The 144179-nt window shown below is 54.3% G+C and overlaps 6 protein-coding genes and 1 long non-coding RNA gene across 19 annotated transcripts in view; 3 read left to right on the top strand and 4 right to left on the bottom strand.

Moving 5' to 3' along the window:
* The first annotated feature begins 114 nt into the window (after positions 1–114).
* TBC1D10B (TBC1 domain family member 10B) lies at positions 115–9528 on the top strand. The gene is made up of 9 exons (XM_069735230.1): positions 115–3088; positions 3451–3550; positions 3695–3802; positions 3893–3999; positions 4732–4846; positions 5182–5247; positions 5516–5705; positions 5776–5930; positions 6012–9528. Exons 1-9 carry the CDS (start codon positions 786–788, stop codon positions 6624–6626), a joined length of 3759 nt encoding a protein of 1252 aa, XP_069591331.1. The 5' UTR covers positions 115–785; the 3' UTR covers positions 6627–9528.
* Positions 8090–9160, bottom strand: LOC138646247 (involucrin-like). The gene has a single exon (XM_069735713.1). It carries the CDS (start codon positions 9158–9160, stop codon positions 8090–8092), a length of 1071 nt encoding a protein of 356 aa, XP_069591814.1.
* A 15045-nt stretch (positions 9529–24573) lies between the features above and the next one.
* On the bottom strand, positions 24574–32897 carry LOC138645725 (sesquipedalian-1-like). Of its 10 annotated transcripts, none has more exons than XR_011314752.1 (3): positions 32035–32094; positions 27668–28792; positions 24574–27615 (listed from the first exon to the last, which is right to left on the bottom strand). XR_011314752.1 is itself a non-coding variant. In XM_069735223.1 (3 exons), the coding sequence occupies exon 3, from the start codon at positions 28782–28784 to the stop codon at positions 28269–28271; it is 516 nt and encodes a 171-aa protein (XP_069591324.1). In that variant the 5' UTR covers positions 28785–28792; positions 31103–31131; positions 32062–32091; the 3' UTR covers positions 24574–28268. The 10 variants fall into 10 exon arrangements, 8 of the variants coding, with proteins under 8 accessions (XP_069591324.1, XP_069591327.1, XP_069591330.1 ...); XR_011314753.1 differs by having other exon boundaries at positions 24574–27512; XM_069735223.1 differs by adding an exon at positions 31103–31131 and having other exon boundaries at positions 24574–28792; positions 32062–32091.
* A 52379-nt stretch (positions 32898–85276) lies between these two features.
* Positions 85277–92925, top strand: CD2BP2 (CD2 cytoplasmic tail binding protein 2). Of its 2 annotated transcripts, none has more exons than XM_069735219.1 (6): positions 85277–85467; positions 90433–90568; positions 90650–90807; positions 91859–92393; positions 92463–92557; positions 92626–92925. In XM_069735219.1, exons 1-6 carry the CDS (start codon positions 85405–85407, stop codon positions 92734–92736), a joined length of 1098 nt encoding a protein of 365 aa, XP_069591320.1. In that variant the 5' UTR covers positions 85277–85404; the 3' UTR covers positions 92737–92925. The 2 variants fall into 2 exon arrangements, with proteins under 2 accessions (XP_069591320.1, XP_069591321.1); XM_069735220.1 differs by having other exon boundaries at positions 85281–85467; positions 90655–90807.
* On the top strand, positions 91237–91706 carry LOC138645724 (uncharacterized). The gene is made up of 3 exons (XR_011314751.1): positions 91237–91435; positions 91472–91543; positions 91607–91706. It is a non-coding gene; the product is annotated as an uncharacterized lncRNA (long non-coding RNA).
* A 6630-nt stretch (positions 92926–99555) lies between the features above and the next one.
* LOC138645721 (cytospin-A-like) lies at positions 99556–135155 on the bottom strand. Of its 3 annotated transcripts, none has more exons than XM_069735216.1 (13): positions 133403–135155; positions 129702–130121; positions 128732–128769; positions 125975–126029; positions 125823–125884; positions 120494–120627; positions 108191–108287; positions 108059–108125; positions 102571–102637; positions 102381–102483; positions 100103–100219; positions 99971–100030; positions 99556–99898 (listed from the first exon to the last, which is right to left on the bottom strand). In XM_069735216.1, exons 1-13 carry the CDS (start codon positions 133443–133445, stop codon positions 99809–99811), a joined length of 1353 nt encoding a protein of 450 aa, XP_069591317.1. In that variant the 5' UTR covers positions 133446–135155; the 3' UTR covers positions 99556–99808. The 3 variants fall into 3 exon arrangements, with proteins under 3 accessions (XP_069591317.1, XP_069591319.1, XP_069591318.1); XM_069735218.1 differs by having other exon boundaries at positions 135075–135147; XM_069735217.1 differs by lacking the exon at positions 133403–135155 and adding an exon at positions 131816–133324.
* Positions 135156–138872: 3717 nt separating this feature from the next.
* Positions 138873–144179, bottom strand: part of ELOB (elongin B) — a 25565-nt gene continuing 20258 nt past the window's right edge. The window contains exons 2-4 of the mRNA XM_069735215.1: positions 139551–139685; positions 139377–139485; positions 138873–139309 (exon numbers count right to left, since the gene is read on the bottom strand). Coding sequence (XP_069591316.1) covers positions 139197–139309; positions 139377–139485; positions 139551–139685 — 357 coding nt within the window. The 3' untranslated portion in view covers positions 138873–139196. The remainder of the gene's footprint in view (positions 139310–139376; positions 139486–139550; positions 139686–144179) is intronic.

The following is a 144179-nucleotide window of genomic DNA, read 5'->3' as shown; positions in this document are numbered from 1 at the left end:
CGGGGCCACAGCCAGGATCCCGCTCCTCCACCCCGGGGCCACAGCCAGGATCCTGCTCCTCCACCCCGGGGACACAGCCAGGATCCCGCTCCTCCACCTCGGGGACACAGCCAGGATCCCGCTCCTCCACCCCGGGGACACAGCCAGGATCCTCCACCCCGGGGCCACAGCCAGGATCCCGCTCCTCCACCCCGGGGCCACAGCCAGGATCCCGCTCCTCCACCCCGGGGCCACAGCCAGGATCCTGCTCCTCCACCCCGGGGACACAGCCAGGATCCTCCACCCCGGGGCCACCGCCAGGGTCCTGCTCCTTCACCCCGGGGCCACAGCCGGGGTCCCGCTCCTTCACCCCGGGGCCACAGCCGGGGTCCTGCTCCTTCACCCCGGGGCCACAGCCAGGGTCCTGCTCCTCCACCCCGGGGCCACAGCCAGGCTCCTCCACCCCGGGGCCACCGCCAGGCTCCTCCACCCCGGGGCCACAGCCAGGCTCCTCCACCCCGGGGCCACAGCCAGGCTCCTCCACCCCGGGGCCACAGCCAGGCTCCTCCACCCCGGGGCCACAGCCAGGGTCCTGCTCCTCCACCCCGGGGCCACAGCCGGGGTCCTGCTCCTCCACCCCGGGGCCACAGCCAGGGTCCTGCTCCTCCACCCCGGGGCCACAGCTAGGGTCCTGCTCCTCCACCCCGGGGCCACAGCCGGGGTCCTGCTCCTCCACCCCGGGGCCACCGCCAGGGTCCTGCTCCTCCCCGGGGCCCCGACCAGTGCCGCCTCCCCGCAAAGGCTCCATGGAGCGCCGACCCCTGAGTCCTCATACGGGGGCCTGGGATGCTGCCGGCGATGTGAGTGTTCGGGGGAGCCTACCTGGGAGCCCCGAGAAGACCACAATCACCCAGAGAGTGCTGATAGTGATGCAGAGCCATGGCAGCCCCCAACAAGCTACGGAGCCTGGCTGCGGAGCTTCTGACCCTGCGGAGCCCGGCCTCGGAGCCTATCTTTCTGCGGAACACAACTATGGAGCCTCCCATCTGGAGTACACCTCAACAAACTTGGGGGTGTCACTTAGAACCTCAAAATTGGAGCAGGAGACATCATCTTCAGAGAGCATCCCTATAACATTTGTGTCACAGCCCACACCGAGCACTCCAGGGCAGGACCGGAGTGCAGCACCAAGACCGAGCGCTCCAGGGCAGGACCGGAGTGCAGCACCAAGACCGAGCGCTCCAGGGCAGGACCGGGGTACAGCACCACCACCGAGCGCTCCAGGGCAGGACCAGAGTGCAGCACCACGACCGAGCGCTCCAGGGCAGGACCGGAGTGCAGCAAAACGACCGAGCGCTCCAGGGCAGGACCGGAGTGCAGCACCACGACCGAGCGCTCCAGGGCAGGACCGGAGTGCAGCACCACGACCGAGCGCTCCAGGGCAGGACAGGAGTACAGCACCATCACCGAGCGCTCCAGGGCAGGACAGGAGTACAGCACCACCACCGAGCGCTCCAGGGCAGGACCGGAGTACAGCACCACCACCGAGCGCTCCAGTGCGGGACCAAGGGGAAAAAACACAGGACACACTGATAACAAATGCAAGGAAATCTATTCAGGCTCCAATAAATGGCACTCCAGAAGAGAAGCACAGGGTGCAACCTTCGCATGCCATGATACAGGACTGGGCATCTTCACCACCAATTCAGAATCAACTGACTGCGCTGCAACATTCAGCCACACAGGACACTGAAAGTGGTGGGAAGTCACCCCTGCCTGACGACATGTTAAGGCACGGCTTGATGGAAATGCCAAATTTTACTGGGGCCCAAGACTGTGCTACGAGCCATGAAGAAGGTACCCCACTGCAGGCAGACATGAGGGCAAAGGGTGACATTGCCGATGGTGCTTCACAGAGTACTACTCTTTCACATCTGCAGAACATTACCAGCAGTATTCAAACATTTTACCCAGAAGACATCAAGTCGTGTACCACAAGGCCAGAAGACACGCGGGTGGCCCCGTCCGCAAGGCCCGCAGGGCCAGAAGACACGCGGGTTGCCCCGTCCGCAGGGCCAGAAGACACGCGGGTTGCCCCGTCCGCAGGGCCAGAAGACACGCGGGTGGCCCCGTCCGCAGGGCCAGAAGACACGCGGGTGGCCCCGTCCGCAGGGCCAGAAGACACGCGGGTGGCCCCGTCCGCAGGGCCAGAAGACACGCGGGTGGCCCCGTCCGCAGGGCCAGAAGACACGCGGGTGGCCCCGTCCGCAGGGCCAGAAGACACGCGGGTGGCCCCGTCCGCAGGGCCAGAAGACACGCGGGTGGCCCCGTCCGCAGGGCCAGAAGACACGCGGGTGGCCCCGTCCGCAGGGCCAGAAGACACGCGGGTGGCCCCGTCCGCAGGGCCAGAAGACACGCGGGTGGCCCCGTCCGCAGGGCCAGAAGACACGCGGGTGGCCCCGTCCGCAGGGCCAGAAGACACGCGGGTGGCCCCGTCCGCAGGGCCAGAAGACACGCGGGTGGCCCCGTCCGCAGGGCCAGAAGACACGCGGGTGGCCCCGTCCGCAGGGCCAGAAGACACGCGGGTGGCCCCGTCCACAGGGCCAGAAGTCACGCAGAGCATTACCATTATTTCACCTATCTCAAATAAACAAGCACAGCAGAGGCAAGATGGAGGTGCAGCGATGGGTAACTTGAACTCCACTTCTCAGAGTCAGATGTCCAGTCTTCCTGCACAGCCAAGTCTTGGGAGGCCATCACTATCCCCAATTCGTGTGCTGGACCCTTCAAGCCCACACAGGAACATGTCCTCTAAACCACCTCTTCCTATTCCCTCTCGATCCAACCTGTACCCTGGCCATCCGCCCCGTGAGCAGGACACTTCGGCCAGTCATGAGACCGTATCACTGGCCAGTTTCAAGTCTAAGACTCCGGCCTCAGACACGCTCAGTTATCTGGACTCTGTCAGTTTGATGTCAGGCACCATGGAGTCCCTCACACTGCTGGACGATGCCAGCTCTCTAGGCTCTGACTCGGAGATTAACGGCATGCCTTACAGGAAGACAGACAAATATGGCTTTCTTGGAGGAAACCAGTTTAGTGGTAACAGGTCAGTGCCATCGCCTGCTATTACTACCTGACTGAGGCGTGATGCGGGACTGTGACGAGGTGTGTGGTGGTGATACTGGGGGTGTGATGAGGCACATGGCGGTGACACGGGATGTGTGACATGAAACAGGATGTGTGACGAGGCGCATGGCGGCACCGGATGTGTGACGAGGCGCATGGCGGCACCGGATGTGTGACGAGGGGCTTGGATGTAGCACCAGATTTGTGACGAGGGGCGTGGCGCTGGCACCAGATGTGCGACGTGGCACTGGATGCGCAACGAGGCGGTGGCACCGGATGTGTGAAGTGGTGCTCGGCGGTGACAGGGAGGCATGGATTTAGTCGCTTCTCTTCTTTTTGCAGCGAGACTGCCATTCCCGTGGAAATTGCTCGACAGCGAGAACTGAAGTGGTTAGATATGTTCAGTAATTGGGACAAATGGCTGACGAGGCGATTCCAGAAGGTGAGATGATGGGATGTGGATGATGGGCTGTGGCGTACAGGGAGACTGTTGGCGCTGCCTTCCTGGGGCTGGCTCTCGCTTTACGGCGGCTGCTGCTCGATATGTTGTCCCCTCGTTTGTTTCACTGTAGATCTTTGTCCACAGGTGAAGCTCAGATGCAGGAAGGGGATCCCCTCGTCCCTGAGAGCCAAAGCCTGGCAGTACCTCTCTAACAGCCATGAACTTCTGATAAGAAATCCTGGGAAATTTGAGGTGAGTGGCGCCATAACAGTGTGGTGGAGGGCGGCCGCTCCTCTTTGGTTGTTTCTGCCCGGGATTTGATGCTTTTACTTAAAATTGTAGGAAATGGAGCGACAACAAGGAGACCCCAAGTGGCTGGATGTCATCGAGAAGGATCTTCACCGGCAATTTCCTTTTCATGAGATGTTTGCAGCACGAGGAGGACATGGGTGAGATGGGGCAGGATGTGGAGGGAAATGGTTAGGAGAGCAGGATGCGGGGAACACGGGTGAGATGGGGCAGGATGAAGGAGGGCACACGGGTGAGATGGGGCAGGATGTGGGAGGGCACACGGGTGAGATGGGGCAGGATGTGGGAGGGCACGCGGGTGAGATGGGGCAGGATGTGGGAGGGCACGCGGGTGAGATGGGGCAGGATGTGGGAGGGCACGCGGGTGAGATGGGGCAGGATGTGGGAGGGCACGCGGGTGAGATGGGGCAGGATGTGGGAGGGCACGCGGGTGAGATGGGGCAGGATGTGGGAGGGCACGCGGGTGAGATGGGGCAGGATGTGGGAGGGCACGCGGGTGAGATGGGGCAGGATGTGGGAGGGCACGCGGGTGAGATGGGGCAGGATGTGGGAGGGCACGCGGGTGAGATGGGGCAGGATGTGGGAGGGCACGCGGGTGAGATGGGGCAGGATGTGGGAGGGCACGCGGGTGAGATGGGGCAGGATGTGGGAGGGCAAGCGGGTGAGATGGGGCAGGATGTGGGAGGGCACGCGGGTGAGATGGGGCAGGATGTGGGAGGGCACGCGGGTGAGATGGGGCAGGATGTGGGAGGGCACGCGGGTGAGATGGGGCAGGCTAGGTATTGGCACATACACAACTTTGCTTTGGAGAAGCTGCTGGTGACATGTAGGTGGACTTTGTCCCATGTCCTTTCTCTGTTCTTCAATGGCAGGCAGCAGGATTTGTACCGCATACTGAAGGCGTATACAGTATACCGACCAGAAGAAGGATACTGCCAGGCACAGGCTCCGGTGGCAGCGGTGCTCCTCATGCACATGCCGGCTGAGGTAACTTCTTACCAGTGACCCTGTATGAGGCTGGGGCTATGGAGGAGAGGGGCTGGATAAGGTGGAAACACAGAGCTCCTCTCCATGTATTGCAGGATAACCAGATGGATTTGCTGTGGGGTGGTGCGGCCCGGCCGAAGTGGGGGTGACCCGGCCTTTTCAGTTGTGGAACAGCTGTAGTGGGGGTGGTCCAGCTGTAGTAGGGGTGGCCTGACCATTGCTGTTGTGACCTAGCTGTAGTGGGTTGGATTGGTCGTAGCAGGGGTAGACTTGCAGTACTGGAGGTAGTGTACTGCTTGCTGCACTCTCATTGTCTCTGATTGTGTTGCCCTCAGCAAGCGTTCTGGTGCCTAGTTCAGATCTGTGACAAGTATCTACCGGGATATTACAGCGCCGGTCTGGTGAGTCCCATCCTTCATCATTACACTGCCTGTATCTACGTACATATGTGCTATCAGTCCTGCTTTTCCTACGTATCGGCGCCAGTCAGTCTTTTGCCCGTCCCGCATGTTGGCACCTCTTGGTGCCTTGCCCGTCCCGCAGGTCGGCCCCCATTACGTCCCTTGCCCATCCTCAGGTCGGCACCCTTAACGTTCCTTGCCCATCCCGCATGTCGGCAGTGGCCTTCTTTATGCCAGGCTCAGTTTTCGTCTTGCTGTCCTCCTTTAGGAAGCCATACAGCTGGATGGAGAGATTTTCTTTGCCCTGTTGCGCAGGGTTTGCCCTATGGCCTACAGACACCTGAAGAAGTTTAAGATTGATCCCATTCTGTATATGACGGAGTGGTTCATGTGCATCTTCTCCCGCACGTTACCCTGGGTCTCTGTGCTGCGTGTGTGGGACATGTTCTTCTGTGAAGGTATGAGGGCGTGATAAAGTACGGGAGGGTCTCGTTCTACATCACTCTATTAATGTATATCTTATTGAAGGGGTGAAGATCATATTTCGTGTGGGGTTGGTGTTACTGCGACACACTCTGGGCTCGGTGGACAAGCTGCGCAGTTGTCAAGGGATGTACGAGACTATGGAGAAGCTGCGTAGTCTTCCGGTTTACTGTATGCAGGAGGAGGTCCTGCTCCCTGAGGTGAGCTCTGCACCACCAGTACCTTCTCATTGAGGAGTCCTTATTTTAGGGAGGTCCTCACAGCAATTTCTGTTTTCACAGGTGAGTTCCCTTCCTGTCACCGATTCATTAATCGAGAGAGAGAGCAACACTCAGTTGCGGAAATGGAGGGAGAATCGAGGAGAGTTACAGTACCGACCCTCTCGACGTTTACATGGAACCAGGCAGATCCATGAAGAGAAGCTGCGTCTCAATCCCACCCTCAGTGGCAGCCGGCTTAGCCTGTCTAGCATTCGACGACCTTCCCCGCCAGCCACACCAGCAGTCGCTGCCCAGCCCGAATCGTTGGTGGTATCTGAAGGACTGCGCCCTGCACTACCATCTCCCACCTCCAATCAGGCTCCTCTCGGACCACCCAAAGAAGCTACTAAGAAGGGCAAGGAGAAGCAAGAGAAAAAAAGAGAGAAAGAAGAGCGTGAGCAAGAAAAGAAGAGAGAAAAAGAGGAACGAGAAGAGCGGAAGAAGGAGAAAGAGCGGGAAAAACAGAAAGAAAAGGAGGAAAAACGAGTGCAGAAAGAACGAGAGAAAGCAGAGTCCCGACAAAAGAAGGAACGGAAATTCTCCTTCAGGCGTAAAGAATCTTCAGCAGCAGATTCCCCACGAAACAGTGGCTCTGGGGCCACAGACGGTAGTGCAGCTCATGACACTTACTTCTGAGGGCCGCTTGTTGGTCATTCAGGAGTCTTATGGACTGTGGTCATATGGATCTTTCGTCTGCTGTGCCAACAAGGGGAATGGTAAACCCTTGCGCTTTGTCATAGGAAACCTCGAAACTGGAAATCCTTCACTCCAAGGCACTTTTTTTTTTTTTTGCACAACTTGATCTCCAAACATAGCTTCCTCCATTGCTCTCTGTCCTCTGTATATAGACGCGTGGGACAGTAGCCCTGAGTCCTCAATGACATCTCAACAGTGTGCTTTGTTCAAGAGGAGAAAATGACTTAAGACCTTTTTTCCTGCATGCCTTTTATCTCTCTGGCACCTGCATTATACTGCAATGAGCTGGCCCCTGTGATGTGCCCATGGCGGTGCCTTGTGGACAAGCAGGAAGCAGTTGCCATGTTTTGCACTCCACGTGGAAATGAATGGAAGGTCCTCGTTTACATCCTTTCTAGGGGTAGCACTTGATTATAGTCCCTGTATTGAGATGCATGATGCCTCCTTCCCACATTTCACTTTTTTTGTATATATTTTGGTTGCGTCGCCTTCTGTTTTTACGTGATTCTTTGATTGTTCTGTCCTCGTAAAGACTGAGCTCTGATGAACAAAGGGACAAAGATGGTCCTAACACTTGTGTACATACGTGTATATTTATCTTCGTCTATAAGGTGAGACGTGATCTGTGCTGAGGTTGATAATGTAATGCATTCACTCTTTGCATGTCCTACACTTCTGCTGCTCCATGTTATCCTCCGTTATAATGATCGCCTCTCAGCTGCATCTCCTATAATGTACTCCACCCCCTATAATAAGCTGCTCCCTCTGCTTCACCCCTGTAATGAGCTCCCCCCTCCGATCCACCCCAGCATGAGCTCCTCCTTCTGCTCTTATAATAAGCTTCTCCCTTTTCTCCATCCCATAATGAGCTTCTCCCTCCGATCCACCCCTATGAGCTCCTCCCTTTGCTCCACCCCCATAATGAGCTCCTCCTTTTGCTCCATAGCCTATAGTAAGCTTTTTTTGCTCCATCCCATAATGAACGTTTCCCTCCGATCCATCCCTATAATGAGCTCCTCTCTCCGATCCACCCCATAATGAGCTCCCTCTGATCCACCCCATAATGAGCTCCTCCTGCTCCATCTGCATAATGAGCTCTTTCCTCTGCTCCATCCCCATAATGAGCTCCTTCCTCAGCTCCATCCCCATAATGAGCTCCTTCCTCTGCTCCATCCCCATAATGAGCTCCATCCTCATAATGAGCTCCTTCCTCTGCTCCATCCCCATAATGAGCTCCTTCCTCTGCTCCATCCCCATAATGAGCTCCTTCCTCTGCTCCATCCCCATAATGAGCTCCTTCCTCTGCTCCATCCCCATAATGAACTCCTCCTTCTGCTCCATCCCCATAATGAACTCCTTCCTCTGCTCCATTCTCGTAATGAGCTCCTTCCTCTGCTCCATCCTCATGAGCTCCTCTTTCTGCTCCATCCCCATAATGAGCTCCTCCTTCTGCTCATCCCCATAATGAGCTCTTCCCTCTGCTCCATCCCCATAATGAGCTCCTTCCTCTGCTCCATCCCCATAATGAACTCCTCCTTCTGCTCCATCCCCATAATGAACTCCTTCCTCTGCTCCATCCTCATGAGCTCCTCCTTCTGCTCCATCCCCATAATGAGCTCCTCCTTCTGCTCCATCCCCATAATGAGCTCTTCCCTCTGCTCCATCCCCATAATGAGCTCCTCCCTCTGCTCCATCCCCATAATGAGCTCCTCCCTCTGCTTCATCCCCATAATGAGCTCCTCCCTCTGCTCCATCCCCATAATGAGCTCCTCCTTCTGCTCCATCCCCATAATGAGCTCCTCCCTCTGCTCCATCCCCATAATGAGCTCCTCCCTCTGCTCCATCCCCATAATGAGCTCCTCCTTCTGCTCCATCCCCATAATGAACTCCTTCCTCTGCTCCATCCTCATGAGCTCCTCCTTCTGCTCCATCCCCATAATGAGCTCCTCCTTCTGCTCCATCCCCATAATGAGCTCCTCCCTCTGCTCCATCCCCATAATGAGCTCCTCCCTCTGCTCCATCCCCATAATGAGCTCCTCCCTCTGCTCCATCCCCATAATGAACTCCTCCTTCTGCTCCATCCCCATAATGAACTCCTTCCTCTGCTCCATCCTCATGAGCTCCTCCTTCTGCTCCATCCCCATAATGAGCTCCTCCTTCTGCTCCATCCCCATAATGAGCTCCTCCCTCTGCTCCATCCCCATAATGAGCTCCTCCCTCTGCTCCATCCCCATAATGAGCTCCTCCCTCTGCTCCATCCCCATAATGAGCTCCTCCCTCTGCTCCATCCCCATAATGAGCTCCTCCCTCTGCTCCATCCCCATAATGAGCTCCTCCCTCTGCTCCATCCCCATAATGAGCTCCTCCCTCTGCTCCATCCCCATAATGAGCTCCTCCCTCTGCTCCATCCCCACAATGTGCTCCTCCCTCTGCCCCACCCCTATATTGAGCTCCTCCCTCTGCCACACCCCCATATTGAGCTCCTCCCTCTGCCCCACCTCCACAATGTGCTCCTCCCTCTGCCCCACCCCTATATTGAGCTCCTCCCTCTGCCACTCCCCTATATTGAGCTCCTCCCTCTGCCCCACCCCCTGAGTTTCATCCACAGAACCACTTTCCCAGGCTCTTCATCTGTCCCGCACCGGCCATTCCGCCTGTAGTGGCGACTTCCTTTACATTCTGCATGATACATTTCATTACGCCACTGACGTCGTCTCCTGCACTGAAGATTGGAACTGGATTATATTTAATGTTATGAATCTGAGAATTTGGGGTACAGTTTGGAATTGAGGTGATTGTTGTTCTTGACCTCTGTGACATCATTACACCATTGTAACCCTGATCAGTGTGATCTGTGCCGTGTTAGTGCGGGGTAAACTGCGGGACTGTCAATACTCCGATGAGCGGGGACATTTACATCAGGGAACATAATGACATGTCGTTATCGGGCCATGACGGCTGTGTCTGTCCTTGTTCCCTGCCCCTTCAGCACTGGGGGCTCTGGGGGTCCCAGGCTGTCTCCCCTCATTGCTGCTGCAGACAATAAACCGATGTCAGCAGGAAGCATCAGGCGGTGGGGACGGGGGGCTCACGGTTTCTGCCTTCTGCTACATTTTGTTGATCTTGGAAAATTCATTTTAAAGGGATATACCGGGATTAAGAAGATTTAGGTCATAAAAGTGGAAGTTTCTTGTTTGTGGGATGCAAATTTTCCATTTAACACATGCCCCTTTGTGCAGCTGCCAGGCATCTATCCCAGCCAGATCTCTGCTCCCTATTCCATCCATGGAGAGGCTGGAGGACCTGCATGTCCATATTATTATGAAGAATATAGGCTGAACTGGATGGACAAATGTCTTTTTTCGGCCTTACTAACTATGTTACTATGTCACAAGAATAGGTATCAGGGGACACAGGCATGGTGGATACTTCTGTGGGGTATCCTACTGCATGCGGGGGTACTTTAAATGCCACGGAAGGGGTACCATACGGTGCAGAAAAACTAATGGACTTCATTAGGAGAATCTTTCTGAGTTGGCGCATGTAAAGCACAAGGTGAAGGAAGGGGCTTAGTGTATAAGTTGCTGCTCGCATGCTACACTGTAGATTTAATGTTCAGGTCCTGCGAACTCGCAGAGCAGGCTGTGTACAGGCAGCACTGTATGATCACTATCTAATGCGTCACCCCCATTATCCTCCACAGGCTTCAATGGTGGTCTAATGGAGGTAGCACAGGTTTCAGCAGTGTCCTAGTGGAGGCAGTACAGGCTTCAGCGGTGACCTAGTGGAGGCAGTACAGGCTTCAGCGGTGACCTAGTGGAGGCAGTACAGGATTCAGCGGTGACCTAGTGGAGGCAGTACAGGATTCAGCGGTGACCTAGTGGAGGCAGTACAGGATTCAGCGGTGACCTAGTGGAGGCAGTACAGGATTCAGCGGTGACCTAGTGGAGGCAGTACAGGCTTCAGCGGTGACCTAGTGGAGGCAGTACAGGCTTCAGCGGTGGCCTATTTGAGGCAGCACAGGCTTCAACGGTGGCCTAGTGGAGGATGAACAGGCTTCAGTGCTGGTCTAATTGAGGCAGCACAGGCCTTCAGCGGTGGTCTAATGGAGGTAATGCAGGCTTCAACAGTGGTCTAGTGGAGGCCGCACAGGCTACAGTGGTGGCCTTTTAGGGAAAGCACAGGCTTCAGAGGTAGCCTAGTGGAGGCAGCACAGGCTTCCGTGGTGGCCTAGTGGAGGCAACACAGGCTTCATCGGTGGCTTAGTGGAGGCATCACAGGCTTCAGCTGTGGCCTAGTGGAAGCAACACAGGCTTCAGCAGGGGCCTATTAGCGACAGCACAGGCTTCAGTAGTGGTTTAGTGGAGGCAGCACAGAGTTTCAGCAGTGGTCAAATGGAGGCAATACAAGCTTCAGCAATGGTCTGTTGGAGGCAGCACAGGCTTCAGCGGTGGCCTACTAGGGACAGCACAGGCTTCAGTGGTTGTTTAGTGGAGGCAGCACAGGGTTTGAGCGGTGGTCTAATGGAGGCAATACAAGCTTCAGCAATGGTCTAGTGGCGGCAGCACAGGCTTCAGCCGTGGCCAATTAGGGACAGCACAGGCTTAAATGTTGGTCTAGTGGAGGCAGCACAGGCTTAAAGGGAACCTGTCACCCCCAAACGTTTGTAACTAAAAGAGCCACCTTGTGCTGCACTAATGCTGCATTCTGACAAAGTGGCTCTTTTCGTTCTTGTTCCTGGCACTGCTGCAGTAGTTGCTTTTGAAGTTTGTCCCTCATACCTGTGAAATCGTCCCGGGGGCAGGTCTTTCCCTCCGAATCCAGATGCCTCGCAGCCGTCAATCATGGCCTCTGGGCGCCACCTCCTCTCCTTCATTAGCGTCCCCGGCGCCTGTGCTGTTTTTTTTTTTCCGGGCATGCGCAGTTGCGCTGCCCTTCGAACTTACAGTGCAGGTGCTGGGAACGCTAATGAAGGAGAGGAGGCGGAGCCCGGCGCGCAGAGGCCATGATTGATGGCTGCGAGGCGTTTGGATTCGGAGGGAAAGACCTGCCCCAGGACGATTTCACAGGTATGAGGGACAAACTTCAAAAGCGATTATTGCAGCAGTGCCAGGGACCCGAACTAAAAGAGCCACCTTGTCAGAATGCAGCATCAGTGCTGCACAAGGTGGCCCTCTTAGTTACAAACGCCTGGGGGGGGGGAGGTGACAGGTTCCCTTTAAATGTTAGTCTAGTGGAGGCAGCACAGGCTTCGGTGGTGGTCTAGTGGAGCCAGCAGAGGCATCAGGGGTGGTCTAGTGGAGCTAGCACAGGCTTCAGTGGTGGTCTAGTGGAGCCAGCACAGGCTTCAGTGGTGGTCTAGTGGAGCCAGCAGAGGCATCAGGGGTGGTCTAGTGGAGCTAGCACAGGCTTCAGTGGTGGTCTAGTGGAGCCAGCACAGGCTTCAGTGGTGGTCTAATGGAGTCAGCACAGGCTTCAGTGGTGGTCTAGTGGAGCCAGCACAGGCTTCAGTGGTGGTCTAGTGGAGTCAGCACAGGCTTCAGTGGTGGTCTAGTGGAGCCAGCACAGGCTTCAGTGGTGGTCTAGTGGAGCCAGCACAGGCTTCAGTGGTGGTCTAGTGGAGTCAGCACAGGCTTCAGTGGTGGTCTAGTGGAGCCAGCACAGGCTTCAGTGGTGGTCTAGTGGAGCCAGCAGAGGCATCAGGGGTGGTCTAGTGGAGCCAGCACAGGCTTCAGTGGTGGTCTAGTGGGGCAAGCAGAGGCATCGGGTGGTCTAGTGGGGCCAGCAGAGGCATCAGTGGTGGTCTCGTGGAGCCAGCACAGGCTTTAGCGGTGGTCTAGTGGAGCCAGCACAGGCTTCAGCGGTGGTCTAGTGGAGCCAGGACAGAATTCAGCGGTGGTGTAGTGGAGGCAGCAGGTGACCTCTGTAACTGAGAAGAGAAAGACTGGGGGATTCTGGTTACAAGCTGAACAGCAATACCCAAATTTCAGACAACAAAAGCAAGTAAGATATTGGGGTGCATAAAAAGTTAAACACCTGTGATCCCCTTATAAATCTCTTGTAAGGCAAGTCTTACAAATAGTGTTTGGTTATTAACAATGTCTCCTTTCCTGTCCAAACACATGCACCCTCAGATCGGCCAAAGGTGCATGTGTTCACCGTGGGAAGAGGAGAGTGGTCTAATTGAAATAGGGAGATTTGGTGGACTTCTGGGGGGCAGGACATCCAATGTGGCTGCTTTTTAAAAAAGCTCCAAACAAGCAAAAAACAAGGCCAATAGACACTGGACAAATCCCATAAACAAGGGAAAAGACCTCAAACCAGATAGTGCACCTGGATGGTTAGACTAGTTTTCTCCGGAGACTGGGTGCACTGGACTGCACACAAATCAAATTGCGTCCTGTCAGCTATTTTGAGGTTTGCCTACCAAAGCCGTAGCTCATCCACGACCGTGGCTGGAAAAGTCTGCAAAACATTTCTAGGATCCACAGTGGTGGAGAGTGAGGATCTGCTGCACATAACTGGGCCTCATAAATCCAGGACCTCGTCATGGAAAGTGGTGGTGGTAACCCTGGTGTTCATCTTGGGTCTTGCTTGGCGTAGTGGTAAGTCACCATCGGACGTGACATGAAGGTGTCTCCTGGACATTGAAGTCACATACCCTTAGGGGCCACCATGATACCTGTTAAGACCCTCTCTATAAGGGGTTGTGATTAGTGACAGAAAACCACTGGCCGTTGGCTACGTTAGAGTTAAAAGCAGCAGAGGCAGCCGGGCACCGTTGGCCATAGACCTAAAAGCTAGGAAACCTATGGCTGTGGAGGACTGGGTATTGTCCTGTTAAAACTAGCTGAGAATCATGCAAGAATTGGGGACACTCCGACTGCCAGATGCAACAAAAGACGACATCCATTGCCAGCAAACAACTGGTAAGAAGACAACGAAGAGATAAGGAGCAGCTTTAACCTCCGGGGCTTTTTCGGTTTTCGCTCCCCTTCTTTCCAGAGCCATAACTTTTTTATTTTTCCGTCAATAGGGCCATGTGAGGGCTTATTTTTTTGCGGGACGAGTTGTACTTTTGAGCGATACCATTGGTTTTACCATGTCCTGTGACAGAAAACGGGGAAAAAATCCAAGTGCAGTGAAATTGCAAAAAAAGTGCAATCCCACACTTTTTTTTTTATTTGGCTTTTTTGCTAGGTTCGTTAAATGCTAAAACTGAGCTGCCATTATGATTCTCCAGGTCATTACGAGTTCATAGACACCTAACTGTAAAGCAGTTAATACAAGAGAAGATAGTATTCTGCTACAGATGGATCTGGATAAGTTGGAAACTTGGGCTGAAAGGTGGCAGATGAGGTTTAACAATGATAAATGTAAGGTTATACACATGGGAAGAAGGAATCAATATCACCATTACACACTGAACGGGAAACCACTGGGTAAATCTGACAGGGAGAAGGACTTGGGGATCCTAGTTAATGATAAACTTACCTGGAGCAGCCAGTGCCAGGCAGCAGCTGCCAAGGCAAACAGGATCATGGGGTGCATTAAAAGAGGTCTGGATACACATGATGAGAGCATTATACTGCCTCTGTACAAATCCCTAGTTAGACCGCACATGGAGTACTGTGTCCAGTTTTGGGCACCGTTGCTCAGGAAGGATATAATGGAACTAGAGAGAGTACAAAGGAGGGCAACAAAATTAATAAAGGGGATGGGAGAACTACAATACCCAGATAGATTAGCGAAACTAAGATTATTTAGTCTAGAAAAAAGACGACTGAGGGGCGATCTAATAACCATGTATAAGTATATAAGGGGACAATACAAATATCTCGCTGAGGATCTGTTTATACCAAGGAAGGTGACGGGCACAAGGGGGCATTCTTTGCGTCTGGAGGAGAGAAGGTTTTTCCACCAACATAGAAGAGGATTCTTTACTGTTAGGGCAGTGAGAATCTGGAATTGCTTGCCTGAGGAGGTGGTGATGGCGAACTCAGTCGAGGGGTTCAAGAGAGGCCTGGATGTCTTCCTGGAGCAGAACAATATTGTATCATACAATTATTAGGTTCTGTAGAAGGACGTAGATCTGGGTATTTATTATGATGGAATATAGGCTGAACTGGATGGACACATGTCTTTTTTCGGCCTTACTAACTATGTTACTATGTTAAACATGTCTAGGTTCTTTTTGATCTAAGTGATGAAAATTTTTTCCAAAATTTGCTAAAAAAAAAAAGAAAAGACAAAAAAATTTGCACCATTTTCCAAGACCCGTAGCGTCTCCATTTTTCGTGATCTGGGGTCGGTTGAGGGCTTATTTTTTGCACGCCTAGCTGACGTTTTTAATGATACCATTTTTGTGCAGATTCGATCTTTTGATCACCCGTTTTTGCATTTTAATGCAATGTCGCAGCAACCAAAGAAAAGTAATTCTGGTGTTTTGACTTTTTTTTTTCTCGCTACGCCATTTATCGATCAGTTCTTTTTAATTGGTCGGACGATTCTGAATGTGGCGATACCAAATATCTGTTTGATTTTATTTTTGTTTTCTTTTGAATGGGGCGAAAGGGGGGTGATTTGAACTTTTCATTTTTTTTTTTTTCATATTTTTAAAATATTTTTTTTTTTTACTTTTGCCATGCTTCAATAGTCTCCCTGGGAGGCCAGAAGCTGACATAGCCTGATCGCCTCTGCTACATAGGAGCGATGCTCAGATCTACAGGGTGGCTCATAGCAATCCTGCATCAACAACCAAAGTGACCCGCGATCATGCCGACACACCAGTGACCCGCGATCACGTGACGCAGGTCACCGGTGTGCGCATTTCTGGCCCGATGGCCAGAAGCGCTTGTTAAATGCCTCTGTCAGAGTTTGACATTTAGCTAGTTAATAGCGGCGGGTGGGCACATGTCAGCTGTTCAAAACGGCTGACATGTCCTGGCTTTGAGGTCGGCTCACCGCTGGAGCCCACATCAAAGCGGGGGATACTGCTATCGGTGTAATAGTACGTCCGATGGCAGTAAGGGGTTAATGACAGTCTGTGAACCCTTTGGACTGAGCTCTGTAATACTAGTACTATTTCTAATGGCTTCCTGGTCAATTACTGGATCACAGCGACACCTCAAGGTTTGTCAAACAGTCAATCTAAATCTTTGTGGGAAAGTCCACCGAGTCACAACGCTTAGGGTATGTGCACGCGTCAGGATTTCTTGCAGAAATTTCCTGACAAAAACCAGACATTTCTGCCAGAAATCCGCATGCGTTTTTTGTGCGTTTTCCCAATGTATTAAATAGCGGGAAAAATGCGAAAAATCCGCAAAATTAATGAACATGCTGCTTTTTTTTATCACGATGCATTTTGTTTTTCACGGAAAAAAACCGCATCATGTGCACAAAAATTGCAGAATGCATTCTAAATGATAGGATGCATAATGTATGCGTTTTTATAGCGAAAAAACCTGAACGTGTGCACATAGCCTTATAGCAAAGACAAAATCTGTGCACACCTGGTCAGTTGGAAAAAATCGTCACTTAGAAGACAGGACATTTATCTGTAAAGACAATGTAACAAAAAAAGGCTGCCCTCGTGCCATGCTCCATCCCACCTTAATCACATTTTCGGAATGAATATACAAGTAAACCCTTATACACCGCTTCTGCCCTTCGTATGGACAAATATCTAACAATACCAGCTGAAATGTCAACACGCATGCAATGAATAACACGAACCACAACCAAGTGTCCAAAAAAGATCACAAGCAGGGAATCAAAACTCAGAATTGTAAAAGTGCACAAAGTCACCGGCCTCTCCACTGATGCCTCCACCAGAGCCAGAAAGGGAAGGGACATCATTCCACCACAGCGCTGTCCATAACCTCACCCATCAGGGCCAACAGAACCCCATGCTGTCCTGGAGGCCTCTCCACTGATGCCTCCACCAGAGCCAGAAAGGGAAGGGACATCATTCCACCACAGCGCTGTCCATAACCTCACCCATCAGGGCCAACAGAACCCCATGCTGTCCTGGAGGCCTCTCCACTGATGCCTCCACCAGAGCCAGAAAGGGAAGGGACATCATTCCACCACAGCGCTGTCCACAATCTCACCCATCAGGGCCAACAGAACCCCATGCTGTCCTGGAGGCCTCTCCACTGATGCCTCCACCAGAGTCAGAAAGGGAAGGGACATCATTCCACCACAGCGCTGTCCACAATCTCACCCATCAGGGCCAACAGAACCCCATGCTGTCCTGGAGGCCTCTCCACTGATGCCTCCACCAGAGTCAGAAAGGGAAGGGACATCATTCCACCACAGCGCTGTCCACAATCTCACCCATCAGGGCCAACAGAACCCCATGCTGTCCTGGAGGCTTCTCCACTGATGCCTCCACCAGAGTCAGAAAGGGAAGGGACATCATTCCACCACAGCGCTGTCCACAATCTCACCCATCAGGGCCAACAGAACCGCATGCTGTCCTGGAGGCCTCTCCACTGATGCCTCCACCAGAGTCAGAAAGGGAAGGGACATCATTCCACCACAGCGCTGTCCACAATCTCACCCATCAGGGCCAACAGAATCCCATGCTGTCCTGGAGGCCTCTCCACTGATGCCTCCACCAGAGTCAGAAAGGGAAGGGACATCATTCCACCACAGCGCTGTCCACAATCTCACCCATCAGGGCCAACAGAACCCCATGCTGTCCTGGAGGCCTCTCCACTGATGCCTCCACCAGAGTCAGAAAGGGAAGGGACATCATTCCACCACAGCGCTGTCCACAATCTCACCCATCAGGGCCAACAGAACCGCATGCTGTCCTGGAGGCCTCTCCACTGATGCCTCCACCAGAGTCAGAAAGGGAAGGGACATCATTCCACCACAGCGCTGTCCACAATCTCACCCATCAGGGCCAACAGAACCCCATGCTGTCCTGGAGGCCTCTCCACTGATGCCTCCACCAGAGTCAGAAAGGGAAGGGACATCATTCCACCACAGCGCTGTCCACAATCTCACCCATCAGGGCCAACAGAACCCCATGCTGTCCTGGAGGCCTCTCCACTGATGCCTCCACCAGAGTCAGAAAGGGAAGGGACATCATTCCACCACAGCGCTGTCCACAATGTCACCCATCAGGGCCAACAGAACCCCATGCTGTCCTGGAGGCCTCTCCACTGATGCCTCCACCAGAGCCAGAAAGGGAAGGGACGTCACTCTGCCACAGCTCTGGCCACAAGTTCACCCATTAGGGCCATCAGAACACTATGCTGTCCAGGAGGCCTCCCCACTGATGGCTCCACTAGAGAAAGGGAAGGGACATCACTCTGCCATAGCTCTGTCCACAAGCTCAGCCCTCAGACCACCATGCTGTGCAGGCAGCCTCTCCGCTGATGACTCCACTAGCGTCAGAAAGAAAAGGAACAACACTCCACCACAGATTTGTCTACAAGCTCACGAATCAGAGCCTTCAGACCACCATGCTGTCCAGGCCTCTCCGCTGATGGGTCCACCAGAGTCAGAAAGGGAAGGGACATTACTCCACCACAGCTCTGTCCACAAGCTCAGCCCTCAGACCACCATGCTGTGCAGGCAGCATCTCTGCTGATGACTCCACTAGCGTCAGAAAGGGATGAAACAACACTCCACCACAGTTCTGTCTACAAGCTCACCCATCAGAGCCTTCAGACCACCATGCTGTCCAGGCCTCTCCGCTGATGCCTCCACCAGAGTCAGAAAGGGAAGGGCCATCACTCCACAATAATTCTGTCCACAAGCTCAGCCATCAGGGCTTTCAGAACACCATGCTATGCAGGCAGCTTCTCCGCTGATGGCTCCACCAGAGTCAGAAAGAGACCCAATGATGACAACAAGGGACCTTGGGTTGGAACCACCAAATCTGACCAAAGCCAATAACCACAGGTAACTGTGCCCGGTTATTTCTAAATACACATATTGGGCAACAAAAGAAGTAGTGTTGAGAACTACTAAACAACAGAGAGATGTGTTTGTCAAGGAGAATCAGCCCTGATATTTCAGGACTATTCTGTGGCTCAGACATGTAAAATTTTCTCGATGATTTCTCGCCTACTCTATAAAGAACATCGAAGTTCCAGCTCCTATCTCCAGCAAAATGGAAAGTTTAGGATGGTGCCCAAACCTTAATATATGAAAACCCTGAAAATGGCAAACTGAAGGTCCGCCTGCATGATCACTGTCCAGGATGCTGAGCAGGACTCACAACACATGTTACTTGTAAATGACATGTTCTGGTTACTGTTCTATGGGTGTATACTGCGATAAGCTGCTGGGAATAACCTCCAGCATTACTGTGGTTAATACTCTGTGAAAGAACTCTCACATGTCTTCACGTTGACCTTTGGATGGATGGTTGTGTGGACCTCACCTCCAAGGCCACCACAACCAATAACCGACCTCTGTGGCTCGCTGGGACCATAGCAAGGAGAAATATGTTAGAAGATCTCTCCTGAAGACCACTTATCTGGATACAAGGTGAGCACTTAATCCACACAAACATCAGGTACCACACATCTTCAAAGATACAATTCCAATCCTGGAATGTGCTGAGCCTTAACCCCCCAATAAAAAGATAAAAAGTTATAAATCAAGACAAAGCGAGGAAGCTGTGCGTTGGGGAACATGACAAGGCGTCTCACTCATCTTCACAAGTATAACTAAAAAAAATCTGTATGTTCTAAAAGTCCCACAGAGTCACCCCAGTGGAAATAGCTGATCTTCAAATTACCAGCTCAAGTCAACCATATGTGTTGGTGAATGACTATACCCCTGACCATGATCATCTATATGTCCACCCTGCCGACACTATTCAAGTATCAACCATGTAGGATATATAGGAAGGGACGGCAGCCACGAGCAATGCTCACGATGGCACCAACCCACGATCACCCTGGAGCCGTCACTAACCCTCCACCAACCGAATGGAACGACTCTCCTCGTGTGATGCACGTAGAGAAGCAAGTTTGGAAGAATATGATAATACTTGCCACCCTTGGCCCAGCAAAACTTTTTCCCAGGAGAGACATTTCTTAATATCTACAAGACTGTCAATAATACATGGAATAATGAACTCGCACTACGCTCCCATCTCACCGGGGCTGGAACTAATGACCCCAAGGAAGAATGGAAATTCCCATCTCCTATGGCACAATCTGAGGAGTTTATCTCTTTCCTTAGGGCTGACCACTTAGATGACAATGTACCATGATGGCAGTGATGAGGGCATGTCATAACATAACATAACATAGTAACATAGTTAGTAAGGCCGAAAAAAGACATTTGTCCATCCAGTTCAGCCTATATTCCATCATAATGTCACCAATTATATGTCACGAAGGAGGACTCCACAGGAAAAAAGAAGAGGCGCTTCTAAAGGCCCAAGGTAACGCTCCCAAAACCTTCCCTGGGGACACAGGAGAACACCCCATAACCCAGCAGGCGCTGCATGCCTTCATTTACAGCCAGGCCAGAAATGTGGAACGAAAACCGGAAACTATTGGCATCATCCAACCTATTCTATCCTCCCGGGATGAAGACAATAGCGCCCAAAACAGGGGAAAGCAGCAAAACACATAGAGACGTGTGTGAGAAATCTGTGAGGAGAGGCGAAAAGATGATAAAAAAAATCTGTTGTGCTAAACACTCCGAGCAAAGGAAGTGCTAAACCAATGTATCCTCTGCAACAATGTATCATCTGCAACAATGTATCCTCTAGCAATATATCATCTGCAACAATGTATCCTCTGTAGCAATGTATCATCTGCAACAATGTATCATATGTACCAATGTATCATATGTACCAATGTATCATCTGCAACAATGTATCATCTGCAACAATGTATCCTCTGTAACAATGTATCATCTGTAACAATGTATCCTCTGTAACAATGTATCATACATAGCAATGTATCCTCTGCAACAATGTATCATCTGCAACAATGTATCATACATAGCAATGTATCCTCTGTAACAATGTATCATCGGTAACAATGTATCCTCTAGCAATATATCATCTGCAACAATGTATCCTCTGTACCAATGTATCATCTGTACCAATGTATCATATGTACCAATGTATCATCTGCAACAATGTATCATCTGCAACAATGTATCATACATAGCAATGTATCCTCTGTAACAATGTATCATCTGCAACAATGTATCATATGTTCCAATGTATCATCTGCAACAATGTATCATCTGTAACAATGTATCATCTGCAACAATGTATCATACATAGCAATGTATCCTCTGTAACAATGTATCATCTGCAACAATGTATCCTCTAGCAATATATCATCTGCAACAATGTATCCTCTGTAGCAATGTATCATCTGCAACAATGTATCCTCTGTACCAATGTATCCTCTGTACCAATGTATCATCTGCAACAATGTATCCTCTGTAACAATGTATCATCTGTAACAATGTATCCTCTGTAACAATGTATCATACATAACAATGTATCCTCTGCGACAATGTATCATCTGTAACAATGTATCATCTGCAACAATGTATCCTCTGTAACAATGTATCCTCTGTAACAATGTATCATCTGCAACAATGTATCCTCTGTAACAATGTATCATCTGCAACAATGTATCCTCTAGCAATATATCATCTGCAACAATGTATCCTCTGTAGCAATGTATCATCTGCAACAATGTATCCTCTGTACCAATGTATCCTCTGTACCAATGTATCATCTGCAACAATGTATCCTCTGTAACAATGTATCATCTGTAACAATTTATCCTCTGTAACAATGTATCATACATAACAATGTATCCTCTGCGACAATGTATCATCTGTAACAATGTATCATCTGCAACAATGTATCCTCTGTAACAATGTATCCTCTGTAACAATGTATCATCTGCAACAATGTATCCTCTGTAGCAATGTATCCTCTGTACCAATGTATCATATGTACCAATGTATCATATGTACCAATGTATCATCTGCAACAATGTATCCTCTGTAACAATGTATCATACATAACAATGTATCCTCTGCAACAATGTATCATCTGTAACAATGTATCCTCTGTAACAATGTATCATACATAACAATGTATCCTCTGCAACAATGTATCATCTGTAACAATATCCGCTGTATCAATGTATCATCTGCAACAATGTATCCGCCGTATCAATGTATCCTCTGTAGCAATGTATCATACATAACAATGTATCATATGTTCCAATGTATCATACGTAACAATGTATCCTCTGTAACAAGGTATGCTCTGCAACAATGTATCATACATAGCAATGTATCCTCTGTAACAATGTATCATCTGTAACAATGTATCATCTGCAACAATGTATCCGCTGTATCAATGTATCATACATACCAATGTATCATAGGTAACAATGTATCATCTGCACCAATGTATCATACATAACAATGCATCCTCTGCAACAATGTATCATACATAACAATGTATCATCTGCAACAATGTATCCTCTGTAGCAATGTATCATATGTAACAATGTATCATACGTAACAATGTATCATACGTAACAATGTATCATTTGCAACAATGTATCCGCTGTATCAATGTATCCTCTGTACCAATGTATCATACGTAACAATGTATCCTCTGTAACAAGGTATGCTCTGCAACAATGTATCATACATAGCAATGTATCCTCTGTAACAATGTATCATCTGTAACAATGTATCATCTGCAACAATGTATCCTCTGTAGCAATGTATCATAGGTAACAATGTATCATGTGCACCAATGTATCATACGTAACAATGTATCATACGTAACAATCTATCATACATAACAATGTATCATCTGCAACAATGTATCATACATAGCAGTGTATCCTCTGTAACAATGTATCATCTGCAACAATATATCAGCTGTATCAATATATCATCTGCAACAATGTATCGTCTGTAGCAATGTATCATAGGTAGCAATGTATCATATGTAACAATGTATCATATGTAACAATGTATCATACATAACAAAGTATCCTCTGTAACAATGTATCCTCTGCAACAATGTATCCGCTGTAACAATGTATCATATGTACCAATGTATCTATATATATAATTGTCTAAGGGTTTTTCCGTCTGTCTGTCTGTCTGTCTGTCCTGGAAATCCCTGCTCTCTGATTGGTCGAGGCCGCCAGGCCTCGACCAATCAGAGACCGGCACAGCATCGACGTAGAAATCCCGCGTCTCTGATTGGTCGAGGCCGCCAGGCCTCGACCAATCAGCAACGGGCACAGCGACGATGATGTCATAAAGGACGTAGACATCCTGCGTCTCTGATTGGTCGAGGCCACCAGGCCTCGACCAATCAGCAACGGGCACAGCAACGATGATGTCATAATGGTTGCCATGGCGACGATGATGTCATAAAGGTTGCCTCGACCAATCAGCAACGGGCACAGTCTGCCGCAAATTCTGGAATCATCATTGTCCATATACTACGGGGACATGCATATTCTAGAATACCCGATGCGTTAGAATCGGGCCACAATCTAGTCATACATAACAATGTATCATATGTAACAATCTATCATGCATAACAATGTGTCATACGTAACAATGTATCATACGCAAACCTGCTTAGGTGATGTAGAAATCTCCGCAGCAATGGACCATCCACAGAGAGTAAACGGTGCGGTCAGGAAGGATGGCTGCCGCTGCTGATGAACACTTTATGTTTATAGGGGTCTCTGGAAACTTTGCTAAAGGCCACTTGAAAGTGTTTGTAGCGGCTTTTAGTAGGGAACTGTGCCGAAATAGTTGTGGATACATGTAGCTACATTTCCAGGCAAAGTCCATAAGCATTATATATTACAGTGGTTTGTGAAAATCTTCACCCCCTTGGCATTTTTTGTGCTTTGCTACCTCACAACCTGCAATTTCCCTGTTTGAGGGATTACATCAGTTCATGTAGAGAAGATGCTGACAAGTGCCAAAAGTGGCCGGTGCTGGTCCCTGGTCAAAGCTTTGTGAAAACGCGCGTCGTGGCCAGCGGTGCGGGCGGGTGGGCAGCATAGTCCTTTACCGCAGCACCTTATATAGCAATACAAGTATTCATTCCATCTTTTTTCAGCACTTGTCACTTTGTATCATAGCAGACACCTAATGAATTATTTCTTTACCACTACAGATTATTAGACGGCTTTCCATTAATCAGTGGTTTTATTTGAGGCACTAATACAGCAATCGCCACATGTTGCCTCCTCGGTGCCGTCTCTTCACGTTACCCCGATATCATCCTTATATATGACGCATTTTGTATGGTGCCGCTTTATCACGGTCCTTTTCATCGGTATTTATTATTTATGACGCTAATATTATTCATTTTATATTATTATTAATTGCTCTATTTCTATAATAATTACATTTGGCTGAAGTCTGGCATTTACTACTGATGGTTTCTGTGACGTTGCAGTGCATCGGTCTGTGGACACAATATTATATTCGTTGCCCCCTCCTGCTCCTTTTCTTTTCCTGTTGAGTCTGTGATTTGTTATCTTGTTATATAAATAGTTAAACGCTATTTGTAGTTGTGTTTTGTATTGATGTTATATATTCAGCGCAGTCGCACGATACTAATTCCTTTTGCTTGTGATAAACACTCCTAATATATATATATAACACTGAAAGAATGGAGAATAAAGTAGCGTACAAATAGATGGGAGGACGAGTCACCGCCCCGGCGTACGTCGGCGTGCAGAGAATGGCGCCAGTGTAAGACTGGACAACTCGGCAGCTGATCATGTCGCACTGGTTACACGGACCCTCTGGCTGCACCGTCGGGGTCGGGGGGATTCCTTGGTGAACTTCCATTTTAGTTATGACAGATTACCACTAGTAATAAAAATGAATCCTTTATTAATTACTACCTGGAAGGTGAGGAACCCAATTTCCCCCAATTACGAGCATCCGACAGTCAGACGCTTCTAATGTGATGTCATGAGGACAAATATCATTGAATGATTTCATCCTGTCTCCACTGAAAACATGAAGTATGGATGTCCCGAATGCAACATCATCCAATATATCAACTTCTGTGCTCCAAGGACAAGAATGTCTCCCATCCTCCCACTACTAAGAATCGGATCATAGCCCGCACCCTCAGAGGGACGCAGGGTGGTCCGAAGCCTCGCTACACAATGAGCAGTTAGACATGTCTATGAAAACTAGGAATCTTTCATCAACAAGACGCAGAAAAACACGTAAAATATGACTCCGTCCAACTGTGCGCTATCAGGAAGAGCTGGTGGTGAGGGGTTCACGCGGTCCGTCCCGGTAGAGGATGTCTTCTCTCCAATCTCTACCACAATCAAAAAATGTGAAAAGATAAGAGGAGGGAGCTCGGCTTTATCTACATGGATGAGAAGAACATCATGGGATAGTTGTAGACCTGACACATTGGGGTAGTTCTCCATCTCTGGCTCCGGCCACGAGAACATTTCTGAGGGCATCAGAAGGCGAATACTTGAGGTCATTGTCACATTCACATTGCAGCTTGCAACGGACCAGGAGATATCTGATTTTCCTGAGGGGATGATCCCTCTGCTTTATTGTTTCTCCGCTTCACGTTACCCATTTTTATCGTGAATTTACATTCGTTCATATGTTTTTTCTTTTCCAAAATACAAAAATACTTTAATAAAAGCAAATATATGAGGGTTCGAGGTTTGCATGTAATGGGAGGTCCTGTAATGAAGGGATGGGTCAGGATTCTTCAGCGTGGGGGGGGAGGACGCCGCTAAACTCATTTACATCTGTGTTGTCAATACAAAGAATGGGCAGCGTCTCCTCACCAAGACCAGCGGACATCTATAACATCTGCAGGAGGCATCAGTATAGGAAAGAGATCTTTACAATAATTACAGTAGACTATGGCCCCCTGGACCTGACCACATCGGATTCCAAGGCGACCACATGTTTCATCGGAGAAATACTCTTCTCTGCTTCACTTTCAATTCACGGGTAAAATGTGTCTTCAGTAAATACAGACTTTCCAATTATTGTGATTGGATACGACAGTTAGTGCTCATGAATTTCTATGGAGAAATATGATCTAATTTCTGAAGAACTTATAGAACATCTTTGTCTCTAGCCCCTCCCCCTTTGTGGCTTCCTCTAACTCCATCACCTTGGTCTGCCTCTAGTTCCCCCCCTTTGTGGCTTCCTCTAACTCCATCACCTTGGTCTGCCTCTAGTTCCTCCCCTTTGTGGCTTCCTCTAACTCCATCACCTTGGTCTGCCTCTAGTTCCTCCCCTTTGTGGCTTCCTCTAACTCCATCACCTTGGTCTGCCCCTAGTTCCTCCCCCTTTGCAGCTTCCTCTAACTCCATCACCTTGGTCTGCCCCTAGTTCCTCCCCCTTTGAGGCTTCCTCTAACTCCATCACCTTGGTCTGCCCCTAGTTCCTCCCCCTTTGCAGCTTCCTCTAACTCCATCACCTTGGTCTGCCCCTAGTTCCTCCCCCTTTGCAGCTTCCTCTAACTCCATCACCTTGGTCTGCCTCTAGTTCCTCCCCCTTTGAGGCTTCCTCTAACTCCATCACCTTGGTCTGCCCCTAGTTCCTCCCCCTTTGCAGCTTCCTCTAACTCCATCACCTTGGTCTGCCCCTAGTTCCTCCCCCTTTGTGGCTTCCTCTAACTCCAACACCTTGGTCTGCCCCTAGTTCCTCCCCCTTTGAGGCTTCCTCTAACTCCATCACCTTGGTCTGCCTCTAGTTCCTCCCCTTTGCAGCTTCCTCTAACTCCATCACCTTGGTCTGCCCCTAGTTCCTCCCCTTTGTGGCTTCCTCTAACTCCATCACCTTGGTCTGCCCCTAGTTCCTCCCCTTTGTGGCTTCCTCTAACTCCATCACCTTGGTCTGCCTCTAGTTCCTCCCCTTTGTGGCTTCCTCTAACTCCATCACCTTGGTCTGCCCCTAGTTCCTCCCCCTTTGCAGCTTCCTCTAACTCCATCACCTTGGTCTGCCTCTAGTTCCTCCCCCTTTGAGGCTTCCTCTAACTCCATCACCTTGGTCTGCCCCTAGTTCCTCCCCCTTTGCAGCTTCCTCTAACTCCATCACCTTGGTCTGCCCCTAGTTCCTCCCCCTTTGTGGCTTCCTCTAACTCCATCACCTTGGTCTGCCTCTAGTTCCTCCCCTTTGCAGCTTCCTCTAACTCCATCACCTTGGTCTGCCCCTAGTTCCTCCCCTTTGTGGCTTCCTCTAACTCCATCACCTTGGTCTGCCTCTAGTTCCTCCCCCTTTGAGGCTTCCTCTAACTCCATCACCTTGGTCTGCCCCTAGTTCCTCCCCCTTTGTGGCTTCCTCTAACTCCATCACCTTGGTCTGCCTCTAGTTCCTCCCCCTTTGCAGCTTCCTCTAACTCCAACACCTTGGTCTGCCCCTAGTTCCTCCCCCTTTGAGGCTTCCTCTAACTCCATCACCTTGGTCTGCCTCTAGTTCCTCCCCTTTGCAGCTTCCTCTAACTCCATCACCTTGGTCTGCCCCTAGTTCCTCCCCTTTGTGGCTTCCTCTAACTCCAACACCTTGGTCTGCCCCTAGTTCCTCCCCTTTGTGGCTTCCTCTAACTCCATCACCTTGGTCTGCCTCTAGTTCCTCCCCCTTTGAGGCTTCCTCTAACTCCATCACCTTGGTCTGCCTCTAGTTCCTCCCCTTTGTGGCTTCCTCTAACTCCATCACCTTGGTCTGCCCCTAGTTCCTCCACTTTGTGGCTTCCTCTAACTCCATCACCTTGGTCTGCCTCTAGTTCCTCCCCTTTGCAGCTTCCTCTAACTCCATCACCTTGGTCTGCCTCTAGTTCCTCCCCCTTTGAGGCTTCCTCTAACTCCATCACCTTGGTCTGCCTCTAGTTCCTCCCCTTTGCAGCTTCCTCTAACTCCATCACCTTGGTCTGCCTCTAGTTCCTCCCCCTTTGAGGCTTCCTCTAACTCCAACACCTTGGTCTGCCCCTAGTTCCTCCCCTTTGTGGCTTCCTCTAACTCCACCACCTTGGTCTGCCTCTAGTTCCTCCCACGTTATGGCTTCCTCTAACTCTATACACTCTATCTGCCTCTAGCTCCTCCTCTGCAGCTGCCTCTAACTCGGCCACCACTACTTTGCTCTAGCTCCTCCCTCTCTGCCTGTCTCTCATGACTCCCCATCTGCCTGTCTCTAGCCCCTCCCTCTCTACCTGTCTCTAGCCCCTCCCTCTCTATAGCTGCCTCTTGTTCCTCCCCTTCATAGAATTTTAAGAGTACCAACTGTCATCTCTCTCAGTAATAGAAAACTCTGGATGACATGAGCCAAGATATGACCCCAGCACCTAGAGTAAAGCAGATGTCTTGAAAGAGACAGATGACAGTTGCTTATTTTGATGGATTTTTGGGAATTATGAAAACGCAGGTGGCTCTCACCTGTGTCCACATAGAAGCCAATGATCGAGAAGGTCCAGGGGGTGGTGTCTTTTTGGACTATGGCTATCACCTGTTTTATTTTACTGGGAAACAAGGGTCATTGATTGCTGGGCCACAGGCGAGCGACCTCTGCTCACACTTTATATCAGAAGTCCATGAGGCTGTTGGGCCGCAGACGGGTGACCTCCTCTCCCAGCCACTGGTGCAAGACTCCAAACTCCGCGCCCCATTGCAGCTCGTCACAGGCCTGATCTATTCGGCTTCTTGCTGAGGGTTTGGCAGGTTCCTGTGTGAGGCTCATGTACTGACTCCGCAGCTCACCCACAAGGGCCTTGGTGTAGCCCAGATTGGCACTGAGTAATGCCCGCACCCACAGCTCCAGTTCTCGTTGGCTTTCGGCTGCCATTTTGTAAACACGAGAGACAGAACAGAGACAGAAGGCGAACTCCAGCTTGGAGCTTCTCAGAGTGACGGTGCTCCCCTCCAGCAATATGAGTCCCAGAGGCTGGGGGTCTCCTTGCCGTTCCCAGTACAGAAGCAAGTTTCCACACAGCATGAACCAGCGGCGGTGGTAGGATGCGTGGCGGCCGCCTTTCTTCAGCAGGTAGCCTTCTTTCTCTGGGGAGCAACAAGCAAGTCGGGAACTGGTCTCCAGCTTCATTGAGGCTCCTGGAAGCAACAAAGTTGACGTCTTAGAAATTCTGAGGAGACAAAGCTGCACCCTGAGCTTTCATGGTGGATGGGCGAGGCCGCACTGAGGCAGGTATCCCCACTGCCACAATGTAATAATGTACCGGGGCGGCAAAGATGAACAGAAAGGCACCGTAATAATAAGGCTCGGACCCCGGTCAGGACCATACAGTGGAAGGCTCGGACCCTGGTCAGGACCATACAGTGGAAGGCTCGGACCCTGGTCAGGACCATACAGTGGAAGGCTCGGACCCTGGTCAGGACCATACAGTGGAAGGCTCGGACCCTGGTCAGGACCATACAGTGGAAGGCTCGGACCCCGGTCAGGACCATACAGTGGCTGCAGAAAGTATTCAGACCCCTTTACATTTTTCACTCTTTGTTTTATAGCAGCCATTTGGTAAATTCAAAAAAAGTTCATTTTTTCCCATTAATGGACAATCTGCACCACATCCTGACTGAAAAAAAAGAAATGTAGAAATTTTTGCAAATTTAATAAAAAAGAAAAACTGAAGAGTGAAAAATTTAAAAAGGGGTCTGAACACTTTCCGTACCCACTGTATGGTCCTGACCGGGGTCCGAGGCGACAGGACCGTGTGACTGGTACCAGAATCAGGACGATCTCATTGGCACCGGGATCACGACCATCTCATTGGCACCGGGGTCAGGACCATCTCACTGGTACCAGGATCAGGACAAACCTACTAGTATCGGGGTTAGGACCATCTCCCTGGCCCCAGGATTACGACCATCTCATTGGCTCCAGGGTCAGGACCATCTCTCTCACACCGAGATCAGGACCATTTCACTGGTACCGGGTCTGGACCATCTCCCCAGCAACAGGGTCAGGACCATCTCTCAGAACCATCTCCCTGGCACCAGGGTCAGAACTAATTCACTGGTATCAGGGTTAGGTCCATCACAAAGGTAACGAGATCAGAACCATCTCCATGGTACCGGGGTCAGGACCACCTCACTGGTATCGGGATCAGAATGATCTCCCTGGCACTAGGGTCAGGACCATCTCACTGGTACCGGGTTAGGGCCATCTCCCTGGTACCTGGGTTAGGACCATCTTCTTGATTCCGGGGTCAGGATCATTTCCCTGGTATCGGGATTAGGACCATCTCACTGGCACCGGGATTATGAACATCTCCCTAGCAAGGGGTCTGGACCACCTCCCTGGTACCTGGGTTAGGACCTTCTCCCCAGCACCGGGGTCAGGATCATTTCCCTGGTATTGGGATTAGGACCATCTCCCTGACACCAGGGTCAGGACCATCTCACTGGCACCGGGGTCAGGCTTGTCTCACTGGTACCAGGTCAGGACAATCTCACTAGTATCTGGGTTAGGACCATCTCCCTGGCACCAGGATTACGACCATCTCCCTAGCAAGGGGTCTGGACCATCTCCCTGGTACCTGGGTTAGGACCTTCTCCCCAGCACCGGGGTCAGGACCATCTCCCTAGCACCGGGGTCAGGACCATCTCCCTAGCACCGGGGTCAGGACCATCTCCCTAGCACCGGGGTCAGGACCATCTCCCTAGCACCGGGGTCAAGACCATCTCCCTAGCATCGGGGTCAAGACCATCTCCCTAGCACCGGGGTCAGGACCATCTCACTGGGACTGGGGTCAAGACCATCTCCCTAGCACCGGGGTCAGGACCATCTCCCTAGCACCGGGGTCAGGACCATCTCCCTAGCACCGGGGTCAGGACCATCTCCCTAGCACCGGGGTCAGGACCATCTCCCTAGCACCGGGGTCAAGACCATCTCCCTAGCATCGGGGTCAAGACCATCTCCCTAGCACCGGGGTCAGGACCATCTCACTGGGACTGGGGTCAAGACCATCTCCCTAGCACCGGGGTCAAGACCATCTCCCTAGCACCGGGGTCAGGACCATCTCCCTAGCACCGGGGTCAGGACCATCTCCCTAGCACCGGGGTCAGGACCATCTCCCTAGCACCGGGGTCAGGACCATCTCCCTAGCACCGGGGTCAGGACCATCTCCCTAGCACCGGGGTCAAGACCATCTCCCTAGCACCGGGGTCAGGACCATCTCACTGGGACTGGGATCAGCATCACTCTATAGGGAGCAGCATTATACTGCTGTGTCTGATCTTTGGGGTCCAGCTGTCACTTTCTGTCCATCTTCAGCGCTGACAAGAAGTTACCAGTTCTAGGGTCTCTGTTTCTTGTGTCTGCTCTCTCTCGCTGTCTCTTTTGTTGGGGGGCTGACCTCTCTCCAGCTGTCTCTCCTATGTCTGCTCTCTCTCCGGCTGCCTCACCTGTGTCTGCTCTCTCTCCAGCTGTCTCTCCTATGTCTGCTCTCTCTCCAGCTGTCTCTCCTATGTCTGCTCTCTCTCCAGCTGTCTCTCCTATGTCTGCTCTCTCCAGCTGTCTCTCCTATGTCTGCTCTCTCTCCAGCTGTCTCTCCTATGTCTGCTCTCTCTCCAGCTGTCTCTCCTGTGTCTGCTCTCTCTCCAGCTGTCTCTCCTATGTCTGCTCTCTCTCTGGCTGTCTCTCCTGTGTCTGCTCTCTCTCCAGCTGTCTCTCCTATGTCTGCTCTCTCCAGCTGTCTATCCTATGTCTGCTCTCTCCAGCTGTCTATCCTATGTCTGCTCTCTCTCTCCAGCTGTCTCTCCTGTGTCTGCTCTCTCTCTGGCTGTCTCTCCTGTGTCTGCTCTCTCTCCAGCTGTCTATCCTATGTCTGCTCTCTCTCTCCAGCTGTCTCTCCTGTGTCTGCTCTCTCCAGCTGTCTCTCCTGTGTCTGCTCTCTCTCTGGCTGTCTCTCCTGTGTCTGCTCTCTCTCCAGCTGTCTCTCCTGTGTCTGCTCTCTCCAGCTGTCTCTCCTATGTCTGCTCTCTCTCCAGCTGTCTCTCCTATGTCTGCTCTCTCTCCGGCTGTCTCTCCTGTGTCTGCTCTCTGGCTGTCTCTCCTGTGTCTGCTCTCTCTCCGGCTGTCTCTCCTGTGTCTGCTCTCTGTCTAGCTGTCTCTCCTATGTCTGCTCTCTCCAGCTGTCTCTCCTATGTCTGCTCTCTCTCTCCAGCTGTCTCTCCTGTGTCTGCTCTCTCTCCAGCTGTCTATCCTATGTCTGCTCTCTCTCCAGCTGTCTCTCCTATGTCTGCTCTCTCTCCAACTGTCTCTCCTATGTCTGCTCTCTCTCCAGCTGTCTCTCCTATGTCTGCTCTCTCTCCAGCTCTCTCTCCAGCTGCCTCACCTGTGTCTGCTCTCTCCAGCTGTCTCTTTTGTTGGGGGCTGACCTCTCTCCGGCTGTCTCTCCTGTGTCTGCTCTCTCCAGCTGTCTCTCCTGTGTCTGCTCTCTCCAGCTGTCTCTCCTATGTCTGCTCTCTCTCCAGCTGTCTCTCCTATGTCTGCTCTCTCTCTGGCAGTCTCTCCTATGTCTGCTCTCTCCAGCTGTCTCTTTTGTTGGGGGGCTGACCTCTCTCCGGCTGCCTCACCTGTGTCTGCTCTCTCCAGCTGTCTCTTTTGTTGGGGGGCTGACCTCTCTCCGGCTGCCTCACCTGTGTCTGCTCGCTCTCCAGCTGTCTCACCTGTGTCTGCTCTCTCCAGCTGTCTCTTTTGTTGGGGGGCTGACCTCTCTCCGGCTGTCTCACCTGTGTCTGCTCGCTCTCCGGCTGCCTCACCTGTGTCTGCTCTCTCTCCAGCTGTCTCACCTGTGTCTGCTCTCTCCAGCTGTCTCTTTTGTTGGGGGGCTGACCTCTCTCCGGCTGCCTCACCTGTGTCTGCTCTCTCCAGCTGTCTCTTTTGTTGGGGGGCTGCTCTCTCTCCGGCTGCCTCACCTGTGTCTGCTCTCTCCAGCTGTCTCTTTTGTTGGGGGCTGACCTCTCTCCGGCTGTTCCTTGTGTGGTATGTCACTTCCTCATTGCAGCTGTCACATGGAGTCTCTCTGGGGGAGGGGAGTGTACAGTTCTCACCTGACAGTTGGGCGCGCTCTCCTCCTGCACCTGCTGCCTCCCTCCCTGACCTCTCCAGAGAGAGCAGTCTCCTGTACCTGAGGAAGAGCTGAACTGTGCAAAGCCGGGTTCTTAAAGACACAGCACAGCTCTGATGGGGGACAGGTGCGGGTGTAGCAGGGGGGCGGAGGACAATGTTGTGTGGGGGGGAAACACTGTTGTGTGGGGGAGGGGAGCTGACGTCACAGGGGGGGGGGCAATGTTGTGCTGGGGTGACATCACATGGGAACTCATGGGGCTGGCTTTGTGTGTAAGAGAATGGGGCTGACGTTGAACTGTATAAAACAGGATAGGGATACAAAAAGTTATCCAAGCAATTGATAATGCCGGTCAGCAGCATTCACACTGTGATTAACAAATGGAAAATCAGGGGCTCTGTAAAAACAAAACCACGCTCAGGTAGACCAACAAAAATGACGCCCACAACCTAAAGTAAAATTGTTCACGATGTAAAGAAAAACCTACAAATAACATCAGTTGTTTCAAGATGCACAATAAGGAGGCACTTGAAGAAAAATGACTGCATGGTCGAGTCGCCAGAAGAAAGCCATTACTGCGCAAATGCCACAAAATATCTCACCTACAATACGCAAAACAGCACAGAGATAAACCTCAAAACTTCTGGAACAAGGGAATTTGGGGTGATGAGACCAAAATTTAACTTTTTAGCCACAACAATAAAGGTTACATTTGTAGAGAGGTCAACAAATCCTATGATGAAAGGAACACCATTCCTACTGTAAAGCACGGAGGTGGATCGCTGATGTTTTGGGGATGTGTGAGCTTTAAAGGCACAGGAAACTTGGTCAAAGTTGAAGGAAAGATGAATGCAGCACGTTATCAGCAAATACAGGAGGCAAATTTACAATCATCAGCCCGGAAGCTGCGCATAGGACATGCTTGGACGTTCCAACATGACAACGATCCAAAACACAAGGCCAAATCGATCTGACCTCTCAGTCTCCTGACCTCAATATCATTGAGCTACTCTGGAGAGATCTCAGCGCACAGTTCATGCTAGACAGCCCAGGAATTTACAGGAACTGGAGGCTTTTCTCCAAGAAGAGTGGGCAGCTTTACCATCTGAGAAAATAAAGAACCTCATCCACAACTACCACAAAAGAATTCAAGCTGTCATTGATGTTAGAGGGGGAAATACACGGTATTAAGAAATGGGGAATGTGAACGTTTGATTAGGGTCATTTGGATGTTTTGTGTTGTCATTATGACTTAAAAAGAGAAAACACAGGAGTCTGACAATAAATGGCTTCACCCAACCACTAACCATGAGTGGAGGAAAAGTTTCTGCCTGGGTATGTAAACTTTTGAACACAACTGTAAATTCAACATATAGATAACAGTCTATTCATCCTGGCTTACTGAAAATAGACGATTGGTTAATTAGGATAAAATGCTCCCTCATCTTAATTAGCCAGACATGATAGAAAATCCAATAATCCACTCTGGCAAAAGTCCTGGGTCCAGAAAATTCTTATCTTCTCTCGCTGACAACTTTCTCTTTCAAAACACAGAAGAGAGAACAAGAGGATCTGCAATCTTGGAGCTAATTCTTACCAACAAGGCGGAAATGGTTGAGGAAGTAAATGTGGCTGGGAATTCAGGAGGCAGGGATCATGCTATCCACATATTTTGGATTACAGGAGGAGGTAGACCAGCGAGGGCTCAGACTTTAAGGTTGGACTTCAGAAAGACATTTTAATGGACTCAGAAAGAGGGTAGGAAAGGTTCAATGGCCGGATGTTCTATAGGACAGAAATGTCCAAAAAGGACAAGAGATTTTGTTAAATCAAAATTCTCACCGCACAGTAACAATGACGAAAAGGAGGACATGGAAGCATTTAAAGATTCGAGGGTGGATGAACACAGGACTTAATCACTTGTTAAAAAGGAAAAATAAATGTATATCAAATGGAAAGTGGGGGCATATCTAAAGAAGAATATAATGCTGTCTGCAGGGAATGCAGGGCAAGAGTTAGAGGAGCTAAAGCCAGTAATGAAGGCTTGCAAGGGAGACCAATAACAGCAAAAAAAGAAATGTGTGTGCATGACAAAAGCAAAAGAAAAGGCAAACATGCTATATGATTTTTACAGGATGAAAAAGGTGAAGTGGTAAAAAATGATGTAGAGGAGGCGAACATTTACTTTCCTATTTTGCATCTGTGTTCTCTAAAAAAACAATTGTAACCTCAACTATTGTTCATAGTGCCATCGAAGGAATAAAATAATCCACTCTATGCAGAAACAGAGAGATGGTGAGGGTACAATGAGCTAATTTACATGAATTTAAATCTCCTGGTCCTGATTAATTACATCCTAGGGTACTGAGAAAGCATAGGAAATTGCAGAACCACCAGCCAGAATCTTTGAAAAATCATGGAGAGCAGGAGAAGTCCCAGAAAATTGGAGAAGGGCAAATGGTGTCCCTGTCTTCAAAAAAAGGAAAGAAGACGGAGCCAGGAAATTATAGGCCAATGAGCCTTACTTTTATACCAGGAAATTACAGGCCAGTGAACCTTACTTCTATACCAGGAAAGATGTGTGAACAAATCATTAAACAGCATGTATAATAATAATAATAATCTTTATTTTTATATAGCGCTAACATTCCGCAGCGCTTTACAGTTTGCACACATTATCATCACTGTCACTGATCCTCTTGTTCTCTCTTCTGTGTATGTAAGTACTTGGATAAGAATGCAGTTATTAACCAGAGCCAGCATGGGTTCGTAGCAAAAAAGTCATGCCAGGCTAATCTAATTTCCTTTTATGATGGAATCACTGACTGGGTGGATCAGGGAAATGCGGTAGATATAGTATATCTCGACTTCAGCATTTGATAAAGTATCTCATACCTTCCTTATTAAAAAATGACCAAGTATAGGACTGACAAGGCCACGGTTAAGTGGATTCATAACTGGCTTGGTGATCATACACAAATAGGGGTAAATGGTTGCACATCCAATTGGAAAAGTGTTCAAGTGGGATACAAGGCTCTGTCCTGGCCCCAGTGTTACAAGTGGGTCCACAATGCTCTGTCCTGGCCCCAGTGTTACAAGTGGGACCACAAGCCTCTGCCTGGCCCCAGTATTACATGTGGGGTACCACCCACAGTGCTCTGTCCTGGCCCTAGTGTTATAAGTGGGGTACCACAAGGCTTTGTCCTGGACCTAGTGTTACAAGTGGCCCCACAAGGATCTGTCCTGGCATTAGTGTTACACGTGGGATAACACAGTGCTCTGTCCTGGCCCCAGTGTTCCAAGTGGGGTACCACAAGGCTTTGTCCTGGCCCCAGTGTTGCTCAACATTTTTAAAAATGATCTAGATAAATGAAACTGAAGGTAAACTGATCAAATTTTGCAGACGATGCAAAGCTAGAAGGGATAGCTAACACTAGAGAAGACAAAGGATTCAGAAGGATCTAGATAAGCTTGAACAATGAGCAGCGACTAATACAATGGTATTTAACATGGAGAAATGCAAGATTTTACATCGGGGCAAAAAAATGAAATTTACATCTATAGAATGGGAGAAATACAACTAAACAACAGCACGTGTGAAAAAGACTTGGGTATACTAATAGATCACAGACTGCACATGAGTCAACAGTGTGATGCAGCAGCAAAAAAGGCAAACACAGTTCTAGGATGTATAAAGACTCTACATCACGTGAAGTAATTATCCCCTTTACTACTCCTTGGTCAGGCCTCATCTGGAATACTGTGTCCAGTTCTGGGCACCACAATTTAACAAAAAGACATTGAAAAACAGGAGCAAGTTCAAAGAAGAGCTACCAAGATGTTGAGCGGACTGCTAGGTATGTCCTACGAGGAACGATTAAAGGATCTGGGAATATTTAGCATGCAAAAAAGGAAGGCAAAGAGGAGACTAAATAGCCGTCTACAAATATCTGAAGGGCTGTCACAGAGTAGAGGGATCATTATTCTCATTTGCATATGGAAACACGAGAAGCAAAGGAATGAAACTGAATGGGAGAAGATACAGATTAGATATTAGAAAAAACTTTTTGAAAGTGAGGGTGTTCAGTGGAAGTCTCCACACAGAGGCTGGACAGACATCTGTCTGAGATGGTTTAGTGACTCCTGCATTTAGGAGGGGGTTGGACACAATGACCCTGGAGGTCCCTTCTAACTCTTACATTCTAGGATTCTATGACTCCGATCATCCTTCTCCACTTATCGGGGACAGTACACAACATGTCTTTAAGCCTCCGCACCCCGTAGTTCCTGGATTAAATCCCATTTAATCCGTTGAAGCCGGAGAAGTAGTTTCCGTTTCTTGTTGCGGCTCACATCCACTCTGGTCCTCTTCCCAAGGCCAAGTTGGTGGGGTTGTATGTAGTGGTGTCTGAAACCTGCTGTGCATGCCTCATCAATGGTCTGCTTGGTCTGTCTGTATGTCTCCCTGGCTGTGGAGCACTGAACGGTGTCTGATAACACTAGTCCCCTGCAGCTCCCCCGGGTTGAGTAATATCCCACTGCTGCCACCATAATGTGGAGACACAGGGATCAGCGGCTGCTCCGGTCCATTAGCCGGGGTTGGGGGCTGATTTCGGCCCTATATCACTGCTCCTGTTTGCTTCAAAACTCCTTGAGCAGCATGTCCATGCTCAACTTTCTTCCCACCTCTCATGATCTAACTCTCTCCTTGACAACCTCCAATCTGGCTTCCGCCCCCACCACTCCACTGATACTGCCCTGACCAAAATTACTAATGACTTACTGAAAAATATTTAGATTTGAGAGTCCTCAGTGGTTGATACCTTTTAATGGCTAACTGAAAAGATGGTAACAAATTGCAGCTTTCGTGACTACTCAGGTCTCTTCATCAGGCAAAGACTAAAACAAATTCTGAAGAATCACATATTTATGCACAACATAGCACAGAAAAAAAGGGAAAAACCATGGATAAGCCAGGTGACATGAAGCAGAATTACCATGAGTGATAAACAGTTATGTCCATAAATATTGGGCCAGTTCTTAGATAAGGAATGTTTTATTGTCCTCTGATTAGGGTCTCTGTTGTGATGACCCCTCATAGTCTGAGGGGCAAGTTCCTTAGTTAATGTAAAAAGACATAATCCATGTGACACATTCATTCCTGCAGTGAGAGTGTTAATGGTCATCAGCTTATATTCCCAGACTCTTCTGTCTCTCTTAGATTTGAAGCTATCTTTTATCACAAGTAATTTCATGTCCATAATGTTATGATTTGGGAGACAAAAATGTATTGCGACAGGTAGATCCATTCTTTTTTCTTTTATTGTGTGGCGGTGAGAATTCATCCTTGTTCTCAGCTTCTGCCCTGTCTCCCCACATACAGACCCCCAGTTGGACATTTAGTACAAATAATTAGGTACACCACATTAGAAGTGACGCAGCTGAAAGTACCTGGGATCTTGTAGTCCTGATGTGAGTTGGGGATCTTTATCTTGTCCGTGGTCATTATAAATGGACAGGTTTTGCATTTTTTCTGATTGCAAGGAAAGGTTCCTGCAGCTGTTGGAGAGGACAGGGAGCTCCTGACAATGATGCTTCTTAGATTTGGGGGCTGCCTAAAACACAGTAGTGGGGGGTCTGGAGGATTGTATTCGGGCATCTTTTTGGACTAAAGGTTGTAATTTCCGTGCAGCTCCCCTCAGCACCTCCAGATTTGGATTGTAGGTGACCACTAGAGGCAACCCGTTATTTTCTTCTTTAGCTTTGTAATGTAGCAGGTGATTCCTTGATATTCTGGTGGTTCTTGTGATCTGATTTTCAATTGTTCTTGGATGGTCGCCCTGATTCAAAAAGATCTTTCTGAGGCGACCAAGGTGTTCATCCCTATCCATGGGGTTGGAACATATACGATTGTATCTGATGGCTTGGCTGTAGACAATAGAGTTTTTTATGTGTTTAGGATGGAAACTGTCCCATTTAAGGTATGTTGGGCGGTCAATTGGCTTCTGATACAGGGATGTCTCTATTTCACTGTCCTGCAGCTTAATGATGGTGTCCAAAAAGTTAATTTCAGTGCAGGAGTAGTTGAGTGTCAAGTTGATGGTGGGATGAAATTGATTGAACTGTTCATGGAACGTCTTTAGCTGCGGCTCAGACTCCGTCCAGATGATTAAAATGTCAACAATGTAGCGGTAATAGGCCAGAGGCCTGATGGGACATGAGGACAAAAAGTCACTTTCAAGCTTGGCCATGAAAAGATTTGCATACTGTGGGGCCATTTTACTTCCCATCGCTGTGCCAGTCTCCTGTAGATAGATCTTCTTGTCAAACTCAAAGTAATTGTGGGTGAGGATGAACTTTATAAGTTTCACCACAGAATCCGCATCAGTCCCTGCGTTTTCCAGGAGGAATTTGCAGGGATTTAATCCATCCTGGTGTGGGATATTGGAGTACGGAGATTCCACATCCATGGTGGCCAGGATGGTTCCTTCTGGTAGAGGACCTATTGCTGATAGTTTATTCTATAGGTCAGTTGTGTCCTGAATGAAGCTGGGTGTATCCTTTACCAGAGGTTTAAGAAAACCCTCTACCCATCCAGATACCTGCTCAGTAAGGTGCCCACACATGAGATAATTGGTCTTCCTGGGTTTCCAGATTTGTGGATTTTGGGAAGCATGTAGAATGTCCCTGTTTTTGGACTTTCTGGTGTCAGGTCATTGGTTGTTATGGATTCTTCGGGCAGACAAGATACCAACTTGTTTAGTTCCTTGTAATAATCCTGTGTAGGATCCGACTCCAATTTTTTGTAGTAGCGTGTGTCCATAAGTTGTCTGTTTGCTTCCCTCATATAGTCTGATGTGTTCATCATGACTATTGCACCGCCCTTGTCAGCAGGTTTGATGATGATTTCTTTATTGGTTTTCAGAGACTGTATGGCCTTTCTCTCCTGGGCACTGATGTTGGATGCTTGTGTCCTGTTAGTGTTATGAAAGGTAATTCAGTACCACAATGGCCATAGAAGTCAGAGCACATACAGTGACCTGACAATAACCCAAAAACATAGAACGAGCTCTGAGACGTGGGAACTCTGCTGACCGCAATCCCTAATCCTCTCCAACAACACTAAAGGCAGCCGTGGATTGCGCCTAACGCTCCCTATGCAACTCGGCACGGCCTGAGAAACTAGCTAGCCTGAAGATAGAAAATAAGCCTACCTTGCCTCAGAGAAATACCCCAAAGGAAAAGGCAGCCCCCACATATAATGACTGTGAGTTAAGATGAAAAGACAAACGTAGAGATGAAATAGATTTAGCAAAGTGAGGCCCAACTTTCTGAACAGAGCGAGGATAGGAAACGTAACTTTGCGGTCAACACAAAACCCTACAAAAACCACGCAAAGGGGGCAAAAAGACCCTCCGTACGAACTAACGGCACGGAGGTACACCCTCTGCGTCCCAGAGCTTCCAGCAAGCAGTAAAAACAAATTGACAAGCTGGACAGAAAAAAACAGCAAACAAATAGCAAAGAGGAACTTAGCTATGCAGAGCAGCAGGCCACAGGAACGATCCAGGAGGAAACAGGTCCAATACTAGAACATTGACTGGAGGCCAGGATCAAAGCACTAGGTGAAGTTAAATAGAGCAGCACCTAACGACTTCACCACATCACCTGAGGAAGGAAACTCAGAAGCCGCAGTACCACTTTCCTCCACCAACGGAAGCTCACAGAGAGAACCAGCCGAAGTACCACTTGTGACCACAGGAGGGAGCTCTGCCACAGAATTCACAACAGTACCCCCCCCTTGAGGAGGGGTCACCGAACCCTCACCAGAGCCCCCAGGACGACCAGGATGAGCCATATGAAAGGCACGAACAAGATCGGGAGCATGGACATCAGAGGCAAAGACCCAGGAATTATCTTCCTGAGCATAACCCTTCCACTTAACCAGATACTGGAGTTTCCGCCTTGAAACACGAGAATCCAAAATCTTCTCCACAATATACTCCAACTCCCCCTCCACCAAAACCGGGGCAGGAGGATCAACAGATGGAACCATAGGTGCCACGTATCTCCGCAACAATGACCTATGGAATACGTTATGTATGGAAAAAGAATCTGGAAGGGTCAGACGAAAAGACACAGGATTAAGAACCTCAGAAATCCTATACGGACCAATAAAACGAGGTTTAAACTTAGGAGAGGAAACCTTCATAGGAATATGACGAGAAGATAACCAAACCAAGTCCCCAACCCGAAGTCGGGGACCCACACAGCGTCTGCGATCAGCGAAACGTTGAGCCTTCTCCTGGGACAAAGTCAAATTGTCCACTACATGAGTCCAAATCTGCTGCAACCTGTCCACCACAGTATCCACACCAGGACAGTCCGAAGACTCAACCTGCCCTGAAGAGAAACGAGGATGGAACCCAGAGTTGCAGAAAAACGGTGAAACCAAGGTAGCCGAGCTGGCCCGATTATTAAGGGCGAACTCAGCCAAAGGCAAAAAGGACACCCAGTCATCCTGATCAGCAGAAACAAGGCATCTCAGATATGTTTCCAAGGTCTGATTGGTTCGTTCGGTCTGGCCATTAGTCTGAGGATGGAAAGCCGAGGAAAAAGACAAGTCAATGCCCATCCTACCACAAAAGGCTCGCCAAAACCTCGATACAAACTGGGAACCTCCGTCAGAAACGATATTCTCTGGAATGCCATGTAAACGAACCACATGCTGGAAAAACAATGGCACCAAATCAGAGGAAGAAGGCAATTTAGACAAGGGTACCAAATGGACCATCTTAGAGAAGCGATCACAGACCACCCAAATGACTGACATCTTTTGAGAGACGGGAAGATCTGAAATAAAATCCATAGAGATATGTGTCCAAGGCCTCTTCGGGACTGGCAAGGGCAAAAGCAACCCACTGGCATGAGAACAGCAGGGCTTAGCCCGAGCACAAATCCCACAGGACTGCACAAAAGTACGCACATCCTGCGACAGAGATGGCCACCAAAAGGATCTAGCCACTAACTCTCTGGTACCAAAGATTCCAGGATGACCAGCCAACACCGAACAATGAACCTCAGAGATAACTTTATTCGTCCACCTATCAGGGACAGTTTCTCCGCTGGGCAACGATCAGGTTTATTAGCCTGAAATTTTTGCAGCACCCGCCGCAAATCAGGGGAGATGGCAGACACAATTACTCCCTCTTTGAGGATACCCGCCGGCTCAGATAAACCCGGAGAGTCGGGCACAAAACTCCTAGACAGAGCATCCGCCTTCACATTTTTAGAGCCCGGAAGGTATGAAATCACAAAGTCGAAACGGGCAAAAAACAACGACCAACGAGCTTGTCTAGGATTCAACCGCTTGGCGGACTCGAGATAAGTCAAGTTCTTATGATCAGTCAAGACCACCACGCGATGCTTAGCTCCTTCAAGCCAATGACGCCACTCCTCGAATGCCCACTTCATGGCCAGCAACTCTCGATTGCCCACATCATAATTTCGCTCAGCAGGCGAAAACTTCCTGGAAAAGAAAGCGCATGGTTTCATCACCGAGCAATCAGAACTTCTCTGCGACAAAACAGCCCCTGCTCCAATCTCAGAAGCATCAACCTCGACCTGGAACAGAAGCGAAACATCTGGTTGACACAACACAGGGGCAGAAGAAAAACGACGCTTCAACTCTTGAAAAGCTTCCACCGCAGCAGAAGACCAATTGACCAAATCAGCACCTTTCTTGGTCAAATCGGTCAATGGTTTAGCAATACTAGAAAAATTGCAGATGAAGCGACGATAAAAATTAGCAAAGCCCAGGAACTTTTGCAGACTTTTCAGAGATGTCGGCTGAGTCCAATTATGGATGGCTTGAACCTTAACAGGGTCCATCTCGATAGTAGAAGGGGAAAAGATGAACCCCAAAAATGAAACCTTCTGAACACCAAAGAGACACTTTGATCCCTTCACAAACAAAGAATTAGCACGCAGGACCTGAAACACCGTTCTGACCTGCTTCACATGCGACTCCCAATCATCCGAGAAGATCAAAATGTCATCTAAGTACACAATCAGGAATTTATCCAGGTACTCTCGGAAGATGTCATGCATAAAGGACTGAAACACTGATGGAGCATTGGCAAGTCCGAATGGCATCACTAGATACTCAAAATGACCCTCGGGCGTATTAAATGCAGTTTTCCATTCATCGCCTCGCTTAATAAGCACAAGATTATACGCACCACGAAGATCTATCTTGGTGAACCAACTAGCCCCCTTAATCCGAGCAAACAAATCAGATAACAATGGCAAGGGGTACTGAAATTTAACCGTGATCTTATTTAGAAGGCGGTAATCTATACAAGGTCTCAGTGAACCATCCTTCTTGGCTACAAAAAAGAACCCTGCTCCTAATGGCGACGACGACGGGCGAATATGCCCCTTCTCCAAGGACTCCTTCACGTAACTCCGCATAGCGGCGTGCTCAGGCACAGATAAATTAATCAGTTGACCTTTTGGGAATTTACTACCAGGAATCAAATCGATAGCACAATCACAATCCCTATGCGGAGGTAGGGTATCGGACTTGGGCTCATCAAATAAATCCCGGTAATCAGACAAGAACTCAGGAACCTCAGAAGGGGTGGATGACGAAATAGTCAGAAATGGGACATCACCATGTACCCCCTGACAACCCCAGCTGGACACAGACATGGATTTCCAATCTAATACTGGATTATGGACTTGTAGCCATGGCAACCCCAACATGACCACATCATGCAGATTATGCAACACCAGAAAGCGAATAACCTCCTGATGTGCAGGAGCCATGCACATGGTCAGCTGGGTCCAGTACTGAGGCTTATTCTTGGCCAAAGGCGTAGCATCAATTCCTCTCAATGGAATAGGACACTGCAAGGGCTCCAAGAAAAACCCACAACGCCTAGCATACTCCAAGTCCATCAAATTCAGAGCAGCGCCTGAGTCCACAAATGCCATGACAGAATACGATGACAAAGAGCAGATCAAAGTAACGGACAAAAGAAATTTTGACTGTACCGTACCAATGGTGGCAGACCTAGCGAACCGCTTAGTGCGCTTAGGACAATCAGAGATAGCATGAGTGGAATCACCACAGTAGAAACACAGCCCATTCAGACGTCTGTGTTCTTGCCGTTCAACTCTGGTCAAAGTCCTATCGCACTGCATAGGCTCAGGTTTAAGCTCAGGTAATACCGCCAAATGGTGCACAGATGTACGCTCGCGCAAGCGTCGACTGATCTGAATGGCCAAAGACATAGACTCATTCAGACCAGCAGGCATAGGAAATCCCACCATGACATCCTTAAGGGCTTCAGAGAGACCTTTTCTGAAAATAGCTGCGAGTGCACCTTCATTCCACTGAGTGAGTACGGACCACTTTCTAAATTTCTGACAATATACCTCTATCTCATCCTGAGCCTGACAAAGAGCCAGCAAATTCTTCTCTGCCTGATCCACAGAATTAGGCTCATCATACAGCAATCCGAGCGCCAGGAAAAATGCATCGATATTACTTAATGCAGGATCTCCTGACGCAAGAGAAAATGCCCAGTCCTGAGGGTCGCCACGCAAAAAAGAAATAACGATCCTAACCTGTTGAACTGGGTCACCAGAGGAGCGAGGTTTCAAAGCCAGAAATAGTTTACAATTATTTTTGAAACTCAGAAATTTAGTTCTATCGCCAAAAAACAAATCAGGAATAGGAATTCTCGGTTCTAACATAGAATTCTGAACCACAAAGTCTTGAATATTTTGTACTCTTGCCGTGAGCTGATCCACACATGAAGACAGACCTTTAATGTCCATTGCTACACCTGTGTCCTGAACCACCCAAATGTCTAGGGGAAAAAAAGGCAAAACACAGTGCAGAGGAAAAAAAATGGTCTCAGAACTTTTTTTTTCCCTCTATTGAGAATCATTAGTACTTTTGGCCTCCAGTTCTGTTATGAAAGGTAATTCAGTACCACAATGGACATAGAAGTCAGAGCACATACAGTGATCTGACAATAACCCAAAATAATAGAACGAGCTCTGAGACGTGGGAACTCTGCTGACCGCAATCCCTAATCCTCTCCAACCACACTAAAGGCAGCCGTGGATTGCGCCTAACGCTCCCTATGCAACTCGGCACGGCCTGAGAAACTAGCTAGCCTGAAGATAGAAAATAAGCCTACCTTGCCTCAGAGAAATACCCCAAAGGAAAAGGCAGCCCCCACATATAATGACTGTGAGTTAAGATGAAAAGACAAACGTAGAGATGAAATAGATTTAGCAAAGTGAGGCCCAACTTTCTGAACAGAACGAGGATAGGAAAGGTAACTTTGCGGTCAACACAAAACCCTACAAAAACCACGCAAAGGGGGCAAAAAGACCCTCCGTACCGAACTAACGGCACGGAGGTACACCCTCTGCGTCCCAGAGCTTCCAGCAAGCAGTAAAAACAAATTGACAAGCTGGACAGAAAAAAACAGCAAACAAATAGCAAAGAGGAACTTAGCTATGCAGAGCAGCAGGCCACAGGAACGATCCAGGAGGAAACAGGTCCAATACTAGAACATTGACTGGAGGCCAGGATCAAAGCACTAGGTGGAGTTAAATAGAGCAGCACCTAACGACTTCACCACATCACCTGAGGAAGGAAACTCAGAAGCCGCAGTACCACTTTCCTCCACCAACGGAAGCTCACAGAGAGAACCAGCCGAAGTACCACTTGTGACCACAGGAGGGAGCTCTGCCACAGAATTCACAACATGTTAGTATCTATGATGGTGGGTTTTATCAAATGTCTGATGGAGTCTATATAGTTATCCAAATGAGGGTTGCGTCCAGGTGGAGGTGTCCAGTCTGACATCTTCTTTGTTGTTAGGATCCCTTTTCCTTCAGTCCAGGTGGGTTCTGAATCTTCTGTATCATTGAAATATTCCCTCAGGCGCAATTTCCTGAAAAAATGTTCAAAAAAATGACTTACTGACAACCAAAGCTAACAGACACTTCTCCATCCTCCTCCTTCTCGACCTGTCCTCTGCCTTCGACACAGTAGACCACTGCCTACTGCTACAGATTCTTTCTTCCCCTGGCATCAAAGACCTTGCCCTGTCCTGGATTGCCTCATACCTCTCCAATTGCACATTTAGCTTTTCCCACTCCCACACCACCTCCTCATCCCACCCTCTCTCTCTGTTGGAGTCCCTCAAGGCTCTGTCCTAGGGCCCCTACTTTTTTCCATCTATACCCTTGGCCTAGGACAACTCATAAAGTCCTATGGCTTCCAGTACCACCTATGTGCGGACGATACTCAGATCTACCTCTCTGGCCCAGATGTCACCACTCTGCTGTCCAGAACCCCGGAGTGTCTATCAGCCATATCTTCCTCCTTCACCTCTCGCTTCCTTAAACTCAATGTAGACAAAATCAAACTCATCATCTTTCCCCCATCTCACGTATCCACCCTACCTGATCTATTATGGTAAACGGCATCACTCTCTCTCCCGCACCTTGAATCCGCTGCCTCGGGGTAACTCTCGACTCTGCCCTGTCCTTCGAACCGCACATCCAAACTCTTGCCACCTCCTGTCGCCTCCAACTCAAAAATATTGCTAGAATCCATCCCTTTCTCAGCCCACAATCTACTAAAACTCTTGTGCATACCCTCATCATCTCCCGCCTCGACTACTGCAACACCCTCCTCTGTGGCCTCCCCGCTAACTCTCTTGCACCACTCCAGTCTGTCCTCAACTCTGCTGCCCAGCTAATCCACCTCTCTCCTCGCTACTTCCCTGCTTCTCCCCTCTGCAAATCCCTCCACTGGCTCCCAATTCCCCAACGAATCCAGTTCAAACTACTAACACTGATCTACAAAGCCATCCACAACCTGTCCCCTCCCTATATCTCTGAACTAATCTCCCAATATCTTCCCTCAGGTGATCTCCGGTCCTCCCAAGACCTCCTACTCTCCTCCACACTTATTTGCTCCTCACTCAACCGCCTCCAAGACTTCTCCCGAATATCCCCCATCCTCTGGAATTCCAATGCCTCAACACATCCGATTATCCACCACACTCGGCTCCTTCAGACGGAACCTGAAAACCCATCTCTTCAGGAAAGCCTACAGCCTGCAATAACCATTCTGCTGCCTCACCACTACAAGAGCTACCGCCTCACCAACACCAAAGCTGCCGCCTCACCAACACCGGAACTGCCGCCTCACCAACACCGGAGCTGCTGCCTCACCACCACCCGAGCTGCCGCCTCACCACCACCGGAGCTGCCGCCTCACCACCACCAAAGCTGCCGCCTCACCACCACCGGAGCTGCCGCCTCACCACCACCGGAGCTGCCGCCTCACCACCACCGGAGCTGCCGCCTCACCACCACCGTAGCTGCCGCCTCACCAACACCACAGCTGTTGCCTGCCTCACCACCACCCGAGCTGCCGCCTCACCACCACCGGAGCTGCCGCCTCACCACCACCGGAGCTGCCGCCTCACCAACACCGAAGCTGCCGCCTCACCAACACCGGAGCTGCTGCCTCACCACCACCCGAGCTGCTGCCTCACCACCACCGGAGCTGCTGCCTCACCACCGGAGCTGACGCCTCACCACCACCAGAGCTGCTGCACCCCCGACCATCTGTCTCTTCCTCATTATCCCGTAGAATGTAAGTCCACAAGGACAGGGTCCTCTCCCCTCTGTACCAGTCTGTCATTGTAAATTTGTGTACTGTAAACGATATCTATAACCCTGTATGTAACCCCTTCTCATCTCATGGTGGTATAAAAGCAAATAATTTCGTGCAGGAGGTTGGGGCCTGACATCAAGTGAAGGGTTAGGGTCAATGTCCCGCGGGCATTGGGAGGGGCGGGGGAGTCAGGGCTGACATTGTGCGGGGGTTGGAGCCTCATATGGTGTGAAGGTTGGGGTCCACGTCGTGTGGGGGTTGGAGCCTCACATCCTGTGGGGCCGGGGTTGACGTCGTGCGGGGGTCTGAGTCGACGTCATACGAGGGTCAGGGCGATGTCATGCAGGGAGTTGATGGCTCACATCGTGTGGGGGTCAAAGTTGTGCGGGGGTTGGAGCCTCATATGGTGAGGAGGTGAGGGTTCAAGTCATGTGTTCCAATGTCGTGCAGGGGTCGGGACACCAGACATCTGCCGCATCCCAGGACCCGGCACCAAACATCGGCCGCGGCCCAGGACACGGCACCAGACATCGGCCGGGGTCTAGGACCCGGAACCAGACATTGGCCTAGGACCCGGCAGCAGACATTGGCCTGCGACCCAGCACAAGACATTGGCCTAGGACCCGGCACCAGACATAGGCCACTGCCCAGGACCCGTCCCCAGACATCGGCTGCGGCCCAGGACCCGGAACCAGACATCGGCCACTGCCCAGGACCCGTCCCCAGACATCGGCCGCGGCCCAGGACCCGGCACCAGACATCGGCCACTGCCCAGGACCGGGAACCAGACATCGGCTGTGGCCCAGGACCCGGAACCAGACATCGGCCACTGCCCAGGACCGGGAACCAGACATCGGCTGCGGCCCAGGACCCGGAACCAGACATCGGCCGCGGCCCAGGACCAGACATCAGCCACTGCCCAGGACCTGGAACCAGACATCGGCCGCGGTCCAGGACCCGGAACCAGGTATCGGCCGCGGCCCAGGACCTGGCACCAGACATCGGCCACTGCCCAGGACCCGGAACCAGGTATCGGCCGCGGCCCAGGACCTGGCACCAGACATCGGCCGCGGCACAGGACCGGGCACCAGACATCGGCCACTGCCCAGGACCCGGCACCAGGTATCGGCCGCGGCCCAGGACCTGGCACCAGACATCGGCCACTGCCCAGGACTCGGCACCAGACATTGGCCGCTGCCCAGGACCTGGCACCAGACATTCTACTATATGAGGGGGGCTGCTTTATATTCTGTGGTGAGTTGCATTATATTCTATGAGGGGGCTACCCCAACCCCTGCTGCATAAATAAGGCGTGAACTACCTTATATTATACCCTGATAATTGGTGGTCTCGTATCTATTTCTATGTAGCTACATAGTGGGCCCAAGGTGCTCAGAGACCCCAGTAACGAGCACGCTCGGCAGGCTACGCACGCTCGGCAGGCTCGGCACGCTCAGCACACTCGGCAGGCTCGGCACGCTCCGCACACAGCACGCTCGGCACGCTCAGCACACTCGGCACGCTCAGCACACTCGGCAGGCTCCGCACACTCGGCACGCTCCGCACACAGCACGCTCGGCATGCCCCGCACACTCGGCAGGCTCCGCACACAGCACACTCGGCACGCTCAGCACACTCGGCAGGCTCGGCACGCTCGGCAGGCTCCGCACGCTCCGCACACAGCATGCTCGGCACGCCCCGCACACTCGGCACGCTCCGCACACAGCACACTCGGCACGCTCAGCACACTCGGCAGGCTCGGCACGCTCAGCACACTCGGCAGGCTCCGCACGCTTGGCAGGCTGCGCACGCTCAGCACACTCGGCAGGCTCCGCACGCTCGGCACGCTCAGCACTCGGCAGGCTCCGCACGCTCAGCACACTCGGCAGGCTCCGCACGCTCGGCAGGCTCCGCACGCTCAGCACACTCGGCAGGCTCCGCACACTCGGCAGGCTCGGCACGCTCGGTGTTATGATTTGGTAATTCAGTACCACAATGGACATAGAAGTCAGAGCACATACAGTGACCTGACAATAACCCAAAAACATAGAACGAGCTCTGAGACGTGGGAACTCTGCTGACCGCAATCCCTAATCCTCTCCAACCACACTAGAGGCAGCCGTGGATTGCGCCTAACGCTCCCTATGCAACTCGGCACAGCCTGAGAAACTAGCTAGCCTGAAGATAGAAAATAAGCCTACCTTGCCTCAGAGAAATACCCCAAAGGAAAAGGCAGCCCCCACATATAATGACTGAGTTAAGATGAAAAGACAAACGTAGAGATGAAATAGATTTAGCAAAGTGAGGCCCGACTTTCTGAACAGAGCGAGGATAGGAAAGGTAACTTTGCGGTCAACACAAAACCCTACAAACAACCACGCAAAGGGGGCAAAAAGACCCTCCGTACCGACTAACGGCACAGAGGTACACCCTCTGCGTCCCAGAGCTTCCAGCAAGCAAGAAAAACCAAATAAACAAGCTGGACAGAAAAAACAGCAAACAAAAAACAACACAAGAGCAACTTAGCTATGCAGAGCAGCAGGCCACAGGAACGATCCAGGAGTAAGCTAGTCCAATACTAGAACATTGACTGGAGGCCAGGATCAAAGCACTAGGTGGAGTTAAATAGAGCAGCACCTAACGACTTCACCACATCACCTGAGGAAGGAAACTCAGAAGCCGCAGTACCACTTTCCTCCACCAACGGAAGCTCAGAGAGAATCAGCCGAAGTACCACTTGTGACCACAGGAGGGAGCTCTGCCACAGAATTCACAACAGTAGCCCCCCCTTGAGGAGGGGTCACCGAACCCTCACCAGAGCCCCCAGGACGACCAGGATGAGCCATATGAAAGGCACGAACAAGATCAGGAGCATGGACATCAGAGGCAAAGACCCAGGAATTATCTTCCTGAGCATAACCCTTCCACTTAACCAGATACTGGAGTTTCCGTCTTGAAACACGAGAATCCAAAATCTTCTCCACAATATACTCCAACTCCCCTTCCACCAAAACCGGGGCAGGAAGATCAACAGATGGAACCATAGGTGCCACGTATCTCCGCAACAACGACCTATGGAATACGTTATGGATGGAAAAAGAATCTGGAAGGGTCAAACGAAAAGACACAGGATTAAGAACCTCAGAAATCCTATACGGACCAATAAAACGAGGTTTAAACTTAGGAGAGGAAACCTTCATAGGAATATGACGAGAAGACAACCAAACCAAATCCCCAACATGAAGTCGGGGACCCACACAGCGTCTGCGATTAGCAAAACGTTGAGCCTTCTCCTGGGACAAGGTCAAATTGTCCACTACATGAGTCCAAATCTGCTGCAACCTGTCCACCACAGTATCCACACCAGGACAGTCCGAAGACTCAACCTGCCCTGAAGAGAAACGAGGATGGAACCCAGAGTTGCAGAAAAACGGCGAAACCAAGGTAGCCGAGCTGGCCCGATTATTAAGGGCGAACTCAGCCAAAGGCAAAAAGGACACCCAGTCATCCTGATCAGCAGAAACAAAGTATCTCAGATATGTTTCCAAGGACTGATTGGTTCGTTCGGTCTGGCCATTAGTCTGAGGATGGAAAGCCGAGGAAAAAGACAAATCAATGCCCATCCTAGCACAAAAGGCTCGCCAAAACCTCGAAACAAACTGGGAACCTCTGTCAGAAACGATATTCTCTGGAATGCCATGTAAACGAACCACATGCTGGAAGAACAATGGCACAAAATCAGAGGAGGAAGGTAATTTAGACAAGGGTACCAAATGGACCATCTTAGAGAAGCGATCACAAACTACCCAAATGACTGACATTTTTTGAGAGACGGGAAGATCTGAAATAAAATCCATAGAGATGTGTGTCCAAGGCCTCTTCGGGACCGGCAAGGGCAAAAGCAACCCACTGGCACGAGAACAGCAGGGCTTAGCCCGAGCACAAATCCCACAGGACTGCACAAAAGAACGCACATCCCGCGACAGAGATGGCCACCAAAAGGATCTAGCCACTAACTCTCTGGTACCAAAGATTCCAGGATGACCAGCCAACTCCGAACAATGAACCTCAGAGATAACTTTATTCGTCCACCTATCAGGGACAAACAGTTTCTCCGCTGGGCAACGATCAGGTTTATTAGCCTGAAATTTTTGCAGCACCCGCCGCAAATCAGGGGAGATGGCAGACACAATTACTCCCTCTTTGAGAATACCCGCCGGCTCAGACAAACCCGGAGAGTCGGGCACAAAACTCCTAGACAGGGCATCCGCCTTCACATTTTTAGAGCCCGGAAGGTACGAAATCACAAAGTCAAAACGGGCAAAAAACAGCGACCAACGAGCCTGTCTAGGATTCAACCGCTTGGCAGACTCGAGATAAGTCAAGTTCTTATGATCAGTCAAGACCACCACGCGATGCTTAGCTCCCTCAAGCCAATGACGCCACTCCTCGAATGCCCACTTCATGGCCAGCAACTCTCGATTGCCAACATCATAATTTCGCTCAGCAGGCGAAAACTTCCTGGAAAAGAAGGTGCATGGTTTCATCACCGAGCAATCAGAACTTCTCTGCGACAAAACAGCCCCCGCTCCAATCTCAGAAGCATCAACCTCGACCTGGAACGGAAGCGAAACATCTGGCTGACACAACACAGGGGCAGAAGAAAAACGACGCTTCAACTCTTGAAAAGCTTCCACAGCAGCAGAAGACCAACTGACCACATCAGCACCCTTCTTGGTCAAACCGGTCAATGGTTTAGCAATACTAGAAAAATTGCAGATGAAGCGACGATAAAAATTAGCAAAGCCCAGGAACTTTTGCAGACTTTTCAGAGATGTCGGCTGAGTCCAATCATGGATGGCCTGGACCTTAACAGGGTCCATCTCGATAGTAGAAGGGGAAAAAATGAACCCCAAAAATGAAACCTTCTGAACACCAAAGAGACACTTTGATCCCTTCACAAACAAAGAATTAGCACGCAGGACCTGGAACACCGTTCTGACCTGCTTCACATGAGACTCCCAATCATCCGAAAAGATCAAAATATCATCCAAGTATACAATCAGGAATTTATCCAGGTACTCTCGGAAGATGTCATGCATAAAGGACTGAAACACTGATGGAGCATTGGCAAGTCCGAATGGCATTACTAGATACTCAAAATGACCCTCGGGCGTATTAAATGCAGTTTTCCATTCATCGCCCTGTTTAATACGCACAAGATTATACGAACCACGAAGATCTATCTTGGTGAACCAACTAGCCCCCTTAATCCGAGCAAACAAATCAGATAACAATGGCAAGGGGTACTGAAATTTAACAGTGATCTTATTAAGAAGGCGGTAATCTATACAAGGTCTCAGCGAACCATCCTTCTTGGCTACAAAAAAGAACCCTGCTCCTAATGGTGATGACGACGGGCGAATATGCCCCTTCTCCAAGGACTCCTTCACATAACTGCGCATAGAGGCGTGCTCAGGTACAGATAAATTAAACAGTCGACCTTTTGGGAATTTACTACCAGGAATCAAATCGATAGCACAATCACAATCCCTATGCGGAGGTAGGGTATCGGACTTGGGCTCATCAAATACATCCCGGTAATCAGACAAGAATTCTGGGACCTCAGAAGGGGTGGATGACGAAATAAACAGAAATGGGACATCACCATGTACCCCCTGACAACCCCAGCTGGACACAGACATGGATTTCCAATCTAATACTGGATTATGGACTTGTAGCCATGGCAACCCCAACACGACCACATCATGCAGATTATGCAACACCAGAAAGCGAATAACCTCCTGATGTGCAGGAGCCATGCACATGGTCAGCTGGGTCCAGTACTGAGGCTTATTCTTGGCCAAAGGCGTAGCATCAATTCCTCTCAATGGAATAGGACACTGCAAGGGCTCCAAGAAAAACCCACAACGCTTAACATATTCCAAGTCCATCAAATTCAGAGCAGCGCCTGAATCCACAAACGCCATGACAGAATAGGATGACAAAGAGCAGATCAAGGTAACGGACAAAAGAAATTTTGACTGTACCGTACCAATGGTGGCAGACCTAGCGAACCGCTTAGTGCGCTTAGGACAATCAGAGATAGCATGAGTGGAATCACCACAGTAGAAACACAGCCCATTCTGACGTCTGTGTTCTTGCCGTTCAACTCTGGTCAAAGTCCTATCACACTGCATAGGCTCAGGTTTATGCTCAGATAATACCGCCAAATGGTGCACAGATGTACGCTCGCGCAAGCGTCGACCGATCTGAATGGCCAAAGACATAGACTCATTCAGACCAGCAGGCATAGGAAATCCCACCATGACATCCTTAAGGGCTTCAGAGAGACCCTTTCTGAAAATAGCTGCGAGCGCACCTTCATTCCACTGAGTGAGCACGGACCACTTTCTAAATTTCTGACAATATACCTCTATCTCATCCTGACCCTGACACAGAGTCAGTAAATTTTTTTCTGTCTGATCCACTGAATTAGGTTCATCGTACAGCAATCCGAGCGCCAGAAAAAACGGATCGATATTACTTAATGCAGGATCTCCTGACGCAAGAGAAAATGCCCAGTTCTGAGGGTCGCCACGTAAAAAAGAAATAACGATCCTAACCTGTTGAACTGGGTCACCAGAGGAGCGAGGTTTCAAAGCCAGAAATAGTTTACAATTATTTTTGAAACTCTGAAATTTAGTTCTATCTCCAAAAAACAAATCAGGGATAGGAATTCTTGGTTCTAACATAGAATTCTGAACCACAAAGTCTTGAATATTTTGTACTCTTGCCGTGAGCTGATCCACACATGAAGACAGACCTTTAATGTCCATCGCTACACCTGTGTACTGAACCACCCAAATGTCTAGGGGAAAAAAAAAGGCAAAACACAGTGCAGAGAAAAAAAAATGGTCTCAGAACTTCTTTTTTCCCTCTATTGAGAATCATTAGCACTTTGGCTTCCAGTACTGTTATGATAAGGTAATTCAGTTCCACAATGGACATAGAGGTCAGAGCACATACAGTGACCTGACAATAACCCAAAATCATAGAACGAGCTCTGAGACGTGGGAACTCTGCTGACCGCAATCCCTAATCCTCTCCAACAACACTAAAGGCAGCCGTGGATTGCGCCTAACTCTGCCTATGCAACTCGGCACAGCCTGAGAAACTAACTAGCCTGAAGATAGAAAATAAGCCTACCTTGCCTCAGAGAAATACCCCAAAGGAAAAGGCAGCCCCCACATATAATGACTGTGAGTTAAGATGAAAAGACAAACGTAGAGATGAAATAGATTTAGCAAAGTGAGGCCCGACTTTCTGAACAGAGCGAGGATAGGAAAGGTAACTTTGCGGTCAACACAAAACCCTACAAACAACCACGCAAAGGGGGCAAAAAGACCCTCCGTACCGAACTAACGGCACGGAGGTACACCCTCTGCGTCCCAGAGCTTCCAGCAAGCAAGAAAAACCAAATAAACAAGCTGGACAGAAAAAACAGCAAACAAAAATAACACAAGAGCAACTTAGCTATGCAGAGCAGCAGGCCACAGGAACGATCCAGGAGGAAACAAGTCCTATACTAGAACATTGACTGGAGGCCAGGATCAAAGCACTAGGTGGAGTTAAATAGAGCAGCACCTAACGACTTCACCACATCACCTGAGGAAGGAAACTCAGAAGCCGCAGTACCACTTTCCTCCACCAACGGAAGCTCACAGAGAGAATCAGCCGAAGTACCACTTGTGACCACAGGAGGGAGCTCTTCCACAGAATTCACAACAGCTCGGCACGCTCAGCACACTCGGCAGCCTCCGCACGCTCAGCACACTCGGCAGGCTCCACACGCTTGGCAGGCTCCGCACGCTCAGCACACTCAGCAGGCTCCGCACGCTCAGCACACTCGGCAGGCTCCGCACGCTCAGCACACTCAGCAGGCTCCGCACGCTCGGCAGGCTCCGCACGCTCAGCACACTCGGCAGGCTCGGCACACTCAGCACACTCGGCAGGCTCCGCACACAGCACGCCCCGCACACAGCACACTCGGCAGGCTCCGCACGCTCAGCACACTCGGCAGGCTGCGCACGCTCAGCACACTCGGCAGGCTCCGCACACTCGGCAGGCTCCGCACGCTCGGCAGGCTCCGCACACTCGGCATGCTCAGCACACTCGGCAGGCTCCGCACGCTCGGCAGGCTCCGCACGCTCAGCACACTCGGCAGTCTCCGCACGCTCAGCACACTCGGCAGGCTCCACACGCTCAGCACACTCGGCAGGCTCCGCACGCTCGGCAGTCTCCGCACGCTTGGCAGGCTCTGCACGCTCAGCACACTCGGCAGGCTCCGCACGCTCGGCAGGCTCCGCATGCTCGGCACATTCGGCAGGCTCCACACACTCGGCACATTCGGCAGGCTCCGCACGCTCGGCAGGCTCCGCACGCTCAGCACACTCAGCATACTCGGCAGGCTCCGCACGCTCAGCACACTCGGCAGGTTCCGCACGCTCAGCACACTCGGCAGGCTCCGCACGCTCAGCACACTCGGCACGCTCGGCACACTCAGCAGGCTCTGCACGCTCAGCACACTCGGCAGGCTCCGCACGCTTAGCACACTCGGCAGACTCCGCATGCTCGGCACGCTCAGCAGGCTCCGCACGCTCAGCACACTCGGCAGGCTCCGCACGCTCGGCACACTCGGCAGGCTCCGCACGCTCGGCACACTCAGCAGGCTCCGCACACTCGGCAGGCTCCGCACGCTCAGCACACTCGGCAGGCTCGGCACGCTCGGCACGCTCAGCACACTCGGCAGGCTCCGCACGCTCAGCACATTCAGCAGGCCCCGCACGCTCGGCAGGCTCCGCACGCTCAGCACACTCGGCAGGCTCCGCACACTCGGCAGGCTCCGCACGCTCAGCACACTCGGCAGGCTCCGCACGCTCGGCAGGCTCTGCACGCTCAGCACACTCGGCAGGCTCCGCACACTCGGCATGCTCCGCACACTCGGCAGGCTCCGCACACTCGGCAGGCTCCGCACACTCAGCACACTCGGCAGGCTCCGCACGCTCGGCACGCTCCGCACACTCGGCAGGCTCCGCACGCTCAGCACACTCGGCAGGCTCCGCACGCTCGGCACGCTCCGCACACTCGGCAGGCTCCGCACGCTCAGCACACTCGGCAGGCTCCGCACGGTCGGCAGGCTCCGCACGCTCAGCACACTCGGCACGCTCCGCACGCTCAGCACACTCCGCACACTCGGCACGCTCCGCACGCTCAGCACACTCGGCAGGCTGAGGCTCCGCACGCTCAGCACACTCGGCAGGTTCCGCACGCTCAGCACACTCGGCAGGTTCCGCACGCTCAGCACACTCGGCAGGTTCCGCACGCTCAGCACACTCGGCACGCTCCGCACACTCGGCACGCTCCGCACGCTCAGCACACTCGGCAGGCTGAGGCTCCGCACGCTCAGCACACTCGGCAGGTTCCGCACGCTTAGCACACTCGGCAGGCTGAGGCTCCGCACGCTCAGCACACTCGGCAGGTTCCGCACGCTCTGCACACTCGGCAAGCTCCGCACGCTCAGCTCACTCGGCAGGCTCCGCACGCTCCGCACACTCGGCAGGCTCTGCACGCTCAGCACACTCGGCAGGCTCCGCACGCTCAGCACACTCGGCAGGCTCCGCACGCTCGGCAGGCTCCGCACGCTCAGCACACTCGGCAGGCTGCGCACGCTCAGCACACTCGGCAGGCTCCGCACGCTCAGCACACTCGGCAGGCTCCGCACGCTTGGCAGGCTCCGCACACTCGGCATGCTCAGCACACTCGGCAGGCTCCGCACGCTCGGCAGGCTCCGCACGCTCAGCACACTCGGCAGTCTCCGCACGCTCAGCACACTCGGCAGGATCCACACGCTCAGCACACTCGGCAGGCTCCGCACGCTCGGCAGGCTCCGCACGCTTGGCAGGCTCTGCACGCTCAGCACACTCGGCAGGCTCCGCACGCTCGGCAGGCTCCGCATGCTCGGCACATTCGGCAGGCTCCACACACTCGGCACATTCGGCAGGCTCCGCACGCTCGGCAGGCTCCGCACGCTCAGCATACACGGCAGGCTCCGCACGCTCAGCACACTCGGCAGGTTCCGCACGCTCAGCACACTCGGAAGGCTCCGCACGCTCAGCACACTCGGCACGCTCGGCACACTCAGCAGGCTCTGCACGCTCAGCACACTCGGCAGGCTCCGCACGCTTAGCACACTCGGCAGACTCCGCATGCTCGGCACGCTCAGCAGGCTCCGCACGCTCAGCACACTCGGCAGGCTCCGCACGCTCGGCACACTCGGCAGGCTCCGCACGCTCGGCACGCTCAGCAGGCTCCGCACACTCGGCAGGCTCCGCACGCTCAGCACACTCGGCAGGCTCCGCACGCTCGGCACGCTCAGCACACTCGGCAGGCTCCGCACGCTCAGCACACTCGGCAGGCTCCGCACGCTCGGCAGGCTCCGCACGCTCAGCACACTCGGCAGGCTCCGCACACTCGGCAGGCTCCGCACGCTCAGCACACTCGGCAGGCTCCGCACGCTCGGCAGGCTCCGCACGCTCAGCACACTCGGCAGGCTCCGCACACTCGGCATGCTCCGCACACTCGGCAGGCTCCGCACACTCGGCAGGCTCCGCACACTTAGCACACTCGGCAGGCTCCGCACGCTCGGCACGCTCCGCACACTCGGCAGGCTCCGCACGCTCAGCACACTCGGCAGGCTCCGCACGCTCGGCACGCTCCGCACACTCGGCAGGCTCCGCACGCTCAGCACACTCGGCAGGCTCCGCACGGTCGGCAGGCTCCGCACGCTCAGCACACTCGGCACGCTCCGCACGCTCAGCACACTCGGCACGCTCCGCACGCTCAGCACACTCGGCAGGCTGAGGCTCCGCACGCTCAGCACACTCGGCAGGTTCCGCAAGCTCAGCACACTCGGCAGGTTCCGCACGCTCACCACACTCGGCAGGTTCCGCACGCTCAGCACACTCGGCACGCTCCGCACGCTCAGCACACTCGGCAGGCTGAGGCTCCGCACGCTCAGCACACTCGGCAGGTTCCGCACGCTCAGCACACTCGGCAGGCTGAGGCTCCGCACGCTCAGCACACTCGGCAGGTTCCGCACGCTCTGCACACTCGGCAAGCTCCGCACGCTCAGCTCACTCGGCAGGCTCCGCATGCTCCGCACACTCGGCAGGCTCTGCACGCTCAGCACACTCGGCAGGCTCCGCACGCCCAGCACACTCGGCAGGCTCCGCACGCTCGGCAGGCTCCGCACGCTCAGCACACTCGGCACGCTCGGCAGGCTCCGCACGCTCAGCACACTCGGCACGCTCCGCACACTCAGCACGCTCAGCACACTCGGCAGGCTGAGGCTCCGCACGCTCAGCACACTCAGCAGGTTCCGCACGCTCAGCACACTCGGCAGGTTCCGCACGCTCAGCACACTCGGCAGGTTCCGCACGCTCAGCACACTCGGCAGGTTCCGCACGCTCAGCACACTCGGCACGCTCCGCACACTCGGCACGCTCAGCACACTCGGCAGGCTGAGGCTCCGCACGCTCAACACACTCGGCAGGCTGAGGCTCCGCACGCTCAGCACACTCGGCAGGTTCCGCGCGCTCCGCACACTCGGCAGGCTCCGCACGCTCAGCACACTCGGCAGGCTCGGCACGCTCCGCACACTCGGCAGGCTCTGCACGCTCAGCACACTCGGCAGGCTCCGCACACTCGGCAGGCTCCGCACGCTCGGCAGGCTCCGCACGCTCAGCACACTCGGCAGGCTGAGGCTCCGCACGCTCAGCACACTCGGCAGGTTCCGCACGCTCAGCACACTCGGCAGGCTCCGCACGCTCAGCACACTCGGCAGGCTCCGCACACAGCACACTCGGCAGGCTCCGCACCCTCAGCACACTCGGCAGGCTCCGCACACAGCACGCTCCGCACACAGCACACTCGGCACGCTCCGCACACTCGGCAGGCTCCGCACGCTCAGCACACTCGGCAGGCTGAGGCTCCGCACGCTCAGCACACTCGGCAGGCTCCACACGCTCAGCAGGCTCCGCACACTCGGCACGCTCCGCACACAGCACACTCAGCAGGCTCCGCACGCTCAGCACACTCGGCACGCTCCGCACACAGCACACTCGGCACGCTCCGCACACTCGGCACGCTCGGCAGGCTGAGGCTCCGCACGCTCAGCACACTCGGCACGCTCCGCACGCTCCGCACACTCAGCAGGCTGAGGCTCCGCACGCTCAGCACACTCGGCAGGCTCCGCACGCTCGGCACACTCGGCAGGCTCCGCACGCTCAGTAGACTCCGCACACTCGGCAGGCTCCGCACGCTCAGCACACTCCGCACACTCGGCACGCTCCGCACGCTCAACACACTCAGCAGGCTGAGGCTCCGCACGCTCAGCACACTCGGCAGGTTCCGCACGCTCAGCACACTCGGCAGGTTCCGCACGCTCAGCACACTCGGCAGGTTCCGCACGCTCCGCACACTCGGCACGCTCCGCACGCTCAGCACACTCGGCAGGCTGAGGCTCCGCACGCTCAGCACATTCGGCAGGTTCTGCACGCTCAGCACACTCGGCAGGCTGAGGCTCCGCACGCTCAGCACACTCGGCAGGTTCCGCACGCTCTGCACACTCGGCAAGCTCCGCACGCTCAGCTCACTCGGCAGGCTCTGCACGCTCCGCACACTCGGCAGGCTCTGCACGCTCAGCACACTCGGCAGGCTCCGCACGCTCAGCACACTCGGCAGGCTCCGCACGCTTGGCAGGCTCCGCACGCTCAGCACACTCGGCAGGCTCCGCACGCTCGGCAGGCTCCGCACGCTCAGCACACTCGGCACGCTCCGCACACTCGGCACGCTCAGCACACTCGACAGGCTGAGGCTCCGCACGCTCAGCACACTCAGCAGGTTCCGCACGCTCAGCACACTCGGCAGGTTCCGCACGCTCAGCACACTCGGCAGGTTCCGCACGCTCAGCACACTCGGCACGCTCCGCACACTCGGCACGCTCAGCACACTCGGCAGGCTGAGGCTCCGCACGCTCAGCACACTCGGCAGGTTCCGCACGCTCAGCACACTCGGCAGGCTGAGGCTCCGCACGCTCAGCACACTCGGCAGGTTCCGCGCGCTCCGCACACTCGGCAGGCTCGGCACGCTCCGCACGCTCGGCAGGCTCCGCACGCTCAGCACACTCCGCACACTCGGCAGGCTGAGGCTCCGCACGCTCAGCACACTCGGCAGGTTCCGCACGCTCAGCACACTCGGCAGGCTCCGCACGCTCAGCACACTCGGCAGGCTCCGCACACAGCACACTCGGCAGGCTCCGCACCCTCAGCACACTCGGCAGGCTCCGCACACAGCACGCTCCGCACACAGCACACTCGGCACGCTCCGCACACTCGGCAGGCTCCGCACGCTCAGCACACTCGGCAGGCTGAGGCTCCGCACGCTCAGCACACTCGGCAGGCTCCACACGCTCAGCAGGCTCCGCACACTCGGCACGCTCCGCACACAGCACACTCAGCAGGCTCCGCACGCTCAGCACACTCGGCACGCTCCGCACACAGCACACTCGGCACGCTCCGCACACTCGGCACGCTCGGCAGGCTGAGGCTCCGCACGCTCAGCACACTCGGCACGCTCCGCACACTCAGCAGGCTGAGGCTCCGCACGCTCAGCACACTCGGCAGGCTCCGCACGCTCGGCACACTCGGCAGGCTCCGCACGCTCAGTAGACTCCGCACACTCGGCAGGCTCCGCACGCTCAGCACACTCCGCACACTCGGCACGCTCCGCACGCTCAGCACACTCAGCAGGCTGAGGCTCCGCACGCTCAGCACACTCGGCAGGTTCCGCACGCTCAGCACACTCGGCAGGTTCCGCACGCTCAGCACACTCGGCAGGTTCCGCACGCTCCGCACACTCGGCACGCTCCGCACGCTCAGCACACTCGGCAGGCTGAGGCTCCGCACGCTCAGCACATTCGGCAGGTTCTGCACGCTCAGCACACTCGGCAGGCTGAGGCTCCGCACGCTCAGCACACTCGGCAGGTTCCGCACGCTCTGCACACTCGGCAAGCTCCGCACGCTCAGCTCACTCGGCAGGCTCTGCACGCTCCGCACACTCGGCAGGCTCTGCACGCTCAGCACACTCGGCAGGCTCCGCACGCTCAGCACACTCGGCAGGCTCCGCACGCTTGGCAGGCTCCGCACGCTCAGCACACTCGGCACGCTCCGCACGCTCGGCAGGCTCCGCACGCTCAGCACACTCGGCACGCTCCGCACACTCGGCACGCTCAGCACACTCGACAGGCTGAGGCTCCGCACGCTCAGCACACTCAGCAGGTTCCGCACGCTCAGCACACTCGGCAGGTTCCGCACGCTCAGCACACTCGGCAGGTTCCGCACGCTCAGCACACTCGGCACGCTCCGCACTCGGCACGCTCAGCACACTCGGCAGGCTGAGGCTCCGCACGCTCAGCACACTCGGCAGGTTCCGCACGCTCAGCACACTCGGCAGGCTGAGGCTCCGCACGCTCAGCACACTCGGCAGGTTCCGCGCGCTCCGCACACTCGGCAGGCTCGGCACGCTCAGCACACTCGGCAGGCTCCGCACGCTCCGCACACTCGGCAGGCTCTGCACGCTCAGCACACTCGGCAGGCTCCGCACACTCGGCAGGCTCCGCACGCTCGGCAGGCTCCGCACGCTCAGCACACTCGGCACGCTCCGCACGCTCGGCAGGCTCCGCACGCTCAGCACACTCGGCACGCTCAGCACACTCGGCAGGCTGAGGCTCCGCACGCTCAGCACACTCGGCAGGTTCCGCACGCTCAGCACACTCGGCAGGTTCCGCACGCTCAGCACACTCGGCAGGTTCCGCACGCTCAGCACACTTGGCACGCTCCGCACACTCGGCACGCTCAGCACACTCGGCAGGCTGAGGCTCCGCACGCTCAGCACACTCGGCAGGTTCCGCACGCTCAGCACACTCGGCAGGCTCCGCACGCTCAGCACACTCGGCAGGCTCCGCACACAGCACACTCGGCAGGCTCCGCACGCTCAGCACACTCGGCAGGCTCCGCACACAGCACACTCGGCACGCTCCGCACACAGCACACTCGGCACGCTCCGCACACTCGGCACGCTCAGCACGCTCGGCAGGCTGAGGCTCCGCACGCTCAGCACACTCAGCAGGCTCCGCACGCTCAGCACACTCGGCAGGCTCCGCACACTCGGCACGCTCCGCATGCTCAGCACACTCGGCAGGCTGAGGCTCCGCACGCTCAGCACACTCGGCAGGCTCCGCACGCTCGGCACACTCGGCAGGTTCCGCACGCTCAGTAGACTCCGCACACTCGGCAGGCTCCGCACGCTCAGCACACTCCGCACACTCGGCACGCTCCGCACGCTCAGCACACTCGGCAGGCTGAGGCTCCGCACGCTCAGCACACTCGGCAGGTTCCGCACGCTCAGCACACTCGGCAGGTTCCGCACGCTCAGCACACTCGGCAGGTTCCGCACGCTCAGCACACTCGGCACGCTCCGCACACTCGGCACGCTCCGCACGCTCAGCACACTCGGCAGGCTGAGGCTCCGCACGCTCAGCACACTCGGCAGGTTCCGCACGCTCAGCACACTCGGCAGGTTCCGCACGCTCAGCACACTCGGCAGGCTGAGGCTCCGCACGCTCAGCACACTCGGCAGGTTCCGCACGCTCTGCACACTCGGCAAGCTCCGCACGCTCAGCTCTCTCGGCAGGCTCCGCACGCTCGGCACGCTCCGCACACTCGGCAGGCTCTGCACGCTCAGCACACTCGGCAGGCTCCGCACGCTCGGCAGGCTCCGCACGCTCAGCACACTCGGCACGCTCCGCACGCTCGGCAGGCTCCGCACGCTCAGCACACTCGGCACGCTCCGCACACTCGGCACACTCGGCAGGCTGAGGCTCCGCATGCTCAGCACACTCGGCAGCTTCCGCACGCTCAGCACACTCGGCAGGTTCCGCACGCTCAGCACACTCGGCAGGTTCCGCACGCTCAGCACACTCGGCACGCTCCGCACACTCGGCACGCTCAGCATACTCGGCAGGCTGAGGCTCCGCACGCTCAGCACAATCGGCAGGTTCCGCACGCTCAGCACACTCGGCAGGTTCCGCACGCTCAGCACACTCGGCAGGCTGAGGCTCCGCACGCTCAGCACACTCAGCAGGTTCCGCACGCTCCGCACACTCGGCAGGCTCCGCACGCTCAGCACACTCGGCAGGCTCCGCACGCTCCGCACTCGGCAGGCTCTGCACGCTCAGCACACTCGGCAGGCTCCGCACACTCGGCAGGCTCCGCACGCTCGGCAGGCTCCGCACGCTCAGCACACTCGGCACGCTCCACACGCTCGGCAGGCTCCGCACGCTCAGCACACTCGGCACGCTCAGCACACTCGGCAGGCTGAGGCTCCGCACGCTCAGCACACTCGGCAGGTTCCGCACGCTCAGCACACTCGGCAGGTTCCGCATGCTCAGCACACTCGGCAGGTTCCGCACGCTCAGCACACTCGGCACGCTCCGCATACTCGGCACACTCAGCACACTCGGCAGGCTGAGGCTCCGCACGCTCAGCACACTCGGCAGGTTCCGCACGCTCAGCACACTCGGCAGGCTCCGCACGCTCAGCACACTCGGCAGGCTCCGCACGCTCAGCACACTCGGCAGGCTCCGCACGCTCAGCACACTCAGCAGGCTTCGCACACAGCACACTCGGCACGCTCCGCACACAGCACACTCGGCACGCTCCGCACACTCGGCACGCTCCGCATGCTCAGCACACTCGGCAGGCTGAGGCTCCGCACGCTCAGCACACTCGGCAGGCTCCGCACGCTCAGCAGGCTCCGCACACTCGGCACGCTCCGCACACAGCACACTCGGCAGGCTCCGCACGCTCAGCACACTCGGCAGGCTCCGCACACAGCACACTCGGCACACAGCACACTCGGCACGCTCCGCACGCTCAGCACACTCGGCAGGCTGAGGCTCCGTACGCTCAGCACACTCGGCAGGCTCCGCACGCTCAGCAGGCTCCGCACACTCGGCACGCTCAGCACACTCGGCACGCTCAGCACACTCGGCAGGCTGAGGCTCCACACGCTCAGCACACTCGGCAGGCTCCGCACGCTCGGCACACTCGGCAGGCTCCGCACGCTCAGCAGGCTCCGCACGCTCAGCACACTTGGCAGGCTCCGCACGCTCGGCACCCTCAGCACACTCGGCAGGCTCCGCACGCTCAGCACACTCGGCAGGCTCCGCACGCTCGGCAGGCTCCGCACGCTCAGCACACTCGGCAGGCTCCGCACACTCGGCAGGCTCCGCACGCTCAGCACACTCGGCAGGCTCCGCATGCTCGGCAGGCTCCGCACGCTCAGCACACTCGGCAGGCTCCGCACACTCGGCACGCTCCGCACACTCGGCAGGCTCCGCACGCTCAGCACACTCGGCAGGCTCCGCACGCTCGGCACGCTCCGCACACTCGGCAGGCTCCGCACGCTCAGCACACTCGGCAGGCTCCGCACGGTCGGCAGGCTCCGCACGCTCAGCACACTCGGCACGCTCCGCACGCTCAGCACACTCGGCACGCTCCACACACTCGGCATGCTCCACACGCTCAGCACACTCGGCAGGCTGAGGCTCCGCACGATCAGCACACTCGGCAGGTTCCGCACGCTCAGCACACTCGGCAGGTTCCGCACGCTCAGCACACTCGGCACGCTCCACACACTTGGCACACTCTGCATGCTTAGCACACTCGGCAGGCTGAGGCTCAGCACACTCGGCAGGTTCCGCAAGCTCAGCACACTCGGCAGTTTCCGCACGCTCAGCACACTCGGCAGGCTGAGGCTCCGCACACTCAGCACACTCGGCAGGTTCCGCACACTCGGCAGGCTCCGCACGCTCAGCACACTTGGCAGGCTCCGCACGCTCGGCACGCTCAGCACACTCGGCACGCTCGGCAGGCTCCGCACGCTCAGCACACTCGGCAGGCTCCGCACGCTCAGCACACTCGGCAGGCTCCGCACGCTCGGCAGGCTCCGCACGCTCAGCACACTCGGCACGCTCCGCACGCTCGGCAGGCTCCGCACGCTCAGCACACTCGGCAGGCTGAGGCTCCGCACGCTCAGCACACTCGGCAGGTTCCGCACGCTTAGCACACTCGGCAGGTTCCGCACGCTCAGCACACTCGGCAGGTTCCGCACACTCGGCAGGCTCCGCACGCTCAGCACACTTGGCAGGCTCCGCACGCTCGGCACGCTCAGCACACTCGGCACGCTCGGCAGGCTCCGCACGCTCAGCACACTCGGCAGGCTCCGCACGCTCAGCACACTCGGCAGGCTCCGCACGCTCGGCAGGCTCCGCACGCTCAGCACGCTCGGCAGGCTCCGCACGCTCAGCACACTCCGCACACTCGGCAGGCTGAGGCTCCGCACGCTCAGCACACTCGGCAGGTTCCGCACGCTTAGCACACTCGGCAGGTTCCGCACGCTCAGCACACTCGGCAGGTTCCGCACGCTCAGCACACTCAGCACGCTCCGCACACTCGGCACGCTCAGCACACTCGGCAGGTTCCGCACGCTCAGCACACTCGGCAGGTTCCGCACGCTCAGCACACTCGGCAGGCTGAGGCTCCGCACGCTCAGCACACTCAGCAGGTTCCGCACACTCGGCAGGCTCCGCACGCTCAGCACACTTGGCAGGCTCCGCACGCTCGGCACGCTCAGCACACTCGGCACGCTCGGCAGGCTCCGCACGCTCAGCACACTCGGCAGGCTCCGCACGCTCAGCAAACTCGGCAGGCTCCGCACGCTCGGCAGGCTCCGCACGCTCAGCACACTCGGCACGCTCCGCACGCTCGGCAGGCTCCGCACGCTCAGCACACTCCGCACACTTGGCAGGCTGAGGCTCCGCACGCTCAGCACACTCGGCAGGTTCCGCACGCTTAGCACACTCGGCAGGTTCCGCACGCTCAGCACACTCGGCAGGTTCCGCACGCTCAGCACACTCGGCACGCTCCGCACACTCGGCAGGTTCCGCACGCTCAGCACACTCGGCAGGTTCCGCACGCTCAGCACACTCGGCAGGCTGAGGCTCCGCACGCTCAGCACACTCAGCAGGTTCCGCACGCTCCGCACACTCGGCAGGCTCCGCACGCTCAGCAGGCTCCGCACGCTCGGCACGCTCCGCACACTCGGCAGGCTCTGCACGCTCAGCACACTCGGCAGGCTGCGCACGCTCAGCACACTCCGCATGCTCAGCACACTCGGCACGCTCCGCACACTCGGCACGCTCAGCACACTCGGCAGGCTGAGGCTCCGCACGCTCAGCACACTCGGCAGGTTCCGCACGCTCAGCACACTCGGCAGGCTCCGCACGCTCAGCACACTCGGCAGGCTCCGCACACAGCACACTCGGCAGGCTCCGCACGCTCAGCACACTCGGCAGGCTCCGCACGCTCAGCACACTCGGCAGGTTCCGCACGCTCCGCACACTCGGCAGGCTCCGCACGCTCAGCAGGCTCCGCACGCTCGGCACGCTCCGCACACTCAGCAGGCTCTGCACGCTCAGCACACTCGGCAGGCTCCGCACGCTCAGCACACTCGGCAGGCTCCGCACGCTCGGCAGGCTCCGCACGCTCAGCACACTCGGCACGCTCCGCATGCTCAGCACACTCGGCACGCTCCGCACACTCGGCACGCTCAGCACACTCGGCAGGCTGAGGCTCCGCACGCTCAGCACACTCGGCAGGTTCCGCACGCTCAGCACACTCGGCAGGCTCCGCACGCTCAGCACACTCGGCAGGCTCACCACACTCGGCAGGCTCCGCACGCTCAGCACACTCGGCAGGCTCCGCACGCTCAGCACACTCGGCAGGTTCCGCACGCTCAGCACACTCGGCAGGTTCCGCACGCTCAGCACACTCGGCAGGTTCTGCACGCTCAGCACACTCGGCATGCTCCGCACACTCGGCACGCTCAGCACACTCGGCAGGTTCTGCACGCTCAGCACACTCGGCAGGTTCCGCACGCTCAGCACACTCGGCAGGTTCCGCACGCTCAGCACACTCGGCAGGCTGAGGCTCCGCACGCTCAGCACACTCGGCAGGTTCCGCACGCTCCGCACACTCGGCAGGCTCCGCACGCTCAGCACACTCGGCAGGCTCGGCACGCTCCGCACACTCGGCAGGCTCCGCACGCTCAGCACACTCGGCAGGCTCCACACGCTCAGCACACTCGGCAGGCTCCGCACGCTCAGCACACTCGGCACGCTCGGCAGGCTCCGCACGCTCAGCACACTCGGCACGCTCCGCACACTAGGCACGCTCCGCACACTCGGCAGGCTGAGGCTCCGCACGCTCAGCACACTCGGCAGGTTCCGCACGCTCAGCAGGTTCCGCACGCTCAGCACACTCGGCAGGTTCCGCACGCTCAGCACACTCGGCACGCTCCGCACACTCCGCACGCTCAGCACACTCGGCAGGCTGAGGCTCCGCACGCTCAGCACACTCGGCAGGTTCTGAACGCTCAGCACACTCGGCAGGCTCCGCACGCTCAGCACTCGGCAGGCTCCGCACGCTCAGCACACTCGGCAGGCTCCGCACACAGCACACTCGGCAGGCTCCGCACACAGCACACTCAGCAGGCTCCGCACGCTCAGCACACTCAGCAGGCTCCGCACACAGCACACTCGGCACGCTCCGCACACAGCACACTCGGCACGCTCCGCACACAGCACACTCGGCACGCTCCGCACACTCAGCACGCTCAGCACACTCGGCAGGCTGAGGCTCCGCACGCTCAGCACACTCGGCAGGCTCCGCACACTCGGCAGGCTCCGCACACTCGGCAGGCTCAGCACACTCGGCAGGCTCCGCACGCTCAGCACACTCGGCAGGCTACGCACACTCGGCAGGCTCCGCACGCTCAGCACACTCGGCAGGCTCCGCACACTCCGCACGCTCGGCACGCTTAGCACACTCGGCAGGCTCAGCACACTCGGCAGGCTCCGCACACTCGGCACGCTCAGCACACTCGGCAGGCTGAGGCTCCGCACGCTCAGCACACTCGGCAGGTTCCGCACGCTCAGCACACTCGGCAGGCTCCGCACGCTCAGCACACTCGGCAGGCTCCGCACGCTCAGCACACTCGGCAGGTTCTGAACGCTCAGCACACTCGGCAGGCTCCGCACGCTCAGCACTCGGCAGGCTCCGCACGCTCAGCACACTCGGCAGGCTCCGCACACAGCACACTCAGCAGGCTCCGCACGCTCAGCACACTCGGCAGGCTCCGCACACAGCACACTCGGCACGCTCCGCACACAGCACACTCGGCACGCTCCGCACACTCAGCACGCTCAGCACACTCGGCAGGCTGAGGCTCCGCACGCTCAGCACACTCGGCAGGCTCCGCACACTCGGCAGGCTCCGCACACTCGGCAGGCTCAGCACACTCGGCAGGCTCAGCACACTCGGCAGGCTCAGCACACTCAGCACACTCGGCAGGCTCCGCACACTCGGCAGGCTCCGCACGCTCAGCACACTCGGCAGGCTCCGCACGCTCGGCACGCTTAGCACACTCGGCAGGCTCAGCACACTCGGCAGGCTCCGCACACTCGGCACACTCAGCACACTCGGCAGGCTGAGGCTCCGCACGCTCAGCACACTCGGCAGGTTCCGCACGCTCAGCACACTCGGCAGGCTCCGCACGCTCAGCACACTCGGCAGGCTCCGCACGCTCAGCACACTCGGCAGGCTCTGCACGCTCAGCACACTCGGCAGGCTCCGCACGCTCAGCACACTCGGCAGGCTCCGCACACAGCACACTCGGCACGCTCCGCACACTCGGCACGCTCAGCACACTCGGCAGGCTGAGCTCCGCACGCTCAGCACACTCGGCAGGCTCCGCACACTCGGCACGCTCAGCACACTCGGCAAGCTTCGCACGCTCAGCACACTCAGCAGGCTCCGCACGCTCAGCACACTCAGCAGGCTCCGCACGCTCGGCAGGCTCCGCACACTCCGAAAGCTCGGCACGCTCAGCACACTCGGCAGGTTCCGCACACTCCGCACGCTCAGTACACTCGGCAGGTTCCGCACGCTCAGCACACTCGGCAGGTTCCGCACGCTCAGCACACTCGGCAGGCTGAGGCTCCGCACGCTCAGCAGGTTCCGCACGCTCAGCACACTCGGCAGGTTCCGCACGCTCAGCACACTCGGCAGGCTGAGGCTCCGCACGCTCAGCACACTCGGCAAGTTCCGCACACTCCGCACACTCGGCAGGCTCCGCACGCTCAGCACACTCGGCAGGCTCCGCACGCTCGGCACGCTCCGCACACTCGGCAGGCTCTGCACGCTCCGAACACTCGGCAGGCTCCACACACTCGGCAGGCTCCGCACGCTCGGCAGGCTCCGCACGCTCAGCACACTCGGCACGCTCCGCACGCTCGGCAGGCTCCGCACGCTCAGCACACTCGGCACGCTCAGCACACTCGGCAGGCTGAGGCTCCGCACGCTCAGCACACTCGGCAGGTTCCGCACGCTCAGCACACTCGGCAGGTTCCGCATGCTCAGCACACTCGGCAGGTTCTGCACGCTCAGCACACTCCGCACACTCGGCACGCTCAGCACACTCGGCAGGCTGAGGCTCCGCACGCTCAGCACACTCGGCAGGTTCCGCACGCTCAGCACACTCGGCAGGCTCCGCACGCTCAGCACACTCGGCAGGCTCCGCACACAGCACACTCGGCAGGCTCCGCACCCTCAGCACACTCGGCAGGCTCCGCACACAGCACACTCGGCACGCTCCGCACACTCGGCAGGCTCCGCACGCTCAGCACACTCGGCAGGCTGAGGCTCCGCACGCTCAGCACACTCGGCAGGCTCCGCACGCTCAGCAGGCTCCGCACACTCGGCACGCTCCGCACACAGCACACTCGGCAGGCTCCGCACGCTCAGCACACTCGGCAGGCTCCGCACACAGCACACTCGGCACGCTCCGCACACTCGGCACGCTCCGCACGCTCAGCACACTCGGCAGGCTGAGGCTCCGCACGCTCAGCACACTCGGCAGGCTCCGCACGCTCGGCAGGCTCCGCACGCTCATCAGGCTCCGCACACTCGGCAGGCTCCGCACGCTCAGCACACTCGGCAGGCTCCGCACGCTCGGCAGGCTCCGCACGCTCAGCACACTCGGCAGGCTCCGCACACTCGGCAGGCTCCGCACGCTCGGCAGACTCCGCACGCTCAGCACACTCGGCACGCTCCGCACGCTCAGCACACTCGGCAGGCTCCGCACACTCAGCACACTCGGCAGGCCCCGCACACTCGGCAGGCTCCGCACGCTCAGCAGTCTCCGCACGCTCGGCACGCTCCGCACACTCGGCAGGCTCCGCACGCTCAGCACACTCGGTAGGCTCCGCACGCTCCGCACACTCGGCAGGCTCCGCACGCTCAGCACACTCGGCAGGCTCCGCACGGTCGGCAGGCTCCGCACGCTCAGCACACTCGGCAGGCTGAGGCTCCGCACGCTCAGCACACTCGGCAGGTTCCGCACGCTCAGCACACTCGGCAGGTTCCGCACGCTCAGCACACTCGGCAGGTTCCGCACGCTCAGCACACTCGGCACGCTCCGCACACTTGGCACACTCCGCACGCTTAGCACACTCGGCAGGCTGAGGCTCAGCACACTCGGCAGGTTCCGCACGCTCAGCACACTCGGCAGGCTGAGGCTCCGCACGCTCAGCACACTCGGCAGGTTCCGCACGCTCAGCACACTTGGCAGGCTCCGCACGCTCAGCACACTCGGCACGCTCGGCAGGCTCCGCACGCTCAGCACACTCGGCAGGCTCCGCACGCTCAGCACACTCGGCAGGCTCCGCACGCTCGGCAGGCTCCGCACACTCCGCACGCTCGGCAGGCTCCGCACGCTCAGCACACTCCGCACACTCGGCAGGCTGAGGCTCCGCACGCTCAGCACACTCGGCAGGTTCCGCACGCTTAGCACACTCGGCAGGTTCCGCACGCTCAGCACACTCGGCAGGTTCCGCACGCTCAGCACACTCGGCACGCTCCGCACACTCGGCACGCTCAGCACACTCAGCAGGTTCCGCACGCTCAGCACACTCGGCAGGTTCCGCACGCTCAGCACACTCGGCAGGCTGAGGCTCCGCATGCTCAGCACACTCGGCAGGTTCCGCACGCTCCGCACACTCGGCAGGCTCCGCACGCTCAGCACACTCGGCAGGCTCCGCAAGCTCCGCACACTCGGCGGGCTCTGCACGCTCAGCACACTCGGCAGGCTCCGCACGCTCAGCACACTCGGCAGGCTCCGCACGCTCGGCAGGCTCCGCACGCTCAGCACACTCGGCAGGTTCCGCACACTCGGCAGGCTCCGCACGCTCAGCACACTCGGCAGGCTCCGCACGCTCGGCACGCTCCGCACACTCGGCAGGCTCTGCACGCTCCGAACACTCAGCAGGCTCCACACACTCGGCAGGCTGCGCACGCTCGGCAGGCTCCGCACGCTCAGCACACTCGGCACGCTCCGCACGCTCGGCAGGCTCCGCACGCTCAGCACACTCGGCAGGCTCCGCACGCTCAGCACACTCGGCAGGCTCCGCACACAGCACACTCGGCAGGCTCCGCACGCTCAGCACACTCGGCAGGCTCCGCACGCTCAGCACACTCGGCAGGTTCCGCACGCTCCGCACACTCGGCAGGCTCCGCACGCTCAGCAGGCTCCGCACGCTCGGCACGCTCCGCACACTCAGCAGGCTCTGCACGCTCAGCACACTCGGCAGGCTCCGCACGCTCAGCACACTCGGCAGGCTCCGCACGCTCGGCAGGCTCCGCACGCTCAGCACACTCGGCACGCTCCGCATGCTCAGCACACTCGGCACGCTCCGCACACTCGGCACGCTCAGCACACTCGGCAGGCTGAGGCTCCGCACGCTCAGCACACTCGGCAGGTTCCGCACGCTCAGCACACTCGGCAGGCTCCGCACGCTCAGCACACTCGGCAGGCTCACCACACTCGGCAGGCTCCGCACGCTCAGCACACTCGGCAGGCTCCGCACGCTCAGCACACTCGGCAGGTTCCGCACGCTCAGCACACTCGGCAGGTTCCGCACGCTCAGCACACTCGGCAGGTTCTGCACGCTCAGCACACTCGGCATGCTCCGCACACTCGGCACGCTCAGCACACTCGGCAGGTTCTGCACGCTCAGCACACTCGGCAGGTTCCGCACGCTCAGCACACTCGGCAGGTTCCGCACGCTCAGCACACTCGGCAGGCTGAGGCTCCGCACGCTCAGCACACTCGGCAGGTTCCGCACGCTCCGCACACTCGGCAGGCTCCGCACGCTCAGCACACTCGGCAGGCTCGGCACGCTACGCACACTCGGCAGGCTCCGCACGCTCAGCACACTCGGCAGGCTCCACACGCTCAGCACACTCGGCAGGCTCCGCACGCTCAGCACACTCGGCACGCTCGGCAGGCTCCGCACGCTCAGCACACTCGGCACGCTCCGCACACTAGGCACGCTCCGCACACTCGGCAGGCTGAGGCTCCGCACGCTCAGCACACTCGGCAGGTTCCGCACGCTCAGCAGGTTCCGCACGCTCAGCACACTCGGCAGGTTCCGCACGCTCAGCACACTCGGCACGCTCCGCACACTCCGCACGCTCAGCACACTCGGCAGGCTGAGGCTCCGCACGCTCAGCACACTCGGCAGGTTCTGAACGCTCAGCACACTCGGCAGGCTCCGCACGCTCAGCACTCGGCAGGCTCCGCACGCTCAGCACACTCGGCAGGCTCCGCACACAGCACACTCGGCAGGCTCCGCACACAGCACACTCAGCAGGCTCCGCACGCTCAGCACACTCAGCAGGCTCCGCACACAGCACACTCGGCACGCTCCGCACACAGCACACTCGGCACGCTCCGCACACAGCACACTCGGCACGCTCCGCACACTCAGCACGCTCAGCACACTCGGCAGGCTGAGGCTCCGCACGCTCAGCACACTCGGCAGGCTCCGCACACTCGGCAGGCTCCGCACACTCGGCAGGCTCAGCACACTCGGCAGGCTCCGCACGCTCAGCACACTCGGCAGGCTACGCACACTCGGCAGGCTCCGCACGCTCAGCACACTCGGCAGGCTCCGCACACTCCGCACGCTCGGCACGCTTAGCACACTCGGCAGGCTCAGCACACTCGGCAGGCTCCGCACACTCGGCACGCTCAGCACACTCGGCAGGCTGAGGCTCCGCACGCTCAGCACACTCGGCAGGTTCCGCACGCTCAGCACACTCGGCAGGCTCCGCACGCTGAGCACACTCGGCAGGCTCCGCACGCTCAGCACACTCGGCAGGTTCTGAACGCTCAGCACACTCGGCAGGCTCCGCACGCTCAGCACTCGGCAGGCTCCGCACGCTCAGCACACTCGGCAGGCTCCGCACACAGCACACTCAGCAGGCTCCGCACGCTCAGCACACTCGGCAGGCTCCGCACACAGCACACTCGGCACGCTCCGCACACAGCACACTCGGCACGCTCCGCACACTCAGCACGCTCAGCACACTCGGCAGGCTGAGGCTCCGCACGCTCAGCACACTCGGCAGGCTCCGCACACTCGGCAGGCTCCGCACACTCGGCAGGCTCAGCACACTCGGCAGGCTCAGCACACTCGGCAGGCTCAGCACACTCAGCACACTCGGCAGGCTCCGCACACTCGGCAGGCTCCGCACGCTCAGCACACTCGGCAGGCTCCGCACGCTCGGCACGCTTAGCACACTCGGCAGGCTCAGCACACTCGGCAGGCTCCGCACACTCGGCACACTCAGCACACTCGGCAGGCTGAGGCTCCGCACGCTCAGCACACTCGGCAGGTTCCGCACGCTCAGCACACTCGGCAGGCTCCGCACGCTCAGCACACTCGGCAGGCTCCGCACGCTCAGCACACTCAGCAGGCTCTGCACGCTCAGCACACTCGGCAGGCTCCGCACGCTCAGCACACTCGGCAGGCTCCGCACACAGCACACTCGGCACGCTCCGCACACTCGGCACGCTCAGCACACTCGGCAGGCTGAGCTCCGCACGCTCAGCACACTCGGCAGGCTCCGCACACTCGGCACGCTCAGCACACTCGGCAAGCTTCGCACGCTCAGCACACTCAGCAGGCTCCGCACGCTCAGCACACTCAGCAGGCTCCGCACGCTCGGCAGGCTCCGCACACTCCGAAAGCTCGGCACGCTCAGCACACTCGGCAGGTTCCGCACACTCCGCACGCTCAGTACACTCGGCAGGTTCCGCACGCTCAGCACACTCGGCAGGTTCCGCACGCTCAGCACACTCGGCAGGCTGAGGCTCCGCACGCTCAGCAGGTTCCGCACGCTCAGCACACTCGGCAGGTTCCGCACGCTCAGCACACTTGGCAGGCTGAGGCTCCGCACGCTCAGAACACTCGGCAAGTTCCGCACACTCCGCACACTCGGCAGGCTCCGCACGCTCAGCACACTCGGCAGGCTCCGCACGCTCGGCACGCTCCGCACACTCGGCAGGCTCTGCACGCTCCGAACACTCGGCAGGCTCCACACACTCGGCAGGCTCCGCACGCTCGGCAGGCTCCGCACGCTCAGCACACTCGGCACGCTCCGCACGCTCGGCAGGCTCCGCACGCTCAGCACACTCGGCACGCTCAGCACACTCGGCAGGCTGAGGCTCCGCACGCTCAGCACACTCGGCAGGTTCCGCACGCTCAGCACACTCGGCAGGTTCCGCATGCTCAGCACACTCGGCAGGTTCTGCACGCTCAGCACACTCCGCACACTCGGCACGCTCAGCACACTCGGCAGGCTGAGGCTCCGCACGCTCAGCACACTCGGCAGGTTCCGCACGCTCAGCACACTCGGCAGGCTCCGCACGCTCAGCACACTCGGCAGGCTCCGCACACAGCACACTCGGCAGGCTCCGCACCCTCAGCACACTCGGCACGCTCCGCACACTCGGCAGGCTCCGCACGCTCAGCACACTCGGCAGGCTGAGGCTCCGCACGCTCAGCACACTCGGCAGGCTCCGCACGCTCAGCAGGCTCCGCACACTCGGCACGCTCCGCACACAGCACACTCGGCAGGCTCCGCACGCTCAGCACACTCGGCAGGCTCCGCACACAGCACACTCGGCACGCTCCGCACACTCGGCACGCTCCGCACGCTCAGCACACTCGGCAGGCTGAGGCTCCGCACGCTCAGCACACTCGGCAGGCTCCGCACGCTCGGCAGGCTCCGCACGCTCATCAGGCTCCGCACACTCGGCAGGCTCCGCACGCTCAGCACACTCGGCAGGCTCCGCACGCTCGGCAGGCTCCGCACGCTCAGCACACTCGGCAGGCTCCGCACACTCGGCAGGCTCCGCACACTCGGCAGGCTCCGCACGCTCGGCAGACTCCGCACGCTCAGCACACTCGGCAGGCTCCGCACACTCGGCACGCTCCGCACGCTCAGCACACTCGGCAGGCTCCGCACACTCAGCACACTCGGCAGGCCCCGCACACTCGGCAGGCTCCGCACGCTCAGCAGTCTCCGCACGCTCGGCACGCTCCGCACACTCGGCAGGCTCCGCACGCTCAGCACACTCGGTAGGCTCCGCACGCTCCGCACACTCGGCAGGCTCCGCACGCTCAGCACACTCGGCAGGCTCCGCACGGTCGGCAGGCTCCGCACGCTCAGCACACTCGGCAGGCTGAGGCTCCGCATGCTCAGCACACTCGGCAGGTTCCGCACGCTCAGCACACTCGGCAGGTTCCGCACGCTCAGCACACTCGGCAGGTTCCGCACGCTCAGCACACTCGGCACGCTCCGCACACTTGGCACACTCCGCACGCTTAGCACACTCGGCAGGCTGAGGCTCAGCACACTCGGCAGGTTCCGCACGCTCAGCACACTCGGCAGGCTGAGGCTCCGCACGCTCAGCACACTCGGCAGGTTCCGCACGCTCAGCACACTTGGCAGGCTCCGCACGCTCAGCACACTCGGCACGCTCGGCAGGCTCCGCACGCTCAGCACACTCGGCAGGCTCCGCACGCTCAGCACACTCGGCAGGCTCCGCACGCTCGGCAGGCTCCGCACACTCCGCACGCTCGGCAGGCTCCGCACGCTCAGCACACTCCGCACACTCGGCAGGCTGAGGCTCCGCACGCTCAGCACACTCGGCAGGTTCCGCACGCTTAGCACACTCGGCAGGTTCCGCACGCTCAGCACACTCGGCAGGTTCCGCACGCTCAGCACACTCGGCACGCTCCGCACACTCGGCACGCTCAGCACACTCAGCAGGTTCCGCACGCTCAGCACACTCGGCAGGTTCCGCACGCTCAGCACACTCGGCAGGCTGAGGCTCCGCACGCTCAGCACACTCGGCAGGTTCCGCACGCTCCGCACACTCGGCAGGCTCCGCACGCTCAGCACACTCGGCAGGCTCCGCACACTCGGCGGGCTCTGCACGCTCAGCACACTCGGCAGGCTCCGCACGCTCAGCACACTCGGCAGGCTCCGCACGCTCGGCAGGCTCCGCACGCTCAGCACACTCGGCAGGTTCCGCACACTCCGCACACTCGGCAGGCTCCGCACGCTCAGCACACTCGGCAGGCTCCGCACGCTCGGCACGCTCCGCACACTCGGCAGGCTCTGCACGCTCCGAACACTCAGCAGGCTCCACACACTCGGCAGGCTGCGCACGCTCGGCAGGCTCCGCACGCTCAGCACACTCGGCACGCTCCGCACGCTCGGCAGGCTCCGCACGCTCAGCACACTCGGCACGCTCAGCACACTCGGCAGGCTGAGGCTCCGCACGCTCAGCACACTCGGCAGGTTCCGCATGCTCAGCACACTCGGCAGGTTCTGCACGCTCAGCACACTCGGCACGCTCCGCACGCTCGGCAGGCTCCGCACGCTCAGCACACTCGGCACGCTCAGCACACTCGGCAGGCTGAGGCTCCGCACGCTCAGCAGGTTCCGCACGCTCAGCACACTCGGCAGGCTCCGCACGCTCAGCACACTCGGCAGGCTCCGCACACAGCACACTCGGCAGGCTCCGCACCCTCAGCACACTCGGCAGGCTCCGCACACAGCACACTCGGCACGCTCCGCACACAGCACACTCGGCACGCTCCGCACACTCGGCAGGCTCCGCACGCTCAGCACACTCGGCAGGCTCCGCACGCTCAGCAGGCTCCGCACACTCGGCACGCTCCGCACACAGCACACTCGGCAGGCTCCGCACACAGCACACTCGGCACGCTCCGCACACAGCACACTCGGCACGCTCCGCACACTCGGCACGCTCAGCACACTCGGCAGGCTGAGGCTCCGCACGCTCGGCAGGCTCCGCACGCTCAGCAGGCTCCGCACACTCGGCACGCTCCGCACACAGCACACTCGGCAGGCTCCGCACACAGCACACTCGGCACGCTCCGCACACAGCACACTCGGCACGCTCCGCACACTCGGCACGCTCCGCACACTCGGCAGGCTGAGGCTCCGCACGCTCAGCACACTCGGCAGGCTCCGCACGCTCGGCAGGCTCCGCACACTCGGCAGGCTCCGCACGCTCAGCACACTCGGCAGGCTCCGCACGCTCGGCAGGCTCCGCACGCTCAGCACACTCGGCAGGCTCCGCACGCTCAGCACACTCGGCAGGCTCCGCACGCTCGGCAGGCTCCGCACGCTCAGCACACTTGGCAGGCTCCGCACACTCGGCACGCTCAGCACACTCGACAGGCTCCGCACACTCAGCACACTCGGCAGGCTCCGCACACTCGGCAGGCTCCGCACGCTCGGCAGTCTCCGCACGCTCGGCACGCTCCGCACACTCGGCAGGCTCCGCACGCTCAGCACACTCGGCAGGCTCCGCACGCTCCGCACACTCGGCAGGCTCCGCACGCTCAGCACACTCGGCAGGCTCCGCACGGTCGGCAGGCTCCGCACACTCAGCACACTCGGCACGCTCCGCACGCTCCGCACACTCGGCACGCTCCGCACGCTCAGCACACTCGGCAGGCTGAGGCTCCGCACGCTCAGCACACTCGGCAGGTTCCGCACGCTCAGCACACTCGGCAGGTTCCGCACGCTCAGCACACTCGGCAGGTTCCGCACGCTCAGCACACTCGGCACGCTCCGCACACTTGGCACACTCCGCACGCTTAGCACACTCGGCAGGCTGAGGCTCAGCACACTCGGCAGGTTCCGCACGCTCAGCACACTCGGCAGGTTCCGCACACTCAGCACACTCGAAAGGCTGAGGCTCCGCACGCTCAGCACACTCGGCAGGTTCCGCACACTCGGCAGGCTCCGCACGCTCAGCACACTTGGCAGGCTCCGCACGCTCAGCACACTCGGCACGCTCGGCAGGCTCCGCACGCTCAGCACACTCGGCAGGCTCCGCACGCTCAGCACACTCGGCAGGCTCCGCACGCTCGGCAGGCTCCGCACACTCCGCACGCTCGGCAGGCTCCGCACGCTCAGCACACTCCGCACACTCGGCAGGCTGAGGCTCCGCACGCTCAGCACACTCGGCAGGTTCCGCACGCTTAGCACACTCGGCAGGTTCCGCACGCTCAGCACACTCGGCAGGTTCCGCACGCTCAGCACACTCGGCACGCTCAGCACACTCGGCAGGTTCCGCACGCTCAGCACACTCGGCAGGTTCCGCACGCTCAGCACACTCGGCAGGCTGAGGCTCCGCACGCTCAGCACACTCGGCAGGTTCCGCACGCTTAGCACACTCGGCAGGCTCTGCACGCTCCACACACTCGGCAGGCTCTGCACGCTCAGCACACTCGGCAGGCTCCGCACGCTCAGCACACTCGGCAGGCTCCGCACGCTCGGCATGCTCCGCACGCTCGGCACACTCGGCACGCTCGGCAGGCTCCGCACGCTCAGCACACTCGGCACGCTCCGCACACTAGGCACGCTCAGCACACTCGGCAGGCTGAGGCTCCGCACGCTCAGCACACTCGGCAGGTTCCGCACGCTCAGCACACTCGGCAGGTTCCGCACACTCGGCACGCTCCGCACGCTCAGCACACTCGGCAGGCTGAGGCTCCGCACGCTCGGCAGGTTCTGCACGCTCAGCACTCGGCAGGCTCCGCACGCTCAGCAGGCTCCGCACGCTCAGCACACTCGGCAGGCTCCGCACACAGCACACTCGGCAGGCTCCGCACGCTCAGCACACTCGGCAGGCTCCGCACACAGCACACTCTGCACACAGCACACTCGGCACGCTCCGCACACTCGGCAGGCTGAGGCTCCGCACGCTCAGCACACTCGGCAGGCTCCGCACACTTGGCACGCTCAGCACACTCGGCACGCTCAGCACACTCGGCAGGCTCCGCACACTCGGCAGGCTCCGCACACTCCGCACGCTCGGCACGCTCAGCACACTCGGCAGGCTCAGCACACTCGGCAGGCTCCGCATGCTCAGCACACTCGGCAGGCTCCGCACACTCGGCAGGCTCCGCACGCTCAGCACACTCGGCAGGCTCCGCACACTCGGCAGGCTCAGCACACTCGGCAGGCTCCGCACACTCGGCAGGCTCCGCACACTCGGCACGCTCAGCACACTCAGCAGGCTGAGGCTCCGCACGCTCAGCACACTCGGCAGGTTCTGCACGCTCAGCACACTCGGCAGGCTCCGCACGCTCAGCACACTCGGCAGGCTCCGCACGCTCAGCACACTCGGCAGGCTCCGCACACAGCACACTCGGCAGGCTCCGCACACAGCACACTCGGCAGGCTCCGCACGCTCAGCACACTCGGCAGGCTCCGCACACAGCACACTCGGCACGCTCCGCACACAGCACACTCGGCACGCTCCGCAGGCTGAGGCTCCGCACGCTCAGCACACTCGGCAGGCTCCGCACACTCGGCACGCTCAGCACACTCGGCAGGCTCCGCACGCTCGGCAGGCTCCGCACACTCCGAAAGCTCGGCACGCTCAGCACACTTAGCAGGCTCCGCACACTCCGCAGGCTCCGCACACAGCACACTCGGCACGCTCCGCACACTCGGCACGCTCAGCACACTCGGCAGGCTGAGGCTCCGCACGCTCAGCACACTCGGCAGGCTCCGCACACTTGGCACGCTCAGCACACTCGGCACGCTCAGCACACTCGGCAGGCTCCGCACACTCGGCAGGCTCCGCACACTCCGCACGCTCGGCACGCTCAGCACACTCGGCAGGCTCAGCACACTCGGCAGGCTCTGCACGCTCCGCACACTCTGCAGGCTCTGCACGCTCAGCAGGCTCCGCACGCTCAGCACACTCGGCAGGCTCCGCACGCTCGGCATGCTCCGCACGCTCGGCACACTCGGCACGCTCCGCACGCTCAGCACACTAGGCACGCTCAGCACACTCGGCAGGCTGAGGCTCCGCACGCTCAGCACACTCGGCAGGTTCCGCACGCTCAGCACACTCGGCAGGTTCCGCACACTCGGCACGCTCCGCACGCTCAGCACACTCGGCAGGCTGAGGCTCCGCACGCTCGGCAGGTTCTGCACGCTCAGCACTCGGCAGGCTCCGCACGCTCAGCAGGCTCCGCACGCTCAGCACACTCGGCAGGCTCCACACACAGCACACTCGGCAGGCTCCGCACGCTCAGCACACTCTGCACACAGCACACTCGGCACGCTCCGCACACTCGGCAGGCTGAGGCTCCGCACGCTCAGCACACTCGGCAGGCTCCGCACACTTGGCACGCTCAGCACACTCGGCACGCTCAGCACACTCGGCAGGCTCCGCACACTCGGCAGGCTCCGCACACTCCGCACGCTCGGCACGCTCAGCACACTCGGCAGGCTCAGCACACTCGGCAGGCTCCGCACGCTCAGCACACTCGGCAGGCTCCGCACACTCGGCAGGCTTCGCACGCTCAGCACACTCGGCAGGCTCCGCACACTCGGCAGGCTCAGCACACTCGGCAGGCTCCGCACACTCGGCACGCTCAGCACACTCAGCAGGCTGAGGCTCCGCACGCTCAGCAGGTTCCGCACGCTCAGCACACTCGGCAGGCTCCGCACGCTCAGCACACTCGGCAGGCTCCGCACGCTCAGCACACTCGGCAGGCTCCGCACACAGCACACTCGGCAGGCTCCGCACACAGCACACTCGGCAGGCTCCGCACGCTCAGCACACTCGGCAGGCTCCGCACACAGCACACTCGGCACGCTCCGCACACAGCACACTCGGCACGCTCCGCAGGCTGAGGCTCCGCACGCTCAGCACACTCGGCAGGCTCCGCACACTCGGCACGCTCAGCACACTCGGCAGGCTCCGCACGCTCGGCAGGCTCCGCACACTCCGAAAGCTCGGCACGCTCAGCACACTTGGCAGGCTCCGCACACTCCGCACGCTCAGCACACTCGGCAGGCTCCGCACACAGCACACTCGGCACGCTCCGCACACTCGGCACGCTCAGCACACTCGGCAGGCTGAGGCTCCGCACGCTCAGCACACTCGGCAGGCTCCGCACACTTGGCACGCTCAGCACACTCGGCACGCTCAGCACACTCGGCAGGCTCCGCACACTCGGCAGGCTCCGCACACTCCGCACGCTCGGCACACTCGGCAGGCTCAGCACACTCGGCAGGCTCCGCACGCTCAGCACACTCGGCAGGCTCCGCACACTCGGCAGGCTCCGCACGCTCAGCACACTCGGCAGGCTCCGCACACTCGGCAGGCTCAGCACACACGGCAGGCTCCGCACGCTCAGCACACTCGGCAGGCTCCGCACACTCGGCAGGCTCCGCACGCTCAGCACACTCGGCAGGCTCCGCACACTCGGCAGGCTCCGCACGCTCAGCACACTCGGCAGGCTCCGCACACTCGGCAGGCTCAGCACACTCGGCACGCTCCGCACGCTCCGCACACTCGGCACGCTCCGCACGCTCAGCACACTCGGCAGGCTGAGGCTCCGCACGCTCAGCACACTCGGCAGGTTCCGCACGCTCAGCACACTCGGCAGGTTCCGCACGCTCAGCACACTCGGCAGGTTCCGCACGCTCAGCACACTCGGCACGCTCCGCACACTTGGCACACTCCGCACGCTTAGCACACTCGGCAGGCTGAGGCTCAGCACACTCGGCAGGTTCCGCACGCTCAGCACACTCGGCAGGTTCCGCACACTCAGCACACTCGGCAGGCTGAGGCTCCGCACGCTCAGCACACTCGGCAGGTTCCGCACACTCGGCACGCTCAGCACACTCGGCAGGCTGAGGCTCCGCACGCTCGGCAGGTTCTGCACGCTCAGCACTCGGCAGGCTCCGCACGCTCAGCAGGCTCCGCACGCTCAGCACACTCGGCAGGCTCCGCACACAGCACACTCGGCAGGCTCCGCACGCTCAGCACACTCGGCAGGCTCCGCACACCGCACACTCTGCACACAGCACACTCGGCACGCTCCGCACACTCGGCAGGCTGAGGCTCCGCACGCTCAGCACACTCGGCAGGCTCCGCACACTTGGCACGCTCAGCACACTCGGCACGCTCAGCACACTCGGCAGGCTCCGCACACTCGGCAGGCTCCGCACACTCCGCACGCTCGGCACGCTCAGCACACTCGGCAGGCTCAGCACACTCGGCAGGCTCCGCACGCTCAGCACACTCGGCAGGCTCCGCACACTCGGCAGGCTCAGCACACTCGGCAGGCTCCGCACACTCGGCACGCTCAGCAGGCTGAGGCTCCGCACGCTCAGCACACTCGGCAGGTTCCGCACGCTCAGCACACTCGGCAGGCTCCGCACGCTCAGCACACTCGGCAGGCTCCGCACGCTCAGCACACTCGGCAGGCTCCGCACACAGCACACTCGGCAGGCTCCGCACACAGCACACTCGGCAGGCTCCGCACGCTCAGCACACTCGGCAGGCTCCGCACACAGCACACTCGGCACGCTCCGCACACAGCACACTCGGCACGCTCCGCAGGCTGAGGCTCCGCACGCTCAGCACACTCGGCAGGCTCCGCACACTCGGCACGCTCAGCACACTCGGCAGGCTCCGCACACTCGGCAGGCTCCGCACGCTCGGCAGGCTCCGCACACTCCGAAAGCTCGGCACGCTCAGCACACTTGGCAGGCTCCGCACACTCCGCACGCTCAGCACACTCGGCACGCTCCGCACACTCGGCACGCTCAGCACACTCGGCAGGCTGAGGCTCCGCACGCTCAGCACACTCGGCAGGCTCCGCACACTTGGCACGCTCAGCACACTCGGCACGCTCAGCACACTCGGCAGGCTCCGCACACTCCGCACGCTCGGCACGCTCAGCACACTCGGCAGGCTCAGCACACTCGGCAGACTCCGCACGCTCGGCACGCTCAGCACACTCGGCAGGCTCAGCACACTCGGCAGGCTCCGCACGCTCAGCACACTCGGCAGGCTCCGCACACTCGGCAGGCTCCGCACGCTCAGCACACTCGGCAGGCTCCGCACGCTCAGCACACTCGGCAGGCTCCGCACACTCGGCAGGCTCCGCACGCTCAGCACACTCGGCAGGCTCCGCACACTCGGCAGGCTCAGCACACTCGGCAGGCTCCGCACACTCGGCAGGCTCCGCACGCTCAGCACACTCGGCAGGCTCCGCACACTCGGCAGGCTCAGCACACTCGGCAGGCTCCGCACACTCGGCAGGCTCCGCACGCTCGGCAGGCTCAGCACACTCGGCAGGCTCCGCACGCTCAGCACACTCGGCAGGCTCCGCACACTCGGCAGGCTCAGCACACTCGGCAGGCTCCGCACGCTCAGCACACTCGGCAGGCTCCGCACACTCGGCAGGCTCCGCACGCTCAGCACACTCGGCAGGCTCCGCACGCTCAGCACACTCGGCAGGCTCCGCACACTCGGCAGGCTCCGCACACTTGGCACGCTCAGCACACTCGACACGCTCAGCACACTCGGCAGGCTCCGCACACTCGGCAGGCTCAGCACACTCGGCAGGCTCCGCACGCTCAGCACACTCGGCAGGCTCCGCACACTCGGCAGGCTCCGCACGCTCAGCACACTCGGCAGGCTCCGCACACTCGGCAGGCTCAGCACACTCGGCAGGCTCCGCACACTCGGCAGGCTCCGCACGCTCAGCACACTCGGCAGGCTCCGCACACTCGGCAGGCTCAGCACACTCGGCAGGCTCCGCACACTCGGCAGGCTCCGCACGCTCAGCACACTCGGCAGGCTCCGCACACTCGGCAGGCTCAGCACACTCGGCAGGCTCCGCACACTCGGCAGGCTCCGCACACTTGGCACGCTCAGCACACTCGACACGCTCAGCACACTCGGCAGGCTCCGCACGCTCAGCACACTCGGCAGGCTCCGCACACTCGGCAGGCTCCGCACACTCGGCAGGCTCAGCACACTCGGCAGGCTCCGCACGCTCAGCACACTCGGCAGGCTCCGCACACAGCACACTCCGCACACTCATCACTAGCCGACACCGCACCAATGAGCCGGACTGCCCATCACTGACAGCCTGTGCTGGGGGCGGGGCTGACGTCACCAGGGGGCGGAGTAATAGAGACAAGAGCTGTGGTGGGCGGGCTGTATGGAGGGCGGGTTTACAAAGTAGGCGGGGCTTCTGACGCCATCCCCATCTTGCGACATCTGGTAAGGGGCGTGGCATGATTGCGGTCACGTGACACGGATGCGCTGGCGCCGGCTAGTGACGTATTTCCTGTGCGTCCGTCCTCTCATGAGTAAAATCAAACATCGCGGGCGCCCGGAGGTGTGAGGAGAGCGCGGCCCGGAGCGGAGGCTGCTGAGACCCGACCGCTGCTCCGCCCACCATGCCGAAGAGGAAAGTGACGTTTGAGGATCTCCCCGAGGACGAGGAGAAAAGCAAGAGACGGGTGAGGAGGCCGGAGCGTGCCACTATATATAGGGGGGGCGGAGCGTGCCATTATATATATATATAGGGGGGGCCGGAGCGTGCCACTATATATAGGGGGGGCGGAGCGTGCCATTATATGTATATATAGGGGGGGCCGGAGCGTGCCACTATATATAGGGGGGGCGGAGCGTGCCATTATATATATATATATATATATATAGGGGGGGCCGGAGCGTGCCACTATATATAGGGGGGGCGGAGCGTGCCATTATATATATATAGAGGGGGGACGGAGCGTGCCACTATATATAGGGGGGGCGGAGCGTGCCATTATATGTATATAGAGGGGGGACGGAGCGTGCCATTATATGTATATAGAGGGGGGACGGAGCGTGCCACTATATATAGGGGGGGCGGAGCGTGCCATTATATGTATATAGAGGGGGGACGGAGCGTGCCATTATATATAGGGGGGGCGGAGCGTGCCATTATATATATATATATAGGGGGGGCCGGAGCGTGCCACTATATATAGGGGGGGCGGAGCGTGCCATTATATGTATATAGAGGGGGGACGGAGCGTGCCACTATATATAGGGGGGGCGGAGCGTGCCATTATATATATATATATAGGGGGGGCCGGAGCGTGCCACTATATATAGGGGGGGCGGAGCGTGCCATTATATATATATAGAGGGGGGACGGAGCGTGCCACTATATATAGGGGGGGCGGAGCGTGCCATTATATGTATATAGAGGGGGGACGGAGCGTGCCACTATATATAGGGGGGGCGGAGCGTGCCATTATATATATATAGAGGGGGGACGGAGCGTGCCACTATATATAGGGGGGGCGGAGCGTGCCATTATATGTATATAGAGGGGGGACGGAGCGTGCCATTATATGTATATAGAGGGGGGACGGAGCGTGCCACTATATATAGGGGGGGCGGAGCGTGCCATTATATGTATATAGAGGGGGGACGGAGCGTGCCATTATATGTATATAGAGGGGGGACGGAGCGTGCCACTATATATAGGGGGGGCGGAGCGTGCCATTATATATATATATAGGGGGGGCCGGAGCGTGCCACTATATATAGGGGGGGCGGAGCGTGCCATTATATGTATATAGAGGGGGGACGGAGCGTGCCACTATATATAGGGGGGGCGGAGCGTGCCATTATATATATATATAGGGGGGGCCAGAGCGTGCCACTATATATAGGGGGGGCGGAGCGTGCCATTATATGTATATAGAGGGGGGACGGAGCGTGCCACTATATATAGGGGGGGCGGAGCGTGCCATTATATGTATATAGAGGGGGGACGGAGCGTGCCACTATATATAGGGGGGGCGGAGCGTGCCATTATATATATATATAGGGGGGGCCGGAGCGTGCCACTATATATAGGGGGGGCGGAGCGTGCCATTATATGTATATAGAGGGGGGACGGAGCGTGCCACTATATATAGGGGGGGCGGAGTGTGCCATTATATGTATATAGAGGGGGGACGGAGCGTGCCACTATATATAGGGGGGACGGAGCGTGCCACTATATATAGGGGGGGCGGAGCGTGCCATTATATATAGGGGGGGCGGAGCGTGCCATTATATCTATATAGAGGGGGGACGGAGCGTGCCATTATATGTATATATAGGGGGGGCCGGAGCGTGCCATTATATATAGGGGGGGCGGAGCGTGCCATTATATCTATATAGAGGGGGGACGGAGCGTGCCATTATATGTATATATAGGGGGGGCCGGAGCGTGCCATTATATATAGGGGGGCGGAGCGTGCCATTATATATATATATATATATATATATATATATATATATATAGGGGGGCGGAGCGTGCCATTATATATATATATATATATATATATAGGGGGGGCGGAGCGTGCCATTATATATATATATATAGGGGGGGCCGGAGCGTGCCATTATATGTATATATAGGGGGGGCCGGAGCGTGCCACTATATATAGAGGGGACGGAGCGTGCCATTATATATAGGGGGGCGGAGCGTGCCATTATATATATATATAGGGGGGGCGGAGCGTGCCATTATATATATATATATAGGGGGGGCGGAGCGTGCCATTATATGTATATATAGGGGGGGCCGGAGCGTGCCGTTATATCTATATAGAGGGGGGACGGAGCGTGCCATTATATATATATATAGGGGGGGCCGGAGCGTGCCATTATATGTATATATAGGGGGGGCCGGAGCGTGCCATTATATGTATATATAGGGGGGGCCGGAGCGTGCCATTATATGTATATATAGGGGGGGCCGGAGCGTGCCACTATATATAGGGGCACGCTCCGCCCCTATGTTTTTGAGTGTTTTTGGTTTTACCATTCTCTTTTGTGTCTTCAGGTTTCTTGGTGGTGTGTGAACATGATCATACAGACTTGTTCACTGTGCAAGTAGCCCATGTGTTCCTGTTTCCATAATTGTTCTCTTGTGTCTACAAGACTGGGGAGTTCCACCACTCCTCTTGGGCTATCTGCACAAAAGCTGTTCTACCCTGTATGCACACATGGATTTTCCTCTCTGAACCCTGTTCACACAGGTTATATACAGATGATCAGGTTTTTAAATACATCAGATAGGGATTGCATACATTAGTTAGGACTGCTCTGATAAGGGTATACCGTGAGGATTGGTAGAGCAGCTTAGTATACATTTTTTGCAAAAAACGTATCAACCAAATACCCTGTTTTTTACATCTTTTACTAGCACTTGCGGATTACTGCAACATTTTTTCAAACTGAGTGTTTTTGGTTTTACCATTCTCTTTTGTGTCTTTATATATAGGGGGCGGAGCGTGCCATAATATATAGGGGGGGCGGAGCGTGCCACTATATATAGGGGGGCGGAGCGTGCCATTACATGTATATAGGGGGGCGGAGCGTGCCATTATATCTATATAGAGGGGGGACGGAGCGTGCCATTATATATGGGGGGGGGGGCGGAGCGTGCCATTATATCTATATATAGGGGGGACGGAGCGTACCATTGTATATAGGAGGGGGGCCGGAGTGTGCCATTATATATATATATATATAGGGGGGACGGAGCATGCCACTATATATAGGGGGGGGGACGGAGCGTGCCATTATATATAGGGGGGGCGGAGCGTGCCATTATATCTATATATAGGGGGGACGGAGCGTACCATTGTATATAGGAGGGGGGCCGGAGTGTGCCATTATATATATATATATATATGGGGGACGGAGCATGCCACTATATATAGGGGGCGGAGCGTGCCATTATATATAGGGGGTGCGGAGTGTGCCATTATATGTATATATAGGGGGGTCCGGAGTGTGCCATTACATATAGGAGAGTGGGGACGGAGTGTGCCTATATATATATATATATATATGGGCCGGAGCGTGCCATTATATGTATATATAGGGGGGCCGGAGCGTGCCATTATATATATATATATATATATATATATATATATATATATATATATATATATATATATATATATAGGGGGGGGGCGGAGCATGCATTATATATATATATATATATATATATATAGGGCGGAGCGTGCCATTATATATAGGAGGGGGGCCGGAGCGTGCCATTATATATAGGAGGGGGGCCGGAGCGTGCCATTATATATAGGAGGGGAGCCGGAGCGTGCCATTATATATAGGAGGGGAGCCGGAGCGTGCCATTATATATAGGAGGGGGGCCGGAGCGTGCCATTATATATAGGAGGGGGGCCGGAGCGTGCCATTATATATAGGAGGGGGGCCGGAGCGTGCCATTATATATATATCTAGGGGGGCCGGAGCGTGCCATTATATATATATAGGGGGGGGGGGGGCGGAGCATGCATTATATATATATATATATATATATATATATATAGCGGAGCGTGCCATTATATATAGGAGGGGGGCCGGAGCGTGCCATTATATATAGGAGGGGGGCCGGAGCGTGCCATCTATATATATAATTGTCTAAGGGTTTTTCCGTCTGTCTGTCTGTCCTGGAAATCCCGCGTCTCTGATTGGTCGAGGCCGCCAGGCCTCGACCAATCAGCGACGGGCACAGCGACGATGATGTCATAAAGGACATAAATGTTGCCTCGACCAATCAGCGACGGGCACAGTCTGCCGCGAATTCTGGAATCATCATTGTCCATATACTACGGGGACATGCATATTCTAGAATACCCGATGCGTTAGAATCGGGCCACAATCTAGTATATGTATATCTATATATATATATATATATATCTATATATATATAATGGTACACTCCATCCCCCCCTATATATAATGGCACGCTCCGCCCCCCTCTATATATATATAATGGCACACTCCGTCCCCCCTATATGTAATGGCACGCTCCGTTCCCCCCTATATATAATGGCATATATATAGGGGGGGACAGTGTGCCATTATATATATACTAGATTGTGGCCCGATTCTAACGCATCGGGTATTCTAGAATATGCATGTCCCCGTAGTATATGGACAATGATGATTCCAGAATTCTCGACAGACTGTGCCCGTCGCTGATTGATCGAGGCAACCTTTGACATCATCGTCGCCATGGCAACCATTATGACATCATCGTCGCTGTGCCCGTTGTCGATTGGTCGAGGCCGCCAGGCATATACATATATATATATATATATATATATATATATATATATATATATATATATATATATATATATATATATATATATATATATATATATATAACGGAGTGTGCCATTATATATAGGAGGGGGCGGAGCGTGCCATTTTATATAGGAGGGGAGGCGGAGTGTATGTGTGTATATATATATATATATATATATATATATATATATTTATATATTTATATATTCGGAGCGTGCTATCATTTATAGAGGGGAAAGCTGGGGCATCCCATCGGGGAGGGGGGAGGTATTAGAACTTTTCTGCCATTACTGATTTGAGGTAGTTTCTGTCAGTTTCCAGAGGCGGTCGGGGGTCCTGGCAGCCGCTTTAAGGGGAAGCATTCTCTGGACAGCGATGAGGAGGATGATGGAGACGATGAATCTGCAGCTGACTCCAAGTATAACATGTTGGCCCCCGAGGACGTGGAAGGTGAGTGCCGACTGCTGCCGTCTCCTCTGTGAGAGCCCGGTCAGCACCGCCGCCTCGTGTGACTTACCTGTCATCACACAGGGCAGGAGAGCGCCACCCTGGAGTCTGAGGGCGGAGTGCAGATCACACCCTTCAATCTGAATGAAGAGATGGAGGAAGGACATTTTGACTCTGAAGGAAACTATTTCTTAAAGAAGGAAGCGCAAATCCGAGACCACTGGCTGGAGAACATCGATTGGGTAACAAATTTCACACTTTTTGGCTCGGCCCCCGCTCTTGGGCGCGTCCCCTTCTTGGCTCCAGGTGTCTGGCGCGTCCCCTCCTCTCCCTCGGCTCCAGGTGTCTGGCGCGTCCCCTCCTCTCCCTCGGCTCCAGGTGTCTGGCGCGTCCCCTCCTCTCCCTCGGCTCCAGGTGTCTGGCGCGTCCCCTCCTCTCCCTCGGCTCCAGGTGTCTGGCGCGTCCCCTCCTCTCCCTCGGCTCCAGGTGTCTGGCGCGTCCCCTCCTCTCCCTCGGCTCCAGGTGTTTGGCGCGTCACCTCCTCTCCCTCGGCTCCAGTTGTTTGGCGCGTCCCTTCTCCTCCCTTGGCTCCAGGTGTTTGGCGCATCCCCTCCTCTCCCTCGGCTCCAGGTGTTTGGCGCGTCCCCTCCTCTCCCTCGGCTCCAGGTGTTTGGAGCGTCCCTTCTCCTCCCTTGGCTCCAGGTGTTTGGCGCGTCCCCTCCCCGTCTCCCAGTGTTTGGCGCGTCCCCTCCTCTCCCTCGGCTCTAGGTGTTTGACGCGTCCCCTCCTCTCCCTCGGCTCCAGGTGTTTGGAGCGTCCCTTCTCCTCCCTTGGCTCCAGGTGTTTGGCGCGTCCCCTCCCCGTCTCCCAGTGTTTGGCGCGTCCCCTCCTCTCCCTCGGCTCTAGGTGTTTGACGCGTCCCCTCCTCTTCCTCGGCTCCAGGTGTTTGATGCGTCCCTTCTCCTCCCTCGGCTCCAGGTGTTTGGCGTGTCTCCTCCTCTCCCACTGTCTGGCGCGTCCCGTCCTCTCCCTCGGCTCCAGGTGTTTGGCGCGTCTCCTCTCCCACTGTCTGGCGCGTCCCGTCCTCTCCCTCGGCTCCAGGTGTTTGGCGCGTCCCCTGCTCGGCTCCAGGTGTTTGGCGCTCCCCTCCCCTCGGCTCCATGTGTTTGGCGCGTCCCCTCCCTCGGCTCCCACTGTCTGGCGCGTCCCCTGCTCGGCTCCCCCTGTTTGGTGCATCCACTCCTCGGGTCCCCCCTGCTGACCACCATCTTCTGATGACCCTCTGTTCCGCAGGTTCGTATTAAGGAGCGGGAGGCCCCGCCAGCTTCCTCTGGGGCAGATGAAGAGTCAGACTCTGATGAAGGCCGTGCTCCCATGGAGATGAGGAACATCCTGGAGGAGATGTTGAAGGTGTTACAGCCAGGGGAAACTGTGGCCAAAGGCATCCAGCGCCTCGGAGGAAGTGGACCCCGGAAGAGATTGGTGACGCAAAGGGTCAAACAAAGTAGAGTGCAGCGGAGCCGTGTGATGACAGATCCGTCCGATCCTAAGGAGCGCAGCGTGGAGGACAGGACAGATGTAGGAGCTGTAGCCACAGCAGAGCAGAGCGCGGAGGAGCCGAGCAGCACAGACACTCCGCAGGAGGACAAGCCTCTGGATCGTCTCATCTCCCTGGCTGATCAGATGGTTGCGCTCGGCGTGTACGAGGTCTATCAGGACTCGTACGAGAAGCTGGCGTTCAGACTGCGCTCCATGGAGTCGCCACCTGCACCGGCCCTGGACATGTTCGCAGATGAGGTGGAAGAGAAGACGTTGGCGACCAAGGAAGGTAATCCTGTCTTAGCAAGGGGCGCAGTGCGGGGGGGTGGCCGACTCTGACCCTCTGCTTTCTCTGTAGCTGTGCCAGCGGCGGATGAGGTTCTGTGGGAGTATAAGTGGGAGAATGAGGAGGCTGCGGAGCTGTATGGCCCGTTCACCAGCGCCCAGATGCAGGTAAGGGGCAAAACATACGTGTGCGGGGTGAAGCTTAGCCCAGTGTCATGCTTGGACTCCTGTTCCAGGAATGGGTGGAGGACGGATACTTCTCAGCGGGGGTCTACTGTCGGCGGGTGGACAGCTCCACGGGGCAATTCTACAACTCTCTCCGACTGGACTTTGATCTCTATGTATGAGGACGAGATGTGTGCCTGTGTCCCCCTGTGGGGTGAAGACACCGCCGCAGGGAAGTCCGGAGCGTTGCTTCTGCCGAAGGGTGAGGACGCACCTGCCAGTGAGTCCGGAGCGTTGCTTCTGCCGAGGACGGCGCGTTCTGTTTGCTGAATCTTGGGTGCGTGATGTTTGTAATAAAGGACTTTTATCAACCCTGGTGCAGTCTGTAAAATGCTGCCGCCTCCGGCGCTATCACCACCTCCTGCGCCTGTACATTGTGTCCCTGAATCTCGAAAGAAAGGAGGTCGGCTTCCATGTCCATACAAGAAGTGTCCTGGAAAGAAATTATATTTGTGGCCACTATCAATTTGTCAATATGGGATACATGTCTCATCATTGATCAGCAAGCGCAGAAATCATCCTCAAACCTCTTTTCTTTCCTGGATATTGTTCGGTCATTTACTGAGCCGTGGATCTGTGGCAGCTCGTGTGCTTCATTACATACTTTATAGATACTCAGAAAAGGTGAGTGTGATATCACCTGCCGTACTCCTCGGATAAGACCCTATGTTGTGCTGATCTCTCCTACAGCTCTGCGACCATAGAAGTGGAAAGAATGCCACCTGGCCTCCTCCAGCCCCCAACTGTGAGCCTCGCCTCATCGCCACCTGGCCTCCTCCAGCCCCCGACTGTGAGCCTCGCCTTATCGCCACCTGGCCTCCTCCAGCCCCCGACTGTGAGCCTCGCCTCATCGCCACCTGGCCTCCTCCAGCCCCCGACTGTGCGCCTCGCCTCATCGCCACCTGGCCTCCAGCCCCTGACCGTGAGCCTCGCCTCATCGCCACCTGGCCTCCTCCAGCCCCTGACCGTGAGCCTCGCCTCATCGCCACCTGGCCTCCTCCAGCCCCTGACCGTGAGCCTCGCCTCGTCGCCACCTGGCCTCCAGCCCCCGACTGTGCGCCTCGCCTCATCGCCACCTGGCCTCCTCCAGCCCCCGACTGTGCACCTCGCCTCATCGCCATCCAGCTTCCTCCAGCCCCTGACCGTGAGCCTCGCCTCGTCGCCACCTGGCCTCCTCCAGCCCCCGACTGTGAGCCTCTCCTCATCTCCACCTGGCCTCTTCTAGCCCTGACTGCGCCTCCCCTCATCGCCGTCCGGCTTCCTCTAGCCCTGACTGTGCGCCTCGCCTCATCGCCACCTGACCTCCTCCAGCCCCCGACTGTGAGCCTCTCCTCATCGCCACCTGGCCTCCTCTAGCCTTGACTGCGCCTCCCCTCATCGCCGTCCGGCTTCCTCTAGCCCTGTGCGCCTCGCCTCATCGCCACCTGACCTCCTCCAGCCCCCGACTGTGAGCCTCTCCTCATCGCCACCTGACCTCCTCCAGCCCCCGACTGTGAGCCTCTCCTCATCGCCACCTGGCCTCCTCTAGCCTTGACTGCGCCTCCCCTCATCGCCGTCCGGCTTCCTCTAGCCCTGTGCGCCTCGCCTCATCGCCACCTGACCTCCTCCAGCCCCCGACTGTGAGCCTCTCCTCATCGCCACCTGACCTCCTCCAGCCCCCGACTGTGAGCCTCTCCTCATCGCCACCTGGCCTCCTCTAGCCTTGACTGCGCCTCCCCTCATCGCCGTCCGGCTTCCTCTAGCCCTGTGCGCCTCGCCTCATCGCCACCTGACCTCCTCCAGCCCCCGACTGTGCGCCTCGCCTCATCGCCACCTGGCCTCCTCTAGCCCTGACTGTGCGCCTCCCCTCATCGCCGTCCGGCTTCCTCTAGCCCTGACTGTGCGCCTCGCCTCATCGCCACCTGGCCTCCAGCCCCCGACTGTGCGCCTCGCCTCATCGCCACCTGGCCTCCTCCAGCCCCCGACTGTGCGCCTTGCCTCATCGCCACCTGGCCTCCAGCCTCCGACTGTGCGCCTCGCCTCATCGCCACCTGGCCTCCTCCAGCCCTGACTGTGCGCCTCGCCTCATCGCCACCTGGCCTCCTCCAGCCCCCGACTGTGCGCCTCGCCTCATCGCCAACTGGCCTCCTCCAGCCCCCGACTGTGAGCCTCGCCTCATCGCCACCTGGCCTCCAGCCCCCGACTGTGCGCCTCGCCTCATCGCTACCTGGCCTCCTCCAGCCCCCGACTGTGAGCCTCGCCTCATCGCCACCTGGCCTCCTCTAGCCCTGACTGTGCACCTCGCCTTCTCTTGCCTCTCATGGTGTGCTTGTAGCGTTGCTTCCTCAGGGTTGTATCGCTATTTCTCACTGACAGACTCCACCATGATAGAGGAATTGCCCCTCTGTCCAGGAGCGCTACCACCAATCGTCAGTGGTGGATGAGGCTGGGGAACTGGGCCCCAATGATGAGGATGAGCCAATTCCCTCGTCTCCCACCTGCACCCTTATCATCCCCTGTGGGAGTTGTGAGGGGATGATGAGTGCAGATTCTCTCCATCCGGAGCGCTGATCTGGGCCCTGCCGCCTGCTCATGAGTGCTCAGGACCTAGGCCGAGCGGAGTGTCCACACAGCGGCTCAGAGTCCACAGCACATCCCGCATACGGGCGAGCCAATCTAATGCAGCATTTCGGGAAGAAGCCATAAAACAGACTACACTAAGATTTGGAAGCCATCCAGCCTCATTGGCGGCACAAGCCTGACTGAAACCCAGGACAGCCAGCAGTGGGTCACATATAGAGGAGTGAATTGATTGGGTCAGGGCTTATGCGGCAAGCTACAGCGCTTACCGAAGAAGCTGCGGAGGGAACCCGAATACCTGGAGCGCTCGGGCTGATCAGCTGCATATGTCGCAGCTGTGTGTTGGGCTCTCCATGCATGTGTTGTGACTGTCACATAGCCGTGACACATGCAGCTGCAGAGCCGAACATCTGATCAGCCGGAGTGCTGCAGGTATCCGGGTTCCCTCTGCAGCTTCTTTGGTAAGAAACATTCACCCAAACGTTCAGTGAGCTACAGGCAACATAAGAAACCTATGATACAGAGAGTCCAAAGCCAGGACAAAAAGCTCCAGCACATCAAGAGGCAGCCGCTACTGTCTACAAAGCTTTGCAAGAAGAAACCTATGACATAGGCCCAGAAATAGAGAGTCCAGGACAAGAAGCTCCGGCACACCAAGAGATGGCCTCTGCAGTCTACAGAGCTTCATAAGAAGAAACCTATGACATAGACCCAGAAAGAGCAGAGAGTCCAAAGCCAGGACAAGAACCTCCGACACACCAAGAGATGGCCTCTGCTGTCTACAGAGCTTCACAAGAAGAAACCTATGACATAGGCCCAGAAAGAGCAGAGTCCAAAGCCAGGACAAGAAGCTCTGACACACCAAGAGATGGCCTCTGCAGTCTACAGAGCTTCATAAGAAGAAACCTATGACATAGACCCAGAAAGAGCAGAGAGTCCAAAGCCAGGACAAGAACCTCCGACACACCAAGAGATGGCCTCTGCTGTCTACAGAGCTTCACAAGAAGAAACCTATGACATAGGCCCAGAAAGAGCAGAGTCCAAAGCCAGGACAAGAAGCTCTGACACACCAAGAGATGGCCTCTGCTGTCTACAGAGCTTCACAAGAAGAAACCTATGACATAGGCCCAGAAAGAGCAGAGTCCAAAGCCAGGACAAGAAGCTCCGACACACCAAGAGATGGCCTCTGCTGTCTACAGAGCTTCACAAGAAGAAACCTATGACAGACACAGAAAGAGCAGAGAGTCCAAAGCCAGGACAAGAAGCTCCGACACACCAAGAGATGGCCTCTGCTGTCTACAGAGCTTCACAAGAAGAAACCTATGACAGACACAGAAAGAGCAGAGAGTCCAAAGCCAGGACAAGAAGCTCCGACACACCAACAGATGGCCTCTGCTGTCTACAGAGCTTCATAAGAAGAAACCTATGACATAGACCCAGAAAGAGCAGAGAGTCCAAAGCCAGGACAAGAAGCTCTGACACACCAAGAGATGGCCTCTGCTGTCTACAGAGCTTCACAAGAAGAAACCTATGACATAGACCCAGAAAGAGCAGAGAGTCCAAAGCCAGGACAAGAAGCTCTGACACACCAAGAGATGGCCTCTGCTGTCTACAGAGCTTCACAAGAAGAAACCTACGACATAGACACAGAAATAGCCATATGTGGATGTACAGAACTGTTTAGCAATACGGAGAGACTCTGGAGGGACAAAGCGATATTTGCCTCCTAGAGCGCAGATTTTCTTAAAATAGTTTGCAGACCCATATACAGAGCCCCCAAGTGCTAGAAGAGCAGAATCAACCCGAACTGACCACATTGTGGAAATTATACCCATTCCATGTGTGTTTTCCAGAAGCCAACAGCAGTGGATATTACTGAGTAAATTGCAGACTGCCATTGTAGTAACTAGTACGTTATGCCAAGCTCCTGCTTCTGGAGACACTCGCCTGTAAATTAGGCAGGCTCTCATCGCTACAGAAGTGTCACACACGTGGATGCTAAATGTGGTTTACACACACTGGGGCTCAGAAGGGAGGTGGCATTTGGATCTCGGAGTGCTGAATTTCTTTAGAGGGATGAGGAGCCATTTCACTTTTCCAGAGCCTTTGTGTTACCAGTAACGTGGAAGCCCCCTATATATCAGTTAACAGATGACCTGAGTGAGGACTTTCTCTTTTTGTGGATTGAGTTGAAGCTTTTATTGGGAAAATCTTACATAACATTGAGGATCACATTTATCCTGCGCTCTACGCTGAGCACTTACATCTGAGTTTCCATCTAAATCTCTGAGTGACATGATTCACATGAAACCCCCAAGGGATCCATTCACTATAATGTGGCAGCAGAGATACTGTGGAGTCCATCTCGTCTTCTGAAGTTTCCTTCTTTTCAGAAGTTCACAAAACTGGCCGACGGCACTTTTATGCACTCCTAATAAAAAAATGGACACAGCCGGGTCATAGGCGGCAAGACAGCGTCCACAGTGCCTCCATCTGCCTCATTATAGGGAATCTTTGCTGAGGGTCCCATGTGAATCCCGTATTTCAGAGATTTACATGGAAATCCCGATGTAAGCGCTCAACGCAGAGCGCAGGATAAATGTGCGCCGAGCCTTACTGCAATCTTAAGAAAGCAGAATGAACAAATCAACAGCAGGTGCAGAATTGGTTTTATTTTTTTATGCTGTTCCTCGCGCAGTATAAGTGAATAGGTGACTTTATTCTTCTGGCCGGTGTGATTACAGCGATACCAGTTTTATATCTGGTTTTTAGGTTTGGCTGCTGTCGCACTTTTTTTTTTTTTTTTTAACAAAAATTAGTTTTTGCATTCCCATACTTAGACAGCTATAATTTTTTCCATATTTTGGCTGACAGGTGATTGATTGATTTTTGTGGGATGAGTTGACGTTTTTATTGGTACCATTTTCGGACACATGACTATCGCTTTCTATCCAGATTTTTAGGCGGCAGAATGAAAAAAAACAGCAAGTCAGGATTGTTTTTATCATTGTCGTTCACTGTGGTAAAATAGGTACGGCAGCTTTATTCTTCAGGTCAGTACAATTACAGCGATACCTCATCTATATTTTTTTATGTTTTGCCGCTTTTACACAAATTATTTGATAGAAAAAATAATTAATTTTGCATCTCTATTCTGAGAGCGATAAGTCCTCCCCAACCCCCCCCCCCCCCCCCAGTGTAATCGCTGTCATAATGCAGGAGCAGTGACATTCTGCTCTCACACAAACTTATTAGATTGTGCACTGCACATGATCTAACAAGCTTACTAGAGCCTGGTGACCTGGACGTCGTCATCATGACATGTCAGAGCAGTGGTGGTCCCCAGAGGAGGGGTTAGGTCATCAGTGTCAGAGCCGTGGTGGTTCCACACCTGGCCGTGCCCGCAGCACCACAGCCTGACATTGGAAGGACCCCTCTCTGGGATAGGCCATCAGTGTCAGAGCCGTGGTGGTCCCACACCTGGCCGTGCCCGCAGCACCACAGCCTGACATTGGAAGGATACAGACCCCTCTACGAGAAACGATGGGATAGGTCATCAGTGTCAGAGCCGTGGTGGTCCCACACCTGGCCGTGCTCGCAGAACCACAGCCTGACATTGGAAGGACCCCTCTCTGGGATAGGCCATCAGTGTCAGAGCAGTGGTGGTCCCACACCTGGCCTTTCCCGCAGTCTGACATTGGATGGACTCGGACCCCTTTTTCTGTGATAGAACAGAGTAAGTCATCAGTGTCAGAGCCGTGGTGGCCCCACACCTGGCCGTGCCCGCAGCACCACAGCCTGACATTGGATGGACGTGGACCCCTCTCCGAGATAGGACGGGATAGTGTCAGCCGTGGTGGCCCCACACCTGGCCATGCCCGCAGCACCACAGCCTGACATTGGATGGACGTGGACCCCTCTCCGAGATAGGACGGGATAGTGTCAGCCGTGGTGGCCCCACACCTGGCCATGCCCGCAGCACCACAGCCTGACATTGGATGGACGTGGACCCCTCTCCGAGATAGGACGGGATAGTGTCAGCCGTGGTGGTCCCAACACCTGGCCATGCCCGCAGCACCACAGCCTGACATTGGATGGACGTGGACCCCTCTCTGAGATAGGACGGGATAGTGTCAGCCGTGGTGGTCCCAACACCTGAAAGTGCCCGCAGCACCATAGACTGAGTGAGGCTGTACTCCTATTCACTTTGACCCCCAGTGACCTGACATTGACGGCGTACCCCTAAGAACCTCTTTACTCCGTACTGCACTGATTGATCTGTAACACCAGTACTGGTGGGGCTGCTGTCAGTTGGCCAGGTAGGCGCGAAGGCTGTCTGCAGATTTGGCTCCTGGTGGACAGAAGATCAGCTCAGATTGGGGTGGGGTACAAATGGGCTTTATTCTGAAGCTCATCCATCAGATCCACTATAAGGATCAGTCCCTATACATAGATGTTTGTCCACACACCATCTTCAGTTATACGAGGAGTTCATAGGTGGTGGCCTCAGAAGACTTCATCATGTGAAGTGTCCCACAGCAGGATGCCTGTAACAGACGAGACGCTGGACGGTCGTAGTCTCCAATACCGCAGCACGTGACGGTTGTCAGACAATTCCAAGAAATAACACTAAATTCAGGCCTCAAATTTCTGGTAAATGGACTCGACGTAGAGGAGAACTTTCTGCCAGTCTGGACCTTGTGTCTGGAGCATGTGGTCAGTGGTCTACAGAGAGGACAAGAGTCAGAAACAGTAGAGGTGGAGAAGGCAGAGACGGACAACATAGGGGGTGATTACCAGCAATGGGGGGATCCCCGCACTTTCCGCCACCTGGAAGGCCAACTGCAGGTTCTTCCTCTGTAAGAGAGTTCAACATCTGTGACCCCAGTGCTCTGCACCCTGAAAGATGGCGCAGAGATGGCGACGTACCTTCTCCAGGGGGCGCAGCTGAGAGTACGGGATAGTCTGCGGGAGGTAGGAGTGCAGGAGAGCGCACAGAGCCATGCCGTCCACCCACGAGGTGCTGAAGTTCGTGATGACCACGTGCTGCAAGACATGCAAGAACTTCAGTGCTTGGTGATGGATGGGCGATCCCTACAGCTCTCAGTGGACGGGCGATCCCTACAGCTCACAGTGGACGGGTGATCCCTACAGCTCACACAGTGGACGGGCGATCCCTGCAGCTCACACAGTGGATGGGCGATCCCTGCAGCTCACACAGTGGACGGGCGATCCCTGCAGCTCACACAGTGGACGGGCGATCCCTGCAGCTCACACAGTGGATGGGCGATCCCTGCAGCTCACACAGTGGACGGGCGATCCCTGCAGCTCACACAGTGGATGGGCGATCCCTACAGCTCACACAGTGGATGGGCGATCCCTGCAGCTCACACAGTGGACGGGCGATCCCTACAGCTTACACAGTGGACGGGCGATCCCTACAGCTCACACAATGGACGGGCGTTCCCTGCAGCTCACACAGTGGACGGGCGATCCCTACAGCTCACACAGCGGACGAGCGATCCCTACAGCTCACACAGTGGACGAGCGATCCCTACAGCTCACACAGTGGACGGGCGATCCCTACAGCTCACACAGTGGACGGGCGATCCCTACAGCTCACACAGTGGACGGGTGATCCCTACAGCTCATACAGCGGACGGGCGATCCCTGCAGCTCATACAGCGGACGGGCGATCCCTACAGCTCACACAGCGGACGGGTGATCTCTACAGCTCACACAGTGGACGAGCGATCCCTACAGCTCACACAGTGGACGGGCGATCCCTACAGCTCACACAGTGGACGGGCGATCCCTACAGCTTACACAGTGGACGGGCGATCCCTACAGCTCACACAATGGACGGGCGATCCCTGCAGCTCACACAGTGGACGGGCGATCCCTACAGCTCACACAGTGGACGGGCGATCCCTACAGCTCACACAGCGGACGGGCGATCCCTACAGCTCATACAGCGGACGGGCGATCCCTGCAGCTCACACAGTGGACGGGTGATCCCTACAGCTCACACAGTGGATGGGTGATCCCTACAGCTCATACAGCGGACGGGCGATCCCTACAGCTCACACAGTGGACGGGTGATCCCTACAGCTCACACAGTGGACGAGCGATCCCTACAGCTCACACAGTGGACGGGCGATCCCTACAGCTCACACAGTGGACGGGCGATCCCTACAGCTCACACAGTGGACGGGTGATCCCTACAGCTCATACAGCGGACGGGCGATCCCTACAGCTCACACAGTGGACGGGCGATCCCTACAGCTCACACAGTGGACGGGCGATCCCTACAGCTCACACAGTGGACGGGCGATCCCTACAGCTCACACAGTGGACGGGCGATCCCTACAGCTCACACAGTGGACGGGCGATCCCTACAGCTCACACAGTGGACGAGCGATCCCTACACCTCACACAGAGGATGGGCGATCCCTGCAGCTCACACAGCGGACGAGCGATCCCTACACCTCACACAGTGGACGGGTGATCCCTACAGCTCACACAGTGGACGAGCGATCCCTACACCTCACACAGAGGATGGGCGATCCCTGCAGCTCACACAGCGGACGAGCGATCCCTACACCTCACACAGTGGACGGGTGATCCCTACAGCTCACACAGTGGACGGGCAATCCCTACAGCTCACACAGTGGACGGGCGATCCCTACAGCTCACACAGTGGACGAGCGATCCCTACACCTCACACAGAGGATGGGCGATCCCTGCAGCTCACACAGCGGACGAGCGATCCCTACACCTCACACAGTGGACGGGTGATCCCTACAGCTCACACAGTGGACGGGCGATCCCTACAGCTCACACAGTGGACGGGTGATCCCTACACCTCACACAGTGGACGGGTGATCCCTACAGCTCACACAGTGGACGGGCGATCCCTACAGCTCACACAGTGGACGGGTGATCCCTACAGCTCACACAGTGGACGGGCGATCCCTACAGCTCACACAGTGGACGAGCGATCCCTACACCTCACACAGAGGATGGGCGATCCCTGCAGCTCACACAGCGGACGAGCGATCCCTACAGCTCACACAGTGGACGGGTGATCCCTACAGCTCACACAGAGAAGGGCGATCCCTGCAGCTCACACAGTGACTTGCAGTTGTCAGATGATCCCTGAGCCGTGTAATCTGCTGGGGGAGCCGGACAATCTCTCTGCACCCACCTTGTACCCGCAGGTGCGGTCCTGGGCCCAGCGCAGGAAAACTCCTCTTTTTGAACCTCCATAACGGCGGAAAAAGGAGCCAGAATCTTCAGTCAAATTCTCCCTGAGTAAATATGAAAGATGAAAAGCAGCCCAACATGGCGGTGGTGTAATGGTCCACTGCCGGTGGGGCTGAGAGTTTGTCACTCACGTGGCTTTTGACTGGTTTAATAGGGTTTCCAGGCTTCCTCTTCTCTCTCTGCGAGATGTTGCGGCTTCTGGTAATGGAGACACATAAAAATCTCAGTTATGGGACAATCACACTCATCATTGGGAGAGGATGTGTCACCCTCATCCTGAGCCTAGAAGTATGGAGAAAGCGCTAATCCTACATCTGATAACATTTTGTTCTCCGACCCCTCGCCGTGAACAGGTAATTGAAGTGGGTGTTCTGATGGAGAGCAGACAGTCTGCACCGGAGGTTGGGAGGATTGTTCTCCCTCTGCGGATAACTTGTCTTCAGAAGTGGCACAGGCTAATGGTAGACACTCTGGTCCCGGATTACAGTTATGAACATTGTTTTTTGTGACCGGTGTAAGTCCTATAGTTATGAGACATATTCAGCATCACGGCCCCGGGACAGAAGCAGTGCATATATATATATACTTGCATTGTGATGCGTGTGCTGGTCACCCTCAGATTAATATTGGCCAGATGGACAAAGTTAGATATGCTATGTCTCCTATCTGTCACATGCTAATATCGGAGACATGGCGTCATGTATCTCCCACCTGGGACCTTCAGGGGGGCAGATATTCTTATATCAGGAATCTCATCGTTTTTAGTACCTGAGCCGCCATCTGCTCATCAGAGGCTCGTATGTGGGAGTGCTGGGGGAGACGGCTCGCTGTAGGCCTGCATCATTTCCCCAGAAGTTCTGCGCCATTCCCATGACATCAGGTTTAGTCCTTTTTATTTTATGTACTTGTATATATATTGTATTGTTTTGTTACCATTCTGTATCATCTTTGGATAAACGCTGCCTATCTTTCCATATTAAATATATAACATTTAATAGCTCTGAAATCCGCATCCTGAAGCCATACGCTAATGTAACAGGCGTCCTATCGGCCTGTATATATGACTGATAGTGACAGCTAGTTTTCTCTGTGGCTATTGTGGAGCTTGGCGGTGACCGTACCGGGGTGTGTGTGTGTGTGTATATAGTGGGTACGGAAAGTATTCAGACCCCTTTACATTTTTCACTTTGTTTCATTGCAGCCATTTGGTAAATGCAAAAAAAGTTCATTTTTTCCTCATTAATGTACACTCTGCACCCCATCTTGCCTGAAAAATACAGAAATGTAGAAATTTTTGCAATTTTAATAAAAAAGAAAAACTGAAATATCACATGGCCATAAGTCTTCAGCCCATTGCTCAGACTCTCATATGTAAGTCACATGCTGTCCATTTCCTTGTGATCCTCCTTGAGATGGTTCTTCTCCTTCATTGGAGTCCAGCTGTGTGTAATTACACTGATAGGACTTGATTTGGAGCGGCGCACACCTGTCTATATAAGACCTCACAGCTCACAGTGCATGTCAGACCAAATGAGAATCATGAGGCCAAAGGAACTGGCCAAGGAGCTCAGAGACAGAATTGTACCAAGGCACAGATCTGGCCAAGGCTACAACAGAATTTCTGCAGGACTCAAGGTTCCTAAGAGCACAGTGGCCTCCATAATCCTTAAATGGAAGAAGTTTGGGAGCAGCAGAAGTCTTCGCAGACCTGGCCGTCCAGCCAAACTGAGCAATCGTGGAGAAGAGCCTCGGTGAGAGGTGAAGAAGAACCCCAAGATCACTGTGGCTGAGCTCCAGAGATGCAGCAGGGAGATGGGAGAAAGTTCCACAAAGTCAACTCTCACTACAGCCCTCCACCAGTCAGGCCTTTATGGCAGAGTGACCCGACGGAAGCCTCTCCTCAGTGCAAGACATATGAAAGCCGCATAGAGTTTGCTAAAAAACACATGAAGGACTCCCAGACTATGAGAAATAAGATTCTCTGATCTGATGATAATTCTAAGCGGTATGTGTGCAGAAAACCAGGCACTGCTCATCACCTGCCCAGTACAATCCCCACAGTGAAGCATGGTGGAGGCAGCATCATGCTATGGGGGAGTTCTTCAATTGCAGGGACAGGACGACTGGTTGTCATTGAAGGAAACATGAATGTGGCCAAGTACAGAGATATCCTGGATGAAAGCCTCTTCCAGAGTGCTCTGGACCTCAGACTTGGCTGAAGGTTCACCTTCCAACAAGACAATGACCCTAAGCACACAGCTAAAATAACAAAGGAGCGGCTTCAGAACAACTCTGTGACCATTGCTGACCGGCCCAGCCAGAGCCCTGACCTAAACCTAATGGAGCATCTCTGGAGAGACCTGAAAATTTCGTCCACCAACGTTCACCATCCAACCTGACAGAACTGGAGAGGATCTGCAAGGAAGAATGGCCGAAGATCCCCAAATCCAGGGGGAAAAACTTGTTGCATCATTCCCAAGAAGACTCCTGGCTGTACGAGCTCAAAATGGGCTTCTACCCAATACTGAGCAAAGGGGCTGAAGACTTATGACCATGTGAGATTTCAGTTTTTCTTTTTTTTAATAAATTTGCAAAAATTTCTACATTTCTGTTTTTTTTCCAGCCAAGATGGGGTGCAGTGTGTACATTAAAGAGAAAAAATGAATTTTACTGAATTTACCAAATGGCTGCAATGAAACAAAGAGTGAAATATGTAAAGGGGCCTTATGCCTATATATATATATATATATATATATATATACACATATATATATATATATATATATACACATATATATGTCAACGTAAATCACCACTAATATATCCCACAGAGGTCTGGAGTTGTAATGATGCCAAAATCAAAGTGGAAAGTGAAGTTACAGGCTGATCCAACTTCAGTGGTAATGCCTCAAGACAAGGAAATGATGCTCAGTAGTGTGTGTGGCCTCCACGTGCCTGTATGATCTCCCTACAATGCCTGGGCATGCTCCTGATGAGGCGGCGGATGGTCTCCTGAGGGATCTCCTCCCAGACCTGGACGAAAGCATCCTCCAACTGCTGGACAGTCTGTGATGTGACGTTGGTGGATGGTGCGAGACATGATGTCCCAGATGTGTTCAATCGGATTTAGGTCTGGGGAACGGGCAGGCCAGTCCATTGCTTCAGTGCCTTCATCTTGCAGGAACTGCTGACACACTCCAGCCACATGAGGTCATGTATTGTCCTGCATTAGGAGGAACCCAGGTCCAACTGCACCAGCATATGGTCTCACAAGGGGTCTGAGGATCTCATCTCGGCACCTAATGGCAGTCAGACTACCTCTGGTGAGCACATGGAGGGCTGTGCGGATCTCCAAAGAAATGCCACCCCACACCATTACTGACCCACTGCCAAACCGAACATGCTGAAGGATATTGCAGGCAGCAGATCGCTCTCCACGGCGTCTCCAGACTGTCACATGTGCTCAGTGTGAACCTGCTTTCATCTGTGAAGAGCACAGGGCGCTAGTGGCGAATTTACCAATCCTGGTGTTCTGTGGTAAATGCCAAGCACCCTGCACGGTGTTGGGCTGTGAGCACAACCCCCATCTGTGGACGTCGGTCACTCAGACCATCCTGCTGGTTTCTAACCGTTTGTGCAGACACATGCACATTTGTGGCCTGTTGGAGGTCATTTTGCAGGGCTCTGTCAGTGCTCCTCCTGTCCCTCCTTGCACAAAGGCTGAGGTAGCGGTCCTGCTGCTGGGTTGTTGCCCTCCTATGGCCCCCTCCACGTCTCCTGGTGTACTGGCCTGCCTCCCGGTAGCGCCTCCAGCCTCTGGACACTACGCTGACAGACACAGCAAACCTTCTTGCCACAGCTCACATTGATGTGCCATCCTGGATGAGCTGCGCTACCTGAGCCACTTGGGTGGGTTGTAGAGTCTGTCTCATGCTACCACGAGTGTGAAAGCGCAACCAACATTCAAAAGTGACCAAAACATCAGCCAGAAAGCATTGGTACTGAGATGTGGTCTGTGGTCCACACCTGCAGAACCTCTCCTTTATTGAGGGGGTCTTGATAATTGCCAATAATTTCCATCTGTTGTTTATTCCATTTGCACAACAGAATGTAAAATTGATTGTCAAACAGTGTTGCTTCCTAAGTGGACAGTTTGATTTCACAGAAGTTTGATTTACTTGGAGTTAGATTCTGTTTAAGTGTTCTCTTTAATGTTTTGAGCAGCGGTTCATGTATATATATATACTAGCTGCTTCCAGCCAGCTAACTCTCGGCACGCTCAATGCTATCTAATTAACGCTGCTGGGTAATGTGTGTGGACGCAGCCTCGTGTGGTAATGTGGGGGGACGGAGCCTCGTGTGGTAATGTGTGAGGACGAAGCCTCGTGTGGTAATGTGGGGGGACGGAGCCTCGTGTGGTAATGTGGGGGGACGGAGCCTCGTGTGGTAATGTGTGAGGACGAAGCCTCGTGTGGTAATGTGGGGGGACGGAGCCTCGTGTGGTAATGTGTGGGGACGGAGCCTCGTGTGGTAATGTGTGGGGACGGAGCCTCGTGTGGTAATGTGTGGGGACGGAGCATCGTGTGGTAATGTGTGGGGACAGAGCATCGTGTGGTAATGTGTGGGTACGGAGCCTCGTGTGGTAATGTGTGTGGACGGAGCATCGTGTGGTAATGCGGGGGGACGGAGCCTCGTGTGGTAATGTGGGGGGACGGAGCCTCGTGTGGTAATGTGTGGGGACAGAGCATCGTGTGGTAATGTGTGGGGACGGAGCATCGTGTGGTATTGTGTGGGGACGGAGCCTCGAGTGGTAATGTGTGAGGACGGAGCCTCGAGTGGTAATGTGTGAGGACGGAGCCTCGTGTGGTAATGTGTGGGAGGACGGAGCCTTGTGTGGTAATGTGTGGGGGCGGGATTGTGTGTGGTAATGTGGTGGGGGGTGGGATTGTGTGTGGTAATGTGGTTGGGGGCGGGATTGTGTGTGGTAATGTCGTGGGGGGCGGGATTATGTGTGGTGATGTGGTGGGGGGGGCGGTATTGTGTGTGGTAATGTCGTGGGGGCGGGATTATGTGTGGTGGGGGGTGGGATTGTGTGTGGTAATGTGGTGGGGGGGCGGAGCCACTGTGCAGGGGGCGGGATTGTGTGGTGATGTGGTGGGGGGCGGGATTATGTGGTGATGTGGTGGGGGTGGAGCTACTGTGCAGGGGGTGGGATTAGCGAGTAATCACGATGCTATATATATATATATATATATATATATATTCCAGCGAAAACAGCCACGGCCTCGCCCATCAATCGTCAGTCAATTGTGTGATTATCTGGACGAGTGGGGCATGAGAAATTGGTGGCAGCAGAGAGATCTCTGTTATCCGCTGGCTGTTCTCTGACCGATAGTTAATACCAGGATTCATGGGCTATATTGTGAGAGGGGAAAAGGAGCAGAAGACGGTGGGAGCTCCTAATGGCTCTCCTATGACATTATATGTAGCAGGGAGAAGACAGAAGAGACCCTCGCCGGGAGACCACTGAGGTTTCTAATGTGGGAAATGATGTGTCTGCTACAGCATAAAGAGTAAAGTCCAAGGTCAATCCTGTATCATTGATGTGGGAAATGTCACCTGAGTCCCGGGTGCGGGCACTGCTGGGAGGCACGCTCATCAGACTGCTGGACTTTATGATAGGGTCCTGCAAAGAGAGGAGGGTAAGTGGAGAAGTGACGGCAACACATAGGATGTGAGGGCTCCACCTACTCGCATGGAGGAAAGGATGACTCCTCGAGGAAGGCTGCGGTATCCCTGCAGAGAACCATTCACAGTCGGGGTCTCTACATAATCCACAGAGTCGGATCTAGACAGAAAGACGACAGTTAATCCTCAGCATCCATCCCCATCAGCTCTCGATGTACACCCCACACGTCCTGTGTTCTATGCCCTATATAAAGGGACTCTTCATTATTCAGGTATGTGACCCACCATCCTCTATACTTAGAGGGATCCACAACCACCTAGAGCACCTTAGATGGATCTATGACCACCCATAGCCAGGTACCACCTCTTATGTATCCACCATCACCCAGAGCCAGGTACCATCTCAGAGAAGTCCATCACCACTCAGAAGCGCCATTTACCACCTCAGAAGGATCCACTAACCAGAGACAAGTTACCACTTCAGAGGGATCCACCACCCAGAGCCATGTACGACCTCAGAGGGATCCATCCCTCAGTCATAGTAATCACCTCTAAGGGATCCACGATAACCCAGAGCCCTGTACCACGTCTGAAGGATTCACCATCACCCAGAGTCATGTTACCACCTCAGAGGGACCCACCATCTTCCAGAGCCATGCACCACCTTAGATAGGACCACTACCACCCAAAGCCATTTACCTCCTCAGAGGAATCTACCACCAGCTTTTAGAGTCATGTGCCACCTCAGAAAGGCCCACCAGTATCCAGAGCCATGTACCTCCTCAGAGGAACCCACCACCATCCAGAGCAATGCACCACCTAAGAGGGGTTCACTAGCACCCCAAGCCATGTACCCCATTAGAGGGACCCACCACCCAGAGCCATATAAACCACCACCCATAGCCAAGTTACCACCTCAGAGGGATCCACCATGATGCAGAGCCTTTTACCACCTCAGTCACATAGTAGCTCGTTACATAGGTTGTAAAAAGACCTAGGTCCATTATGTTCTCCGTTCCTCCACCAATTGTACATTTCATCACTAATTTAACTATAATCAGAAATGTTGTGTGTATCAAGGAAATCATCCGGCCCTTGTATAAAAGCTGTTATGTCGGCCATTACTACCTCTTGTGGTCGGCATTCCAGTCTGACTGCTCTAACTGTAAAGAACCCTTTCCTGTTCAGCTGCTGCAATCGCCTTTCTTCCACCTGTAATAAGTGACCCCTAGTCTTGAGATCTCCTCTGAGGTGTCTTTTTTCTAAGTTAAACAAGCCCAACTTTTCCAACCTCTCCTCGTATGAGAGGCCTCCATCCCGTGTAATATAGGAGAGGCCTCCATCCCGTGTAATAGAGGAGAGGCCTCCATCCCGTGTAATACAGGAGAGGCCTCCATCTCGTGTAATAAAGGAGAGGCCTCCATCTCGTGTAATAAAGGAGAGGCCTCCATCCCGTGTAATATAGGAGAGGCCTCCATCCCGTGTAATATAGGAGAGACCTCCATCCCGTGTAATATAGGAGAGGCCTCCATCCCGTGTAATAAAGGAGAGGCCTCCATCCCGTGTAATATAGGAGAGGCCTCCATCCCGTGTAATATAGGAGAGGCCTCCATCCCGTGTAATAAAGGAGAGGCCTCCATCTCGTGTAATAAAGGAGAGGCCTCCATCCCGTGTAATATAGGAGAGGCCTCCATCCCGTGTAATAAAGGAGAGGCCTCCATCTCGTGTAATAAAGGAGAGGCCTCCATCCCGTGTAATATAGGAGAGGCCTCCACCCTGTGTAATATAAGAGAGGCCTCCATCCCGTGTAATATAGGAGAGGTCTCCATCCCGTGTAATATAGGAGAGGCCTCCATCCCGTGTAATATAGGCGAGGCCTCCATCCCGTGTAATATAGGAGAGGCCTCCATCCCGTGTAATATAGGAGAGGCCTCCATCCCGTGTAATATAGGAGAAGCCTCCATCCCGTGTAATATAGGAGAGGAAAGGCCACCATCCCGTGTAATATAGGAGAGGCCTCCATCCCGTGTAATATAGGAGAGGCCTCAACCCCTGTAATATAGGAGAGGCCTCCTTACCTGTGTAACATAGGAGAGGTCTCTATCCCGTGTAATATAGGAGAAGCCTCCATCCCGTGTAATATAGGAGAGGCCTCCATCCCGTGTAATATAGGAGAGGCCTCCATCCCGTGTAATATAGGAGAGGCCTCCATCCCGTGTAATATAGGAGAGGCCTCCATCCCGTGTAATATAGGAGAGGCCTCCATCCCGTGTAATATAGGAGAGGCCTCCATCCCGTGTAATATGGGAGAGGCCTCCATCCCGTGTAATATGGGAGAGGCCTCCATCCCGTGTAATATGGGAGAAGCCTCCATCCCGTGTAATATGGGAGAGGCCTCCATCCCGTGTAATATGGGAGAGGCCTCCATCCCGTGTAATATGGGAGAGGCCTCCATCCCGTGTAATATGGGAGAGGCCTCCATCCCGTGTAATATAGGAGAGGCCTCCATCCCGTGTAATATAGGAGAGGCCTCCATCCCGTGTAATATAGGAGAGGCCTCCATCCCGTGTAATATAGGAGAGGCCTCCATCCCGTGTAATATAGGAGAGGCCTCCATCCCGTGTAATATAGGAGAAGCCTCCATCCCGTGTAATATAGGAGAGGCCTCCATCCCGTGTAATATAGGAGAGGCCTCCATCCCGTGTAATATAGGAGAGGCCTCCATCCCGTGTAATATAGGAGAGGCCTCCATCCCGTGTAATATAGGAGAGGCCTCCATCCCGTGTAATATAGGAGAGGCCTCCATCCCGTGTAATATAGGAGAGGCCTCCATCCCGTGTAATATAGGAGAGGCCTCCATCCCGTGTAATATAGGAGAGGCCTCCATCCCGTGTAATATGGGAAAGGCCTCCATCCCGTGTAATATAGGAGAGGCCTCCATCCCGTGTAATATGGGAAAGGCCTCCATCCCGTGTAATATGGGAGAGGCCTCCATCCCGTGTAATATGGGAGAGGCCTCCATCCCGTGTAATATGGGAGAGGCCTCCATCCCGTGTAATATGGGAGAGGCCTCCATCCCGTGTAATATGGGAGAGGCCTCCATCCCGTGTAATATGGGAGAGGCCTCCATCCCGTGTAATATAGGAGAGGCCTCCATCCCGTGTAATATAGGAGAGGCCTCCATCCCGTGTAATATAGGAGAGGCCTCCATCCCGTGTAATATAGGAGAAGCCTCCATCCCGTGTAATATAGGAGAGGCCTCCATCCCGTGTAATATGGGAGAAGCCTCCATCCCGTGTAATATGGGAGAGGCCTCCATCCCGTGTAATATGGGAGAGGCCTCCATCCCGTGTAATATAGGAGAGGCCTCCATCCCGTGTAATATAGGAGAGGCCTCCATCCCGTGTAATATAGGAGAGGCCTCCATCCCGTGTAATATAGGAGAGGCCTCCATCCCGTGTAATATAGGAGAGGCCTCCATCCCGTGTAATATAGGAGAGGCCTCCATCCCGTGTAATATAGGAGAGGCCTCCATCCCGTGTAATATAGGAGAAGCCTCCATCCCGTGTAATATAGGAGAGGCCTCCATCCCGTGTAATATAGGAGAGGCCTCCATCCCGTGTAATATAGGAGAGGCCTCCATCCCGTGTAATATAGGAGAGGCCTCCATCCCGTGTAATATAGGAGAGGCCTCCATCCCGTGTAATATAGGAGAGGCCTCCATCCCGTGTAATATAGGAGAGGCCTCCATCCCGTGTAATATAGGAGAGGCCTCCATCCCGTGTAATATAGGAGAGGCCTCCATCCCGTGTAATATAGGAGAGGCCTCCATCCCGTGTAATATAGGAGAGGCCTCCATCCCGTGTAATATAGGAGAGGCCTCCATCCCGTGTAATATAGGAGAGGCCTCCATCCCGTGTAATATAGGAGAGGCCTCCATCCCGTGTAATATAGGAGAGGCCTCCATCCCGTGTAATATAGGAGAGGCCTCCATCCCGTGTAATATAGGAGAGGCCTCCATCCCGTGTAATATAGGAGAGACCTCCATCCCGTGTAATATAGGAGAGGCCTCCATCCCGTGTAATATAGGAGAGACCTCCATCCCGTGTAATATAGGAGAGGCCTCCATCCCGTGTAACATAGGAGAGGCCTCCATCCCGTGTAACATAGGAGAGGCCTCCATCCCGTGTAACATAGGAAAGGCCTCCATCCCGTGTAACATAGGAGAGGCCTCCATCCCGTGTAACATAGGAGAGGCCTCCATCCCGTGTAATATAGGAGAGGCCTCCATCCCGTGTAATATAGGAGAAGCCTCCATCCCGTGTAATATAGGAGAGGCCTCCATCCCGTGTAATATAGGAGAGGCCTCCATCCCGTGTAATATAGGAGAGGCCTCCATCCCGTGTAATATAGGAGAAGCCTCCATCCCGTGTAACATAGGAGAGGCCTCCATCCCGTGTAATATAGGAGAGGTCTCCATCCCGTGTAATATAGGAGAGGCCTCCATCCCGTGTAACATAGGAGAGGCCTCCATCCCGTGTAACATAGGAGAGGCCTCCATCCCGTGTAATATAGGAGAGGTCTCCATCCCGTGTAATATAGGAGAGGCCTCCATCCCGTGTAACATAGGAGAGGCCTCCATCCCGTGTAACATAGGAGAGGCCTCCATCCCGTGTAATATAGGAGAGGCCTCCATCCCGTGTAATATAGGAGAGGCCTCCATCCCGTGTAACACAGGAGAGGCCTCCATCCCGTGTAACATAGGAGAGGCCTCCATCCCGTGTAACATAGGAGAGGCCTCCATCCCGCGTAATATAGGAGAGGTCTCCATCCCGTGTAATATAGGAGAGGCCTCCATCCCGTGTAATAATCTAGGTGGCGGTCGTTGAACTGATTCTAACTTCTGAATGTCCTTTTTTAAACATGGAGCCCAAAACTGGATCCCGTATTCTAGATGTGGCCTCGCCAGTGATTTATAAAGGGGTAATAATACGTTGGGATTGTGGGATTTTATCTCTTTTTCTACATCCTAAAATCTTGTTTGCTTTTGCGGCTGCTGCCTGACATTGAGTGCTGCTGCTCAGATTACTTGTACCAGATCCCTTCTGTATCCCAAGTAATCTCCCATCTGATGTATACACAGGATTCCTCCGTCCCCGGTGATTACATTTATCTACAGTGATCTCCTCGGATATTTGCTCATCAGACGTCTCCTCCGGATCTCCTGTAATCTTGTGATGTCGGGGTCAGATCTTCTATCCTGCAGTTTGGTGTCAGCAAAGAATCAGAATCAGACGGAGACTTTACTCTCAATCCATCCACAAGGTCATTAATAAAGAGAATAAAAAGAATCAGTCCTGGCACAGATCCCTGCGGTCCTCACTGCTCCCAGTATAGATCCCTGCGATCCCCACTGCTCCCAGTACAGATTCCTGCGGTCCCCACTGCTCCTGGGACAGATCCCTGCGGTCCCCACTGCTCCCGGTACAGATCCCTGCGGTCCCCACTGCTCCCAGTACAGATTCCTGCGGTCCCCACTGCTCCCAGTACAGATTCCTGCGGTCCCCACTGCTCCCAGTACAGATCCCTGCGATCCCCACTGCTCCCAGTACAGATTCCTGCGATCCCCACTGCTCCCGGTACAGATCCCTGCGATCCCCACTGCTCCCAGTACAGATTCCTGCAGTCCCCACTGCTCCCGGTACAGATTCCTGCGGTCCCCACTGCTCCCGGTACAGATCCCTGCGATCCCCACTGCTCCCAGTACAGATTCCTGCGGTCCCCACTGCTCCCAGTATAGATCCCTGCGATCCCCACTGCTCCCAGTACAGATTCCTGCGGTCCCCACTGCTCCTGGGACAGATCCCTGCGATCCCCACTGCTCCCAGTACAGATTCCTGCGGTCTCCACTGCTCCCAGTATAGATCCCTGCGATCCCCACTGCTCCCAGTACAGATTCCTGCGGTCCCCACTGCTCCTGGCACAGATCCCTGCGGTCCCCACTGCTCCCGGTACAGATCCCTGCGGTCCCCACTGCTCCCAGTACAGATTCCTGCGGTCCCCACTGCTCCCGGTACAGATTCCTGCGGTCCCCACTGCTCCCGGTACAGATCCCTGCGGTCCCCACTGCTCCCGGTACAGATCCCTGCGGTCCCCACTGCTCCCAGTACAGATTCCTGCGGTCCCCACTGCTCCCAGTACAGATTCCTGCGGTCCCCACTGCTCCCGGTACAGATCCCTGCGGTCCCCACTGCTCCCAGTACAGATCCCTGCGGTCCCCACTGCTCCCGGTACAGATCCCTGCGGTCCTCACTGCTCCCGGTACAGATCCCTGTTGTCTCCACTGCTCCTGGGACAGATCCCTGCGGTCCCCACTGCTCCCGGTACAGATCCCTGCGGTCCTCACTGCTCCCAGTACAGATCCCTGCGATCCCCACTGCTCCCGGTACAGATTCCTGCGGTCCCCACTGCTCCCGGTACAGATCCCTGCGGTCCCCACTGCTCCCAGTACAGATTCCTGCAGTCCCCACTGCTCCCAGTACAGATCCCTGCGGTCCTCACTGCTCCCGGGACAGATCCCTGCGGTCCCCACTGCTCCCGGTACAGATCCCTGCGGTCCCCACTGCTCCCAGTACAGATTCCTGCAGTCCCCACTGCTCCCAGTACAGATCCCTGCGGTCCCCACTGCTCCCAGTACAGATTCCTGCAGTCCCCACTGCTCCCGGTACAGATTCCTGCGGTCCCCACTGCTCCCGGTACAGATCCCTGCGGTCCTCACTGCTCCCGGTACAGATTCCTGCGATCCCCACTGCTCCCAGTACAGATTCCTGCGGTCCCCACTGCTCCCAGTACAGATTCCTGCGGTCCCCTCTGCTCCCGGTACAGATCCCTGTTGTCTCCACTGCTCCCAGTACAGATTCCTGCGGTCCCCACTGCTCCCGGTACAGATCCCTGCGGTCCCCACTGCTCCCAGTACAGATTCCTGCAGTCCCCACTGCTCCCGGTACAGATTCCTGCGGTCCCCACTGCTCCCGGTACAGATCCCTGCGGTCCTCACTGCTCCCGGTACAGATTCCTGCGATCCCCACTGCTCCCAGTACAGATTCCTGCGGTCCCCACTGCTCCCAGTACAGATTCCTGCGGTCCCCTCTGCTCCCGGTACAGATCCCTGTTGTCTCCACTGCTCCCAGTACAGATTCCTGCGGTCCCCACTGCTCCCGGTACAGATCCCTGCGGTCCCCACTGCTCCTGGGACAGATCCCTGTTGTCTCCACTGCTCCTGGGACAGATCCCTGCGGTCCCCACTGCTCCCGGTACAGATCCCTGCGGTCCTCACTGCTCCCGGTACAGATCCCTGTTGTCTCCACTGCTCCCAGTACAGATCCCTGCGGTCCCCACTGCTCCCAGTACAGATCCCTGCGGTCCCCACTGCTCCCAGTACAGATCCCTGCGGTCCCCACTGCTCCTGGGACAGATCCCTGTTGTCTCCACTGCTCCCAGTACAGATCCCTGCGGTCCTCACTGCTCCTGGGACAGATCCCTGCGGTCCCCACTGCTCCCAGTACAGATCCCTGCGGTCCTCACTGCTCCCAGTACAGATCCCTGCGGTCCCCACTGCTCCCAGTACAGATACCTATGGTCTCCAATGCTCCCAGTACAGATCCCTGCGGTCCCCACTGCTCCCGGTACAGATCCCTGCGGTCCTCACTGCTCCTGGGACAGATCCCTGTTGTCTCCACTGCTCCCAGTACAGATCCCTGCGGTCATCACTGCTCCCAGTACAGATCCCTGCGGTCCCCACTGCTCCCAGTACAGATCCCTGCGGTCCCCACTGCTCCCAGTACAGATCCCTGCGGTCCCCACTGCTCCCAGTACAGATCCCTGCGGTCCCCACTGCCCCCAGTACAGATCACTGCGGTCTCCACTGCTCCCAGTACAGATCCCTGCTGTCCCCACTGCTCCCAGTACAGATCCCTGCGGTCCCCACTGCTCCCAGTACAGATCCCTGCGGTCCCCACTGCTCCCAGTACAGATCCCTGCGGTCCTCACTGCTCCCAGTACAGATCCCTGCGGTCCTCACTGCTCCTGGGACAGATCCCTGCAGTCCCCACTGCTCCTGGGACAGATCCCTGCGGTCCTCACTGCTCCCAGTACAGATCCCTGCGGTCCCCACTGCTCCCAGTACAGATCCCTGCGGTCCCCACTGCTCCTGGGACAGATCCCTGTTGTCTCCACTGCTCCCAGTACAGATCCCTGCGGTCCCCACTGCTCCCAGTACAGATCCCTGCGGTCCCCACTGCTCCCAGTACAGATCCCTGTTGTCTCCACTGCTCCCAGTACAGATCCCTGCGGTCCTCACTGCTCCTGGGACAGATCCCTGCGGTCCTCACTGCTCCCAGTACAGATCCCTGCGGTCCCCACTGCTCCCAGTACAGATACCTATGGTCTCCAATGCTCCCAGTACAGATCCCTGTGGTCCCCACTGCTCCCCGTACAGATCCCTGCGGTCTCCACTGCTTTCAGTACAGATCCCTGTGGTCCCCACTGCTCCCAGTACAGATCCCTGCGGTCCTCACTGCTCCCAGTACAGATCCCTGCAGTCCCCACTGCTCCCGGGACAGATCCCTGCGGTCTCCACTGCTCCCAGTACAGATCCCTGCGGTCCCCACTGCTCCCAGTATAGATCCCTGCAGTCTCCACTGCTTTCAGTACAGATCCCTGTGGTCCCCACTGCTCCCAGTACAGATCCCTGCGGTCCCCACTGCTCCCAGTACAGATCCCTGCGGTCTCCACTGCTCCCAGTACAGATCCCTGCGGTCCTCACTGCTCCCAGTACAGATCCCTGCGGTCCTCACTGCTCCCAGTACAGATCCCTGCGGTCCCCACTGCTCCCAGTACAGATCCCTGCGGTCCTCACTGCTCCCAGTACAGATCCCTGCGGTCCTCACTGCTCCCAGTACAGATCCCTGCAGTCCCCACTGCTCCCGGGACAGATCCCTGCGGTCTCCACTGCTCCCAGTACAGATCCCTGCGGTCCTCACTGCTCCCAGTACAGATCCCTGCGGTCCTCACTGCTCCCAGTACAGATCCCTGCGGTCCCCACTGCTCCTGGGACAGATCCCTGCGGTCCCCACTGCTCCCAGTACAGATCCCTGCGGTTCCCACTGCTCCCAGTACAGATCCCTGCGGTCCCCACTGCTCCCAGTAGAGATCCCTGTGGTTCCCACTGCTCCCAGTACAGATCCCTGCGGTCCCCACTGCTCCCAGTAGAGATCCCTGTGGTTCCCACTGCTCCCAGTACAGATCCCTGCGGTCCCCACTGCTCCTGGGACAGATCCCTGCGGTCTCCACTGCTCCCAGTACAGATCCCTGCGGTCCTCACTGCTCCTGGGACAGATCCCTGCGGTCTCTACTGCTGACTATATCCCATCCGGTCAGTTAGTCAGTTCCCCCCAGTGCCGGCTTCTGTAGCTTCAGTATAAGGCTGTTATGTGGAACTGTCTCAAATGCTTTTGTAAAGTCCAGATAAATCCCATCAGCCGCACGACCTCCATCCAGATCCGCACTCACCTGTTGTCACACGACTTATCCTCGGTGAATCCGTGCCGCTTCTCACTTATATTATTATTCTCCGCAATATATTTCTGCAGGTCATCTCTTATACTGCACACTACAGATGTCAGGCTGGACACCAACCTTCGGTACCATATCAGCCTCCTCCAATCCTGTGGCACCGACCCGGATAGAGCGGTCCGTCACTTACTGAGCTCAGCTCCCTCAGTATCCATGGATGAATGCCATCTGGGCCGGGGGATTTGTCAGGTGTACTTCTTTTTGTATTAAACTGGTTATATCAGGTGATCAACTTTGATTTTTGCCTTGTTGAATGATCCTGGAACACACAGTTCATCGGTGAACACTAGTGATGAGCGAGTATACTCGTTGCTCGCGTTTCTCTGAGCATGCTCAGGTGTTCTCAGAGTATTTCTTAGTGCTCGGAGATTTAGGGTTCGTCGCCGCAGCTGCATGATTTGCGGCTACTAGCCAGGCTGAATACATGTGGGGATTCCCTAACACACAGGCAACCCCCGCATGTATTCAGGCTGTCCTGTAGCCGCAAATCATGCAGCTGCGTCGACAAACTAAATCTCCGAGCGCTAAGAAATACTCAGAGACCACCCGAGCATGCTCGGGAAAACCAAGTAACGAGCATGCTCGCTCATCACTAGTGAACACGCATGAGACGTGCCTGGTTAATATCTCAGCCTTTTCTTTGTCCTCTATTATTATCTTGTTACCATAGTCTTTTAATTGGCCGATACATCTATTTTATTCTTTTTGGCATTGATGTGTTTGTAAAAAATGTTGGGATTTGTTTTAATGTCGCTGGCGATTTGTTTCTCTGTACAGGACATTGTAGCTCGATTTCCTTTTTTACATTTCTTATTTAGATCTTTATACTCCTGAAATGCTGTTTCATTATTCTCGGCCCTTTGTTTTTGTCTTATTTAACATTGTACTGTCCTGTTCATCCATAATGGTTTATTTTTATTCCTAGACATTTTATTATCGGATGGTATAAGTTTTCTACAGGATTCTAGTAGTATTTCCTTAAACGTGCCCCATTTATGTTCAGTATCCCCAGTCACCATGACGTGGTCCCGTCCACACGATTAAGCTCTTCTCCTAGTTTGCTGACACCAGCTTTCTTAAAGTTCCAGGTTTTGGCATTTCTCCTTTTCAATGTTGGATTGAAAATTACATTGAAACTTTCCATATTATGGTCACTGCTTCCAAATGCTCCCGGACCTGTAGATCTGAAATTGTATATGGTCTATGTGACAGGACCAGATCCAGCAGATTACCTCCCCTGGTATATGTGACAAGACCGGATCCAGCAGATTACCTCCCCTGGTCTATGTGACAGGACCGGATCCAGCAGATTACCTGCCCTGGTCTATGTGACAGGACCGGATCCAGCAGATTACCTCCCCTGGTCTATGTGACAGGACCGGATCCAGCAGATTACCTCCCCTGGTCTATGTGACAGGACCGGATCCAGCAGATTACCTCCCCTGGTCTATGTGACAGGACCGGATCCAGCAGATTACCTCCCCTGGTCTATGTGACAAGACCGGATCCAGCAGATTACCTGCCCTGGTCTATGTGACAAGACCGGATCCAGCAGATTACCTCCCCTGGTCTATGTGACAGGACCGGATCCAGCAGAATACCTGCCCTGGTCTATGTGACAGGACCGGATCCAGCAGAATACCTGCCCTGGTCTATGTGACAGGACCGGATCCAGCAGATTACCTCCCCTGGTCTATGTGACAGGACCGGATCCAGCAGATTACCTCCCCTGGTCTATGTGACAGGACCGGATCCAGCAGATTACCTCCCCTGGTCTATGTGACAGGACCGGATCCAGCAGATTTTCTCCCCTGGTCTATGTGACAGGACCGGATCCGGCAGAATACCTGCCCTGGTCTATGTGACAGGACCGGATCCGGCAGATTACCTCCCCTGGTCTATGTGACAGGACCGGATCCGGCAGATTACCTCCCCTGGTCTATGTGACAGGACCGGATCCGGCAGATTACCTCCCCTGGTCTATGTGACAGGACCGGATCCGGCAGATTACCTCCCCTGGTCTATGTGACAGGACCGGATCCGGCAGATTACCTCCCCTGGTCTATGTGACAGGACCGGATCCGGCAGATTACCTGCCCTGGTCTATGTGACAGGACCAGATCCAGCAGATTACCTGCCCTGGTCTATGTGACAGGACCAGATCCAGCAGATTACCTCCCCTGGTCTATGTGACAAGACCAGATCCAGCAGATTACCTGCCCTGGTCTATATGACAGGACCGGATCCAGCAGATTACCTGCCCTGGCCTATGTGACAGGACCAGATCCAGCAGATTACCTAATATCACTCATATTAATGCTTCCACCTCAGAGGGATCCACCATCTAGTGCCATGTTATCACCTCAGAGGGATCCGCCATCTAGTGCCATGTTACCACCTCAGAGGGATCCGCCATCTAGTGCCATGTTACCACCTCAGAGGGATCCGCCATCTAGTGCCATGTTACCACCTCAGAGGGATCCGCCATCTAGTGCCATGTTACCACCTCAGAGGGATCCGCCATCTAGTGCCATGTTACCACCTCAGAGGGATCCACCATCACTCATAGTAATGCTTCCACCTCACTGGGATCCATGAATGTTCATAGCTATTTTACTCCTTTGAAGATCTCCATTATCCATCATACCATGCCACCACCTCAGAGAGATATACCATCAAGAATTAACTTGGCCAATCTAAGATGTCTGCTCTGGTGTCTCAGGTGCCACTCACCCCTTGTTTCTCAGTCTCTGGTTCTCGCGCTCAGATATTTCCAGTTTCTCTTGGGTCTCCTCTCTAAATCTTTCAGCTACAGAGACTGCTGTGCGTAGATCTGACTGCAGCATGTTGAGATCCTGCACTTCACCCTGTGAGCAGGACACAAAGGAAGTCACAAAGACAAAAGAGATGGATGTCCTCATGGTAGGATGTAGAGATAGCGGAGAAAACGAGATTCTGGTGAGACACACGAGGTGAAGATTCAAGAGGCACAAACACTAGTGATGAGCGAATATACTCGTTACACGAGATTTCTCGGGGGTCCTCCGAGTATTTTTTAGTGCTCGGAGAGTTCGTTTTTATTATCGCAGCTGAATGATTTACATCTGTTAGCCAGCATAAGAACACTGCGTGCGGAATTATTAGGCAAGTTGTATTTTAGAGGATTATTTTTATTATTGATCAACAACTATGTTCTCAATCAACCACAAAGACTCAGATATCAAAGCTTAATATTTTTGGAAGTTGGAGTGGGTTTTTTTAGATTTGGCTCTTAGGAGGATATCTGTTTGTGCAGGTAACTATTAGGCTGCCGTCACACTAGCAGTATTTGGTCAGTATTTTACATCAGTATTTGTAGCCAAAACCAGGAGTGGAACAAATAGAGGAAAAGTATAATAGAAACATCTGCACCACTTCTGTATTATCACCCACTCCTGGTTTTGGCCACAAATACTGATGTAAAATACTGACCAAATACTGATAGTGTGACGGCAGCCTTACTGTGCAGAATTATTAGGCAACTTAATAAAAAACAAATATATTCCCATCTCACTTGTTTATTTTCACCAGGTAACATAGTAACATAGTTAGTAAGGCCGAAAAAAGACATTTGTCCATCCAGTTCAGCCTATATTCCATCATAATAAATCCCCAGATCTACGTCCTTCTACAGAACCTAATAATTGTATGATACAATATTGTTCTGCTCCAGGAAGACATCCAGGCCTCTCTTGAACCCCTCGACTGAGTTCGCCATCACCACCTCCTCAGGCAAGCAATTCCAGATTCTCACTGCCCTAACAGTAAAGAATCCTCTTCTATGTTGGTGGAAAAACCTTCTCTCCTCCAGACGCAAAGAATGCCCCCTTGTGCCCGTCACCTTCCTTGGTATAAACAGATCCTCAGCGAGATATTTGTATTGTCCCCTTATATACTTATACATGGTTATTAGATCGCCCCTCAGTCGTCTTTTTTCTAGACTAAATAATCCTAATTTCGCTAATCTATCTGGGTATTGTAGTTCTCCCATCCCCTTTATTAATTTTGTTGCCCTCCTTTGTACTCTCTCTAGTTCCATTATATCCTTCCTGAGCACCGGTGCCCAAAACTGGACACAGTACTCCATGTGCGGTCTAACTAGGGATTTGTACAGAGGCAGTATAATGCTCTCATCATGTGTATCCAGACCTCTTTTAATGCACCCCATGATCCTGTTTGCCTTGGCAGCTGCTGCCTGGCACTGGCTGCTCCAGGTAAGTTTATCATTAACTAGGATCCCCAAGTCCTTCTCCCTGTCAGATTTACCCAGTGGTTTCCCGTTCAGTGTGTAATGGTGATATTGATTCCCTCTTCCCATGTGTATAACCTTACATTTATCATTGTTAAACCTCATCTGCCACCTTTCAGCCCAAGTTTCCAACTTATCCAGATCCATCTGTAGCAGAATACTATCTTCTCTTGTGTTAACTGCTTTACATAGTTTTGTATCATCTGCAAATATCGATATTTTGCTATGCGCCAATCCTGCGGAACAGATCCTGTCGCTATAGAGTCCCTAAAAATAAGAAATAATGGTTTATCTATTACATTACTTAGTTCCCTTAGTACTCGTGGGTGTATGCCATCCGGACCCGGAGATTTATCTATTTTAATCTTATTTAGCCGGTTTCGCACCTCTTCTTGGGTTAGATTGGTGACCCTTAATATAGGGTTTTCATTGTTTCTTGGGATTTCACCTAGCATTTCATTTTCCACCGTGAATACCGTGGAGAAGAAGGTGTTTAATATGTTAGCTTTTTCCTCGTCATCTACAACCATTCTTTCCTCACTATTTTTTAAGGGGCCTACATTTTCAGTTTTTATTCTTTTACTATTGATATAGTTGAAGAACAGTTTGGGATTAGTTTTACTCTCCTTAGCAATGTGCTTCTCTGTTTCCTTTTTGGCAGCTTTAATTAGTTTTTTAGATAAAGTATTTTTCTCCCTATAGTTTTTTAGAGCTTCAATGGTGCCATCCTGCTTTAGTAGTGCAAATGCTTTCTTTTTACTGTTAATTGCCTGTCTTACTTCTTTGTTTAGCCACATTGGGTTTTTCCTATTTCTAGTCCTTTTATTCCCACAAGGTATAAACCGCTTACACTGCCAATTTAGGATGTTCTTAAACATTTCCCATTTATTATCTGTATTCTTATTTCTGAGGATATTGTCCCAGTCTACCAGATTAAGGGCATCTCTAAGCTGGTCAAACTTTGCCTTCCTAAAGTTCAGTATTTTTGTGACTCCCTGACAAGTCCCCCTAGTGAAAGACAGGTGAAACTGCACAATATTGTGGTCGCTATTTCCTAGATGCCCGACCACCTGCAGATTTGTTATTCTGTCAGGTCTATTAGATAGTATTAGGTCTAAAAGTGCTGCTCCTCTGGTTGGATTCTGCACCAATTGTGAAAGATAATTTTTCTTGGTTATTAGCAGAAACCTGTTGCCTTTATGGGTTTCACAGGTTTCTGTTTCCCAGTTAATATCCGGGTAGTTAAAGTCCCCCATAACCAGGACCTCATTATGGGTTGCAGCTTCATCTATCTGCTTTAGAAGTAGACTTTCCATGGTTTCTGTTATATTTGGGGGTTTGTAACAGACCCCAATGAGAATTTTGTTACCATTTTTCCCTCCATGAATTTCGACCCATATGGACTCGACATCCTCATTTCCTTCGCTAATATCCTCCCTTAAAGTGGACTTTAGACAAGACTTTACATAGAGACAAACCCCTCCTCCTCTCCGATTTTTACGATCCTTTCTAAACAGACTGTAACCCTGTAAGTTAACTGCCCAGTCATAGCTTTCATCTAACCATGTCTCGGTTATTCCCACTATGTCAAAGTTACCTGTAGATATTTCTGCTTCTAGTTCTTCCATCTTGTTTGTCAGGCTTCTGGCGTTTGCGAGCATGCAGTTTAGGTAAACCAATAAAACTGCACAAAATTTTGAAATAAACATTTCTGACATGCAAAAACTAAACCCCCCAAAATTAGTGACCAATATAGCCCCCTTTCTTTTATGATGACACTCGGCAGCCTCCATCCATAGATTCTGTTAGTTGCTTGATCTGTTTACGATGAACGTTGCGTGCAGCGGCCACCACAGCCTCCAGACACTGCTCCGAGAGGTGGACTGTTCTCCCTCCCTGTAGATCTCACATTTTATGAGGGTCCACAGGTTCTCTATGGCAGGGGTCCCCAACTCCAGTCCTCAAGGCCCACCAACAGGTTATGTTTTCAGGATTTCCTTTGCATTGCACAGGTGATGCAATTATTACCTGGGCAAGACTAAGGAAATCCTGAAAACATGACATGTTGGTGGGCCTTAAGGACTGGAGTTGGGGACCCCTGCTCTATGGGGTTCAGATCAGGTGAACAAGGGGGCCATGTCATTATTTTTTCTTCTTTGAGACCTTTACTGGCCAGCCACACTGTGGAGTAGTTGGGGGCATGTGATGGAGCATTGTCCTGCATGAAAATCATGTTTTTCTTGAACGATACTGACTTCTTCCTGTACCACTGCTTGAAGAAGTCTTCCAGAAACTGGCAGTAGGCCTGGGAGTTGAGCTTCACTCCATCCTGAACCTGAAAAGGTCCCACAAGTCCATCTTCGATGATCCCAGCCCATACCAGTCCCCACCTCCACCTTGCTGGGTCTGAGTCGGAGTGGAGCTCTCTGCCCTTTACTGATCCAGCCTCTGGCCCATCCATCTGGCCCATCAAGAGTCTCTCTCATTTCATCAGTCCATAAAACCTTTGAAAAGTCAGTCTTACGATATTTCTTGGCCCAGTCTTGACGTTTTATCTTATGTTTCTTGTACAGAGGTGGTCGTTTTTCAGCCTTCCTTACCTTGGCCGTGTCCCTGAGTATCGCACACCTTGTGCTTTTTGTTACTCCAGTAACGTTGCAGCTCTGAAATATGGCAAAACTGGTGGCAAATGGCAGCCTGGCAGCTTCACGCTTGATTTTCCTCAATTCATGGGCACTTATTTTGCACCTTTTTTGCCCAACACGCTTCTTGCGACCCTGTTGATTATTTGCCATTAAACTCTTGATTGTTCGGTGTTCACGCTTCAAAAATTTGGCAATTTCAAGACTGCTGCATCCCTCTGCAAGACATCTCACAATGTGGACTTTTCAGAGTCTGTCAAATCTCTCTTCTGACCAATTTTGCCAAAGGAAAGGAAGTTGCTAATAATTACGCATACCTTATATAGGGCTCTGATGTCATTAAACAACACCCCTCCTCATTACAGAGATGCAATCACCGGATTTACTGAATTGGTAGTTGGCTCTCAGCCTGAACAGCTTGGAGTAGGACAACATGTATAAAAACTATCATGTGATCAAAATACAACTTGCCTAATAATTCTGCACGCAGTGTACATGTGGGGATTCCCTAGCAACCAGGCAACCCCCACATGTACTTAAGCTGGCTAACAGATGTAAATCATTCAGCTGCGGCAAGAAAAACGAAAACTCCGAGCGCTAAAAAATACTCGGAGGACCCCCGAGCATGCTCGAGAAATCTCGAGTAACGAGTATATTCGCTAATCACTTATAAATACATAACAAGCAACAGATACGAGATGGAGATAAGTGAGATGGAGATAATCGAGATAGAGATCCACGATGTGGAGATACATGAGGTGAAGATTCAAGAGGCATAAATACACATCGAGCAACTAAGATACAAGATGGAGATACAGGAGATGGAGATAAACGAGATGGAGATACACGATGTGGAGATACAGGAGGTGGAGATACAAAAAGAGCAGCACAGATACATGAGGTGGAGAAACTAGGCGGAGATACATGAGGGGCAACATAGACACAAGAGGTGGAGACACATGAGATGGAGAAACAAGGCGAGGGGCAGCATAGATACATGAGGTGAAGATACATGTGGTGGAAATACACAAGGTGGAGATATACGAATTGGAGATTGAAAAAGTGGAGATTCATGAGGCAGAGATACACGAAGTGCAGATACACGAGGTGAAAGTACACGAGGTAGTCTCACCTGCAGTTCAATGATCCTCTCTGTTAGTTTCACGTTTTCTTTTTCTACCTGGTAGACGCGATCTACGAGGGGCAGAGGAGCAGAGAGGATGGGAGCCGTGCTGCAGAGCATCTCACTGGCATTCATGGCAGAACATTACATCTGGTACCTACCCCGCAAACGTTCCCGCTCTATCCTCTCATCAGATTCCAACACTCTTATGTGTTCCTGTCAGTGACAAATCAGTCATTATTGTGGGATCCTGGAGGGGCCATATACATTCCCCTCTTATCCGCTGACTGCAGGAGGCGCTCCACACATTATCAACTTATACATTGTCCCACCACCTGGTGGAAGACTTACCACACAATGGCTGTCTCACCTCTCAACATGTCGGTCCTCTCAGAATATGCCTGTTGTCTCACCATTAATGGGCTGTCTCATCTCACGATGTTCCTCATCACACACCAGCTGTCTCTCCACATGATAATCCTCTCACCACATGAACCCTAAGCATATTGATGGTGAGATGACCAGCATATGGAGTCTGTCATTCACCACACAAAGGTCCTCTCACCAAACTGACCCTCTCACCACACACTCGTCGTCTCACCACATTGTTTCTCTTACTGTAATCCCGTCATCTCATCATTACTGAACTGTTTCACTACACATCAGTCATTTCATCACACAAGGGTTCTCTCACTACATGACAGTTGTCTCATCACGCGTCAGTCCTCTCACCATTAATGGGCCAACTCGTCACAGGTCAGTCCTGTCATCATAGGCTTGTCATCTTACCACATGTCGGCTGTCACACCACATGTTGGCCATCTCATCACATGCTGTTCATCTCATCTCAAGTCCATCTTCTCACCACACCTCTCATCAAACTTTGGCTGCCTCATCACACACTGGTTCTCTTACTACAACCTGGTCCTCTCACTATTGTTTGTCTCATCACACTACAGTCCTCTTAACATGCTGGTCATCTCACCATTAATGAGCCGTCTCACAACAAATCCACCATCTTACCACATGATAGTACTCTGACCACACATCTGTCCTTTTACCATACATCTGAGCTCTCACCACATGCCTGCCATCTAACCACATGCTGTTCATCTCACCATTAATAGGCCACCTTATCACTTGTTAGTCTTCTGACGTGGTTATCTCATATGTTGGCAGTCACATCACACAACAGTCGTCTAACCATACGTCAGGTCGTCTCATCACGCACCAGTCGTCTCAACATACGTCGGTCGTCTCATCATGCACCAGTCATCTCACCACATACTGAACGTCACATCACTCACAAATCGTCTCACCATACGTTGGTCATCTAAACACATACTGAACGTCACATCACACACCAGTCTCACCATACGTTGGTCATCTCATCACACACCAGTCATCTCACCATACATCGGTCATCTCACCACATACTGAACGTCACATTACTCACCATACGTTGGTCATCTAAACACATACTGAACGTCACATCACACGTCTCGCCATACGTCGGTCGTCTCGACACATATGGAACGTCATATCACACATCAGTCGTCTAACCATACGTCAGGTTGTCTCATCACGCACCTGTCGTCTCACCATACGTCGATCGTCTCATCACATACTGAACGACACATGACACAAGTTGTCTCAGCATACGTCGGTCATCTCAACACATACTGAACATCGTCCGTCTCATCACACACTGAACATCACATCACACACCAGTCGTCTCACCATTCGTCGATCATCTCAACACATACGGAACATCACATCACGCACCAATTGTTTCACCATGCGTTGGTCGTCTCATCACATACACATCACGCACCAATCGTCTCATCACATACTGAATGTCACATCACACACCAGTTGTCTCACCATACGTCGGTCGTCTCATCACATACTGAAGTCACATCATGCACCAGTTGTCTCACCATACGTCGGTCGTCTCATCACATACTGAAGTCACATCATGCACCAGTTGTCTCACCATACGTCGGTCGTCTCATCACATACTGAAGTCACATCATGCACCAGTTGTCTCACCATACGTCGGTCGTCTCATCACATACTGAAGTCACATCATGCACCAGTTGTCTCACCATACGTCGGTCGTCTCATCACATACTGAAGTCACATCATGCACCAGTTGTCTCACCATACGTCGGTCGTCTCATCACATACTGAAGTCACATCATGCACCAGTTGTCTCACCATACGTCGGTCGTCTCATCACATACTGAAGTCACATCATGCACCAGTTGTCTCACCATACGTCGGTCGTCTCATCACATACTGAAGTCACATCATGCACCAGTTGTCTCACCATACGTCGGTCGTCTCATCACATACTGAAGTCACATCATGCACCAGTTGTCTCACCATACGTCGGTCGTCTCATCACATACTGAAGTCACATCATGCACCAGTTGTCTCACCATACGTCGGTCGTCTCATCACATACTGAAGTCACATCATGCACCAGTTGTCTCACCATACGTCGGTCGTCTCATCACATACTGAAGTCACATCATGCACCAGTTGTCTCACCATACGTCGGTCGTCTCATCACATACTGAAGTCACATCATGCACCAGTTGTCTCACCATACGTCGGTCGTCTCATCACATACTGAAGTCACATCATGCACCAGTTGTCTCACCATACGTCGGTCGTCTCATCACATACTGAAGTCACATCATGCACCAGTTGTCTCACCATACGTCGGTCGTCTCATCACATACTGAAGTCACATCATGCACCAGTTGTCTCATCACATGTTGGCAGTAACATCAAGCGCCAGTCATCTCATCACATTTTGGTAGTTACATCACGCACCAGTCGTCTCACCAAATGATGGTCATCTCACCACATGCCAGTTCTTTCAACACCCACTGGATTTTAACACTCACCTGAATGTCTGTGGACTTTGAGTTCTCCGTTAATGAACCTGCAATGCAGAGAATGCTCAGTAGGTCGGCAGGATGATATTCAGGGCAATTAAAAAAAAAAAAGACAGGGCACAATTATAGCCTCAGTATCAATGGCCGAAAGACGTAACACAAATGTATAACCATGAAGAGACGTACGCTCTCGCCAAGCTTTATCTACACAATACACATGTGCACAGTGATTTCCATGGTGACACGGCCGTTGTCACAGTGGTCGTCCGGATCTCTACAGGATGTATCCTCTGGTATAGACTCCACTGCAGGGGTCCCCAACTCCAGGCCTCGAGGGCCGCCAACAGTGCAGGTTTTCAGGATATCTTTAGTATTGCATCGGTGGTAATGTGATCATCTGCACAGGTGATGATTCCAACTCCTGTGCAATACTAAGGAAATCCTGAAAACCTGCACTGTTGGCGGCCCTCGAGGCCTGGAGTTGGGGACCCCTGCTCCACTGTGTCTGTGATGCGTTCTCAGGTCAATTCACCAATGTTGTGCCGGACTCCACAATCACCAGATCCAACACCTGTGACTTCTGTGGGGCGACATCATGGATTCAGCGTATCTGTCCCCTAAGATCAGAACAGCCCGAGACAGTGGAGTCAAAGCCCAATGATATGCTGGCACAGAACCAGATGACCACTGGGACACCGGCCATGACACCATGGAAATCGTGGGTATTGTAGAGACAAAACGTGGAGAGATCATGCGGCTCTTCATGGAGATACATTCATGTTATGTCTTCTGCCCGTTGTTACAGAGTATATAATCGAGCCCCGTTTTCTTCAATCACTCTGTAGTATTAGCACTGAGCTGTCACCGGCACCTCACTTCCAAGAAAATACTGTGGGGAACGTGAGGCCATATTCCACTTCTACTCTTCTTCTAGAAGTGTGGGCGGCCATGATCGGGGTGACTCCTGTGTGGGTCCTACCTGCACTCAGCGCCTCGTACTGTCTCCGCAGGTCACTCAGTTCCCGCAGGCCTCCTTTCAGGTCTTTTCTCATTTCTGTCAGACGCGACTCCCACCCCAGAGCTGAATCCAAGATGCGGTGGCCCTCGGTGCTGCTTCCCGGAGTCAGAAGGCCCCTCAGCTGCCCGTGCATTTCATCTAGAGCACATGTCGCTCTTTGGATCCTCTTCATTGCCTGACTAAATGGGGCTCCCCAGGCATCTGTACTCCTGGGCTCATCGTGGAGGGGGCCTAAATCCTCAGGAGAAGGGCCTGTGTCCATGGGGGTGGGCCGGGGGTCAGGGCTGCCTGTGGGCGTGTAGAATGAGTCTCGGGTGGGGGAGGCTGGCTGTGACTGGTGAAGCTTGTAGAGTGATGGAGAAGCCGGACCCATGGTGGGATCTGAGGAGAAAGATGGACGAAAACTGGAAGAAAATCGGAAAAACTGATCCCGAGATCCCAAGATGAAGCAACTGACACCAGGAAGGAACAATTATTACTGCTACTACTATTACTACTACTCAGATTACTAGTATTATTATTGCTATTATTATTACTACCAACATTGCTATTATTATTACTAATATTACTGCTACTATTATTGCTACTACTATTACTGGTACTATTAATACTATTATTAGTATTACTACCATTATTACTGCTACTGTTATTACTAGTATTATTACTATTACTGCTAGTATTACTTCTACTACAGGGGGGCCATGTATATGGATACACCTAAATAACATGGGAATGGTTGGTGATAACTTCCTGTTTGTGGCACATTAGTATATGGGAGGGGGAAACTTTTCGAGATAGGTGGTGACCATGGCGGCCATTTTGTAGTCGGCCATTTTGGATCCAACTTTATTTTTTCCAATGGGACGAGGGTCATGTGACACATCAAACTTATTGAGAATTTCACAAGAAAAACAATGGAGTGCTCGGTTTTAACGTAACTTTATTCTTTCATGAGTTATGTACAAGTTTCTCTTTGTTTGCAGCCATTGACATGTCGCGGAGATAACACGTGAGGAGCGGATAAAAAATTGTGTTGATGTCTGGTGAACACAGTACCCGGGTCATTGCAGCAGATTTCAATGCAAGACACCCTGCGCAAGAAAACGGTCACCATTCCCATGTTATTTCGGTGTATCCATATAAACGGCCCACCCAAAAAAGTTTGCCTCATCGCTGAACATGATGTCCTGTGTAAACTGGATGGCTGCAAACAAAGAGAAACTTGTACATAACTCATGAAAGAATAACGTTACGTTAAAACCGAGCTCACCATTGTTTTTCTTGTGAAATTCTCAATACGTTTGATGTGTCACATGACCCTCGTCCCATTGGAAAAAATAAAGTTGGACCCAAAATAGCCGACTACAAAATGGCCGCCGTGGTCACCCCCCCCATCTTGAAAAGTTTTCCCCTCCCAAATACTGATATGCCACAAACAGGAAGTTATCACCAACCATTCCCATGTTATTTAGGTGAATCCATATACATGGCCCCCCTGTAATACTAATATTACTAGTATTATTACTACTGTTATTACTACTACTATTGCTACTATTATTTATACTACTACTATTACTACTACTAGTATTACAGCTATTACTACTACTACTACTATTACCATAACTACTACTGCTACCATCACTAGAATTATTACTACTACTTCTACTATTACTGCTACCATCACTAGCATTAACACTTACTACTATTATTACTAGTATTATTACTACTACATTATTATTTTGTCACAGAACAGATCAGACGTTGGACATTTTCCCTTTTCACTTGAATTAAATTAACTCATTTAGAAGTTGATGGCAGCGACATCTAAAAAAATACAAGCGATTTAACAAAAGGCTGGAAAAATAAGTGGTACTAACGAAAAACAGCTTGAGGATCATTTTTCAACTACGTCAAATGACTGTGTGAAAATAGTATGAGAGGCAGAGACTCCCAGAAGCAAATATTGTTGGAGGTCACCAATCCGCATCTAAAAATTGTAGAACAAACCCAGAAAAATGTTTCTCAACTTAAAATTACTTAGACTTTGATTAAACCCCATCTACGGCACATAATACCATTACAAGATCCAGAGATTCCGGAGACATTCATGTGCACTAGGGACAATGCCAATGGTCAGTATTGGACACTCGTGATCAGGCCTGGGGATTCAGGAGGAGAGGGACCATCCAGCGTGTTATTGAGGAGAGGGACCATCCAGCTTGTTATTGAGGAGAGGGACCATACAGCTTGATATTGAGGAGAGGGACCATACAGCTTGTTATTGAGAGGGACCATCCAGCTTGTTATTGAGGAGAGGGACCATCCAGCTTGTTGAGGGACCATCCAGCTTGTTATTGAGGAGAGGGACCATCCAGCTTGTTAGAGGAGAGGGACCATACAGCTGGATATTGAGGAGAGGGACATCCAGCTTGTTATTGAGAGGGACCATCCAGCTTGTTATTGAGGAGAGGGACCATCCAGCTTGTTATTGAGGAGAGGGACCATCCAGCTTGTTATTGAGGAGAGGGACCATCCAGCTTGTTATTGAGGAGAGGGACCATCCAGCTTGTTATTGAGAGGGACCATCCAGCTTGATATTGAGGAGAGGGACCATCCAGCTAGTTATTGAGGAGAGGGACCATCCAGCTTGTTATTGAGGAGGGACCATCCAGCTTGTTATCAGCACATGGTTTACATCTCTGATATATGGGGGCATTAGTGCTAATGGAGGGGGCAGTGCACACGAGAGGCATCATCAATGCTGAGCATTGTCTAGAGGTGGAAGGACAACATCTGCTCAGAGCAAACATCTGCTCAGAGCAAACCATGTCAATTTCAGGGAAGAGTTTGTATATTTCAGAAGGACAATGGTAAACCCCATCCTGCCTCCGTCACACCAGCATGGCTCCACAGAGGACGAGTCCAGTGATGAAATGTCAGCCCGCAGTCCGGTCCATTCACCAATAAAAAACCATTATGAATCTATGCATTATGAAACAAAAAATCTGGCAAAGACTCCGAACTGTGGAGCAGCGAGAAGCCAATATCATACAAGAAAGAGCCAACGTTCCTCTCCCAAAACTCCAGCCATTGTCTCCTTGATGTTTACAGACTGTGGTAGGAAGAAGAGGGGAAGCTGCACAACAGTGGACACGGCCCGGGCTCAATGGTGGACACAACCCAGGACCAACTGTTCTGAAATCTGTCGCTGTCATCAATTTCTAAATGAGATGATGGGAAAATGTCCAACGTTCCCCTTCTGATCTGTCTTGTGCGCTGAGTGATACAACATGGGAAGAAGAGATTTCTAGACAATCACATTCTGGTTTTCTTTACATTTTTCACATCAGCCAAACCATTTTGGACTTGGGCTTGTAGTAGTACTTGCAACAAATAACTGTGGTAAGAAAAATCACAGAACAACAACAGTAGTACTTGTAGTAACAGCAATACTAAAAGTCGTAATGATAGAACTTCTATAACTGCTGCCATTACTACAACTAATACTGCGATTAGTCGTACCGCACCTATAATTATACTATTACTACAATGACTACCGCTGTGATTACTAACGATATTACTAGTTATTACTGCTCAGTATATATTTCATTTGTCTCCGTGATAGCACTCCTGGTACAAAGGTGAAATGAGGAGACATTTACCATTCTGAACGTCAGAGACATTCTTCACACTGTTACCACCCATCACAGTTGTCACGATGGTACAAAGTACAAGAGTCTGAGAATGCTCCAAGCAGAAGGATGGACACAGAGGATGCTCCTGGAGAAGGAACTATGCTGGAAGGATAGTCATAGAGTGCAGAACAATTTAACGCCTTAAATGATAGACATTGATAAGGACCCCAAGGACCAAAAGAAACATAAATATGTCACACGTGGTACATCCCGCATTAAAACACAAATTATAAGAAAATCCTACTAGAAAAAAAAGGGTGAAGCCTCCCGGAAACCGCTAATATTCTTAGCAGAAGTATGGAACCTCCAGGAGACGGCTAACAGTCCTAGGGGAAGGATGGAGCTTCCGCAAAGCAGGAGATGGACCTAGGAGAAGGATGGAGCCTCCAGGAGAGAGGAAATAATCCAAGGAGAAGCGTGAGGCCTCCAGGAGGCAGGTAATGGTCCTAGGGAAAGAATGGAGCCTCCAGGAGACAGGAAATAGTCCTAGGGGAAGGATGGAGTATGTGGGAGACAGGAAATAAACCTAGAAGGACAAAGCTTCCAGCAAGCAGCTATTCCACAAAGCAGAAAATAGACCTAGGAGAAGGATGGAGCCTCCAGGAGACAAGAAATAATCCTAGGAAAAAGATGAAGCCTCCAAGAAACAGGTAATAGTCCTAGAATGAGGATGGAGCCTCTAGGAGACAGGTAATAGTCCTAGGAGAAGGATGGAGCCTCCAGGAAACAGCTAACAGTCCTATGGGGAAGGATGGAGCTTCCACAAAGCAGAAAATAGACCAAGAAGGATGGAACCTGCAGGAGACCAGAAATAATCCAAGGAGAAGGATGAAGCCTCCAGGATACAATTAATACTCCTAGGAGAAAGGCAAGGCTTCCAGAAGGCCTAGTCCTAGGGGAAGGATTGTGTATGTGGGAGACAGGATATAATGCTAGAAGGATGAAGCTTCCAAGAGACAGGTAATAGTCCTAGGAGAAGGATGGAGTCTCCAGGAGACAGGTAATAGTCCTAAAATGACGATGGAGCCTCCTGGAGTCAGGTAATAATCCAAGGAGAAGGCTGGAGCCTCTAGAAACCGGTTGTAATCCTAGGAAAAGGATGGAGCCTCACGTAGACAGGTTGCAGTCCTATGAGAAGGATGTAGCCTCAGAGAAACAGGTTGTAGTCTTAGGAGAAGGATAGAGCCTACAGTAGTCCTAGAAGGATGGTGCCTCCATTTGAAGTGTTGTAGTCCTAGGAGTAAGATGGAGCCTCCAGTAGAAGGGCTGTAGTATTAGAAGGACGAAGCCTCTTGAAATAGGTTGTGGTCCTAGAAGGATGAAGCCGCCAGTAGACAGGTTGTAGTCCTAGGAGGAGGAAGTAGCCTCCAAAAAACAGGTTGTAGTCTTAGGAGAAGAATGGAGCTTCCCGTAGACAGGCTGTAGTCCTAGGAGAATGATTGAGAATCCAGAAGAAGAGCTGTAGTCCTAGGAGAAGGATGAGCCATCAGGAGACAAGTGTAGCCTAGAAAAGTGTGTTCCGGGAAATGTTAGTCGTGATATTTCAGAGAACCTTCGATAACATGGACTGGCTGTCTGGTACTGTTGAGGTCTGGCTTTGGATGGTGGCAGGGCTGAAGTAGAAACTGAGAGGGCACACCGCAGAGGGCTCGACCGTCTCAATTCTGCTGCAGAAATTTCTCCTTCATCTCTCTGGTAAAATCCTGTGTGACTGCATTACTGTGCACACCCAGACACCCTGGCACACAGCATGACACAATGTCCACACCCTACGCACAATGAGCACATTTTAACCGCTCCCTGCCACATGCCCTGACCTGTGTGACAGAACTGAGGGGTGAGCACCGAGGATTGTCACCACCAGCTCATTACATCATGAAGTCTTCTCACAAAGTCTTGCCAACAGGTTATGAGAAAGTAACTGCTCATCCTGAGCCAGCTGCTTCATAAGAGGGCAGGAGACACAGAAGACTGCACCAAACATAACAGTAGATTTATACACCCTCCAGGGTCTGTAAAAGGCCATCATCCAACCCTACAGTATTAGCACTCCTGGTCTGCTCCAGGAGGGAGAGAAAGACAATGTCATGTCTGATGGGCCACCGGAAGGGCCCAGTATTGGGCCCCGGGCAGACGAGGTGACCCCATGGCAATTCTCCTAGGCTGACAAATGCTGAGTATCATTCTACACAGCAGAAAGTTATGCAAATGCAAATTGACCAGACCCTGGTGGGCACTGGGATCATCATACGTTACGATCAACTCGCACATACGCTGCCAAAGAATCCACAAACATGAGCTCGGGAGGGATGAAAAAGGATCATCAGGTCTTAAAGGGAACCTGTCCCCCCCTCAGGCGTTTGTAACTACAAGAGCCACCTTGTGCAGCACTAATGCAGCATTCTGACAAGGTGGCTCTTTCAGTTACGCTCCCTGCACATGCTGAAATAAACGTTTATAAAATGTGCCCACTCATACCGTGAAATGTTCCCGGAGGCGAGACTTTCCTTCCTAATCAGACGCAGCACAGCCGTCACTCCAGGCCTGTGCGCGCCAGCTCCTCGTGCAGCATTATCGTCCCCAACGCCTGCGCTGTAAGTACAAAGGGCAGCGCAACTGCGCACGCCCGGAAAAAAAACAAAAAACTTAATGCGCAGGCGCCGGGGACGATAATGCTGCAAGAGGAGGCGGCGCGCACAGGTCCGGAGTGACGGCTGTGCTGCGCCTTATTAGGAAGGAAAGTCTCGCCTCCGGGAACATTTCACGGTATGAGGGGGCACATTTTATAAACGTTTATTGCAGCGTCTGCAGGCATCATAACTAAAAGAGCCACCTTGTCAGAATGAATTTGTGCGGCACAAGGTGGCTCTTTTAGTTACCAACGCCTGAGGGGGGGGGGGGGGGGGGGGGCACAGGTTCCCTTTAAACCCTACATGATGGTGCAGGAACCCCGCACAGGCCTGGGCCAAGAGAGCAAAACTCACCCCGCACAGGACAGGGCCAAGAGTGCAAAACTCACCCCGCACAGGCCAGGGCCAAGAGAGCAAAACTCACCCCGCACAGGCCAGGGCCAAGAGAGCAAAACTCACCCCGCACAGGCCAGGGCCAAGAGAGCAAAACTCACCCCGCACAGGCCTGGGCCAAGAGTGCAAAACTCACCCCGCACAGGCCAGGGCCAAGAGTGCAAAACTCACCCCGCACAGGCCAGGGCCAAGAGTGCAAAACTCACCCCGCACAGGCCTGGGCCAAGAGTGCAAAACTCACCCCGCACAGGCCTGGGCCAAGAGTGCAAAACTCACCCCGCACAGGCCAGGGCCAAGAGTGCAAAACTCACCCCGCACAGGCCTGGGCCAAGCGAGAGTACCCCATCCTGTACAGGCCTGAGCTGAGTGCACGTACCCCTCCCAGCACTACCCTAGTCGCGTGCACCTACACCACCCCTCACACAGGCATAGCACGAGTGCACCCACACCACCCCTCACATAGGCATAACACGAGTGCACCTACACCCCCCCCACACACAGGCATAGCACGAGTGCACCCACACCACCCCTCACATAGGCATAACACGAGTGCACCCACACCACCCCCCACATAGGCATAACACGAGTGCACCCACACCACCCCTCACATAGGCATAACACGAGTGCACCCACACCACCCCTCACACAGGCATAATCCGAGTGCACCCACACCACCCCTCACACAGGCATAACACGAGTGCACCCACACCACCCCTCACATAGGCATAACACGAGTGCACCTACACCACCCCCCACACAGGCATAATCCGAGTGCACCCACACCACCCCTCACACAGGCATAACACGAGTGCACCTACCCCATGATGGCGATGGCGAACTCAGTCGAGGGGTTCAAGAGAGGCCTGGATGTCTTCCTGGAGCAGAACAATATTGTATCATACAATTATTAGGTTCTGTAGAAGGACGTAGATCTGGGTATTTATTATGATGGAATATAGGCTGAACTGGATGGACACATGGCTTTTTTCGGCCTTACTAACTATGTTACTATGTTACTATGTTACACCACCCCCCACACAGGCATAACACGAGTGCACCTACACCACCCCACACACACACACACACTGAGTGCACCTACCCCGCACAGGCGTAAGCTGAGTGCACCTACCCCGCACAGGCCTGTTCCCAGTGCACGTACCCCAATCCCGCACAGGCCTGAGCCCAGTACACGTACCCCATCCCGCACAGGCCTGAGCCCAGTACACGTATCCCACCCCGCACAGGCCTGAGCCCAGTGCACGTACCCCAATCCCGCACAGGCCTGAGCCCAGTACACGTACCCCACCCCGCACAGGCCTGAGCCCAGTGCACGTACACCAATCCCGCACAGGCCCGAGCACAGTGCACATACCCCAATCCCACACAGGCCTGAGCCCAGTGCACGTACCCCAATCCAGCACAGGCCTGAGCCCAGTGCACGTACCCCAATCCCGCACAGGCCTGAGCCCAGTGCACGTACCCCACCCCGCACAGGCCTGAGCCCAGTGCACGTACCCCACCCCGCACAGGCCTGAGCCCAGTGCACGTACCCCAATCCCGCACAGGCCTGAGCCCAGTGCACGTACCCCAATCCCACACAGGCCTGAGCCCAGTGCACGTACCCCACCCCACACAGGCCTGAGCCCAGTGCACGTACCCCACCCCGCACAGGCCTGAGCCCAGTGCACGTACCCCACCCCGCACAGGCCTGAGCCCAGTACACGTACCCCACCCCACACAGGCCTGAGCCCAGTGCACATACCCCAATCCCGCACAGGCCTGAGCTCAGTGCACGTACCCCACCCCACACAGGCCCGAGCACAGTGCACGTACCACAATCCCACACAGGCCTGAGCCCAGTGCACGTACCCCAATCCCACACAGGCCTGAGCCCAGTGCACGTACCCCAAGCCCGCACAGGCCTGAGCCCAGTGCACGTACCCCAATCCCGCACAGGCCTGAGCCCAGTGCACGTACCCAACCTGGCACAGGCCGGAGCCCAGTGCACGTACCCAACCTGGCACAGGCCGGAGCCCTTAAAATTTATACAATAAAGATTTAGAGAACAAATAAAGGTTTATGATGTGTATTTTTATTACAAGCAGATGGGTGGGGTTCTGAGTCCTGAAACCTCCACTGATCACTGGAATCCACCCCGAGAACAGTGCATTTTGAGACCGGACTGCAGATTACGCCTCCTACTGAAGGTGTACTCCGATCTGTCTGCATGCTCAGGCAGAAGCTTCTGAGTGATCGGTGGAGGCATCAGGATCCATTCCTGACCAGGCAGCCGACCCTGAATACCAGCAGAGACCCAGCGTAAAACCTTGCCTCATGCCCAGACCTCACCAGGCCACCGCCCTCTGCACACGCACACCCCTGGCAGCCATATTGCACAGATGAAGAGACCAAGCCACAGGCAAACAAAATTTATTGTGTTTATAAAATAAAATAGAACATAAATCCCAGAGCATCCCAAACCCCGAAACCAGGAAGAGTGGAGGGTGCAGGGCCACAACTGATGGGGGCTGCCCCCATGTGGACAGATCTTGCACAAGCCTATTCAGTTCTCATTGGGGGGACAGCGGTCACTTTGTACACGGAAGTGAAACAGGACGATAGAGACAGATGCCCCCGCCAGACGGTGCAAGGCATAAGCTGCAGTGTTCCACTGGGGCAGAGGAGGGGTAATGACAGGGTAGATGAGGGATTGGGGCAGGTGCAGCATCTTCCAGCATTCACTGCACCGCCTGCTCGTTAGCACTTCCGCTTGTCTCCTGCGGCTTCATCACATCGGGGAGTTCAGGAGGACTGGAGAAGGGATCCACCCGCAGAGGTTCAAAGGCTTCGCCTGAAAGACAGAAGGGTCAGCACCAGCCCAAAACCCCACGCTGCGCCTCCCACCTCACGCCACTCACCCGAGCAGCGGAACGCTAGTCCCACGGTGGCGGGAGCCTGGGGCCGCGCGGTCTGGCTGGTGAAGCCGCAGTCACCTAAGGTCTTATTATCATCTAATAACTGGTCGTCCTAGAAGAGAAGACAGTGAGGAGACGGCAGGGAAACAAAGAGTGGGGGAGGGGATGACAACACACCTTGTACAGACGCTGCTCCTCCGGGGGTCTCTTCAGGATCCCCTCCACAATTCTTTTCAGCTCATACACGGTCGTGTTCTCCTTTGCGTCAGTGAAAATGGTAGTTTTATTACGGCGGATCATCAAAAACACGTCCTGGAGGGAGAGAAGGAAGCCAGAGGCCGGTGAGAGAGCAGGCGAAAGGAAGCCAAGGGCAGGCGGACGGACGAGCGGGCGGGGAGGGGTGGCCAAGGGCAGGCGGACGGACGAGCGGGCGGGGAGGGGTGGCCAAGGGCGGACGGACGAGCGAGCGAGGGGGCCAAGGGCGGACGGACGAGCGAGCGAGGGGGCCAAGGGCGGACGGACGAGCGAGCGAGGGGGCCAAGGGCGGACGGACGGGCGAGCGGGGGGGCCAAGGGCGGACGGACGAGCGAGGGGGCCAAGGGCGGACGGACGAGCGAGCGAGGGGGCCAAGGGCGGACGGACGGGCGAGCGGGGGGGCCAAGGGCGGACGGACGAGCGAGCGGGGGGCCAAGGGCGGACGGACGAGCGAGCGGGGGGCCAAGGGCGGACGGACGAGCGAGCGGGGGGCCAAGGGCGGACGGACGAGCGAGCGGGGGGCCAAGGGCGGACGGACGAGCGAGCTGGGGGCCAAGGGCGGACGGACGAGCAAGCGGGGGGCCAAGGGCGGACGGACGAGCGAGTGGGGGGCCAAGGGCGGATGGATGAGCGAGCGGGGGGCCAAGATTGAAACAGCGCCCACAAGCGGCAGGAGGAGAGCAGCCTTGGCTTGTCTATAAGAGCTGTTATAGTGTCGGCCATTACTACCTCTTGTGGTCGGCATTCCACAGTCTGACAGCTCTAATTGTAAAGAACCCTTTTCTATTTAGCTCCCGGAATCGCCTTTCTTCCACCCATAGCGAGTGCCAATGGGTCTTCGGAAGGGTTGGGATTTGTATATACAGTCATGTCCTTTAAGTGTTGGCACCCTTTAAATTGTTGCAGAAAATTAAGTATTTTGCCCAGAAAATTTGTAGCAGTTACAGTTTACTTTGTGTGTATTGGAACACACACACACACACAAAAAAAACAAACAAAAAAAAAAACTGGGCATAACTTCACACAGAACCTGAAATATGGGCCAGACAATTGTGGGTAAACCTCCTTTTCTCCCCGGAGTGGAGGCCACTCAACATAGAACTGAAATGCCAGAACCCAATTCCATGAAAAGTGTGGACCCTTGACACAACAGTCAGAAGAAGAGATGTGTATGGTGGTGGTTTGGATCTGGGTCCCTTATACAGTCATGACCAAAAGTGTTGGCAACCTTGAAATTGCTCCAAAAAATGAAGTATTTCTCCCAGAATATTACTGCAGTTACATTTGTTATAGATATGTTCATTTACTTTGTGTATATTGGAACACCACAATAAAAAACATACAAAAAAGGCAAATAGGACATAATGTCATACAAAACTAGAAAAATAAGCAGGCAAAATTGTTGGCACTTTGCCACAATTGTGGGTGAACAACTTTGTTTCAAGCATGTGATCCTCGTCCAAACCTCGGTGTGGGCAATATGAAAACCGAAACCAGATATAAAGGGGAGAAGTTGACTCAATCTTTGCTTTGTCTGTGCCACACTGAGCACGGAGAACAGAGAGAGGAGAAGAGAACTGTTGGAGGACTTGAAAACCAAAATTGTTGAGAACAATCAACAATCTCAAGGTTACAAGTCCATCTCCGGAGATCTGGATGTTCCTTTGTCCACGGCACACAACATAACCAAGACGCTTACAACCCATGGCACCGTAGCTAATCTCCCTGGTACTGGACGGCAGATAATTGAGGAATGGTTGTAATGCTGCATAATCTGGATGGTGGATAACCTCAATCAAGCTCCAAAAGATATTTCAGCTGTCCTGTAGGCTCAGGATCCATCCACATGTGAATGAAATGAAACACTAAGGTAGGAGACCCTGGAGTACCCCACTGCTGACACGGATATAAAAAAACTAGACTGCAGTGTGCCAAAATGAACTCAAGTAGCCAAAATCCTACTGCGAAAGCATCTCATGGACAGATGTGACCAAGATAGAACGTTTTGGCAAAGCACATCATTCTACTACAGGTCCTTCTCAAAAAATTAGCATATAGTGTTAAATTTCATTATTTACCATAATGTAATGATTACAATTAAACTTTCATATATTATAGATTCATTATCCACCAACTGAAATTTGTCAGGTCTTTTATTGTTTTAATACTGATGATTTTGGCATACAACTCCTGATAACCCAAAAAACCTGTCTCAATAAATTAGCATATCAAGAAAAGGTTCTCTAAACGACCTATTACCCTAATCTTCTGAATCAACTAATTAACTCTAAACACATGCAAAAGATACCTGAGGCTTTTATAAACTCCCTGCCTGGTTCATTACTCAAAACCCCCATCATGGGTAAGACTAGCGACCTGACAGATGTCAAGAAGGCCATCATTGACACCCTCAAGCAAGAGGGTAAGACCCAGAAAGAAATTTCTCAACAAATAGGCTGTTCCCAGAGTGCTGTATCAAGGCACCTCAATGGTAAGTCTGTTGGAAGGAAACAATGTGGCAGAAAACGCTGTACAACGAGAAGAGGAGACCGGACCCTGAGGAAGATTGTGGAGAAGGACCGATTCCAGACCTTGGGGAACCTGAGGAAGCAGTGGACTGAGTCTGGTGTGGAAACATCCAGAGCCACCGTGCACAGGCGTGTGCAGGAAATGGGCTACAGGTGCCGCATTCCCCAGGTAAAGCCACTTTTGAACCATAAACAGCGGCAGAGGCGCCTGACCTGGGCTACAGAGAAGCAGCACTGGACTGTTGCTAAGTGGTCCCAAGTACTTTTTTTCTGATGAAAGCAAATTTTGCATGTCATTCGGAAATTAAGGTGCCAGAGTCTGGAGGAAGACTGGGGAGAAGGAAATGCCAAAATGCCTGAAGTCCAGTGTCAAGTACCCACAGTCAGTGATGGTGTGGGGTGCCATGTCAGCTGCTGGTGTTGGTCCACTGTGTTTCATCAAGGGCAGGGTCAATGCAGATAGCTATCAGGAGATTTTGGAGCACTTCATGCTTCCATTGGCTGAATTGCTTTATGGAGATGAAGATTTCATTTTTCAGCACGACCTGGCACCTGCTCACAGTGCCAAAACCACTGGTAAATGGTTTACTGACCATGGTATTACTGTGCTCAATTGGCCTGCCAACTCTCCTGACCTGAACCCCATAGTGAATCTGTGGGATATTGTGAAGAGAAAGTTGAGAGACGCAAGACCCAACACTCTGGATGAGCTTAAGGCCGCTATTGAAGCATCCTGGGCCTCCATAACATCTCAGCAGTGTCACAGGCTGATTGCCTCCATGCCACGCCGCATTGAAGCAGTCATTTCTGCCAAAGGATTCCCGACCAAGTATTGAGTGCATAACTGAACATTATTATTTGATGGTTTTTTTGTTTGTTATTAAAAAACACTTTTATTTGATTGGATGGGTGAAATATGCTAATTTATTGAGACAGGTTTTTTGGGTTATCAGGAGTTGTATGCCAAAATCATCAGTATTAAAACAATAAAAGACCTGACAAATTTCAGTTGGTGGATAATGAATCTATAATATATGAAAGTTTAATTGTAATCATTACATTATGGTAAATAATGAAATTTAACACTATATGCTAATTTTTTGAGAAGGACCTGTATTTACTGAAAACAGAATGAGACCTAAAAAGAAAAACACAGTACCTACAGTCAGATAAAGTGGAGGGTCACAGATAATTTGCTGTCTCTTGTACCGGGTGCCTTAACTGTGCAAGGCATCATGAAATCTGAAGATTACCAGTAGATTATGGGTGGAAACGTAGTGCCCGGGGTCAGAAAGCTGGGTGTGCGTCCTAGGTCATGGGTCTTCCAGCGGGATAATGACCCCTAACATACATCAAGAAGCCCCCAGAGATGGATGGAAACAAAGGGCTGGAGAGTTCAGAAGTGGCAGCAGCGAGTCTTGTGGAGAGATCTTACAATTGGGAGAAGACGCCTTCAGAGATCGGGAGCAGATTGTGAGAAGAGTCCTCCAAGATCCCGGCTGAGAGGAGGAAGAAGCTTGTGATCTTATGGGAAGCCATTGATTGCAGTTATTTATTCCAAAGGGAGTGACCAAATAGAGGGTGATAATCGTGTCCGGACCATTTTTGGAGGTTTTGTGTGAAATTTTGTCCAATTTGCTTTCTTCTGTTCCAATACAAACAAAGAAAATAAACCTGTGTGTAACAAAACACGGGGAGTGTAATAATGTTCTGGGAGAAACAGTTCATTTTCTGGAGCAATATCAAGGGCGCCAACACTTGACCAAGGCAGTATCTGAGGAGACTGCACCCCATGTACAGGGCAACGACAGCGGTAAGGAGTTTGTAGGTTCTCCCCAGGCTTCCTCTCACACGCCAAAGACCGGTACGGCCAACGGGGACAGCGATGATAATGGCGCTATAGAAGAGAGAAGAAATTATACCGGGGGATGAATATTTACTACATCTGGACGTCTATGTCACAATCTGGGGGCTGTATAATATTATACACACTATACTGGGGGCGGGGGTTAGATTATATATC

This window comes from Ranitomeya imitator, chromosome 7 (assembly GCF_032444005.1).
Source record: "Ranitomeya imitator isolate aRanImi1 chromosome 7, aRanImi1.pri, whole genome shotgun sequence".
Taxonomy (NCBI): domain Eukaryota; kingdom Metazoa; phylum Chordata; class Amphibia; order Anura; family Dendrobatidae; genus Ranitomeya; species Ranitomeya imitator.
The sequence above is the reverse complement of the archived record's forward strand: the minus strand, read 5'-3'. Positions and strand labels throughout refer to the sequence as shown.

What these genes read in the sequence shown, in the direction of transcription:
- LOC138645721 (XM_069735216.1), bottom strand. Translation starts at nt 133,445, where the DNA reads ATGGGTGGTAACAGTGTGAAGAATGTCTCTGACGTTCAGAATG. An exon ending in AGCTGCGCCCCCTGGAGAAG is followed by an intron (nt 100,031 to 100,102) that starts GTACGTCGCCAT and finishes ACTCTCTTACAG; the next exon opens with AGGAAGAACCTGCAGTTGGC. An exon ending in CGGGGATCCCCCCATTGCTG is followed by an intron (nt 99,899 to 99,970) that starts GTAATCACCCCC and finishes TCCTCTCTGTAG; the next exon opens with ACCACTGACCACATGCTCCA.
- LOC138645725 (XM_069735226.1), bottom strand. Translation starts at nt 28,784, where the DNA reads ATGAAGCTGGAGACCAGTTCCCGACTTGCTTGTTGCTCCCCAGAGAAA.
- LOC138646247 (XM_069735713.1), bottom strand. Translation starts at nt 9,160, where the DNA reads ATGGGGGTGTGGCAGAGGGAGGAGCTCAATATAGGGGTGGGGCAGAGG.
- TBC1D10B (XM_069735230.1), top strand. Translation starts at nt 786, where the DNA reads ATGGAGCGCCGACCCCTGAGTCCTCATACGGGGGCCTGGGATGCTGCC. An exon ending in GATATTACAGCGCCGGTCTG is followed by an intron (nt 5,248 to 5,515) that starts GTGAGTCCCATC and finishes GTCCTCCTTTAG; the next exon opens with GAAGCCATACAGCTGGATGG. An exon ending in AGGAGGTCCTGCTCCCTGAG is followed by an intron (nt 5,931 to 6,011) that starts GTGAGCTCTGCA and finishes CTGTTTTCACAG; the next exon opens with GTGAGTTCCCTTCCTGTCAC.
- CD2BP2 (XM_069735219.1), top strand. Translation starts at nt 85,405, where the DNA reads ATGCCGAAGAGGAAAGTGACGTTTGAGGATCTCCCCGAGGACGAGGAG. An exon ending in AGGAGAAAAGCAAGAGACGG is followed by an intron (nt 85,468 to 90,432) that starts GTGAGGAGGCCG and finishes AGTTTCTGTCAG; the next exon opens with TTTCCAGAGGCGGTCGGGGG. An exon ending in GACGTTGGCGACCAAGGAAG is followed by an intron (nt 92,394 to 92,462) that starts GTAATCCTGTCT and finishes CTTTCTCTGTAG; the next exon opens with CTGTGCCAGCGGCGGATGAG.